The 141143-nt window shown below is 37.6% G+C and overlaps 4 protein-coding genes across 7 annotated transcripts; 3 read left to right on the top strand and 1 right to left on the bottom strand.

Annotated features, from left to right (window-relative positions):
• Positions 1-24262: 24262 nt before the first annotated feature.
• LOC131162485 (histone-lysine N-methyltransferase ASHR1) lies at positions 24263-62585 on the top strand. 3 transcript variants are annotated; one of them, XM_058119021.1, is made up of 14 exons: positions 24263-24609; positions 24864-24997; positions 25295-25429; positions 26798-26852; positions 26958-27076; positions 27603-27691; positions 27772-27853; positions 30493-30597; positions 30772-30862; positions 30937-31056; positions 31288-31394; positions 54723-54792; positions 60731-60794; positions 61981-62585. In XM_058119021.1, the coding sequence occupies exons 1-14, from the start codon at positions 24510-24512 to the stop codon at positions 62141-62143; spliced, it is 1434 nt and encodes a 477-aa protein (XP_057975004.1). In that variant the 5' UTR covers positions 24263-24509; the 3' UTR covers positions 62144-62585. The 3 variants fall into 3 exon arrangements, with proteins under 3 accessions (XP_057975004.1, XP_057975005.1, XP_057975006.1); XM_058119022.1 differs by lacking the exon at positions 26958-27076 and having other exon boundaries at positions 26824-26889; XM_058119023.1 differs by lacking the exon at positions 25295-25429 and having other exon boundaries at positions 24285-24609.
• A 28021-nt stretch (positions 62586-90606) lies between these two features.
• On the top strand, positions 90607-93660 carry LOC131162605 (uncharacterized). The gene is made up of 5 exons (XM_058119216.1): positions 90607-91141; positions 91367-91756; positions 92224-92278; positions 92819-92912; positions 93511-93660. The coding sequence occupies exons 1-5, from the start codon at positions 90607-90609 to the stop codon at positions 93658-93660; spliced, it is 1224 nt and encodes a 407-aa protein (XP_057975199.1).
• A 4413-nt stretch (positions 93661-98073) lies between these two features.
• LOC131162603 (uncharacterized mitochondrial protein AtMg00810-like) lies at positions 98074-99641 on the top strand. Its single transcript, XM_058119215.1, has 4 exons — positions 98074-98172; positions 98644-98733; positions 98864-99291; positions 99374-99641. The coding sequence occupies exons 1-4, from the start codon at positions 98074-98076 to the stop codon at positions 99639-99641; spliced, it is 885 nt and encodes a 294-aa protein (XP_057975198.1).
• Positions 99642-102550: 2909 nt separating this feature from the next.
• Positions 102551-137560, bottom strand: LOC131162449 (serine/threonine-protein kinase MPS1). 2 transcript variants are annotated; one of them, XM_058118931.1, is made up of 6 exons: positions 137257-137560; positions 136218-136640; positions 134687-135666; positions 105173-105361; positions 103726-103887; positions 102551-103446 (listed from the first exon to the last, which is right to left on the bottom strand). In XM_058118931.1, the coding sequence occupies exons 1-6, from the start codon at positions 137441-137443 to the stop codon at positions 102868-102870; spliced, it is 2520 nt and encodes an 839-aa protein (XP_057974914.1). In that variant the 5' UTR covers positions 137444-137560; the 3' UTR covers positions 102551-102867. The 2 variants fall into 2 exon arrangements, with proteins under 2 accessions (XP_057974914.1, XP_057974913.1); XM_058118930.1 differs by having other exon boundaries at positions 134687-135735; positions 137257-137546.
• Between the last annotated feature and the right edge of the window lie 3583 nt (positions 137561-141143).

Below are 141143 nucleotides of genomic sequence, written 5' to 3'. Positions count from 1 at the left end.
AAGGTAAAATAGAGTAGTTCACTGGTCAAACAATGCTTTCAACATTTCTTTATAATTAATTCTATTTTTTAACTTTCCAACGCTATCACATATCAACCAATCACTGAAATTTTGACCAAAATGTTCATCTTACCTCTCATCAATAGACCAATATAATCTATCTCAATAGAGGAAAAAGAACTCTTTTATGATACTACACAAAGTAAAGTTACAAACTATATGTGGAATAATATTGTAAGACATGAACTTTATCTTAAAATGATAAATCTATATCAAGGAGAAGTTAATGAAAATGCCTTCCAACCCACTGAACTCTAAACCATTAAGGTCATGGGTGGTGGGGAATCCATCAACAATAGCAATATGCAAAATATTTTTTTATCAACACCTAGTATTACTTGAAATCGGCTTAATTAAGAGAATCAATGATGTAACAAAAGAAATGATGCTATAAGCATCGATGGAACCCTTTGAAATAGCCAAAGAAGAAACACAAAATATAGACAACACACCAAAACAAACAAACAACAACGACAACAAAAACAACAACAACAATAATAAACATGTCAGGAAAATCTTGATGGTGAGCAGTGTAGCATCCACATGATCACACTATTTTTTTTATAAAAAAAAATTTCTTCACTTAGATTGTTGAAAAAATGAATTTGGAAATAAAATGAAAAATATATTGAGAAAACTTAGCACTGCCATAGGGAAGATTTCTCGCCTGCAATATGGTGCAGAAGGCTCGTTGGTGCCTACCCCAAAGATGCAACAGTCCTTCCAATTATTGTACAATCACTAGTTGGGAGACAGTGACGACACAGTTTGGTTAATATAGACATGTAATGAATAAAAAATGGTCACAAAAATGGCTAACAACAATTGCCAAAATTGTTTTATAACAATTAAAATAAAACTAAATAAAATATTTAAACAATTGTTAAAGAAGAGTAGTAAAGGCTTTTGGAATACCTCTACACAAAATACCAATATATACAATATTAGGAAAATATTTAAAAACTATTAGTAAACAAGATTAAGGTTTTAAAACTTCATTAGTAATCTTTTCAAGATTAATCTTACCAAAACCTAAATCCCCTCTTTAGGCAAAATAACAGTATTTTACTTTTATCAAATGCCACCCATTATTGGTTTGAAGGTGGTTTAGGTTTTCGAAGTAGTTTTTGTCCAATAAGTCTTTTAGCTATAAAAAAATAAATTAAATGGCCTATTTATTGACAATGTTACTAGCTTGGTTTATTTGGCCAAACTCTTCTTACCCATTCTACAAACATTTCTACCTTATTTCTTGTGGCTAAGGTGGCCTCCGCTCCTTGATCATTTTGTTAAGGCTACCACCTCATCTTTTGTGGCCAAGGTGGCTTGCTAGACTTGGCCATTCTACCAAGAGGCCTATCTATCCTCCTACACTTAGTCATTATGTCAAATGGGCTTATCTAACATGTTCGCTTCATTGTTTTACCAAGTGGGACTATCTGCTTGCTAGAATTTTGGTCATTCTACCAAATGGGCTTATCTAGCCTATTAGACTTAGCACTTTTCCAAACGAGCCTCTTTGACCAACTAGACTTGGCCATTTTACAAAGTGAACGTATTGGGATATAGACTTGGTTATTATAGCAAGTGTTTTTGTGACGACCTGCTATTAATTCAACATTTTTTTTTAATATAATAAATGTCAGTTTTCTGAATACTGATAATAACATCTCAGGCCCAAAGAGCGTTGAGGAAACTCTTTCTGTCATATATAACTAAGCAGCGGTACATAAAACTAGGAAATGCTAAATACAATACAATATACCAGAAAACTATACTGCTCTGCATTATATTTACAATCCAAAATACCCAATGACGTCACTAAAATCTGATAACTATCCCATAACATAGATACCTCAAAAATACCTACCCTTCCCACAAGGGCAGCTCAAGTCAATCTCTACTCGCGAGCCTGATCTGCTCGCCGAACTGGATCTCCTGAAAAATGGTAAGTCACTGGGATGGGACAAAGTTCAGTAAGTGGAAATATGTTATTACTAGTGTGTGGCGGCTGAGTTAAATAATTAAAATACTGAAATAATACTGTAATCTAAGAAAACTGATAAACTAAACAGAATATATCTATCTACCATGTAATCTTTAATATATGACTAAGTATCCAAGTTTACTATATGAAGGTACTGCTAATATTATAATAATATAAGTTGCTGTTATATGATATATCTGTACATAGAAACTTCTGCTATACCCTGGGACCTATATATCATGATATATCCCCTCATGATAGGGTTGTGCGGCCCGTAGGCTGGACTTACTCTGGTCGGCCCTCCAGGTAAGTCAATCTCTATCATCTACCAATCTGTGATGATTTATGTAGATCCTGGCCCACTGCAATCACTCCGGGCTATCTCAAACCTATGTCATCGTCTAACCGGCTACCTCAACCAAGCATGCTGGGGAGACTGCAAATCTCTCCTAGCACGGTTAGACGGAATTCACATGCTATCTAAGTCATGTGGTTGCACGTGTCTGAAACTAGCAACGGTACCGTGCTCTACTATAATCATATCTGTCTGTAAATTCCACAGGGATCTGATATCATATGATACTGTATACATATATATATATATATATATTTTCTATCTGTATCATCTATGTTTTTTATCTGAACTATTTGTAATATCTGTATAAAATATATGTATATAATATTTGAATATTCTGTGTATGATATTTGTGTGCTCTGTATATAATATATGTATGCTTTGTATATAATCTCTATACTTTGTATATCTGCTGTAGCATCTTGATGCTATCACTGTGTAATCTATCTGAGTGTTATGGTCTAGAAATCATGTTTTTCTCTGAAAATACTGTAAGTCTCATTCATTTCTAATATTCTAAAATATCTGAATATCTGTATATTTGAAATACTGTAAAATCTATATATGTAGGGTATTATAACAACTTATGCCACACATTTGAACAAACGTAGTCTCATGCTCAATTTTTATCATTTCTATTATAAAATAATATTCATAATTCTCTGGAAAATAATCTAATATACAAGCTTGAATCACTCATTCATAATCTTTTGTATACATGATAAAAATTGCTAGCATAGCATATTTCCCTTACTTTAATTATGAAAAACCCCTACTAACTTCTGGCCCTATACCTACAGGGTTCCTAACTCAACATCCTGAAAACAATATCCCCCAGAACAAAATATTAGTGTTTCCTTACCTACAACATTTCTCATAACTACAAGGCAAGCATAATCTGAATAAAATACCTTACCCTGGATTTGGGATGAATTTCAAATCGACTCTCCCCACGATCTGTTCCGGCAGACTTGCAGAGAACTTTGTCGATAGCATCGGGGTAGCATCAGATCTTCGATCTGGCAAGAAACAGGCCTGAGAATGAAGAGAGAAGTGAGAGAGGCCATATGAGAGAGAGAAAGAGAGAGAGAGAGAGAGAGAGAGAGAGAGAGAGAGAGAGAGAGAGAGAGAAACCCTGAAATTAAATAAAAATTCGAGTTTTTCACTATTTATAGGGCCAACTTCGTCGACAAACTTCCTCCCTCGTCGACAAATTTTAGGCTGCCCCAAAACCCCTCTCGATATTTTCTCATCGACGAGACGTGACTTCATCGATGAGGTCCTTTATGCGCTCGTTGACGAATCCCCTGAATTCGTCAACGAGACCCTGTGCAAAAATCCTGGGTTATAATCCTCAAAATGCAATGTCGTCAATGAACGCTTTGCGTTCGTCGACGAAGGCTACTACTTTGTTCTGTTCGTGTTTCCATTTTCCTCTCTCTTTATTATTCAAATACCAATATTTTTCTGGTCGTTACAGTTTTAGTTTATTGCATGTGACCATTCTGCCAATTGGACGTACCTAGCCTACTACATTTAGTAATTATTGCAAGCGTTGCCTAAACTATTGAACTTTATTCTTTGTAGTCTATAAAATATTTAAGCTTTTCCAATTCATTGATAAATTATGTTATTATCCTTGCTGACAAGCTCGATGGTCTCATAATTATTGAATTTTGATTTTTGTGTACTTAACAATGGGGTTTTCAATTTCTCTTGGCACACAATAGCCTTCAGGAATTATCAAGCATCGGGTTCTTATTTCCATTTGATTTGGATTTCTTGATGTAAATTTGTGACATTTTCTTCAGCTAATGTTAAAATTAAAGTGTTTATAGGTATTGATTTCAAGAAATTGCTAGCATATAGGGAGAAGGAAGTTGAGTTTTATGATGAATCTTTGAGTAAGAAAACAAGGATGAACGTATTATATAATGAGAAATCTTCATTATATTAGAATGATTTATTCAAAAATGATGAAGAGCTTATTAATAAATTGGTATTTTTTGAGCCGCAAAAAATGGATGGAAGGATCATTATTGATCCTCCCACTTATACTTGATACACCCAAAATATATCACCTACCTAGAGAAGACCAGAGTGCAGCATTAATGAGGGGAGTTACCACCCAAGTCAATGGCCATGTCGGAGCAAATGACGCCTGCCTTATAATGGCTAGAGCATTCCATTCCAACGGGGTAATAACAGGAGCGATTCACACCTATGCCATAACTCACCAATAAATGGAATATCACCCTTGGGTCAAACTCCTTCACTATAAATAGGGGCTCGAAGAAGAGGTTAAGGTAACTCATTCTTAACCCATCTTTACTTTTGCTTATAACCTCTCTAAAAGTAGTCCCTTACTTAGGCATCAGAGATATCAGGTCCTCCAAGCCTCTCTTTTTTTGTCCTTTTCAGGTGATCAGGATTGGAAAACTCATCAGAGGTCACTCAACATTTTTGGTTGCAACAGTTGGCATCGTCTGTGGGAATGCTTTTGAGAGGTTTTCTTCCTACTTCCGATATTCGATCCTTGATCACGACTACATCAAATAATCTTCGATCCCTGATCATGACTACAAAATCAAAGCATTGACTTGATCTCTCTTTCATCTCGGAGGAGTCGATGCATTGGCTCGATCTCTCCCTGTGTTTCCCCACGAGCTAGTGTGAGGAGAAGCATTTGAAAATGCTAGAAGGTGCCTCCACCGCCGCTGATGCATCCACTGCCCCCAACACCAACCGTGTTGAAGCTGAATGCCTTATGGGCATCGTAGAGTAGCTCTCGCACAATCGTGATCTCGGCGGCTCTATAGACTTTGCCATCCTGGCCCAAGAGACGGAGCCACTTTTGGAAGGCTCCAATGAAATTTTTACTGTCACCGAGGTCCTCCTCGCCGCTCTACTTCTGATATCCATGGATGCACCTTAATGTAGACATCAATGGCTCTGTAGAGGCCATCGTCGAAGAGCCGACCATTTTCGGGAAGAGTGACGGCTAGTTTGTAAAACTTTTCCAAGTTCAAATTGGCGTCCGAAGCAATCTTCGATAGGTATCCATCAATCAATTTCTTAACGAACATTAGCTCCGTGGATCTGGCACCCTCATTGTCTTCAGTTCCAGCAGCAGATCTCTCTTCCAACTCCTCCATAAAGTAGTTTAAAATTCTTTCCACTCAATTGATGTCATAAAGCATCTCATTCAGATATGATAACTCAGAAGATCGTCCAATGTTGTGTGCTCCAGCTACAACCTAATCTTCTTTTCCAAAGTAGCTCGACATGCTTTCGATGTGGTCAAAATGTTCACTATTCTTAATAGTCTGAACAAAAACCTCGTCGCTGTTGCAGATCTCGAACTCTTATCTGGCAGAAGACTCGTAATAATCGTCTCCAACAAATCTCTCTGTTCAGTCTTTAAAGCTACAGATGCTGACGATGTCGAAGACGACGACAATTTCCTACGAGAGCGAGAGATGCCCAAAATGTACCTCTTCACGTAACAAATGAGACAAGCTCTTTATAATGTCCGCACTCAAATCTCAAGATATCATGGCCGAAATCAAGCGTTGAACATTGAAATCAAGTATGATTTCATAAATCAATTGTGAATCAACTATGATTTCGTCTCAGATCTGGAATTACATGAAGCTATGAGGAAGGAGAAAGGTTTAAATGCAAAAGGTTGGATGTGAATCATCGGAGAAAGAAACTGATGATGAAGAAGATGGTGAGCTAGAGTCAAATGATTCTGGGGAAGATGGAGCTAATGTGGAGTACGAAGAGGAAGATGATTTTGAAGCTTCAGAAACTCTTGGAACAAAAGATACGGTTGAAGCTATTTGTGAATTTGAAGGAGGTGCATGTGAAGGTGCTACCAAGGAAGTTGGTACCGAAGGGTGTGTCTCAGGTGTTTGAAAAATTGCGTCACCGCTGCAAAGTGCACTTTTGGGGATCATTTGAACACAGCAAAGGACACATCAGGTGTTTGTCAAAATCTCTACAATGCTGGGTATAGAAGACGGAGTTCAGATTTGTCAAAATATTCAAAAGCAAAATGTTTTAGGTTTGAAAGAAAACCATAGTGATGCTTGTCGAGATTGCAAGCCAGGTAAAGGCATTGCCAACACAGAATTGGTAACAATGGTGATGTTGTTGTTGCTAGTATTGGGAAAAGCAACTGTGCACCATGTGCTCGACAAAATGGCATAAAGGAGATGGAAATTATTGCTTGTGTTCATTTGAGTGCAGCAATTATAGAGTTGCATATGTTACAATTAAATCACAAAGGCAACGACAACAACTACCTAATGCACAATGGCAGTACCTGCAACCAATCCATGAGGATGGGGCAGATCCAAGTGTTCTGGAGAATGATGATGGTCGTGCCTGAGGTGTTTGATAAAATGGCACAAAGGATATGGAAAATCGATTCTTCATGAAAGGGGACAAGAAAGGAATTATTTACTAATAATAGGCACCAACAGAGCTGCAGTGTTGTCTTTTGTTTACCTAGATATGAAGGATTCATACCGGGTTGTTACTTTGGTAGATTGTGATACATCTACTAAACAGGAAGCTACGGAATTGAAATGACTCGAGGAAATTGAAATGATTTTGATTTCAGCCATGATTTAAAGTTGCAGAAGGGTGTGGGGCCGAATGAAACCCCCCTATAGCAAATGAAAGATTGGGAAGATAGATTCCGATGGGCATGATATTCGTGAAAGCTTGAGTGGTCTAAATCTAGATCCAAGCAAACATATAGTACACAAAAAAGTGCATCCCTAAGATTCAGCTAGAAACTCCTTCTCTCAAAGCTATCAAAAAATGCTAGGAATGGAGATCTAGATATGAAGTTAGCAAAGAATGTCAGGAATGAACCAATCATCCTTGCCCAACTCTCAAGGTATGGACTTTTCTCCTTTAAGCTGGTTTCTTTTAGCAAGAACCTAATTTCTTACGCTAAATTTACATACAATAAAAACCATGATGAAGTAAATATTATAATTTTCATAAAATAAAATAAAAATGGCACCGTGGAACCCACAACTAGCAGCTTGGTGTTAGCTTTTATTTTGATTAAATAACGAAATAATGGGAGATACTTTCTCTATCATTTGAAAATCACAATAAGGTTTTCTAGTAGATAAATTACCACAGAAGAGCCAGTCTTACTGAGGTCTAAAGACTGTCCAAAAAATGAGCACAACTCATTAGGCAAAGAAGAACTAGCCCAATTGACGAGCAATGCTTGTGAGACCTGAAGACTGCCCAAAAAAAGAGCACAATTCATTAGGCAAAGAAGAACCGGCCTAACTGACGAGCAACACTTGTGAGGCACGAAGACTGCCCAAAAAATAAGCACAGCTCATTAGGCAAAGAAGAACCGGCCCAACTGACGATCAACGCTCGTGAGGCCCAAAAACTGCCCAAAAGATGAGCACATCTCATTAGGCAAAGAAGAACCGGCCCAACTGACGTGCAATGCTCGTGAGGCCTGAAGACTGACAAAAAAATGAGCACAACTCATTAGGTAAAAAAGAACCGACCCAACTGACGAGCAACGCTTGTGAGGCTCAAAGACTATCTAAAAAATGAGTATAACTCATTAGGTAAAGAAGAACCAGCCCAACCGACGAGCAACACTCGTGAGGCTTAAAGACTGTCCAAAAGATGAGCACAACTCATTAGGCAAAGAATAACTGGCCCAACTGACGAGCAACACTCGTAAGGCCTGAAGATTGCCCAAAAAATGAGCAACACTTATTAAGCAAAGAAGACCCTGCCCAACCAACGAGCAATGCTCGTGAGGCCTGAACACTTCCCAAAAAATGAGCATAACTCATTAGGCAAAGAAGAACTGGCCCAACTGATGAGCAACGCTTGTGAGACCCGAACACTGCCCAAAATATGAGCACAGCTCATTAGGCAAATAAGAGTCAGCCCAACTGATAAGCAATGCTCGTAAAGCCCAGAAACGACCCAAAATATGAGCACAACTCGTTAGGCCATAAATGGAAAAAGAAATTGATCACAGCTCATTAAGTCAAAAATAGCCTAGAAAGCCCCACGAAAGGCTGCTCGGCAAGAATGCCCCACGAAGGGCTACTCGAAAAAAATGCCCCACGAAGGGCTAATCGACAAGAATGCCCCACGAAGGGCTGCTCGGAAAAAATGCCCCATGAAGGGCTAATCGACAAGAATGCCCCACAAAGGGCAGCTTGGCAAGAATGCCCCATAAAGGGGTGCTTTGAAAAAATGCCCCACGAAGAGCTACTCGGCAAAAATGCCCTACGAAGGCTGCTCAGCAAGAAAGCCCCACGAAGGGTAGCTTGACAAAAATGCCCCATGAAGGACTACTCAGCAGGAATGCCACTCGAAGAGTTGCTCATAAAAAATGCCCCACGATGAGCTGCTCAACACAAATGCCACACGAAGGGCTTGGCACAAATTCCTTGCAAAGAGTTGCTCGACACAAACGTCTTAGAGAACTGCTCGACCTACTCGGCATCATTGGCTCAGATGAGCTAGCTTGTTACTAGATTCGGCTCGACAAGCCACACTGAAAGCACAACAAATCGGCTTGGCAAAGCTGTGTAAGCCTCCACCTTAGCTCGAACCAGCCGACGCCCCTCGAGTTCGGCTCGGCAAAGCTGGAAGTGCAGCAAATTAGCTCGGCAAAGCCGTGCGCTCTTTCACCTTGGCTCGGATCAACCAACGCCCCTTGAGTTTAGCTTGGCAAAGCCAAAAGCACCACAAAATCGACTCGGGTAAGCTCAAAACGCCCCAAACTTGGCACGATAAGCTATATAAAAAATAAAATAAAAAATAAATTTCTAGGGGCGTTGCCCTCGGACTCCACAAAATCCCAACAGGAACAACTTTCAAACTTTGGAAACGAATTTCAAAATTCAAAACTAAAAGGGGGGCAACTGATATACCCAAAATATATCACATACCTAGAGAAGACTAGAGCGCAACATTAATAAGGGGAGTTATTGCCCAAGTCAATAGCCACGCCGGAGCAAATGACGTCCGCCTTATAATGGCTAGAGCGATTCACTCCTACGCCATAACTCACCAATAAATGGCATATCACCCTCGGGTCAAACTCCTTCACTATAAATAGAGGCTCAAAGAATAGGCTAAGGCAACTCATTCTTAACTCATCTTTAACAGCTTATAACCTCTTTAAAAGTAGTCCCTTACTTAGGCATCAGAGAGATCCCCCGGAGTACACCCCGGGTCCTCCAAACCTATCTTTTTTTTGTCCTTTTCAGGCAATTAGGATCGGAAAACTCATCGGAGGTCACTCGACATTTTTGGTTGCAACAATACTCTTAATCTCTTTAAGAAATGGGGAGAATTTTTAATAAACCATTTTTTAGGTAAGCCTCCCTTGTTTTCTCATGTTAGTGTTGTGATTAGAAATTTTTTGTAGAAGATTGAAAGTTTTGAGACTGTTACTTTGGGTTCCAGTTTTTTCTTATTCAAATTTAAGAAATTTGGAGAAGAGAATTGAGTATTAGATTATGGTCCTTGGCTTATTGGTAATAACCCTATATCTCTATCCAAATGAAATCATGTGATTGAACTAAGCCACTTGAGGAGGGATGGAGTCCTTATTTGGGTTAAATTTTTCAATGTCCCTTTAGTATATTGGACTATTATGGGATTGAGCTATATTGCAAGTTTCTTTGGAAACCTTTACACCTAGATTCTTATACTAAATAGATGAAGAATTTGACTTATGCTAGGATATGTGTGGAAATTGATTTGAGTAATGATTTTCCAAGCTCTGTGATTCAAGGGTTTCAAATGGTGATAAAATCTTATACTACTCCTAGGAGCCAATCAAATGTCATAATTTAAATACTTTTGAGCACCCAACGAGTGGTCGTAATATTCAGAAGAAGTGAATTCCAAAGCCTGAAAAGATTAAAGAATCTGATAATTTTGCTAATGTAGTGATTTCAAAAAAAATATTAATTAATTAGTTATTATTAAATTAAATTAACTAAATGAATAATATGATAGATACATATACATACATATATCTATATATATATATATATATATATAGATAGATATATGTAAGGTTCCTAAATGATTAGAAACCAAATTGGATTTGTTAATCAACCCCCCCCCCCACCCAAATTGAATGAAATTTCTCTCTGGCCATGGCTTTCTCTCTCATTTCTCTCTCCTCAAACCTTTCCACTCTCTCTCTTTAATTTCTCCCCATCCATAAGCCAAATCGATGATCAGACACCACCACGGGATCCTAGCTTCGATCCTTAGTAAGTTAGTCGGAACATATATATATATATATATATATATATAAAATTTTTCATATGATTCATGCATATGAAATGGGTGTTTTTGATTATATGGGAAAAACCTAAAATGTATAGGTTGATCATCATTGTTTCTAAAAAATATATTTGTGGTTAAATAAAATTGTGGAGGCAATCAGACCTGATTTTTCGTTAAAAATGTATTTTTTGTAGGTAGTTTACGGTGTTCCGAAATTATAATTTTAATCGTGTAGCATGAGAATAATATGTTTTATTGCATAATTGAATCAAAATATTTTTATGGTATCATATGGTGAAATGGTACTGATTTTATGGAAATGCTCGAAATACTATGAATTTGTGAAATATGTGAAATGTCGGTTTTATACTAAGATACAGACATGATATTTTTGATACTGAGAAATGTGATTTATACAGACATGATATTTTTTATATTGAGATTATAGTGGAATTGTGGAAATGAGAACCCTAATGGACCAGTGATGTACACGAGAGCATGGTACCGTTGCTAGTGAATGAGTCAGTGCAACCACACTTCTCAGGGAGAGTGTTGGTATTGGAAGTCGATTGGGCCTGCGAAGAGATGTTGACTGCCTCTGTGTCCGGACCAGGCTACGGTGGGTCAATCGTACTACAGATGAGAATTGTTTTGACTTAACCTAGTAAGCCAACTATAGTAAAGTCCCGCCTTCGAGCCACATAACCTGGTCATGTGAGGTGATTACATGACGGTGATATATGAATGTCCACTCAGGTTGGTTCCTCATTACAGACGTGATAAATCTACATTTACAGACATGTTGAGTTTTGAACTCAGAGAAACGTATTGAGCACGTACATATTTTGAGAAAAATATATGATTGTAGATGTGTGTGTGTGTGTGTGTGTGTATGGATATGAATACAATTTTCATGATTACTCAGTTAAATTATTTAATAAATGAACATGTTATGATACATTAAAACACATGTTACCACACATTGACAATAATTTATTTCGTTTTACTAAGAGGTGTCTCACTCCTTAATTTTTAACATTTTAGGAAATCTAGAGAGACTAGCTTAGAGAACTCCAGGTAGGATTAGTGGTTTTGGGGATGAAGTTAGTGCCGATGAGACACTGCTATTTACCTGTGTATGCATATGTTTTATGTACCCTGGGTTGTATAGGTGATTTTGGGAGACAGATACTTTTGTATTATGATGGTATTAGTACTCTGGTATTGTATATAAGGTTTATGTATATTATGCTTCCGCTGTGTTGTAGTTTACCTTATGGAAAGTTGTACCCGATAACCCACTTGGGGGTTGGGTGGTTTACATATGGTATCAAAGTTTTATGTATTTAAAATAATAATAATAATAATAATAATAATAAATGTAGTAGAATTTTTCAAGTTGTCACAATGTGGTATCAGAGCCTAAGTTGTTAGGTTCTTTAGACTTTAGTGCACTGCGGATAACAATACCAGAGTATAGGAATAGATTTTGATGAAGGTAGGAAATGGGTAGATCAAGATTTCAGTAAGTCATTGTTAGAGGTTAAGATGAGAATTTAGGGTTTTGTCTCGCAGCTTGGAAGCAGGAACTTTGTCGTGGTGTTTTTGATTTTCCTAGAATGAAGATTTCAGGAAAATCATGGTAAACTATTGTTGGTTTTTTTTTTTTTGAGTAACAAGACTGAATTTTGAATTGGGATCATGGACGTTAAGTTGAGTGATTGCATGAGAATATTCTATGGTTTCTAGGTTAGATAAATGCATCGATTGTGTTATGATATTAGGATTCTGAGACTATCCTATTTTATTTTCAAGATGGACCTCGGGAGTAGTAATGCAAATGCCAAAGGTAGTAGTGATGCGGGGCCCTCCAGTATGGGAGGTAGTGATTCAGATGCTGTATTGTGTAGTGTAGCTCAGCAGGTTATGGCAGAGATAACACAGAATTCTAGAGAGTAGGGTTGCCCGCCAGTAGACCAGGGCTGCACGATAGAGCAGTTCACTTGAATGAATCCCCCGGCTTTTCCAGGAAGTGCTAATCCGATTATAGCGGAGAATTGAATCCAATAGATTGAGAAGGTCCTACAGTGCTACATTACACGAACGAGTAGAGAGTTTTGTATGCAACATTTAAGCTAATAGGAAAGGCTGAGTGATGGTGGTCAATGGTGAAGGTCTTGGAGAAGTAGAGGCTAGTACCTGTAGCACTGACTTGGGGACATTTTATGGAGATATTTTTCGATCACTACTTCCCCGCCTCCATCAGAGATGCTAAGATGGAGGAATTTCTGAATCTGACCCAGAGTCACCTAATAGTGCCACAGTATGCTGCTAAGTTCATGGAACTGTCTCATTTCACCCCATTTATGATACCTGATGAATTCAGAATGGCGTAGAGGTTTGAGAGAGGGCTAAGATGGGAAATATATGAGTAGGTGGCAGTTTTACAGATACAGAATTTTTCAGAGCTGGTGAATAAACCCATCGTGACAGAGACTAGTCAACAGAGGGGTACAGTAGGATAGAGTCAAAGGAAGAAGCCCATGCCTCTTGGATTTCAAGCGAGTACCAGGCAGGAGTAGTGAAGGAGATACAATTAGGGACATTGGTAGGTGGAGGGACACCGAGTTCGTCAAGGTAATCTAGTGCCCCCTTACTTGCCCTCGATGCTACACGAGACATTCAGGGGAATGCCGGGCGAGAGCGGTGGTCTGTTATCGATGTAATAGACCCGACCATGTGGCATGAGACTTTCATGTGTAGCTGAGCAATTCACCTACTCCTAAACCATACTAAGGAAACAACCACGCACCCCGAGATGATCAGTAGAGGAACACCGCCCCAACGCAGGTGTATGCATTGACATTGGGAGATGTAAAGGTGGCAGGTGATGTAGTGACAAACACCATTTTTATTCTGTCATATAAAGCTGTTATTTTGTTTGACTCAAGGGCGACTCATTCATTTATAGACTGGGAGTTTATTAAGTTATGTAGAATAGAAGCACAGCCAATGGATGTCAGTTTGTCAGTGGCTACACCGACAAGAGTCGTAGTGGTGTATAGGAGAACACTTAGGGACTATCCAATCAGTATTCAAGGGAGGTCACTGCCTACTAATTTGGTGGTTCTCGACATGCATAAGTTTGAGGTGATCTTGGGGATGGACTGGTTGGTTGCCAACTATGCCAGTATAGACTGCTATAAGAAAGAGGTAGTCTTCAGACCTTTAGGGGAGCAGGAGTACCGATACGTTGGGATGTGTGTTCGCTCCACACCGAAGATGTTATCAGCTATTCAGGCGAGGATATTGCTTCTAAAGGGATGCTAGGGGTACCTAACTTGTGTGAAGGAAGCTTCGGAAGTGAAGATATCTCGGTAGTGAGGAATTTTCCTGATATGTTTTTGGAGGATTTGTCGAGATTGCCTCCTGATTGTGAAGTCGAATTTACTATTGATCCACCTTCAGGGACGACGCCGATCTCTAAGGCTCCGTACAGAATGGCTCCGATGGAATTGAAAGAATTAAAAGAACAGTTGTAGTAGTTGTTAGATAAGGGGTTCATCAAACCCAATGTGTCCCCGCGGGGTGCACCAGTATTGTTTGTTAAAAAAAAAATAGGTCGATGAGAATGTGCATTGACTATCGAGAAATCAACAAGGTGACGATTAAGAGTAAATACCCACTACCTCGAATTGATGACCTATTTGACCAATTCCAGGAAACACAGGTTTTCTCTAAAATTGATCTTCAATCCGGATACCATCAGGTGAGGGTCAAGGTAGAGGTTGTTTCAAAGACTGCGTTCTGAACTAGGTGTGTCCATTATGAATTCTTGGTTATGCCATTCGAACTAACTAATGCTCCTACTGCATTTATATACCTGATAAACAGGGATTTCCATCAGTATCTAGATTGGTTTGTGGTGGTTTTTATTGATGACATTTTATTTTATTTAAAGAGCCCCGAGGAGCATGAGAATCATTTGAGGATGGTAGTTCAAGTGCTTAGAGAAAGGAAGTTATATGCTAAGTTCAAGAAATGCGAATTTTAGTTGGAGCAAGTGACATTTTTGGGACACGTAGTATCTAGGGACGGTATTTCAATGGACCTGAGCAAGATAGAGGCGGTAGTCGACTGGACGAGACCGAAGAATGTCCATGAGGTCAGTAGTTTCTTGGGATTGGCAGGATATTACTGCCGATTCGTAGAAGGTTTTTCTAAGTTATCAGGCACTCTAACAAAGTTGACTAGGAAGGATGTAAGATATGAATGGACAGATGAATGTGAACAAAGTTTATAGGAATTGAAACAGCGACTTGTCACTGCTCTGATTCTGACCATCCCATAAGGAGATGGTGGTTTTGTGATTTACAGTAATGCATCTAGGAGAGGGCTTGGGTGCGTACTGATGCAATGAGGGAAGGTTATTGCATATGCTTCTCGGACGCTTAAGGAATATGAGAATAATTATCCGACAGATGATCTAGAATTGGTAGCGATGGTTTATGCGTTGAAAATTTGGAGGCACTATCTCTATGGGGGTAGGTGCGAGATCTTTACAAACCACAAAAGCCTTAAATACTTGTTCACGTAGAAGGAGTTAAATATGAGGCAGAGGAGGTGGCTATAGTTGATTAAAGATTATGACTGTACCATCAGTTACCACATAGGGAAAGTTAATGTGGTAGTTGATTCGTTGAGTCATAAGTCAGAAAGTTCATTAGTATTAGCAATAGTAATTCAACATCGGATTAGGATAGATTTAGAAAGGCTTGGTGTGGAGCTGGTAAAGGGAAATCACCAGACATTTATTGCAAATCTAGTACTTCAACCAACTGTACTAGAAATAATTAAGATTGCTCATATGAAAGACGTCGGGTTGGTAAAGATTAGGGATAAAGTGCAAAGTGGACTTGGAGCAGATTTTAATATCTCAGATGATGGAGTTTTGAGATTTCTTACCAAGTTATGTGTACCCGATGACGCTGAGATTTAAAGGACTATTTTGGAAAAGACGCATCATTCCCTGTATACAGTGCATCCAGGAAGCACTAACATGTATGGGGATCTACGGGAGTCTTTTAAATAAATTGCTCTATATGTAAATTAGTGCTTGACATGCTAGCAGGTGAAGGTTAAGCATCAGAGACCGGTGGAATCGTTGCAATCACTTCACATTCTCGAATGGAAGTGGGAGTACATTTCTATGGATTTCGTCACAGGGTTACCGCCGACACTTCATGGACAGGATGCCATTTGGGTAGTCGTTGACCGATTGACGAAGACTGTCCATTTTCTTCCCATTAGAGTTAACTACTCTATTAGTAGATTGGTAGAGATATATATACAAGAGATAGTTAGACTGCATGGCGTGCCAGTTTCCATTTTTTTGATCGGCACCCATGGTTCACATCTCAATTCTAGAAGAGTTTATAAGGAGCCTTGGGTTCACAGCTGACATTCAGTACCATATTTCATCCTCAGACCGATGGACAGAAAAAGAGGACTATACAGATATTGGAAGATATACTGCGAGCCTGTGTATTGGACTTTGGTGGTAGTTGAATCCAGTAAATACCACTGGTTGAGTTTGCTTATAATAACAGGTACTAGGCCAGTATTGGGATGGCACCGTATGAGGCGTTGTATGGTCGGAGGTGTCGATCCCCATTATGTTGGGATGAAATTGGTGAAAAACATATTTTGGGGCTAGAAATAGTACAACAAACTTCTGTGAAAATCAGAATCATTCGAGATAGAATTAAGACCGCTCAGAGTTGACAAAAAAGCTATGCAGGCACTCGCCGATGAGAGCTAGAGTTGGTGTAGGAGATCATGTGTTCTTGATGTAGGACGGGAATGGTCGATTTATGTCCTACGATTCAACCCTCACACAAGCACATACACTTAAACACTTTAACTTAAGAATTTAATTATCCGAACATAAACACAATAAATCATGCTTTATTTAACATGTTTAAGGATTTTGAAAAGGTGTATGACTTGTCCAGCAATTAAGTTTCAATTGGTTCTTTCATAAAAGAATCAAGTTATATGTTGAAAAGTTGTTATTTCAAAGATTCATTAATAAAAGTTCTATGTTAGCAAACTAATATTCATATTATTGATTTTAACTAGCAAGTACCAATATTGTAATCTATGGATCAAATGGGTTATTCAAAGATGTGATTTTAATCTCCTAGCAAGGGTTCACAAGATATAGCAAAGGATTCAAACACAAGTATTGGACTTACTAAGGGATTGATTTGGATGACTTGACGTTGTTCCACACGTAGTTAGGTCACATCGTTGGTCCTTCGTACAAGCTTTGAATCACAAGATGAACGTAGCAATGAAGTGCAGATGATGATCCTCATGTGGGCGTATGAAGGTGCTAACCGTGTAGTGTTGATGGGAGCCGTGAGAGTATTAGATGGAGGAGGGGTTGATGGAGTCGTTGGATAGTTTAGTAGTCTCTCACCATTTGATCTCCGGAGAGAACGTTGTAGCCTCACACTACTCGCTCACAAGGAGAGGGAGAAGCTTTACAAGCTCAAGCAAAGAAATGTTTCTTCTATATTCAACTTCAACTTCATATCTTGTTTTTACAATAAGAATGCTATTTATAGGCATAGCCTAGGAGAAAAAAGCATTAAACACTCAACAACTCTCAACAACTTTTAACAACAACTCTTAACAGCTTTCAACAACTATTAACCTAACACAATTAATACTTACTAAAAAATAAGGAACTCCAACTCATAAGCACACAAGTCAAACTTAGTTGTCTTACATTAGTACAATTCAAATTTGAAATTTAAACATACTCCAGAAGAAGACCAAAGCCGTGTGGGGCCTATTGGAGCCATATTGGGCCCAAAAGCCATGTGAGGCCCACATGGGTTTTGAGTTGGACTTTGTTTCAACACTTCGCTTGGGTCTTCAAGCATCTAATAATCTTGAAATAACACATCCACGAAAAATATAAATTAACACAATAACAAAGTCTTCACATAAAAAAAGTCGTCCATCAAAAAAGTAGAAGATCTTCAATTTATCCTATGTGTTCCTGCAAAACAGATATAAACAATAGTGGACATCTGGAGGTCATCCACGTGTCACCATGTCAGCAAAGGAGTGGACATCAGGAGGTCGTCCATGTGTCATCATATCAGTAAAAGGGATACGTAAGGCATGTTGATCCCCATCTGAGTTGGTCTAATTGCCTACATGTTAGCGTTACCTCTAGCACTATCTAAGATCCATGACGTATACCATGTATCTATATTCAGGAAGTACGTCCCAAATCTTTCTCACGTGATCAATTATGAATCACTGGAACTCAAAGATACCCTGTCATATGAAGAGGTGCCCGTTCAAATTTTGGACTGAAAGGAACAGGAATTACGCACTAAAAGCATCTCGTTGATAAAAGTACTTTGGCACAATCACGTAGTTGAAGAAGTTTCATGGGAATTAGAGCACAAAATGCGTCAGAGATATCCACACGTGTTCAATGGGACCCAGCGTTGAACTAATAAAGGTAAAGGTAAATAATTGCTTTTGACTTTTGTCGTGTACAATGTAGAGTAGTTAGTTATAAGTTAGTGTTTTTGGTTTTAGGTTATGAATGGTTTTGGGAGAGTTTTCTTTGATTAATTGTAATCTCTCAGGACCTCTATTGTAACTACGGTGTTCCTCCGAATGAGGCCGCTATGTGGGTGGCCGCCGACTCATCCTAAAGTCGAGTAAATAATTCAGTAATTCCCATAGGAGGTTGTGATAAGTGTAAGTTAGCAAATTTTGAGGACAAAGTTTTTATAAGAAAGGGAGAATGTAGTGATTTCAAAAAATATATGTTAATTAATTAATTGAAATAATTAAATGAATAATATGATATATATATATATATATATATATATATATGTGTTAGGTTCCTGAATGTTTAGGAACCAAATTGGAATTGGTAATCAACCCCCCCACCCACCCAAATTGAATGGAATTTCTCTTTGGACGTGGCTTTCTCTCTCATTTATCTCTCCTTAAACCTTCCCACTCTCTTTCTTCAATTTCTTCCCATGCGTAAGCCAAAACGACGATCAGACACCACCACGGGGTCCCGACTTTGATCCTTATTAAGTTAATCGGAGCAAATTTTAGGTTTGAGCTTCCTAGGCACCACTCCAGGACCAAGGTATGGGGAATAGATTATGTTAGGCTTTTATTTTTAAAAAAATTTAACCTATTAAATTTGAATATATGATCTCGTATATGTTATATATAATTTTCTGTATGATTCAAGCATATGAAATGGGTGTTTTTGATTATTATATGTATTTGAGAAAAATCTAAAATGTGTAGGATGATCGTCATTGTTTCTGAAAAATATATCTGTGGTTAAATAAAATTGTGGAGGTGACCAAACCTGATTTTTGTTAAAAATGTATTTTTCTTGGGTAGTTTATGGTATTCCGAAATTATAATTTAAATTGTGTGGCATGAGAATAATATGTTTTATTGCATAATTGAATCAAAATATTTTTATAGTATTATATGGTGAAATGGTACTGATTTTATGGAAATGCTGGAAATACTATGAATTTGTGAAATATGTGAAATGCCGATTTTATACCGAGATACAGACATGATATTTTTGATACTGAGAAATGTGATTTATACGGACATGATAATTTTTATATTTATATTACTGTGGAATTGTGGAAATGAGAACTCTGATGGACCAGTGATGTACGTGAGAGTACGGTACCGCTGCTAGTGAATGAGTTAGTGCAACCACACTTCTCGGGGAGAGTGTTGGTATTAGAAATCGATTGGGCCTACAAAGAAGAGATGTTGACCACCCCTGTGTCCGGACCAAACTATGGTGGGCCAGTCGTACGACAAACGAGAATTGTTTTGACTTAGCCTGGTAGGCCAACCATATCTAAGTCCTGCTTCGAGCCGCACAACCCGGTCATGTGGGGTGATTACATGACGGTGATATATGAATGTCCACTCAGGTTGGTTCCTCATTACAGACGTGATAAATTTACGTTTACAAACATGTTGAATTTCAAACCCAGAGAAACGTATTGAGCACGTACATATTTTTGAGAAAAAATATATGGTTGTAGATGTGTGTGTGTGTATGGATATGAGTACAATTTTCATGATTACTTGGTTAAATTATTTAATAAATGAACGTGTTATGATACATTAAAACTCATGTTGTCACACATTAACAATAATTTATTTCGTTTTAGTGAGAGGTGTCTCACTCCTTTATTTTTAACATTTCAGGAAATCCAGTGAGACGAGCTTAGAGAGCTCCGGGTAGGATTAGTGGTTTTGGGATTAAAGTTAGTGCCGGTGAGACACTGCCATTTACTTGTGTATGGATATGTTTTTTGTACCTTAGGTTGTATAGGTGATTTTGGGAGAGTGATACTTTTGTATTATGATGGTATTAGTACTCTGGTATTGTATACGAGATTTATGTATATTATGATTCCACTGTGTTGTAGTTTAACTTATGGAAAGTTGTACCCCATAACCCACTCGGGGGTCGGGTGGTTTATATAAGTATTAGAGTTTTATGTATTTTTCAAATAAATAAATAATAATAAAAATTGTAGTAGAATTTTTTAAGTTGTCACAGCTAATCTGGTGAAGAATAGTGAAAATGTTAATTTTGCTAAATTTCCTATTCTTATTATTGAGAATGTTGAGGTAATATAAGAAGCAATTGGTAAGCTTAAGCAAATCATTATGTCTATTATCCATTATTTTGTTTAGTTAACTTAGTAATTGAGGATTTGGGGCTTGATGAAAATGATATATCTGCTTCTAACAAAGGAAAAGGTTTTCAACTGAATTCCCCAATTCAACTAGTCAGAAATGGAAATCAAACTAAGTGGCAAGAAGTGGTAGAGTGTTGATCTAACTGGAAAAGTAAGCTAATAAAATAGGTTGAAGTCAAAAATAAAGGTAGGTCACCTATTTTAATAGAAGAGGTTAAAGTCAAAAAATGAAGGTAGATCACCTAAAAAGCAGGTGGTGTTAGAGGATCTTGTTAAAAAAACGCACTCAATGTCAAATATTGCATGTTAGAATGTCAAAGGGTTTAATGATCCTCTTGAACAAAAGGAAGTTGACGTGTTTATTAAAGAAAATTTTTAGCAAAGTTATTAAAAATCTAAATAAGGATTGGATTTTTCTACACTGTTATGATGATAGCTTATAGTTTGTAGATTGTTGGTTGGCTATGATCTAGTACAATTGAATATCAATCTTATCAAGAAGCTACAACAAGCTAATTCTATTTACTATTCTATTCAAGGTAAAGATATTTGGATCACATTTGTATATGCTACAAAAGTTATGGGTTGATTTATAATGTTTTTGCAAAGGAATTTGGTGATATGCCATGGATGGTTCATGGTGATTTTAATGTCATCAAAGATTTAAAAATGAAAGTAATAATTCCCTTGAATGCTTAGCTAATATTAAAGACTTTCAGGATCTTTTATAGGAATAAAGTATGGATGACTTTCCATTCTCTGGATCTTTATTTACTTAGTCAAACAAAAGGAATGAAGATTTAATTGCCAAGAAGATGGATTAAGTTTTAACTTCAATTTCGTATAACCATGCATGTTGGGGGATTTAGGAACAATAATAACACGCAAGCAAATATAAACAATAAAAATGGAACACCAGATTTAACGTGGTTCGGTCCAATCTGACCTACGTTCACAGAGCACACCAATCTCACTATAAACTAGGAGAATAAATACAAGGAGGAGGAGCCATTGCTCAACTCAACTCTCTCTCTCAACACAGATTACACTCTGTTCCTCACACTTCTTGTACTCTGTTATTGCCACACAGATTACACACACACACACACACACACACATATCATTTATATAGCCATGGATGGGGGGTGAAATTCAATAGTAGATGGCTTAATTTCAATGTAGGCGGGCTGGGTTAGTGGCCACCTGTCCCCAAATTCAACAAAAGCAGCTGGGTTGGCGGCTGCCGATGACTCCACCTTCTGCAGCTCAACAATCTCTCACTTGAAGATGGAGGCACCATCTCAACTAGTGTATAAGTAAATGATGTGCTGATATCTGTCTTCAAGCATGAAAACCAACTGAAATTGAACATAACTTCAGCTTCTCTGTAGTCACCACTTTCGTCAACATGTTTGCTGGATTCCTGCTACCTTGAATTTTTTCAAGTGCTAACACTCCTTCCTCTAATAGAGATCTAATGAAGTGATAACGAAGTTCAATGTGTTTGGTTCTAGAGTAAAATGCAGAGTTTATTTGTCAAATGTATCGCACTCTGACTATCATTGTGCAAAACATTCCTCTCCTACTTTATTCCAAGTTCTGTAAACAAACCTATAAGCCAAATCATCTTTTTGTTGGCTTCTGTCACTGTTACGTACTCAGCTTTTATAGTGAATAGGGCAACAATATTTTGTATCTATGACATCCAACTAATAGCTGTTGTGCCAACAGTAAACACATATCTTGTGGTACTTTTGCAGTGATCAATTTCACCAGCAAAATCGGCATCTACATACCCTTTAATTTTCAAGTCTCCTTTACCAAAACATAAACACATATCAATAGTGCCACTTAGGTATCTCAATATTTACTTCACTGCTTCCTAAAGAGTCTTCCCTGGATTTGACATGAACCTGCTGACAGCTCCCAGTGCTTGTCCAATATGTGATCTGGAACAAACCATGGCGTACATGAGACTTCCCATGGCTGAGGCGTAAGGTATCTTATTCATAAAATCCTTCTCTTCATTTGTCTGGGGAGCCTGATCCTTGGAGAGGAGGAAGTGTCTGGCCATTGGTGTATTTATTGTTTTGGCGCTGCTCATGTTGAATCTCTGTAAAACATTACTAATTTACTCTAACTGAGATAACCGCAGCGTTCCCTATTGCTTATTTGTGGAGATCCGCATTCCAAGTATTTGCTTCACTGAACCCAAGTCTTTCATGTCAAACTCCTTTGACAATTGCTGCTTCAGTTTTATGATCTCTTCTATATCTGGTCCTATGCTTAACATGTCATCGACATATAATAATAAAATGATATAGTTGGACTGATACCTCTTGAAGTAGCAACAGTGGTTAGCGTTTCACTTTTAAAAATCATTCTCGTGCATATAGCCGTCAAATTTTTAGTACCATTGCTTAGGAGCTTGTTTGAGACCGTACAAGCTCTTCTTCAATCTACATACAAGATTCTCTTTACCTTTCACTGAGAATCCTTCTGGCTGGTGCATGTAAATCTCTTTATCTAGATCACCATGAAGAAATGCTGTCTTCATATCTAACTGTTTGAGATGTAGACCCTTTAAGACAACAATGCTTAAGACAGATCTGATGGTTGTTAGCTTCACAACTGGTGTAAAGATGTTGGTGTAATCGATTTCTTCCTTCTGCTCGAAGCTTTTGACTAACAACTAGGCCTTGTACCTCTTGGAGCCATCATGCTCCTCTTTGATTATGTATACCCACTTGTTGTGAAGAGTCTTCTTACCTTTGGGCAACTGAGCCAGTTCCCATGTTTTGTTAAAGGTGAGAGACTTCATCTCGTCCTTCATCGCAAGCTCCTACTTGCTCGAATCTCCCACATGACATGCTTCATTATAACATCCGGGCTCTCCTCCATTTGTAAGAAGTAAATAATCCATATACCTTTTATTTGGTACATGGGGCCGAGAAGATCTCCTAAGTTTTAGAAATGGAGTAGGAGGCAGTGGTGCGGCAATTTACTACACTGGTTCTTCCGCGTGAGGATTCTCGGCATTTTGCTGTTGTGTCCCGACACCTTCTGGGACATCATTTATGTCTACATAGGTTGATTCATTTTGAACTGTTTTCGTGAGTTTTGTTGTGTGTCTGTCTCTGTACATTACCTTTTCGTTGAAGATCATGTCTCTGCTTCTGATCACCTTCTTGTTTTCATTGTCCCAAATGCGATACCCATACTCATCTTCATCGTGACCGATGAAGGTGCATATTCGGGACTTTGAATCAAACTTGTTTCTGATATGATCATTGATATGTACATATGCAACACAATTAAAAACTTTCAAATGTGAAAGTCTCACCTCTTTTTCACTCCATACTTCTTCTGGTCGACGGTGGTCCAATGGTACTGATGGACTCCTGTAATCAAGTATGTTGTCGTGCTGATTGCTTCTACCCAAAACTGCTTTAGTAAGTTTGACTGTATACGCATATTTCTGACTCTTTCAGTGTTATTAACTCATAAATATTAAAATATTAATGAAAAAAAATAAATGAGTATTTTTTTTTTTAAAGAAGATTTAACTCATATTTGGTGAATTTTTAATTTTTTAAAATTATATATTTATTAATGGTACTTAATGGTACTAGTTTAATATTTGGATGGATTTAAATTCATGATTTACTCAACTATTTATAAATGTTTCAATACAAATCCAACCCATATAAATTTCATCCGTTTATGACTCCAACCAATCCAAACCTTTTGACCAGCTTTAACACCCCTATGCTTTAGTTTAGCGAAATGTCATCTCAAAGTTCCTACGTCTGCAATGCAAGATGCGTTGTGCTAATAAAATAATTTGACCATCACACGATAAATTAAAGATCTAGCCGGCAAGCCATTCACCTCAGATTTTTGTCTCACTCGTCCCAAGCGAGGTAATCAGCACACTCTCTTCCAGAGGCTGATGTGCGTGTAGTTCTCTCCCTTGCTGTTAATGGAAGACTTGCAGCATGCACTTGGGAAGCGGGGTTTAACAGTTACCACCCTGTCGGACAAAGGTCGATGCCTGTTCACAACCAGAGATTTCTCTCCAGGTCTCTCTCTCTCTCTCTCTCTCTCTCCTTGCGCCTGTGTTTTGGGTTTGGACGTTGGCGTTCACATTTTAGAGGCAATTTGAAATAACCACTGTATAATGGTTAATGGGTGTTTATAGCTTAAGTTTTTCACTCACTGGAAAGCTAGTGTTTTGTGGCACTCTGTATAAACCATATTGCCTCTCCCTTTGCGGCTTTGCTTTCCTTTTCTTCTTCTTTGTTGATGTACAACTATGGCGGCACTTGTATCGCAGGGGATGTGATTATAAGCCAAGAGCCTTATGTTTGTGTACCCAATGAGTCGAGGTGTGATGGGTGCTTTTCTTCAAGTAATCTTAAGAAGTGCTCGGCTTGTCAGGTCGTTTGGTACTGCGGGAATGCATGCCAGGTATTTGATAAATTGTCACACAGCACCATGTTTTGGCACTTCATTTTTTAGTCCTCCGCTGATTGGTGTAGGAACAATCTGATGTGACATGATCTTTTGCTGACGGTTTTAGTATTATCATTAATTTTCTTTGACTTACATAATTTGGGCAAATTATAAAGAGCTGGGTCACAGCATTCTCTGATGTGCGCACATTCTTTGGAGAGAAGTTGCTGTCCCCACAACAGTTTAGGATGTGGCTATAGAAGTGCCCTTTTGAACGTGGAAATGCTTATGGTGCTTGCTAATCATTTGCAGAAGTCAGATTGGAAGTTGCATCGTCTTGAATGCCATGCTCTCTCGAAACTTGATAAGGATAGGAAGAAATCTCTAACACCTTCTATTCGTTTGATGGTTAAACTCTGCGTACGAAGAAAATTGCAAAGTGAGAAGGTGAATAATTAGCTAATTACCTTAGGTTACATTTGGTTCCCGGAATGCCTATTCCTTGGAGTAAATTAGTTACAATAATTAAGTTGCAAAATTAGTTGTACAAAAATTTATGTTGTTACCAAAAAACAAATAATAAAGTGAAACTTTTTGACGAATCATGAATCCATAACAAGAAATAGACAATGAATAAGTATTCTCAAAATTCATCATGGAAATGTCTATTCCTTTCTTATTACATGATTAATAATAAGGAATACAAGGAATAGCTATTCTCTCTCAATTCCCAAAATTTTCATTATATTCTATCTTATTCCAAGGAATAGCTATTCCATGAACCAAACATAAACTTTGTCTTTCTATTAATTTTTTATCTGTATATTTTGTGAATGCTTTTATTTGCTATGCCTATAAGCCTACACTAACATTGGATCCATTTGCTACTTTGTTTCTGAAATGAAATCTGAATTTAGTTTTCATTTGTAGTGTCGAATGCATATTTTGTGCTGCTTCATCTATCTACATTCTTATAGTTAGACTCTGCAAAAGATAAGATTTATTGTTGGATTCTGGTAGTGTAAGTTATTGTTATGATTTCTGTGTCAAATATGTATTGGACATTAGGTAATCCCATATTAGCAAAGATGTCAAAACATGCGAGATGCATTTTTCACTATTTTAAGACTATTTTCCCAAGACATTGCTTCTTAATTGTTTCATCTGTCTGGCTAGTATTAGAGATCAGCTGACTTTGATACGTATTATGTATTCTGTACCATTATTGAAATAGCAGTCAATTTTAAGGAGGCGATAAGTCAATTGATTTGGATGTGAATGAGATTTTCAAAGTTTAGGTATAAGCTAAGTTGATTAGGAATTTTCTTTAGAAAAAAATATCATATTGCACTTTGCACATGGTGCCATTAATGACCATTGATAGGGACAAAATATTCCAGGAGTGGACTATCGATTTCTAATCTTGATTTGCTAGGATAAAACATGTCTTGATTGGCAGAAGCAAGGGCTTCATTATAGTATATAGGACAATATGGTGCTAGATGCAACTTATGGACCATATTGGAAATCTGAACCAGTCCATGGATATGCCCTCCATTAGCAATAGGGTCCAATAGCTTGCTAGGGAAGCTGAATTTATTGGATTCTCATTCCATGTCCATTAATATTGCTTTCTTTTCCCTTCTTCCATTTGTGTGATAGCTTTGAATACTTTATTCGTATACTTATCGTATACTTATATAATATTATTCTTCATCCATGTGAAGCTGGATGTATGATAATGTCTTCAATTTGTCATGTTGAACTTCTGTCACTTTAGTAATTTATTTGTTTATTAGTTTGTTTCACTGACAGACTATCCCAACTACCATGATGGACAGCTACGCTCTGGTGGAGGCTTTGGTGGCTCGTATCCTTATACGTTCTGGATTAGCAATGTAGTTCATGTTAGATCTTCTTTCTATCATTACCCTTCCACAGGTTGAATGTTTTATTTAACAAATTTTCATTGAAGACATATCTAATATCAATGAGAAGCAACTGATCTTGTACGCGCAGATGGCTAACCTTGTCAGCTTAATAGTTCAGTGGCATGAGATCAACATAAAAGAGATCGCAGAGAACTTCTCCAGGGTCTTTAAACGAACACCTTAGTGCTAATTCCTCAATTTCGTGTACTTAGGAGCACAATACTAAATAATACATTAATACCCTCCCCCCCCCCCCCCCCCCCCGCCGCCCCAAAAAAAAAAGAAAAAAACTCAAATACACTGAGTAACTTCTGGTTCTCAAATCTCAACATTTAAGATTCAAACTATGGTCATTTGTTATTCTATATATTGGCTACAGTAGGGAGGTGCATTATGCTAAAAATGTGAATGGTGCTTAACACATTTATTCAAAACAATAGATGGTGTCCAAGTTGTTTTTTTGGAACTTCAGGGGTACTCCTAAGTATTTACAGAAACTCAGTGGGACTTCATGTGTATTTAGTTGAAATATTCAGTTATAAATATGGCAGTGGATTTTTGATTTTCCTTTTATTGACAAAACCTCGGGAAATCGTCTCAAATACGATTGATCTCTACTACGAAGATCAACATTCTGAACGCTGATTTAAGTTTTGTCAAAATGCTGATCCTTCCTCAATTACGTGCAGTTTGCATGCAATGCACATACCATTTGTGATAGTGAACTGCAACCACTTGGCACAGGATTGTATCCTGTTATTTCTGTTATTAATCACAGGTAATTAATTATCTGCATTAATATGTGTTGGTTTTGCTATCTCTTTCCAATGATTTTGTTGAATTGCTTTGGTGCTACAGCTGCGCACCCAATTCTGTCTTGATGTTTGAGGGTAAAGTAGCGGTTGTTCGTGCTGTGCAACATATACCTAGGGGTTCTGAGGTAATATATGCCCTGGCGTGTTTTTGCTCTTTTCCAGTTAGGTGAGATTGACAATTGTCAGTACACAGAATATGATTAATGCTGCAATTACAATGGGTTCTCTGAACACAACTTGATTATTGGTCAGAAAATTAATTCCACAAAATGTTCCATTTATGTGAATGAAAACTTGGCGAACACTGGGGCCAAGAATTGATTCTGTTTCTAGAGTAAAATTTTGGTTCTTGGATTGTTCTTTAAATGCCCTGGACATGTCTGCCTTTTGGGGTTCCTTGTGCCATATGCTTCAGCTTATTGTTAAATCCCTTCCCATTGGCATGACATTCCTTGAAAACCAAGAACCATTTTCCATTATCTTTTCGCACAGGCTTTAAGATGCAGTGTTGTCTGGTGCTGCAACTTGGTCCTGTTAGCATACTGACAGGATTTAGATGATCTAATTAATAAGCATTTTAAATAATTTAAATTTGGAAATAAATCATGAAAATATTGTTAAAAATTGGCAAACCCAGTAGTGAAAATTCCAGGGCAATTTTTTGAGAACAGTTTGCTAAATTTTTAGAACTAATATCTTTGGGAGAGAGCAAAGGAATGCATTTTTTTTTTTATTGGGAGTTATTTTTCTTCTTCTTCATTTTTGAGTTTGGTAGCTATTGGGAGCAAATCATGAAATTATTTGCAATATTTTTGTCGCTGACAAAAGGTTTATAAATATATACTTTTTATGGAAAAGGGAATTTCCATTAAGGAAGAAAAAAGAGATGAAGTAGAGGATAAGGCATCCTCGTAAATTAGCAAAGCACAAAAAAGTACAAAAGGAAATAAAAAAAAGAAAGAAGAGAAAATATCAAAATCACCAGTGCCAGCCAATCCCTCTGAAAATCTGAAGATCATATCGCCTTGAAACAACCAGCTAAGAAAGCCCATAGGGACAGGAAAAAGCCCAATTCTATCGCATAGCTGCAGCAAAGTCAGTATGCCCGTTAAAAATATGGGTTTTCCTTTCCAACTGTATGCCCCAAAACAATGAGAAAAAAGCACAATACAAGAAACCTGTCAGTGTCCTTACCCTTCCCAAAGCCTTTAAAAGAAATTAGCAAGGAAGCCTCAGACGAATTTGGACATGCCTAATTCTCATCAAAGGACCCAAACAATCTATTCCACAATCTCCAATCTGCTGAACAGTGCATGAAAATATAAAAATGAGTCTCACCCCTGTGAAATCACTTAACATGACATCTGGGATACTCTGCAGAAGATTGCTTGAGTTGGCTTTATTAAGCCAACTAAATAAATTCCTTGACCTTGGAAAACAGTGGTCATTTTCCATTATTTAATTTTCCAAAGAATTATTAAAAAGCCATCTTATTTTTCAATTTTGCAGCATTTGTATAAAATAGCTGGAAAAAAATAAAAAGGTTTTGACATTGTCCACTAGGGTAAGATTGTTCTATTTTCCATTTCCAATTTTTAATTAAAAAAATGCCACCCCCTCCCCGCCTCCCAAAAAAAACTAAATTTGCATATGAAAGTTGGAGAACATCTTTTCATTGAAAAACAAGGTGTATTTTTTTTTTTTTTTTGTAATTATTTGAAAATCTGGAAATGAAAGATGAAAACTGTTTTCTACAACTAAACAACTCTTTATTTTCTACTTTTTTAATTTCAATCTTGGAAAACTGAAAAGTAAGTTGGTATTTTTATAATTCTTAAGAAAACTAAAAATGGAAATGAAAACTGTTTCCACAACTAAACAATCCCTTAGCTCTTCAAATACAATTAATAGGAGAAGACACAGAGGATCAAATAATTTGAGAGCCAAAATTTACAAGAGAGTGTTGGTTTTAACTAGCAAAGATTGCTAACCAAATAAATGGCTTGACCTTGGAAGGAACTGTGGATCTTAAAATGCAATGAACAAGTGGATTAAATCAATGAAAGAAAAGTGGTTTACAAGAGGATGTCCCAGAACCAGCCAAAGTCCAGACCCTACAATCCCTCCTAGATGAGGGCTCAATAGCATCTGACAAGTTGAGCAACAAAGAAATAACAGCCTCATGATTGCTGACCTTTCCATGGAAGTTAAAATTCCCCTTCTACAATTACGGAAGAAGAAACAATGAATGAATGTAAGCTTAATCTGTTCCATATTTAAGCAAAGCTTCTGTATTTCTGAGGAGACATACCTTATACCATACAGCACATGCTGAGCATTGAGAACTTGAAAAATTTTCCAATTTTTCTTTCCAGTTGTGCTGGGCAATAATAAACTTAGATGTTTGCTAATCATAGTGGGTCTATCTGCTGAATAACTATGGTTCATAATGAGAGAAAACTAATTTATGCCAACACCATACAATCTTAAAGTTATCAGGAAAACCATATTGTCTGCTTGAAATATTCAGCAGACTTGAAGCTCCTTCTCACACTTTCATCGGTGTAAAATTTATCAGGCATAGCTGGTAGTTTGTGCCTGATATTGAGGAAAGAGGGATGGTCAATCTAGCTACCATAATTTTTTTATGTGACCCATCTATTATCTATCAAGATAAATGAATGTTGGAAATGGGCCGTGATTTCATTTCACATTTTATCTTGTGCCCTGTATGAAATTTATTTAGTTGGTTTTAATTTCTCAGGTTTTGATAAGTTACATAGAAACAGCTGGAAGTACCATGACTCGGAAAAAAGCCCTCAAAGAGCAATATTTTTTCACTTGCACGTGTCCCCGCTGCATTAAAATGGTAATTTCTAAATTGTAACAAAAATTTTATTTGCATTTATATTATATTTTTCTTTACTTTTTGGGTATTGGAACTGCTTCTAGAATCTTTTTCCCTGCTAATTGCTTCTAGAATCTTTTTCCCTACTTCTTAATGTGTCATTTATTTTTATTACTACTATTATTATTATTGAAGGGCCAGTATGATGATATTAGAGAAAGCGCAATTTTGGAAGGTTACAGATGCAGGGATAATGGTTGCAGTGGTTTCCTGCTCCGGGTTTCTGGTAAGTGACTTCCTACAGCGATATCGATAAACTAGCTCTGGTGACGGGTTCATTTTTTTTATTTGATTTTCCAGAGGATGAAACTTTTATTTGCCAGCAATGTGGATTTGTTAGATACAAGGAAGAGATGAAAAAGATAGCTAGTGAAGTAAAACCAATGATGGACAAGGCTTCCACAGCTCTATCATCTGGCAGTATCCTTTTTATTTGTTGGGAACTACTAATTTTTTGTGGCAGTATAATATTATGCTTATTATGATGTGATTATGCAATTTTTTTTTCTTTGTGTTCCTTTTAATTCCATTTTAGTGCCATGGTGTGAGCATGAATTTATTTTACTCTCAGTTAAACTTAATTCACTGATGAACAGAATTTATCTATGTGTTCTGTTCTGTTCTGTTCTGTTAACCTTTGACAGAGTTCAGATTATATAGAAGCCCGTGCCATGTACAAGATCATTGAGAGACTCCAAATGAAAATGTGCCATCCATTTTCACTCAATTTGTTGCGAACAAGAGAAACTATAGTGAAGGTGTTTCATATATATATATAGATATGGTTTTGTTTCTTCTTTTTCTCATTTCTTATAGTTTTGGTAAATTTTGACAGAAGCTAAGGATATTACCTGAAGTAACTCATTTCTAAGTGGGTGGAATTTGGAACTGAGTCTTCCTGCATTATGTTTTAGTTTATCAAATGGTATTATAAGAACATAATTCAAATTGGTTTGGGTGTTCACCAAAAGTTTGTATTTTTAGTTTCCTTTCTGATGAATGAATTTTTATTATATATAAAGAAAAATTCTTTTTGGGTGTTTACAACCTGGTCTGAAATTGATCAGGAAAATGCTTCTTTTTCTGGTCCACTTTTCCCCAGGAGTGTGCATAGAGAGAGGTAATGTCTGATCTACTAACTTTAAGATAGTTTAGCTTCCCAACTAACCTCCTATGTTGTCCAGGATTTGGTATCATTTTTCCATGATTTATTGCTAATTTAATGTTTGACTGTGTATCAATTGGATATGATCCTAACATTCTTGTTTCACTCATCAAATCAATACTCTGTGGTAGAATAATTCCCGTACCTGACCTGGTTACTTCAATGCCCAAAAAAATGTTTTAACTGACCGAGATCTTTGGTTTGAAATCTGTCTTGCAAGAGCAATTTCAGCTCATGTATTCCCTTACTATTGTTACCAGGAATGATAATATCATCCACACATTCTATTAGCAGATTTTTCCCTCCGCCAGGTAGAATACAGAATGATCCACCCTACACCTATGAAGACCAAAGCATTTATCACTTCACTAAATTGCTGAAAACATGTTTGGGGAGATTGTTTTAAACCACATATATATTTTGATAACAAAAGAAGATCTAATTAATAGAGAGAATTACAAGAGGGAGAAAGAGACATCTCCTGAAAAAAACTGGGACAAACTATAAATAAACAATTAAAAACAACAGAGAAGAGATCAACAAATCAGCGTGTTTCTCCAATCTCTTTGAAACTCCTGAAAACTTGCCCCTCCAAAAACTCCATAATCGACACACCACAGTGAGGCCGAGTGCTGGAATTTTTTCCGAACCAGCAACCAATTTAATTTTTCCCCAGAAAATATCTGAGCATTATGCTCCAGCCATATTCCCCATAAAACCACAAAAATACTGCACTTCCATAATGCTGCCCTATCCACCCCTCTACCAAAGCCTGCAAAAGAGGTGGCTAACAAGTCTTCCACTGAAGGACAAACCCAGCTCTCTCCCTGCTGTCTTGGAGGTCTTGTAACAGAGCACACATACATAGAGAGAGAGAGAGCCTTCAAAGGTCTCCTAATTTGCGGCAAGTTATTAGTATTTATATTATTAAGCACAAGCAACCAAGTGAAAGCCTTAATTTTGAGGGATCCTTGGCCTTCCAAATGGTAGGATAGAGCAGCAATGAAGAGTTGGGACGGATAATTTTTTTTTGCAAGAATACACTCCCAACTAATAAAAACCATGAATGAAAATCCCTTCCCGAATAAAGTTTACTCCTATTCAATAAAGATAACAAAGATGACAATTCCACCATCTCCCTATCGTTAAGAAGTCTCCTAAAGTGAAGATTTAAGGAAGCCGAAGGATATGGCTCTACTTTGCTTAAAACTCAGATGAAAAGGGACAAGGGAAAGAAGTGGAAAAGGATTTGTTTCCCAGTGAAGGGTTTTTCCAAAAATGGATACGAGAATCCCTCCTCACCTCAAGTTTGGTGTGAGGGGTTAATGAAGAATAAATCTGAGATGTTTTAAACCATATGTTAGATTACCACTTTACCTAAAAGCTTAAGCTATTAAGTGTTGAGCCAACAATGCATATCAAGCTTTAACACTCCCCCGCACATGCAGCCCGACAACATGTGGAGAGATACACACGTGATAGATAACACTCATTATAGGGAATACAACAATTTTTAAACATTACATAATAAACACGGGCAATGAAACTAGAACCTTGAACATCCTGATAACTAGCTCTGATACCATGTTAGATTACCACTTCACCTAAAATCTTCCAACAATATATATCAAGCTTTAACACCATATATATACTTCTTCAGAAGACAAATCATGGACCCCCCCTATGCAACCAAACCTGGGTTACTCCATGTAAACTTCCTTGCAAAGATCTTGCAGAAAGGTATCTATGGTGTCTAATTGATGCAATGGCCAATTAAAGGTGAACAAATGAGACAAAATAGAGCACATATGCAATCTTGGCCATAAATTTGAGTGCACCCTTTAGCCACAAGGCATGTTTTTGGTCAACAGAACCAACAACAGGCTTATCAGAGGGAAGGGTGCCAATTCACTAGTATTATATTGTAACAAAACATTCATCTCTATTTCCATTGCCTCAGGCATAGATGTAGGAAGAGTAATAGAAGATTGTGAGGAGACAAAAGCATAATATGAAGGCAACAAAATTATTATCTGTTTTTCCACTGCTTCAGAAGCTGTTTGTGATTATTTTTTTGTTCTCTCCATGTTTAAGGGCTCCTTGTCCTCCTCACTTGTAACTTGTTTTTTTGTTGACTCTAAAGTTTCTTATTCTATCTCAAAAAATGGGACACAAAATGTAATAAGGGATGAGAAGCTCAAGTGTGCTTATTTCTATGGAAAATTCATTAGGAACTTGATGGGAGGACAAGGAAGCGGTTGGTGAAACTGACAATGGTGATGATGTTGTTGAGTATACACTTGCATAGGTTAAGATGAATGATGGAGGAAGAGAAGATAAAGGTAATAGGGTTTTGACAGAGACTCGTAACAAGAGTATGAGCAGGAACATGTTCTGGAAGAGATTCCGAAAGATTTGCGAAAGTATATGCAATGGTGAAATAAGAAGTAGAGACACAAAGAATGTAAGATCAACATAATCAATACCCTTTTTGGAGAGCAAAAATAACTCATAAAGATTCATTTGATCACACAAGGATCTAAATGATTGGCATCCAAATTAAGCTGATGTAAGAAGGAAACTCACCCAAATATGCATTGAGGCAACACTAAGAGGGGTTTGTGAATGGAATGAGTAGACCTCTTATCAAGAACTGATGAAGGCACCCTATTGATACAATAACATGCTGTAAGAATTACACCACTCTAAAAGGTTCTCCCTTCTTTGAACATTCATATGGAACAATAAGCAACTTCCACAATATGCCTAGTTTTATTTTTTTGGTAAAACCCCATTTTGTCATGGAGTGCAAGGACAAGCTGACTGAAGAACTGTGCCAAACTTAGTCATAGAAGCATGCAATGGCATAGGGAAATTTTCCTGAACATTATGATTGAAGCATAATATTAAAGGTTATTTTAGTCTTTTAGTATTATTATTGTGTTAGTATGTTAATTAGTGAGAGTGGGTGAGGGTATTATGGTCATTGAAATGTATCTGATTTGTATAATAAATAGAGGGAGAGACTTATCTTCAAGTTAGGTCATTCATTTAATCAAGAGCGTGATCCAACCTAAACCCTATCACACAACTGTTGCTAGAAAACACCTTCCCGTCGCTCCCCTTCTCAGATCCACCTCCATCCTTCATTACTTCACAAAACCAATTATATACCCAAACACAAAACCCTCCGAAACCTAACCCTACAAAACCCCATCCCTAGAAAGCGTTCCACACACCCCTACGTGCCGACAGTCCCGACCTCACTTGTCGGCGCATGAGAGAGATTCCAGCCACCTTTTTTCTGATTTTATCCTCCACCATGTTCTGATTCCTTCCCTAGATGATATTATCAAGCCGTTGGGCAAGTTTTTTGCTAAAAAATCCATCCTTTTTCGACCATGCACTCATGGTAATCTGTTAATTGTTGCTCAGTGTTCGTAAAGGCTCATTTGTGAGTTCTTGGAGTAGTGGCAGTGTTCATGAGTTGAGTTTCTGAGGCTGTGGCAGTGCTATATCAGTTGGTAAGTGGTTCACCTCGTCTGTGGTTATTTTGGCGCTTCACATCATTTGTGGTTGTCTCGATTAGTTTTGACTATTCTCCTTGTTTGACATTGGTGTTGCTGTTGGTTTGTGAGCATTGGGATGGAATCTATGAATCCCAAAAACATACTTCCTTCATTGCTGCCATAGATAACAACTCAAAAGTTGGATGGAAAGAATTATGTTCAATGGTCTAAGGCTATTTGGGTTTATTTAGTAGGATTAGGAAAATCTGACCACTTGCTCCAATCTGATCCTTTTGATGAGAAGAGAAAAGAAGTGCGGATTCAAGAAGATGCCTTGATTGTTCCCTCTTGTGGAATTTGATGGAGCCCTAGATTGCACGGATGTGCATGCATCTATAAATGTGCGAGGAGATTTGGGATTATGCCAAACTGCTATGCTCTAGTAACATTACATGTATGTATGATTTATCCCAGGAGCACTTTCATTTACCATAAGGAGACAAGAGCATTGCGAATTATTTTGGAGAGATGAAACGTATTAATGATGAGCTTAACTTTGTGCAACCTATAACCATCGACGTTTGTGAGATGCAGAAACAGAGGGAGTGAATGATAGTTCTTTGGGTTCTAGCAGGTCTGAGACTTGAGTTTGAGGTAGTGTGGTCCCAAATACTTAGTAGTGCAGAGTTGCCATCATTCGCCGTTGTTTATTCTCATGCCCTTCGTGCTTCCTTTGGCACACATTCTCCTACTCTTGCATCTGGCTCTGAGAGGACAACCTTTTCTTGATAGGATGATTCTAGTTCTTTACCAAACACCAAAGAAGTTATCGAGGTGGTTCGAGTAGTCGTGGTGGCAGAGATGGAGGAGATGGAAGCACTTGTTGCAAGTGCACTCATTGTAGACGAAATCATACTATTGAGCAGTGTTGGGATCTCTATGGTAGACCTTCACGTGTTGCCAATGCTGCCACCATCGACTCCACACTTTTGGGGGCTACTAATGTAGCCATCATCGACTCCACACTTTTGGGGCCAAGTTGGGGGCAATGTAATGTATCTATGTCAGAGGAGGAGTATTCCAAGTTCCAGCAGTATCTAGCGTCACAACAAGCTTCTCTTCCCATTGCATCTCTTGCCCAAGTAGGTAATCCCACAACATGTTTGTCATCTAATACTTCTCGTCCTAGTCCTTGGGTTATAGACTCCACTACCACTGATCATCTCACAGGTATACCTAATTTCTTCTCTACTCTTCAATATTCTGCAAATTTACCTTGTGTTACTCTTGCAGATGGATCCACTTCAATCGTTAAGGGAATTGGGATGGTAAATTCCACTTCCTCTATTTCTCTTCCTTTGGTTTTGTATATTCCCAAGTTTCCTTTCAATATTTTGTCCGTTAGCAAGATTACTAAATCCATGAAATGTTCAATAACATTCTTCCCTAATCCTCTTTGGTTATTCATGATTTGAAGACAAGGAAGACGATTGGTGGAGGGCATGAAGCTAGTGGACTTTATCACTTTGAGTCGCTATTCCCTTCTACTGCCTGCACTAGTGCTACTACACCTCTCCAAATTCACTTTCGCCTTGGTTATCCTTCATTGGAAATGTTGAAACGTGTAGTTCCTAATTTGATTTATGTGTCTAGTGTTGATTGTGAGTCTTGTGGAAAACATCATCGTGCCTTTTTGCTTCCTGAGTCAATAAAATGGCTGCAAGCCCTTTCATGTTAGTCCATTATAATGCTTGGGGCCCTAGTAGAGTTTTGCCCAAGTTAGGTTTTCGATACTTCGTAACTTTTGTGGATGATTATTCAAGGATGAATTGGTTATATTTAATGAAAGATCATTATGAGCCATTTCATATATTTTATGCTTTTTTTTTTTTTTTTTTTCCGAAATAAAGACTCAATTTGGTTTGCCCATACCAATACATCAGAGTGATAATGCTAAAGAGTATTTTGACACACAATTCACTACTTATATGACTCAGTTTGGTATTGTTCATCAATCATCCTGTGCCCATACTCCTTAACAAAATGGGGTTGCAGAGAGGAAAAATAGACATATCCTTGAAATCATTTGCACCTTACTTTATCAAATGCATGTACCTAAAGTGTTTTGAAGTGATGTCGTACTCACTACTTGCTATTTGATCAACAAGATGCCGTCATCTGTTCTTAGTGAAATTCCTTACTCCAATGTCTTTCCTAATTCAACTTTATTCTCTTTAGCACCTTGTATATTTGGGTGTGTGTCCTTTGTTCATGAACTAACTCATGGGGTGGATAAGTTGGATCCTCATGCTATAAAATCTGTCTTTTTGGGCTACTCATATACTCAAAAGGCATATCGTTGTTATAGTCCTATGCTGTATCGCTTCTTTGTTTCTGCGGATGTTACCTTCTTTGAGTCTACACCTTACTACGCCCAATCCTTGAGTGCTTCTGATCTCTATGAGTCTCTTACTCTGCCTAATCTTCTAGATTCTAGTTTGCTATCCTTGCCTAGTCAACCATTTGTGTCTTCATGTAGTTCAAGTCCATCTTATCATCTCGATTGTCCTAATTTGTAGGTGTATTCACGATGGTGACTCCAAGCCCCAAGGAGGAGAGTCCCCCTTAGCTTCTACTACCACGCCTCTAGTTTCTTTGTCTAATGATCATATTTCCCATGATGTCGATCCTCCCATTGTTGTTTGGAAAGGCAAACGCACATGTACCCAACATCCCATTTCCAACTATATTTGCTATGACTTCTTATCACCCTCCTATTATTGTTTTGTTACTGCTCTATCATTAGCTGCCCTTCCTAAATTTGTTTCGGAAGCCTTAGCTGACTTTGGGTGGAGGAATGTAATTGTTGAAGAGATGGAATGTATTACACAGGACAATGGTACTTGGGACTTGGTATTTCTTCCTCCTGACAAGTTTGTGGTTGGTTATCGCTGGGTATACATTGTGAAAGTTAACCTTGATGGTTCTGTGGTTCATTTCAAGGCACATCTTGTTGTTAAGGGTTATACTAAGGTGTATGGTTTGGATTATTCTAACACTTTTTCTCTGGTTGCCAAACTTGCATCAATACGTCTGTTCATCTCATTGGCTACCACTTGTCACTGATCTTTGCATCAGTTAGATGTGAAGAATGCCTTCTTGTGTGGTGATCTTGAGGAGGAGGTCTATATAGAGCAACTACCTGGGTTTGTTGCTTAGGGGGAGTTAGGCTTTGTTTGTCTGCTAAAGAAGTTACTATATGGTTTAAAACAATCTCCCAGAGCATGGTTTGGTCGATTCAGTGCTGTAGTACTTGAGTTTGGTCTTTGACGGTGTGCAGTGGATTTGTGTTTTATCGTCGTACTTCTTCAGATAGGATTCTCCTTGTTGTGTATGTGGATGATATTGTTGATACAGGTGATGATGATTAAGGTATTTAGAGTCTCAAACTTTTTCTACAAAGTAAGTTTCAAACCAAAAATTTGAGATCATTAAAATACTTCTTGGGTATTGAAGTATCTAGATCTTGTATAGGAATTGTTTTGTCATAGAGGAAGTATGTTTTCGATCCATTGGATGAAATTGGATTATTGGGATCCAAATCGGTTGATATGCCCATGGATCCTAATAGGAAGTTAGTGTCAGATATGGGTGATTTGTTGCCTAATCCTGAACGATACCAAAGACTTGTTGGAAAGTTGAATTATCTCACAGTCGCTCGGTTGGACATAATTTTTTGCAACAAGTGCTGTGAGTCAAAATTTTCTAGATTTTCCAAGGACAAGTCATTGGGACGTTGTAATTCACATCTTGAGATATCTTGAAGGTGCACATGGAAGAGGTCTTTTATATCGAGATCAGGGTCACAGACTCACACTTATATTCAGGGATACACAGATGTAGATTGGGCTAGGTTGCCTTTCGACCGAAGATCCACAACTAGGTATTCTATCTTGGTTGGTGGTAATTTGGTTTCTTGGAAGAGTAAGAAACAAACTGCGGTGGCTAGGTCAAGTGCTGAATCAGATTATAGAGCTATGACTCACACTACTTGTCAACTTGTTTGGTTGAGAATGTGTCGAAAGAATTGGGTTTTCCATATTCTTAGCCTATGGAGTTGATATGTGATAATCAAGTTGCTCTTAATATTGCCTCCATCCTAGTCTTTCATAAGAGAATGAAGCACGTTGAAGTTGATTGTCATTTTGTTTAAGATAAACTTGTGCAAAATTTTATTACTACCACTTTTGTGAAGTCCAATACATAGCTTGCTGATTTGTATACCAAAGCTTTGTGGGGGTGCTCGTGTTAAATTTATTTGTAACAATATAGGAGCAATGATATTTATGCTTCAGCTTGAGGAGTGTTAAAGGTTATTTTAGTCTTTTAGTATTATTATTAAGTGTGTTACTATGTTAAATAGTGAGAGTTAGTAAGGATATTATGGTCGTTAAAATGTATTTGATTTGTATTATAATGTTGTGAAACTTGAGATTGTTCCACCTAACTTTATCACAGTTACAATTGTACAGGTAAATAGAGAGTAAATAATTGTGCAAAATTACACCAGGTAAATTCCCAGGGAAGTGGGGGGTCACAACGGACCGCTTAAATCCCTCTTTCCTAGACAGAATTTTCCTTAGACATGTAATTAACACAATATATTACTACAACTATACCCGACAAAAGTTAACTACTGAATAGATAAAAGGAAGAACACCAGAATTAACGAGGTTCGGCTAAATGTGCCTACGTCCTCGGACACTATCAATCAATATTTCTCTATTGTAGAAATATTACAAAATGAGAGAGAGAGAATGTGCCTAAGAGAGAAGTAGGCAAATTTGGGGATGAGAATATAAATGGAGGTGATGGGTTTATATAGGTTAGGAAAAACCACTATTACAACCACTAATCACCTACCTTTGAAAAATTAGCCCACCATTGAAGACTTCAATGGCAATTGTAGGCTTCTAGAATGAGCCATATTTCAACAAATCTCCACCTTGGCGAAATTCCATCTCTTAATCATCTCTCATAGATTCCATAATGTCTTCAAACGCGCTTGTAGCGCAAATATTTCAATTTTCAACAATGTTGATCAAGTTCAAGCAATGTTGAAACTTGACCACAGTTACCACTTTTGTCATCATATCAGCAGGATTCTCAGTGGTTCGAATCTTCTGGATTACTACTCCACCTTCTTCCAGAATTTCTTGAACAAAATGATATCGAACGTCGATGTGCTTGGTTCTTGAATGGTAGACTTGGTTCTTTGCTAGATGGATAGCACTTTGGCTATCACAATGCACCTTGATGTGCTTCTGTTCAATTCCCAAATCTTTCATCAATCCTTGAAGCCAAATTGCCTCCTTCACAGCCTCTATGACTGCCATATACTCTGCCTCTGTAGTGGACAAAGCAACTGTTGACTGTAAAGTAGACCTCCAACTAACTGGCGCTTTTGCAAGAGTAAAAACATAGCCAGTAGTTGACTGACGCTTATCCAAATCACCAGCGTAGTCGGAATCACAGTATCCAACAATACTATGATCATCTTGCTTATCCTGCTCAAATATTAGACCAACATCTACCGTATACAAAATATATCGTAGAATCCATTTCACAGCTTGCCAATGTTCCTTTCCAGGATCATGCATATACCTGCTCACAACTCCAACGGCTTGTGAAATATCGGGCCTTGTACACACCATGGCATACATCAAGCTACCAACAGCACTTGAATACGGTACTTTTGACATGTATTCTTGTTCTGCTTCAGTTTTTGGAGACATAGATGCATTCAACTTGAAATGAGGAGCAAGCGGAGTACTAACAGGTTTTGACTTCTCATCCATACCAAAACGCTTCAGTACTTTCCTCAAATATTGTTTTTGAGTCAAACAAAGCCTCCCCAATTTCTTATCTCTACTTATCTCCATACCGAGAATTTTCTTTGCTTCGCCTAGATCTTTCATCTCAAACTCCCTATTCAACTGAGCCTTCAGTTTGTCAATTTCTGTCTGACTTTTGGAGGCTATCAATATATCATCAACATAAAGAAGAAGATATATGAAAGATCTATCTTGTAGCTTGCAAAAATACACACAGTGATCATATTTGCTTCTTCTGTACTTTTGCCCCATCATAAACTTGTCAAATCGTTTGTACCACTGCCTTGGGGATTGCTTTAATCCATACAACGATTTTTCAAGTTTGCACACCATATTTTCTTTTCCAGCAACTTTGAAACCTTCTGGCTGAGTCATGTAGATTTCTTCTTCCAAGTCTCCATGTAAAAATGCAGTTTTTACATCTAATTGAACTAGTTCCATATCCAATTTTGCTACCAAAGCCAATAAGATTCTTATGGAGGAATGTTTTACTACTGGAGAAAATACCTCATTGTAATCAATTCCCTCCGTTTGTGCATAGCCTTTAGCCACCAACCTTGCTTTGTAGCGAACACTATTCTTGTCAGGAAATCCATCTTTCTTTGTATATACCCATTTACATCCAATTGCCTTCTTTCCCTTCGGAAGACTAACAAGCTTCCATGTTCGATTCTTATGAAGGGACTGCATTTCTTCATTCATGGCTTCCCTCCACTTTTCTTCTTCCGAACTTTGGATTGCTTCATTGTAAGTAACAGGAGTATCATCGTTTGCAATTGGAGATGCGTAAGCCACCATGTCAACAAAGCGAGCAGGCTTTCTAATTTTTCTCTTTGGCTTACTCAATGCAATAGATTCATGTTGCTGTGGAGGTTCTTGGGTTGAAATCTCTTCTACAGGCGACTCTTCTTCTACCATAGGAGAGTCTTCATTTTTTGGGTAAACAATTCTTCTATCAAACTCCACCTGTTTTGGAGCACCATCTTTTTGCTCAACACTTTCTGTTGTCACCTTTAAAAAAGTGGATTCATTAAAGGTAACATCCCTGCTAAAGATTATTTTCTTTGTCTCTGAACACCAAAGACGATATCCCTTTACTCCAGAGGTGATTCCCATAAAGATTGCTTTCTTAGCCCTCGGATCCAGCTTTGATTCCTTGACATGATAGTAGGCAGTGGAACCAAATACATGTAAGGAATCATAATCTGTAGCAGGCTTTCCAAACCATTTCTCCAATGGTGTTTTGCCACAAATAGCAGTAGATGGTAGGCGGTTGATGAGGTGGCAGGCATATGTTACAGCCTCAGCCCAAAATTCTCTACCCAACCCAGCATTGGATAACATACACCGAACCTTCTCCAACAATGTTCGATTCATACGTTCAGCCACTCCATTCTGTTGTGGTGTACTTCTCACTGTGAAGTGTCGTATAATACCTTCATCTTCGCAGACTTTAAGAAATGGATCACTTCTATATTCTCCACCATTATCTGTACGGAGGCGCTTGATCCTTCTGCTTGTTTGAGTTTCCACCATATTTTTCCATTTGAGGAAGACTCCTAACACTTCATCCTTAGTTTTCATAGTATACACCCATACTCTTCGAGAAAAATCGTCAACAAAGGTCGCATAGTAGTGTTTTCCTCCCAGTGAAGTTGTCTTGGAAGGTCCCCACACATCAGAGTGAACATAATCCAAAATACCCTTGGTATTATGGATTGCAGTACCAAATTTCACTCTTGTTTGCTTCCCTTTGATGCAATGTTCACAGAAATCTAGCTTGCAGGTCTTTGCTCCCTTTAATAATCCTTGATTTGTAAGAAGTCCCATGGATTTTTCACCTGCATGCCCCAAGCGTATATGCCATAACCTAGTTGCTTCTATGGCTTTATCATCAGAAGAAACTGTTGCTGCCGTCCCAATAACTGTACGACCTTGATAGTGATACAAGTTATTGTTCTTCCGAATTCCCTTGATTACCACAAGTGCACCAGAGATGATCTTCATGACTCCTTTTTCTGCTGTTACTTTGAATCCCTTTGATTCTAGGGTTCCCACAAAAATAAGATTCTTCATCAAACTTGGTACATATCTAACGTCCGTCAATATTTTGATTGATCCATCTTGATTCCTCAAGCGGACTGAACCAATCCCATGTGTGGTAAGAGGGACATCATTTGCTGTGTAGACGACTCCACCTTCTAGTTCTTTAAAATCAAAGAACCAATCCCGATTGGGACACATATGATGGCTACACCTAGAATCTAGTAGCCATATACTCGAAGAACTAGTTGATGGCGTAGCAGCAAGCGAAAGATCTGAGCTCCCATCTTCGTACTCAGCCACATTTGAGATGGCCTTTCCTTTATCAGGTTTGCCTTTATTCTTTAGCTTCGGACAGTCTTTCTTCCAGTGCCCCTTTTCCCGACAAAAGGCACATTCATCTTTGTTTGGTCTGGACCTTGACTTGGATCTCTCTTTCTTTCTACTATTCTGGCTTTGTGAACGGCCTCGAACTACAAGAGCCTCATTGGCTCCACTTGTGCTTTCAAGCTTGTCCTTGTTCCTCAATTCATAGCTGTACAAAGCAGCACAAACCTCGCCAAGAGACACTTTATCCTTTCCATGGAGCAGAGTAGTTTCAAGAAACTCAAACTCCTCAGGAAGGGATCCCAACAACATCAAAGCCAGGTCTTCATCTTTAAAAGTCTCATCCAGATTAACTAGATCAGTAACCAACCTATTAAAGTTGGTGATATGATCATTCATAGTGGTACCCGAGACATAAGTAAAGCGAAATAGTCTCTTCTTCATATGGAGTTTGTTCTGAGAGCTTTTCTTCAAAAACTTCTCCTCCAATGCCTTCCACAACTTGTTTGGAGAAGTTTCCTTACAGAATGCATACTTCTGCTCTCTTGAAAGACACGATCGAATTGTACCACATGCTAACCGATTGATGGTCCCCCATTCTTTCTTCTCAATATCTTCTGGTTTCTCTTCTTCAATGGCAATGTCTAGACCTTGCTGAAAGAGAGCATCTAGAACCTCACTTTGCCACATACCAAAATGACCGGTGCCGTCAAAAATCTCCACTGCAAATCTGGCATTTGTCACAGTAGTTCTTGCCAAAATAGACGAGTTTGATGTGGATGCTTTTGCACTATCTGCCATCTCTGCCATAAATGCTATTCAATAGCTGCCGATGCGGAATGCCAATAGCCCAAGGAAAACTTTTCTGATGTGGAAGATCAGACTAAGCTGCAACCACAGAGCATACTAAGAATAACCTTGGCTCTGATACCAATTGTTGTGAAACTTGAGATTGTTCCACCTAACTTTATCACAGTTACAATTGTACAGGTAAATAGAGAGTAAATAATTGTGCAAAATTACACCAGGTAAATTCCCAGGGAAGTGGGGGGTCACAACGGACCGCTTAAATCCCTCTTTCCTAGACAGAATTTTCCTTAGACATGTAATTAACACAATATATTACTACAACTATACCCGACAAAAGTTAACTACTGAATAGATAAAAGGAAGAACACCAGAATTAACGAGGTTCGGCTAAATGTGCCTACGTCCTCGGACACTATCAATCAATATTTCTCTATTGTAGAAATATTACAAAATGAGAGAGAGAGAATGTGCCTAAGAGAGAAGTAGGCAAATTTGGGGATGAGAATATAAATGGAGGTGATGGGTTTATATAGGTTAGGAAAAACCACTATTACAACCACTAATCACCTACCTTTGAAAAATTAGCCCACCATTGAAGACTTCAATGGCAATTGTAGGCTTCTAGAATGAGTCATATTTCAACATATAATTGAAGGGAGAGACTTATCTTCAAGTTAGGTCATTCATTTAATCAAAATCTCAACACATAAGAACAGATAAGTTGAACCGAGTCTTAGTTTCAGCACCCAAAAAAAAGGTAGAAAACATTGAGTGACCCTTCGTTAAGTAAAGCCAGGCAGTCTTGAATAATCATCTATGAATGTGACTGTCGGATCACTGCTGCACCTAAAGCTCAAGCTATTAGGTTGTGGGCCAACAATTTATATCAAGCTTTAACATTCCTCTGCACATGCAGCCTGATTGCATGCGGAGAGATAACCAACCAATGTATGACATCCATTACTGACAATTAGATAATTCTTAACGAACGAACTATAACTGCAGGTGACAAGACTAGAGCTTAGGACTTCCTGGTGATCATAGCTCTGATACCATGTTAGACGACCACTTTGCCTAAAAGTCATAGCTGTTAGGTTGTGGGCCAATAATGTAAATCAAGCCTTCAGAACACAAAACCCAGTTTGGAAGTAATGCAACTCAGATCCTCAACCATTGGATTGAACGCACAAAAAGTGATGTGATGCTCATTTATTAACTTAGGAAGCAAAAGAAACACAATTTTGCTTTCCTGACACTGGCTGGCTTAAATTATCTAAGGATCTCCAAGATGACAAATGAATCTGCTATGATGACACTAGTATGGAACAAGCAGCTAGAGAAGGCCATGACTTGAAGTGATAGAGACTATTAGATTCTTGTCCTCCACCAATTGTCTCTGTATTCTTTATATTGAATCAAAAAAGAATCAGAAAAGAAAGTGACTGAGCAATGTAATGCATAGTTCGCTTACTGATTGACACTATATTAAATGAAAAGAAGACACTATGTTAAATGGAAAAGGAGTGCAAATAACATTGATAAAGAAAAGATAAAACTATGTTTCATAATCCCAATTCCACCAGTTGAAGTAGATGATCCATTGGCTAGACTTGAGAGTGACATTAGGAAACTAATTTGAATTATTGAAGGGCAGAAAAAATGATTAGAAGTACCTGACGATGCTCAATTGCAACCGAATCTATAAGACGGTCTAAAAGGAGAAGAATTGAAATTGTAGCAAGTTATGAGTTAGCTAGCTGAGCCGATGAAGCAATAGGAGAGGCACTTCTTGTGCTGCTTGATATTGTAGGACCTTAAGGATATTCATCTTCTGATGCTTATAGTTTTGGCTTCCACACTGACAGGAGGAGATGGGAAGGGTTATATGTCACAACATTATCGACCTAAGATGGCCTACCAAACAAATTTTCACACTCAGGAATGCAATTCTCTAACCCACAGTAAGCATATTTAGGAGGTGGAGGTCTATGAAGTCCACCTTTGCAACCATGATTGCCATGTCTGGAAGCTTCTGCCACTATCAGATTGGTCACCTCTATGTGATGGCTGTCATTAGTACAGACTTCTCCATACTAGATCTAGGATCACACAACAAATCATCTCACAAACTATCTCTAGAAGAAGCACAAAAAACAAGTATAAACTTCTGCTGATGAGGGAAGTTTGACTACTCCTAAGATTTGAGATTTCGTCACACCAGCCAAAAACTTCCATTGGTTCCCTTTGTTTTGCCATCTTTCTAAGATAGGGTGTAATAGGCTGAAGCACATTCAACTCCTCATAGACTTGTTTTTCACCTCTGCAAGATACTTCATATAACCACTTTTTCTTCCTGGTGCAACTCTAAGAAGCCTAAAGAGATATCGGACTTTGTTGTTAAATGACTGTTTAGTAACTTAATGTAATCCCTTTTCTCCTGACATTTATCTAATGTGCATAGTTGGGGCTCCATGGTGTTTCATGATAAACCCAGGATCTGGGCATCTATTTTTTTTTGTCTTTTTCTTTTTTTGATAACAAAAGAAGATTTCATTTATAGATAAAGAATTTACAAGAGGGAGAATGAGATATTTGGGCATCTTCTTAAATCCATGCATTCAGTTTCTCCCCATTACTAGGTGCTTAATCGGTTAGATGGCATTGCTTTCCTTGATTGGTATGAGTCGTGTGACAGATTTTAGCAGCCTAAGACCACTGCATATAATTACTAGTTTTTACTACCATTCAACTTACATGTAATGATCTGTTGTGGCAGCAAGAGAGGGATAGTGCTTTGCATATAGTTCTTGGATTCCAGGAGAAAACCCAAACAAATATGAGGAGCAGGAGAAAATCACACTTATATTGTACGAAGTAACATGCTGATATTGCACTGAATAGATGCAAACACACTCATATTGCATCAAAACATCTCATAAGCGCTGCCGGTACATGCATCAGAATTCAGAATGTAATCTGCACAGAAACAGCACACACTAGTCAGCCCAGTTTTGACTTTGGGCTCTTAGGTTGAATCTTCGATCAGGTCAAAACACTGCTTGGGACTCGATCAATAACTTTATACAACTTCAATTAGGGGAAGAATTGCAGCAAACGGGCAGCTAACTGCTGCAGATTTGAAGCAGATAAAAAAATTCTGACTGTAAGCTCCAGTCCTGAAATTGAGCTTTGAGATCCCAAATTGAATTAAGGAAAAATTCTGAGTGTAAGTTCCAGTCCTGAAAACCACCACAGCCTTAAGAAATTTGTTTTCTTTTTGGTTATATAAAGAAGTGTATTAAAAGGGAGAACAATGTACATCAGAAAATGAGGAGAAAGTAAATGAAAAAAGAGGAGACAGGGTTAAGAAATTCTCCCTTTACATCAATAGAAACTAGTTACAGAGAACACAAACTAAACTGAGAACGAAACTCAATGTAGCAGGGCCAACCAATCCCGCTGTCGATCTTCTAGAGAAACATGACGTTAAAATCCATTTGTCGACACCTACAGCAATGCAAGACATACCACACTACTCCAAAGCAGATTGTTAGCAATAGCCACACCTTTGAATATTTTAGCATTCTTTTCGAACCAAACACACCTTAAATAGCTATAATATTGGATCACTGTAGAGCTTTCATATCCTTTGTCAAACCCCCAAAAGTAATGGTATGAAAGACCTTCAAATTGCCATACAGCCCTAAGAACTTTGAAACCTCAAATTGCTTGAGGGGTTTGTCTGGCCCTGCGCTTGGAGGGGTGCGGTGGAGGATCTGTGGTTTTTCTGTTACCTACTAGAAAGCTGATGTCATGTTAACCATGAATGGCAGCAATGGGTGCATGAATGGGATCGAGGAATCATGACTGAACGTTACTGATGAATAGCAAGGATGAACAGTATGCGGGTAGTGGCGGTGAACAATAATTGCAATCAGTGAACTACATACCAAAATAATTGCAAATAGAGAACACGTACAGAAAAAAAATGAGATTCAAGCATGAGGGATTGAAGCTTACTTTGAGATAGAGGACTCAAACCTGTAAGATTGCCTCTCATTCTAAAAGTCAAGGTGTTATCCCAAGAGGGGGGTGAATTGGGTTTATAAAAATTCTTTAAAGTGTTATTACAAATTTTTAACCTTTTGTAAACTTAAACAAACACACAAGAATGAATTAATTTTAAATCAACCACAATCCAAACACAAGCTAAATACTAATCACAAACCAAACAAGGATCAATCAACCTATCACAATACTTAACCAAATTTTGAAAACTTCCAGCACTTTCTTATTTCAGCGTTTTGCCAAATTTCAGATTGTAGCCCTATATGAATAAATTTTTAAGCGCTCCCTTTAATCAAAATTTCTGCAAGCGGTTAATCAACGTACTCCCTTTCAGGTGTCCGCAAAAGATTAACCAAACGTACTTTCTTAAATTAAAAGGTCTTCTCAATCTTAGTTTTTCAGCAACCCTGCACTTTGAAATACAATTTGTATATGCTGACAATTAAATAGAAAATGGTAGAGAGAGTGAGACCAAGATTTTTTTACAAGGTTTGGATAATTCGGCTTATCCACAGCCTACGTCCTCGCCTTAAGTAAGACTATCTAAGGATTCCACTAACTCGTTCCTTTTCGCGCGGAACAAACCGATTACAACCCTCCTTTAGGGCGGAGCCCCCTCTCTAAGCGATACCCTATGCTCGGTTACAAAGATCCAATCACCTGAACATTCAAGAAACAAGAAACAAATTTCTTTTGTACAAAGAATGCTCTTAGATAGAGCTGGTTAGTACAATTGAAATCACTATATACTTCAATAACAAATATCAAAAGAAATAGTATTGAAGCTCAAGAATAATATCACCGGAATACTTCTCTAGATGGAAATCAGTAATTTAGATTGTAGAGCTCAGAGAAGAATGATCAACACTTCAGAATTTCAGTAGTTCTCAGTTTGTAAGAGTGAGCAAGAGAGAGCTTTGAGAGAATAATAGAGCCTTTAGCTTGAGAGCAGTTTTTCAATTGCTTGGTGTGTGTTTGATTCATGAAGACATGTATTTATAGGCTCAGAAAGGTTAATTCGTGTTGCCCAAGTTCACTTAGAGTATTTCCCAAGTTTTTACAAAATTTGGGGCACAAGAAACTTAATTTTGAATTTTATATTTTTTAAAAAATATAGCCGTTAACAGTGTCAAGGCGCCTAAAGTCTCGGGGTCAGTCGCTTGAAGTTCTTTAAAACTGAAATTTTTGAATTGAAAACAAGGTTAGGCGCCTGAGGTGACAAGGGTCAGTCACCTGAGGGTGCACTGCCTCTTCAGAAATTCATCAGGAAATTCTTCGGGTGCCTGAACTTATTCTTCAGTCACCTGGGGAAATCTTCAGGCGCTGAGCTTACACTTCAGTCGCTTGAACAGACAAATATTCTATTTTTCAGGTTATTTTTCAAAATCACTTTGCTCTCTTGCTTTGTTACTTTATAAAAACATTTTCTAGGGTTTTAAAACAAGGTCTCTAAGTCCAAGACAAACCCTAATGAGCTTCAAAACATTTCCACATGATATTCAATATGAAGTACTTACATAGTTCATCCTAAAGCCTTAAAACACTCTAAGCTTTGAAGTCTTCATATGCATTTTTTCTTTGAGTCCTCTTAGGCTTTGAGCTTGAGTCAACTTTAGGTTTCCAAATGCTTTGAATCATTTTGGTCCACTTGAGCTTCCTTTGGATCACTTTGAAGATAAGTGTGGCTTTATGGTCCTTGGTGATCATGAACTTGCAATTCTTTTGATCTTTTGAACTTTGTTAATTAAGCATTCCTGAAACATCATCACTTAATAGAACATGTTAAATCAACTTTCATTTGTTATCATCAAAACGAGATTTGAAAGCCATGTTAGGCCAACACATTCTTTTTTAAGATTGTCTCTCATTCTTTCCTCTTTTTTTTTTTTTTTTTTGAGAAAAGAAAAATTTAGGATAGAAGGGAATTACAACACGTTAGATGACAACCATTCTTCTTGAAACAAAAATGAAAATAAAACCAAACTAAAACAACAAGTCTCTCCAGTCTTGTGCACATCAATGATATCCCCAGAAAAAAAAGTGAAACTAAAAGTAGAACACCATAAAGAAGCCAAAACAAGAACCCTACTTCAGATCAACTTTGAATCTATCACCCTCCCCTTAACAATTCTAGAATTACACTCCTACCAAATACTCCACACAACAGCCAAAGAAGCACATCTCCAAAGTATTTTTGCTTCCTTATGAGAACCAAGTCCCTTGTATATTTGAAGGCAGAATCCTTCCATAAACACTGGGTACACATAGTATTCCCCAAAAGACCAAAAGGTTTGCACCAGATGTCCCAAGAAAGGGGATAATGAAAAAATAATCAAGCATTTATTTCACTGATTTGGAAACAAAGAGAGCAAACATCTAGGGACAAAGCTTCAAATATCTTCTTACCTAGAGGCACTATATTCCTATCAAGAACAGTAGCACAAGTTAATTACACAGAGTGTATCTTTCCAAATCAAGGATTATAAAAGAAAATGAGAACAATTCGCTGCACGAGCTAACTGATTGTAAAAAAAAAAATAAAAATTCAAAGAAACTCCCTCGACCTGTCCAAAATCAACTGGAAAACTCTACAATCAGCATGGAAATATGGAATAGAAGATTGTATTATCTCCGAGATTTGGGCCAACTCCCCAGCTTCCTCTAAAATTGTTCTTTACAGAGAAATTCCAAGAGATATAACCCCCTTGAGAACTAAAATTTTTTGTTATTGGAGCATTATAATGGTTTGAGAGACTGTAAAAATGAGGAAACACAATGCAAAAAGGATTCCCAAAAATGAACTCTCTCCCTATTACCCACGTGGAATTTAAACCAAGGAGGAAGAACTACAAAATCTAAGAAATGAACTTCCAAGGGCTTCTATGAGTAGAGCACTGATACTGACATTGGCATCCCACCATTCTAATGAAGACTAAAAATGCTGCGAGTTCTCACTTGCATAGGGATCTAGGCTCCAAAGGGAAACACCATAACCATTTACCCACCAAGGCAATGCTCTTGGAAACTTGGTCATCCAACCTCAAACTATATGCGACACTTACACTTGCAAAACCCTATCCAACCAACCAAATGGTTCCTAGCATTCTCCCTTACTCCTGGCCACAAAATATTTCTGATAATTCTTTCTAACTTTCTAGCAGCACTAATTGGAACACTGAAAAGAGAGCAAAAATAAAGAGGAATGGATGATAAAGAAGCTTCAATCAAAGTAATATGCCCTCCCAAAGTTAAGAACCACTCATATCCAAGCATCCAGTCTCCTAGCTACCTAGCTGTTCCACCACAGGATTCCAATAGGACACAACCCTAGGGCTTCCATTGCCGCCTGAAGGAACACCTAAATAAGAAATGGCCAACTGGGAACAACACAATCCCAAAAACTCACGAACCAAGCCTTTTTGTAAGTTATACCTGCTAAATCACACTTAGAAAGGTGTCAGCACATAAACAAAGGAACCCAGCCTGTCAGAAAGTAAGCCTATGTTCTGAAAGGCGAGGGTGTAAGGCAAGGCATTTTAACCCTTAAGAGGCAAGGCGTAAGCCTTAAATCCTTGGGGCATAAGCCTTTTGAAAATTTTATTTTAAGATAAAAATATGTAAATAATTTACATTTATTTAAAAATAAAGAAAAAAATTAAGAATTACAAATATAATGTAAAAAATAAAAAAATATACTTTGAAAGCTTCTTGTTGGCCACTAAAAATTGCTAGCTTTAATTCTTGATGTGAATCATGCAAGAGATACCTATTTACAAAGTTCAAATTATTTTCATGATTTAAGATACAATTCTCAATTATTTTGGAAAGGTTGAGGTTCAAGAGTTTTGGAAATCAACTCATATTATGACATTCCGTTTATAGTAACATGTAGATAAAAAATTCTAGACAAATCTAACTTGAGATGTTCACGTATCAAATAAAAAGGTATAAAAGGCATGCCATTTGCACAAATGTATGAGTCTCAACCTGTAATGGTATTTTAGATTGAGCCTCATGGCATTTTAGGAATGCTTTGCCTTGAGGTGAGCCTTGATTGAACCTTTTAAAGCATTGAAGTAAGCCAATAGTATTATTGTGGAAATGGTAATGAGAAAGAATCACCTCATTCGAGCCATAAGGCCCTCCACCATACCCCTCTCCACACCCTGGCTAAACATTCTACTAAGATCAGCTACAATTGAAGTGAAAAAAAGAGGTAACGGATCACCCTCGCAAACCTCCCCCCTCCTCCCTGCCTTTTCAAGGCATTGAATCACATTTTAGGCTCCATTAACTATTATTGAACCAATGCCTGTGGATAAGCAAGCTCTAATCCAACTCCTCCGTCTAGGACCAATTCCTTCCCCCCCCCCCCCCCTACCCTAGTCCAAAAAACTCCAACTCACTCTATCATCAGCTTTCTCTAACCTATAATCCAATTGAAAGGCAACCCCCTTCCTATGACTCCTCTTTACATCTTCTACAACTTCATTAGCTGCCAAAGTTGCATCCAAAATCAAATGTCCCTCTGTAAAGCATTCTGGGAAATAGAAGTTGTAACACCCAAAACCTCACATAACCTATATGCCAACACCTTTGCAAGAGTCTTATACACACTATTCACCAGATTAACAGGCCTAAAATCCCTCACCTTATTGGATTTATCCTTTTTGAGGCACCAAGGCAATAAAGGTATTAACACTTCTTCCCACGATCTCATTATCAAAAATCTATCTTAAAAAAAGAAAAAAACTCAAGGATCTTCCTTAACAGTGACCGAACAAGTCTGAAAGAAACCCATAGTAAAACTATCTAGCTCCAGGGCTTTTTTTTTTTTGGATCAGTGAAGAGAAACTATTATTAGCTGGGCATTAAGGGAATGTCATCCCCTGGTACAAAAAGTCATCCACTCTGTAGAGTATCACAAACATCAAGAATTACGTTATGATCATCCACAATTAGCCCACTATGCCAGCTGGAAACAACAACAATCCACTGCTCTTTGCAAATATGAAGCAGAGTAACTGAATCTTTAAGGCTCTCTTATTCTTTTCTCCAAGCACACCAGAAGATGGTGAGAGAGATGAGATTCAAAGCCATTTGCTTCCCCTTGGTGGCTCTGATGCCTTTCCAAGCCCAAATCTCCCCTCCCATGGAATTTGCAGTAACCCACTAATATCTAGTTAAGGACAGAGCCATGTTCCACTAATTTATTGTCCAGGGGCAGTGGGGAAGAATGTGGTGGACTGTTTCTGCATCAGCCATACAACAAAAACATCAAGTTGTTACTGTTAGCCTCCTTTTCTGTAGATTGTCTAAGGTTAAAATATTTCCACGTGTAGACTCTCAAACAAAAAAGGCAACCTTTGGAGGGGCTGCTGTCTTCCATATATGAATCCAAGGGAGTTGCTGCTATTTATTCCCATCAGAGAGAGCTTCTTTTGGAAAGATCTAATAGTGAAAACGCAGTTTCTGTCCAAAGTCCATTTTGGTTCGTTGCGATGTTTTGGTACCAGAAATTATAAAGATTGCTGTAAAAGTCAGACAGTGCATGAAGTCCCCAATCTGCCACATTCCTAGTAAAAGGAATATTCCAGAAAATGTTCTGATGATGAATGGTGAGGGTATCTTTGTCTCAAGTTAAAAAATAGATGGAAGGAAAGACAGTTCTAAGGTTCCAGAAGGCCCTGACTCCAGGGCCTTTATCCATCTCAAAGATCACTTTCCTAACCTCCTCCTCTTCAACCCTCTCATTCTCTTTATAGTAAAACAATATATACAACAAACATAAACATCCCTGGACATTACACCCATCGGTGCTTTTATCATGCTTTTAAAAGCATTTATGTTAGATTTTTATTTTATTTTATTATTTTATAATGTTAGATGCTCTTATTTTTTTTCTTGCTTTTTAAAAATGTACGGTGCATATAATTTTGCTAGCATTTATGTATGTTTGTTCTCTGTGCATTAAAGGATTAGTTTCCATTTTTTTTGGTAAGGACTTCAAGAAATGATATCACTTCATTTTTTTTTTTTTCAATCTTTTTTTTGTAATTTATCTTCTTTTATGCAAAGACTCCATTCTTGTTTTAAATGACTCCATCTCAATGGTGGACCAATGCCTTGAAATGCCTTGGGAAACAGAGTGAAATGATTCCCTTTCCAACGGATGTCTAAACCTTAATTATAAGTGAGAAAATAATGTTTGACATAATTTGTTTATCAAGTACAATTATGAGTTTTAAGGATGTGATCATTTATCTTCAGATTCTGATGGAGCTGCAAGATTGGAGAGAAGCACTATCATACTGCAGATTGACTATTCCCGTTTATCAAAGTATGTGTGCTTCAACTTTAGACCTCAGTAGAAAATTAGAAGTTTGAAATCCTATCACATTATATAGCACAAAATGTTATGCTGGAGAACAATTAGCTTACTCTTCTATAACGTTGTTATGTTATTTATTTGATGCAGAAATAAACATTCTATTAAGATAAAATTAGAAATAATATGCAAGATGCCATACAAGAAGTCCACTCATGAAAACCCAAAAAAAAAAAAAAAAAAAAAAAAAAAAAAAAAAAAAAAAATCAAAATGCAGCTAACAAAAGCTACCTCTGGAATTTTAAGCTCTTTGATGCTATATATATTTGTGCTTTGAGTTTTTTTCTCTAGATTTTTCCAGAATTTTGATAGGATCCTCTTTGTAAATTCTTCTATTTCTAATGAAATCTCTTCTTTTACTATCCAAAAAACAAGTTAGGAACTCCTGCAAAATGTCCAGCCATTGAATACCATAATGTAGCAAAGAAAATCACCTATCTGATAGCAAAGGTAACAGAAGTATCCGTAAAGGTCCTCATATTTCTCTCCCGCTAAGTATACAAGCCATAGCAAACAAAGCGTGGTCTCTCATAAAGATTTATAGTCCTTTAAATGCCCTAACCACAAAAGCTCGAAAGAAGCAAGTTCTCTACAATGGCCATTTTATTAGAATTCTAAAGGGCATCCCTGGGCCATAAAGGCTCCCTGCTTTGCAAGGGTAAGGGGAGGGTCATCACAGTGTACGCAGTCTTACCCCTAATTTTATGCAAAGAGGCTGTTTCCTTGGACTTGAACCCATGAACAATCTGTCACAAAGGGGCAGCCTTCCCGTTGATCCAAGGCCCGCCGTCATTTTTATTAGAATTCTGCAAGTTCAAATTGCTATCCTTTTTGGGTTTTAGATTACAATGTGTGGTTGGATCATCATGCTCTTCACTCTTTGATTAGGACACTGGAATGATTGCTTTTGTTGGGGTGGGAAGGTTTAGAAGTTCTTATTATACTTATAAAGACACTGGGCCACTTATTCAGTTATGTGAGCAGGCCTGGGGTTAAGGCAAGTCTGAGTTGGGATCTAAGGAGGAGTCTAAAGGAGGATCTTGTTCTTTGGGCTCCATACTGAAGGAAAATGGCAAGAGTCAGGTTGTTGGTTGGGGAATGGGGACCCAGGTAATTCCTTGTCAGATCTCAAGAATGGGAAGGCCCAGATTTCAGTCCCTAGAACTCAGGAAATGAGCAGTGGGAGGGAGGATGCTATACCCTTCGATAATGAAATCCATTCCCAGCTCCAGTACTCCATGTTTTGAATCGAGCTGAACAAATTTTGGATCATACCCATAATATTGGTAGTTTAAAGTCAAAACTAGATCGTGGTGTTAAAAATGTAACTATTCGAAGAGGCTTTACAGGGTGGGGTGGAAAGAAGTAAAAGGAGCTGCTTTGGGGTGCACCACTGATGTCTTTTGTCTGAATTCTGACAGACTTGAGGGAACTAAGGTGTATGCTCATCAAAAGGCAGTTCATATGGGTGCTGAGATGAGAGGAAGGTGTTTGAAGAGGAGAGAAAATTCTGGTGCGGCAGGGGCAAAGTTTTTAAGGAGAGATAGTATAGTGGAAGACCCCTCCCAAAAAAAGAGGTTGGGTGTAGCAATTGGGCAAGAAAAGAAATGGGGGTAAAGAAATGGGGATTTTTTCAGATTCAGAAAGTGATGATTTTAGTGAGTTTGACTGTGGTTGGGGTTGTTGGATGAGATTCAAAAACAATATGGGTGGTTTCTGATTCTTGGAGGTGGGACACTATGTACTCTTTCCTACCTACCTTGAGACCATGCATGACATTAAGACCCTGGGCATGGTTGATTGTTTACTCAACACATCCTCAACTAAGGTAAAGAGAAACGGAGAGAGAGGATATGCTTGCCTTGAACCTCAAGAGGCTTGGTACCACTTCCTAGGTTGGCCGTTCACAATAACTGACATTATCACCTTGGAAAGGCACCCTTTGGTCCACTTCTTCCAAACTCCACCGAAACCCTTTATAGCCAACACATGATCCAAGAAACTCATGCTGACCAAGTTGGCTTTGCAAAGTCTAATAAGACTCCCCTCTCTCCCCTTCTTTTCACATCCTCCGCCACCTCATTAGCCACTAGGCAGCATCAGGATCTGTTTATTCTAATAAGATTCCCCTCTCTCTGCTTCTCCTCACATCCTCCACCATCTCATTAGCCACTAGGCAGCATCAGGATCTGTTTATTCCTAATGAAGGCGGTTGACTGGTCTAGAGTAATTGTTCTCCATAACACCTCTTGAAGCCTCTTTTGATAAGACCTTGGTGAGGATTTTGTAGAGACTAGCTAGTAATCAGACTTGTCTGTAGTATCCCACCCTCTCTAAAAGCTCCTTAGGGGCAAGCTATAAAAGTGTTCACATTCTTTCTCACCACCCCCTTTCTCTGAAACTCACAGTAAAAATCCATTATATCTTCCTGAATCACCTCCCAGTTATCTTGGAAGAATGCCATGAGGAAGCCGTCAGGGCCTGGAACCTTTTCTCTATCCATTTCCTAGACTGCCTGCTGATCTTTTGAATGTCAAAAGAACTTTTTCTAGCCAATTAGAGAGATTTCATCGAAGGGGCTCCAATTTATATCTTCAATCATTAACCTATTCATACACTTTTCAGTGTATAACCTCTTATAGATATTTGTTAGATTACCACTTTACCTAAAAGTTTAAGATGTTAGGTTGTGGGCCAACAATGTATATCAATCTTTAATACTCCCCCACATGTGCAGCCCAATAGCACGTGGAAAGATAACACACCTGTTACAGGGAATATAATAATTTTTTAAACACCACACTATAAACGCGGGCTACAAGTCTAGAATTCAGAACCACCTGGTAAGCAACTCTGATACCATGTTAGATACTACTTTACCTAATAGTTTAAGCTGTTAGGTTGTGGGTCAATTGGCCAACAATGTATATCAAGCTTTAAAAAAATCCATTATCACTTCCCTGATTTGTTCAAAATCATGCATCTATTTCCCATACCTTGAACAAATTCTTTCTTCTCCTTCCATGGGCACCTTATGGAATAATTTGGTATTGCATTCCCCCTCTTCCACCCACCCCATCCTAGATTTTTGTTTCCAGCTTATACTTTACCTAAAAAGGAGTACCTCTAATCATTACAAAAATGGCCCTTTTTAGCCCTATCCTCTTTGCCACATGCCCAAACATTCAATCTCATTTAGAATCAGATTTTTTTTCCCCCTTTCAAATCACCAAAAAATTTGTTTTCACTTATATCATCTTCCTCACAAGGGGGTAGGGCCCCGGCACATCAGGTTGCTATAAAAAAGAACTGGGTAGTGATCTGAAACTGGTCTGACCAGAACCTCTTAGCATCATTCGGGAATGTTTGTTGCCCATTCACCGGTGAACAAGAAACGACCAATATGCTAAGAAGCGATGCTATCTCCTGAAGCAACCCAGATGAAGTGGCCGTTAACCAGCATTACATCCTTGAGCCTGCAGTGCCGAATGATGGGAGTCAAAAATTCTGATGCATAGGCCACCCTAGAACCCCCCCAACCTCTCTTTGGCAAGCTGAATGGTATTGAATCCCCATTCACCATGCAATGTGGGTTACAAGGACCGAAAAGACTCTCCACTCTTCAAAATGGGAAATCCGCAACCAAGAAAGTGTGGGTCCATAATAGACAAAAACCCCCAATCCCAATCCACTTTACCTCCAGCAACGCTGAAAGAGAGAAATCACCGACAGCAGCAGTCCCTAAATAATGCCACCCTAGTACCCAGACAATGTTTAGCCTCCCTAATGCCCTGAAGACGGAATGAACAAGGAGTCCACTAATTTAATCTTAGATTCTTGGATTAACAAAATAACTAGAAAAACCCTATTAATTAACTCTCTTGCTATCCCCTGCTTCCTGCTATTTCCTAAGCCTCGACCGTTACAAGAAAGAATCTTCATTGATAACTACCATCATCACCCTTATGCCTTTCCACCTTATCATAATTGTCTGAGTAGACAAGCCAACCTATTTCTTTGCTGGTTAGATGATCTTTTTCTCTCCCTTGTCACCCCACTGCCAATCCTAGCCACTTCCTCCTCACAGGTCACTAGACTAAACCTAACTCGTCAAGTAGGGTTTGGGCATCACGATTGTCCCTCTTATCTCCTAGGAGGTCTACTGTATGTAAGTACCCTATTTTAGTTAACCCCTTTTGGTACAGTAGTGTATTAGATGTAGAAATAGAATGCTTTGGAATGGGAAGAATACCTACTAAATAAGCTGCACTGAAGTCCCACGAGGTTCATTTCAGAGTTGCAAATTGGATTATCTGACGTAGGAACAAGAATTGAACTTGGAATTCCCAAATGAGAAGTCATGGGAGAAGAGATGTTCCGACTATGTTCGCCCAAAAATAGAGCTTCATTCGAACTTTGTGTACCATGGATGGTCTGATTACCCTGATTTTCTTGTTTTGGATCCTTTATTTTCAACTACTTTCCTTCCTCTTGTTGGGAATCATTGAGAGCAACTATAGTGGAAGGAGCATTCTCAAAATTTTTGTTCATTTGTGGCTCCTGTTTTCTGCAAGTGCTTGATCAACAAATCCTTGCTTTTGGAGCCATAAGAGGAAAGCGAAACAACTGATATTTATCAAGATCTGTAGATGTGTAAACTGCCATCAAATTCGACTGCCTGTTTTCCTTTGTTACCTAAATCAGATTTCTCCACTCCCATCTTGGTTTTGTTCTCATTGTACGCCTGTGAGAGTCTTCATAAGGTAGGACGCCGAGTTGCTTCTTTAGTTTCACTTTCAGCGGCTTGCCCCTCTTCTTTATTTCCATCTACCTCCCTCTTATCCTCTGGTCCTCATAAAATATCTGAACTGCTAGGTGCCAAATGGTCCCCTCTAATTAATCAGGAGTTGATGGCATTATTGATCGCAGATCCGTCAACCCACAGTCCCTAATAAACTTGGCAAAACTCTGCTTACTAGAAGTGATCCAAAAGCCCCCTTTTCTTCTGTATTGGAAACCTAGCGATGATAAAAGTTTGTTCGTTTAATTGACAACAAAAAATCAGAGACTATACTTTAACTACCAACAAGCATAGTTGTCATGATGCCTTTTATGCTGTAGGTGACACACATACTACTCTGGTTGGGACAAAGGCTCTGCAACCAAACCCTTTGAGAATGAGCCTACTTTAGGGAGCTGAAGATATGAACATGTTCGTAAAACTATTCAGGAAAAACTTAAAATTAAATTTCTATGCCCTTGAAAATTTCAGGCCAAATTTTATCTTACATTCAAAGTTTGAGGAAAATAAAGTCACCCTAATCAAAATTTGACTATTTTAAAGAGATTAGGGTAAATTGCATAGTTAATTGCATAGTCACCCTAATCACTCAATTGCAATTCAATCCTTTGATGGTTTAATTTTAGCATTCAACTCTGAACTTGCAATCAAGTTGCAATGACATCCCTCACAGTTAAAATTTGCTAAGCATGCATTAGACCACTTGACTAATTCATGATTAGGACCTTTGTCATTTCAGCTTGGAGTTCAAATTAGGGCTATTTTGTGTTTTAGAGGGTTAAAAAAATTTTAAAACTAATATAAATATCCTGATCACAAGTTTGTCGAGTGTTCAAATTTATCACTGGTTGCACGTGGTACATGACAAGCATATTACAATGCTAATGCGTAACTTTCTTTCAAGTTAAAAACTTTAAAAGTTGAGAGGAGGGAAATCAAATTGTGATTTATCTTGTCAAATTCACAAGTATTTTTCAAATATTACATGCTGTATGTTCTTTTGTACTAATAATCCATGTTCGATCATTGATGTTATGAAAGCCATGTCATTGTGCTGCCTTGAGAATGTGATTTCATGCTTCATTGCAGGAGTATATCCAGGATTCCACCCTTTGCTTGGACTTCAGCATTATACTTGTGGGAAACTTGAATGGTTTGAATCTGCTCTTATTTTGCACATTCTGAATTTCCTCTCTTCTTGATTCCATTTCTCTTCTTGCTAATATTGTAGCAAATATTATTCTTATTAGGACTTTGAGGTTCCAACATTGAAATTTGTCTTAAGATTGTGGCGGCAATGGATTGAAAGTTATCAATTGTATTGTTTGAAACGTTTCTTTCAAACCAAGTGTTAGTTTGAAAACTGCACCAGGTTGGAAATTTCAAAGTTGTGACATACAACTGAAATTGCAACAATATTAGTGTTTTCATCTTTTTTTTGGAAAAGCAGCATTTTAAAAAAAATTCCATTGGAGGTCTATTAGGCCTGGACTGCACGACACGTAGCCTATTTCCCTTCCCATTTTCCTTCCCAATTTCTCCCAATGGTAGAACCTAATACATCGAAGATGAAAGTTCTGTGATCTAACCATTGGGTTGTCCCCCAGGGGACAGGGTAAGCGACACTACCCTCTGTTTATTTTGCTTTATTTACCAAACCTTTTTCCTGGTTACTTTGGCCAGTTGTGTCCTCACTTTGCAGCTCGACATACTGCCTTGTCCTCCTATAAATAAATGTTCCATCCTGTGTAACTTTTACTATCTTAATCCACATTCCTTTTGGTGTTCCATGATCCTCTTTCAATTGGATTGTACAAGTTACCGCACTAAACCTGCTTGGCAAAGCTTTTTTATTTTTTATTTTTCATTTTTTGTATTTTTTAAGAACATTATTAGGGAATGTTTATTAGTAGGTTTGCTGGTGTGTAGTGGATATTGTTGAAAGACTCTTCTGTTTCTAGTTGATGTTTTGGGGGCATTCCAAGGATCCGAGGAAAGCCTTCAAAATCTTATTCTCTTTGAGATTCTACCCGTTAGCATCTTTGGTAGACATTATTTGATCTGTGGACTCTTGCTGGACAAGCTGCCGATTTTAAGATTTTACCTGCTCCCTTCAGTACGTGAGCACCGCATATACCTCTTTGTAGATCCTTCCACCCTTCTCTCCCTCTCTCTCTCTCTCTCTCTCTCTCTCTCTCTCTCCCCTCCACAGATAAAGGGGTATCCCAAGGAATAACAAAGTGGTTTTCTTTTCCTTTGGGTTGATCTTCCAACTTGCTACCCAAAAGGAAATGTTGACCTTCAAACAGAAAAGTTGATGTTCGTTCATGTTCTTGCAGGTTACTTGGGCTCACAGAGGATGCTGTCAAATCATTAACCAATGCAGTGGACATACTTAGAGTAACTCATGGCACAAATACGCATTTTGTGAAGGAGCTTCTAATCAAGTTAGAGGAGGCACGCGCAGAAGTTGGTTATAGTTTATCATTGAAGGATGAGTAGCAACATCCACCTTCTGATCAAATCCAGGGGTATGGTCGAGGAAATTAACAAACATTATCTCATTATGTCGAGCTTTCGTTCAGTCAGTACAACCATGTAGCACTGGTCATTCGGTCATTCCCAGAAGCCTTCTGATTGATTGCTGGGAATGTCTGCTGCAGGCTGTCACAGCAGGCTTGGATTTTTTTATGATCAATCATTGGTTGTTCCTAGACATGTTCTGTGGAAATTTTGTTCAGTCATCACAACCATGTTCATACCTTGAGCTTCTGCCTCTGACATATTACTTCACAACTGTATAGTGGACTTTCTATAGCAGCAGCCTGTCTTTCCTGTTGATTATTTCTTTCCCACCTCTATGGTCTAGTTTTGTGGACTGTGTTACATTGATCTGTTAACTTTAGACCGTATTAAGAATAAGATGACAGTTTGCTTCAAGAAATCTCTTATTGTGCCCCTGCACTTTGTAATTACAATTTAGTGCATTCCCTCTGGAGTCTGGATTTCCTTTTTTAGGTCATGCATGTTTTCTTGTTTTTTCAGGATATACATTCTTTATTTAGCATCTATGATATTTTGTCATAGTCCACACCAATTCATACCCTTATTATTATTATTATTATTATTATTATTATTATTATTATTATTAAAAGGTTTTGGTAATATTTGTCCATTGAAATAATTTTAGTTTTAATTTTTAATTTTTCAAATATTTACAAAAAAATCACTTTGTTTTCTAAAATTCTAAATTTGTATAGAAAAGTTGAAAACATCTTTTTATTATTTTTTATATTTTTGAATTCTTACTCTGTGTTTAGGAGCAGGGAACATAGATTTTGGATTTGAATTGGCGTGGACTATGACAAAATATATTATAAAATTATATTAAATTTCTTTTGAATTCATACAAATTCAAATCCAAATCTCAAAATCCATAATTTCACACTCCTTGTATAGGTTTTTAAACAAAATCATGTTTTTTTATTTTTTTTATTTTGAGCAAAAGACACTCACCTTTCCTAAGGTTTGTTAAAAAGATAGGGATATTTCCTGAGATTTCAAAAATTTTATGGACCTCCACCAAGATTTCAAAAATGACAGACTTGCCCTCAAAATACTTGTCTTTTTATAAAATATAAGGAAAATTGTCTTTTTAATAAATTTCAAGGGAAGTATTTGGAATTCTTAAAATCTCAGGGAAGCTTCCTAAAATTTTTGAAATACCAAGGGAGATCAGTGTTCTTTTATCAAATCTAAGGGAAACTCAATCTCTTTTTTCTATTTTTCAACAATTATTTTAAAATATAGAAATCAAAATGGAAAACTGTTTTGCAGAAAGTAACACACTCTTTATATTTTTTTACTCTTTAAACACAAATCTTGAAAAATTTAAAAGTTGATATTTTAAAAATTATTTAAAAAAATAAAAAAATAAAAGATTTTCTTCAACTAAATGGGTTTTTAATTATTTGGTAATGGAAAAAAAAAAAAAAATGAAACTTCTTGCTTATAATTGATATTGTATAGTAAAGAAAGAAGTGTGCAAGAATGTATTTGTTGTTGTTACTAGTTTTTTTATATATGTTACATCATATATAAATATACATAGATATACACATACATATATTATTTTTTTATAACAATTTAATATCTAAAATTCATTTTCATGGATTAAATTATTATGTATTGGTTTTAATTTTAACTTAAAACAAAATGTTCATGTTAATTTGAAATAAAATAAAAATAAAAAGTCCCAAAAATTTAATTTTTTTATAAAAATATGAACAGTTATCCAATAGATATTTCACCATTTTTTAACCTTGTACAATACTTGTTAAGTAGCTAATGAGCGAGCCTAAAGGGTTTCATATTAATAAATAAATAAATATATATATATATATATATATACACAAACACACAATAATAACTTTTAGTCTGCATTCTTTTACATTTTTTTTATTATTCTAACCATATTTAAATTGAGTTTTAAATTTCTTTTCAACTTATCATGGTTTAATAGTGCTATTATTAAATTGTTTAGTGCTTGATAATCAAATATTTTGTGGCATTAAACACTCTTGTCATTAAAAGATTACGGACCGTGTTGGTAGAATATCTAGGAAGGAAAATCAGGGTAGACTCTAGGAGAACACTCAATACTTCATCTTAAGTTTGCAATAGTAAAATATTAAAAAGATGTCAGCATGGCGATGCTACCTTTCCTCCTTCTATAAACAAAGCCTCCCGAACCCTCACGGGTATGGCGCGGTGAAAAAATATCAGCACGTAAGAAGGAGTATCGAAAGTTCAATTTTAGGTAGATACACTAATGGAGCTAGCGGTTCCTGTGGATGGTGAAAATTTACTCTATGAGCCAGCGGAAACTGTGGATGGTGAGAGTTTGCTCCGTGAGCCAGCGGGGACCGTGGATGGTAATGGAAATGTGTCCTGGGGGTCAGGTTGACCGAACGTTCAACTGATGCACGGAAACCATGTCCGCATTTCGGACTTTACCTGATCAGTGAGACGTAGGGGGAGGACACTGATCTATAGGTTTGGTGTCGCACCAAGGGATCCGAAAGGCATGTTGGTGGTTGAAGTTCCAATGTAATAAAAAAAAAAACAAACAAAGCCTCTCGAAGATAAAATGCCTATGCCTATAAAATTAAGAATCCTCATTAGTTGAGGGCTAAGTTACATCTATTATAACTGTTTCAAACCTCTCTGCATCTCTTGTGGTTATCTTTTAAAAATAGTATTGTGGTATCTTCAATTATCCAACTTAATCTTCTGGCATCCCAATAAAGGTGGGTGTATTTTCTGTGCTCATCAGAGACCCCACACTTCTTAACTCTGAAAAGAATTTTCAATCTTAGGATTAGGAGGAAGGAATACTTCATTTGCAGCCTCATTTGTGCTTTCAAGGTGAGTTCATTTGCGGATTATGAATAAGGAATATTTCATTTGCGATCTCAAGGCGAGTTCATTTGTGAATTATAAATAAGGAATACTTCATTTGAGACCTCATCTTGTCCTTTCAAGGTGAGTTCATTTGTTTATCGAGGTGGGTCATATGGGACATCAGTCCATCCTACTGAAATAAAGTCTCGGGTGATTCATCCCACCTCTTCTTCTTCATGTTTTGTGCATAGAAAAATTACTTGCTCTTCAGGTGAGACCTCCACTAACCATACTAACAAAAAAAAAAAATACACCGGTTCTCTATGAGCCAGTAGAGACCGTGGATGGTAATGGAAATGTATCTCGGGGTCGAATTTACTGAACGTTCAATTGATGCACGGAAGCCGTGTCCGCATTCTGGACTTTACCTGATCAGCGAGACCTAAGGGGAGGACACCGATCTGTAGGTTTGGTGTCACACCAGGTGGGTCCGAAGGGTTTGTTGGTAGCTGGAGTTCCTTTGTAATAAAAAAAAAAATACACCTTTGTTGGGAAGCTGAAACCCTACGATCCTTTATTATATGCAGCCATTTGGGAGTCAAATTGATACTAAGAGTTGGATTTTACTTGAAAAAAGAAAAAGAAAAAAAAATAAGGAGAAAACTCATTTTCTCTTGTATTTTCCTTCTTTATTATTATAATACTAACAAGAATTTTATTTGAAAAAAGAAAAAGAAAGGAAATTAAGGAGAAAACTCATTTTCTCTTGTATTTTCCTTATTTATTATTAAAATAATAACAAAAAAAAAGTTCATTTTAATATGATTAAAAATTAGAAAAAAAAATTAAATATTAATAATACGTAAAATCAAAATTTTGTTCACAAATTTGGTATATTTTTTATTTTTTTTTTCTCATGATAACCAAACATAAAAAAATAGATTTTTTAATATTTTGCTTTCCTTTTCCAAACATTTTCTCGTTCCAAAGGAGCCTACATGATACTGAAGTCCAGAATGGATAATATTAGGTTCCCGGCTTGGGAGGAAGGAAAGTGAGAGCTACGCAGGTGGTGGTAGGACTAGGACAGGTGCAAGGAACTTTTGAAGCACAAGAGGCGAAAGTGATGAAATATTTAACAAGCGCACAGGAGTTTGTCCAGAGGTTAGGTGATTTCCGCATCAAAGCATGTATCCCAGGTCTAAGAACTCTAGTGCTGATGCTTTATGCAGGTTAACTTTGGTTTTGAAACCAGATTGGGCAAGGTCTGTATATCTTGAGAGGTTGGGTTCTCCAGTTCTCCTTCTTTTGATGAGGCAATGACGATAGAAAAGTAGAGTGTAGATACAGATGGATGGAATTCTTGCAAGGAAGGAAGGGAGCCTCACATAAGGTGGAGAAGGAAGGCAGCCAGGTATACTCTCATCGAGGGACTACTGTGTCAGAGATCCTTGAATCTTCATTATCTGAAGTGATTAGGAACGAAGGAAGATGATTGCATACTGAGGGAGATCCATGTAGGGATGTGCAGAAATCACCTTATAGGCTAGGCTCCCTCATTAACCATGTACTCTGGATCCAAATGACAGAATTCTTCTGGATTTATATAGTCTGCAACTATAGCTAATATGGGGTTCCAAGGGTTCTTCACTAACCATGGGAAGCAATTTGACAGCAACATGTTTAGGAAGTATTATTATTATTATTATTATTATTATTTAGGAGTTGATTGCTGGTATTTTTTAAGTGAAGTACCTGCAGAGTAATTAATGAACAGGTGGAAAACATAAACTAAAATTTTCTTTATGGATTGAAGACTCAGTTGGATGTCGCGCAGGGACAGTAGGTGGACTGCAGGTGGATGAGGTATTCTCTCATAAGGGAGCATGCTTCATCTATGGCATTGGAGGGTGTTGTGGTGCATTTCGACTAAAGGGCAGTGTGAGGGGTCAGTGAGTAAAGGTGGTCCTGGGATAAGAGTTGTACTATAAACTAAGTCTTAACTAGGAAAATGACTTTAAGAATAGAAAAAATGAATTGAACGTGCAATTGAAAATTTTTCAAAGGAAAAATCAAGCAATGCTCGAAGAACAACTTGAAGATTTCAACAACATTCAAAGAACGTTCAAAAAACATTTTAAGATCATTGGAAGACTTGAAGAACATTCAAAAATTATGTGCAGATTCAAAGAACATTCAAAGGGTCTTCAAAGATTCAAAGGATATTTATAGATCATTCAAGTTAAAAATTTATATTCAAAACAGCAGGAGCGATGGGAAGAAGAACATATCTTGAGAAGAATTTTTTGGTGGGGAGAATAGGAAATTGCTAAAGCCTTTTATAAAAGTGGTCAAGCCTCAAGAAGGCACGCGAAATTTGGAACTGCCTAGAAAAATGAGTCTGCACATAGATCTAAGAATCTTGGGAATCTCAAATGGAGACACAGTATCCCTAGGATCTTTGTAAATGTTAGTGATAATAATTATTTGCATTATATTAGGAGTAGAATAGTCATTTTCTCTTTTATTCTTGTAGGCTATATAAGTCGTCTTTATCTCTTGCAGAACCCTAAAGATTCAATGAAAGTTTTTTCTTTTCCCAATCTTTAATTTGCTCCTATTTGATTTTATCATGGTATTAGATCCTTCTCTAGCATTCGAGGAAGCTATTTCTCTCCTAAACTGAGAAAAGATCCATAACTTTGAGAGCTTGGTTTGTTATTTGATTTTGCAATATTGAGATCAGCCGCTTTAGACTGTCTTTATTAATAATTTGAGTTGCAATTTGGCGGATTGTATTTACTTTTACCACCTCAAGCCCATAGAAAATGACAAGAATTTTCTTGGAGGGGTCGGACTAGAGAGAAGTGGAGATGTGAAGGCGGTCGATGTCGGGCTTCTGGCCGTAATTGGATCGAAACTGGTGGGGAGAGAGAGAGGTCAATTTTGGAGTTGGGAACGATGTAGCCTCTGTCCTTCAACATTTCTAGTGCAGTTCTTCAAGCTAGGTCGTACCTGTGGCTCTTAGCGTTCCCTTCATCCACGAAGCTGCTCAAGCACCTTGTAACGACCTCAAAAATCTTAATATAAAAAATGTAATATAATAAATAGAAAAGTCAATCCGAACCCGTGGGTAACGGGGACACTTGTCATTCACAGCGGAACCTACGCAACAGTAAATATAAATTACATTCTCAAAACCGTGATATACATAATACCAGAGTTCACTACATCACCAAAATACTGCATTTATATACAACCTCCAAAACATCAAAATAACCCTAGGATCATATAACAAAATCCCCTGATCCTAGATCAACGCTTACTCTTCTAGTAGGGAAGCTCAACTCACTCAGCGGCGGCCCTGACCTACCGGTTTCTTTGGGTTTCCTGAAAATCATTTAATGTTCAGGGATGAGACACTTCTCAGTAAGGTAAAATAAACTAAATACAGTTGTGTGGTAACATGAATATTTATTACAGTTATACATACACAGAACATTTCATATATCTAAAAACATACATCATAACATGGTGGAATAATCATATACTTTCATATTTTCTAATAATTTATACTGATCATGAAATGTCTGTTATAGCTAATAATACTGAAAACACACTCAAGATGAATAGTTAGCTGATGTCATGTATTACCCCCCATGATGGGTTGTGCAGACCGAAGGCGGGACCCGACAATGGATGGCCGATCACTGTCGAGTCAAAAATGTCTGTAAGTACGATGGGCCCGCCACACCCTAATCCGGACTGCCAGGTGGAAGTCCACACTCTACTGAAAGTCACATCGACTATCCATCTCCCACCCCCTTGTGGGGTGGTTAGCACCAATCTAATCATAGATATCTGATCTATAAGTTACGGTACCGTGCTCCTGAACTGAACTAAACTAACATCCGGATTCTGATAACATATAATACATGATATTCTAGCATTTTTCATCATTTTATAAATATGGCCTCGCATCGAAAATCATTTCATAAATACGGCCTCGCGCCGAAATCATTTCATATGTATCATTCTGAAAATAAATAAATTATCATGTATTTTCAACATCATTTTGTACTATAACATTTCATATTCCTGAAAACGTGCTTCATTCGTAACAAAGTCATATCGTAATACATTTCACGTAAAGTAATATTCATGCCACACATTTGCTGTATAAAGCCATACATTGTATTCTAAAAATCATAATTTCTGGCATCTCATACATATATATACATTTCAACATAATAGCAGTATTTTCCCAAACGTGCATTTCCTTTGTAATACACAAATATAATACATGCTTTCCTAAAAATAAGTTTACTCATGCATAATATTAATTTGGATGGAAAATAACTATTTTAGTTTATTCCCTTACCTAGCTATTGAAAAAAACCCCTATAAATTCTGGACTCACACCCGTAGGATTTCCTGATCAATACCCTGAAAATGAAAACTCGTAGAACTAAACTTCAGTATATTCACGTGAATATCATTTCCAATAACTATAGTAAGATCAAATTCGGCATAAAAAGTCTTACCTCAACTCAGGGATGAATTTCAACGGAGTTCCACCGACGATCCGCTCCGGTAGATATGCAGAGAACTTCTCCAGGAGCGTTGTGGTCTTTTCAGATCGTCGATCCAATGAGCGACGGAGCCAGAATCGCAGAGAGAGGAGAGAGAAACCGAAAGGGAAGAGAGAGAGTGAGAGATTTCTTAAGTTTAACGTTTAAATCCGGGTTTTTGATATTTATAGGACTGGATTTGTCGACGAGACATGTCACCTCGTCGACAACTCCTGTAGAAAGTTTGCCGACGAACTTGCACCTTCGTCGACGAATTTCAGACTTCCCCAAAACCCTCTCTCGATATCTTCTCGTCGACGAATCTTGTCTTCGTCGACGAATCCCCTGTGTTCGTCGACAAGGCCCTAATAATTTTCCTTCCTCTTTATTTAAATTACATTATTATTCGGATCGTCACATTCTCCCCTCCTTATAAAATTTCGCCCTCGAAATTTACTATTCATATAATTCATCATCCCTTAAGGCAGAATGGTCTACTTATTTTATTACTTACCCTCACTTATGGCGGACGAATACCATTGTTACATTCTAAGTCCTGGGAGATTACATAGACCAAAAGAAAATTTCCCCCAAAACTAAAATACCACTTACTACTAGAATATTACATGTACCTGCAAAAGGAATGCTACCTATTTACTTACATCTTTTAATTATATCTGAACTTCTTGGAATAGTTGTGGGTATTTTTGTTTGATCTGTTCTTCAAGCTCCCAAGAAGCCTCTTCTATTACGTGATTCCTCCATAAAACCTTTACTAGAGGAATCTTTTTATTATGCAGTTCCTGTTCCTTTCTGTCCAGAATCTGCATTGGTACCTCCTCATACACTAGCGAATCACTAAGCTCCAACTCACCATAGCTGATAATATGAGAAGGATCTGGGACGTATTTCCTCAACATAGATACATGTAATACCTCGTGCATCCTGGATAGTGTAGCTGGCAAAGCTAGCTTGTAGGCCACCGGCCCTACTTTCGCTAAAATCTCAAACGGACCGATAAACCTAGGGCTAAGTTTACCCTTCCTACCAAACCTCATAACCCCTTTTAACGGAGCTATCTTAAAAAATACGGGATCATCCACATTGAACTCCAAATTCCTACGGCGATTGTTGGCATAACTCTTCTGTCGACTCTGAGTTGTATTGATTCTATCCCTGATGAGTCGAACTTTATCATACGCCTGTTGTACTAACTCTGACCCCACAACTCGCAGCTCACCCATCTTGTACCAAAACAAAGGAGATCAACATCTCCTACCGTATAATGCCTCAAACGGTGCCATGCCAATACTGGACTGGTAATTGTTATTATATGTGAACTCTACCAGCGGCATGAACTGAGTCCAACTACCCCAAAAATCTAAACACATGCTCGGAGCATATCTTCTAGTATCTGTATCGTCCTCTCAGTTTGTCCATCTGATTGAGGATGGAATGTCGTGCTAAAAAATAGCTAAGACCCTAAAGCATCTTGCAGGCTTCTCCATAACCGTGACGTAATACGCAGGTCTTGATCTGACACTATGGATATTGGCACTCCGTGAGAACGAACTATCTCCTGAACGTAAATCTCTGCCAATCGGCTGAGGGAATAGCTGATCTTGATAGGGAGGAAATGAGCGGACTTAGTCAACCAGTCTACTATCACCCAAATCGCATTCTAACCATGGGATGTCGACGGCAGCCCTGAAACGAAGTCCATGTATATATGATCCCACTTCCACTTTGGGATAAATAGCGACTGCAACTGACTTGCTGGCCTCTGGTGCTCAGCTTTTACCTACTGGTACATCAAACACTGGGCTATATACTCAGCAATTTCCTTCTTCATGCCACTCCACCAGTAGAACTCTCGTAGATCCCTGTACATTTTTGTACTGCTGGGATGAACCATATACAATGATCTATGAGCCTCTTCCTGAATAGTCTTCCTAATGTCAGTATCGGCAGGAGCACATAATATAGTACGACACCGTAGAGCTCCATCGTCTGTAATGTTAAATTCCTCCCCCTGACCACTTTGCACTCTGTCCATCACCTCTACTAATTCTGGGTCTTCTTTCTGAGCGACTTTAATTCTTTCCTGCAGAGTAGACTATACCACTAGACTGGCGATATATACCTGTGGGTCACTCTCAACCAACTCGATGCTGAGTCTCTCCAGATCCATCATGATCGGATGCTGGATCTCCATAGCCCTCAACGTTGATTCCCCAGATTTCCTGCTCAGTGCATCAGCTACCACATTTGCTTTCCCTAGGTGGTAACTGATAGTACAATCAAAATATTTAATTAACTCTAACCACCTTCTCTGTCTCACATTCGATTCCTTCTGGGTGAAGAAATATTTTAAACTCTTGTGATCGGAGAAAATCTCACACTACTCGCCGTATACGTAATGCCTCCAAATTTTCAATGCGTGTACCACTGCAGCCAATTTTAGATCATGGATAGGGTAGTTCTTTTCGTATTCTTTCAATTGTCTGGACGCATATGCCACCACCCTGCCATGCTGTATCAATACACAGCCAAGTCCCTTCAAGGATGCATCACTGAAAATAGTATAACCCTCACCCACAGATGGGATGATCAGTACTGGGGCTGTGACTAGCCTCTGCTTCAGTTCTTGAAAACTCTATTCACAACTGTCGTCCCATTCAAATCTGGCATTCTTCCTAGTCAGTTGTGTCAGAGGCCCTGATAAAGCTGAGAACCGCTTGACAAAACGATGGCAATATCCGGCTAACCCCAAGAAACTCCTGATCTCCTGTACGTTCCTCGGTCTAGCCCAACTTACTACCACCTCAATCTTGTTAGGATCCACAGAAATTTCATCTTCTAAGATTACATGCCCCAAAAACACAACTTTTTTGAATTAGAAGTCATATTTACTGAATTTTGCATACAATTTTTTCTCTCTGAGCATCTGCAAAACCTGCCTCAAATGTATCTCGTGCTTCTCATAGCTCATCGTATAGAATAGTACATCATCAATAAAAATAGCAACAAATTGGTCTAAAAATGGATGGAAGATCTGATTCATCAAGTCCATAAATATCGCAGGAGCATTCGTCGGACCAAATGGCATAACAAGAAACTCGTAATGCCCATACCTGGTCTTAAAAGCCATCTTCGATACATCCTCTACTCTCACCTTTACTTGATGGTAGTCTGATCTGAGGTCGATTTTAAATTTTACCCGTGTACCCTAGAGCTGATCGAATAAATCATCGATATGTGGTAGAGGATACTTGTTCTTGATGGTCACTTTATTAATCTCCCTGTAATCTATGCACATCCTCATAGACCCGTTCTTCTTCTTCATAAACAGTACTAGAGCTCCTCACAGAGATACACTAGGTCGTATGAAGCCCTTATCAAGCAAATCTTGTAACTGATATTTCAGTTCTGCCAACTCTGCTGGCGCCATTCGGTACAGTGCTTTAGAGATCGGCGTTGTACCTAAAAGTAGATCAATAGGGAAATCTACCTCACGATCAGGCGGTAGACCTGGTAATTCATCTGGGAACACATCCGTAAATTCTTTTACCACAGGCGTATTGATAAGATTCAATTCATTTTCTGACATTTCCTTGACAAAAGCCACGAATCCCTGACAGCCATTCTGGAGCAGCCTCCTCGCCTGAACAGCTGAGACCATCTGAGGTAAAGATTGCACTCGTGACCCTATAAATCTGAATTCTGGTTCCCTTGGAGGTATGAATATCACTTCTCTTGCACGAAAGTCTAGAATAGCAAAATTAGCTGCTAGCCAATCCATGCTAAAGATGATATCAAACCCGTGCATATCCAGCACCACCAACTCAGCAGATAGAATCTTCCCCTGAACATCAACTGGATAACCACGGAGTACCCTACTACATCTTATCACTGCCCGGTCGGTGTAGCCACTAATAACCCAACATCTAGTGATTGTGTTTCAACCCCACACAATTTAACACATCCCAAGGACACAAACGAGTGTGTGACACTAGAATCAAAAAGTGCAATAACTTTAAATGAAAACATATTAACCATACCTATCACCACGTCGCCAGCCGCCTTAGCATCGCCCAGTGTCAAAGAGAAAACCCTGGTTGGGGCCATATTCCTCTGTTGGCCTCCACGTGGCGTCTAGTAGCCTCCTTGAGCAGGTTTAGGAGCAGGAGCAGCACCAATTTGTGTCGGACACTCCCTCATCATATGTCCTGGCTCCCCACACCTGTAGCAGACACCTCGCCTGGCACGACACTCCCCTAGGTGTCTCTTCTCGCAAGATGGGCAAGCTGGAGATGGCTGCACACCTTGAAAACTGAAATTCCCGATCTTCTGTCTCCGGTCTTTATAATAGCCACCTCTCTTCCATGAAGCACGACTGACTCCTTGCTGGGAACTGGAAGGTGCGGATCTCTTCTTCTGTCTCTGCTCCTCGGCCTCCAACCGGTCCCAATATCTGCTATAGTGGCTCTATCCACCAGCTCAGCAAAATCTTGCAACTTTAGAATTGACACTTGCTTATAAATTTATCTCCTTAGGCCTCTTTTAAACAGTCGTACCTTCTTTGCTTCATCTGGTATAATGTACAGGGTGAAGCGAGATAATTCGATAAACATCGCGGCATACTGTTGTACGGTCTGCTATCCCTGCTTTAGATTCAGGAACTCCTCAATTTTAACTTCCCTGGACGAGGCTGGAAAATACCTGTCAAAGAACGTCTCCATAAACCACTCCCATGTCATCTCCATAGATACTGTCCTCTACTGCTCTAATAATTTTACCGCCGACCACCATCTCTCAGCCTCCCCAGTCAGTCTGTAAGTGGCAAACAGCACCCTCTGCTTCTCTGAACACTGTAACACTGCAAATATTTTCGGTATCTCCTGCACCCAGTTTTTAGCGATTGCAGGATCTGTTCCTTCTAAGAAAGCTGGAGGATTCATCTTTATAAATTTCTCGATCGAGCTACCATGGCCTGCCAACGGACCAACCTATTCCCTCGAACTCCTAGCAATTTCGGTCATAACCTGCTTTGCCACGCTACGTAAGATTGCATCTGAATCACTGCCTGCAGTGCCTGAGGGTCCAACACCCTCATTCCCACTAGCGTGGGCACTACTGCTATCAGGGTCCATCCTGAAAAGCAAATAACTTAACTCAGAACCCCCATCTTTATACATATCATCCAACTCATATAATATTTTCTCCTAATTAATTAATCTCTCCTGATCTTAATTCAAGGTTCAATCCTACAACCTAGATACCCAACATGATGATAGTTTACCATGAATTTCCTGAAATCGTCACCCTAGGAAAATCACACAAACCACCGCGGAAGTCATGCATCTAGACTACAAAACCAGACCTCAAATCCCCTTATCCTATACTCTGGTATTATTACTGCTGCACGCTAGAGTCTACAGAACCTAGTATCTTAGGCTCTGATACCAAACTGTAACGACCTCAAAAATCTTAATATAAAATATAATATAATAAATAGAAAAGTCAACTCGAACCTGTGGGTAACGGGGACGCCTATCATTCACAGCGAAAACCTACGCAGCAGTAAATATAAATTACATTCTCAAAACCGTGACATAAATAATACCAGAGTTCACTACATCACCAAAATACTGTATTTATATACAACCTCCAAAACATCAAAATAACCCTAGGATCATACAACAAAAATCCCCTGATCCTAGATTAATGCTTACCCTTCTAGTAGGGAAGCTCAACTCACTCAGCAGCAGCCCTGACCCGCCAGTCTCTTTGGGTTTCTTGAAAATAATTTAATGTTCAGGGGTGAGACACTTCTCAATAAGGGAAAATAAACTAAATACAACTGTGTGGCAACATGATATTTATTGCAGTTATACATACTCAGTACATTTCATATATCTAAAAACATGCATCATAACATGGTGGAATAATCATATACTTTCATATTTTTTAATAATTTATACTGATCATGAAATGTCTGTTATAGCTAATAATACTGAAAACAAACCCAGGATGAATAGTTAGCTGATGTCATGTATTACCACCTATGACGGGTTGTGCAGCTCGAAGGCAGAACCTGACAATGGCTGGCCGACCATTGTCGAGTAAAAAATGTCTGTAAGTACGATGGACTCGCCACACCCTGGTCTGGACTGTTAGGTGGACGTCCACACTCTATTGAATGCCACATCGACTATCCATCTCCCACCCCCTCGTGGGGTGATTAGCACCAATTTGATCATAGATATCTGATCTATAAGCTACGATACCATGCTCCTGAACTGAACTAAACTAACATTTGGGTTTTGATAATATATAATACATGATATTATAGCATTTTTCATCATTTCATAATTACGTCCTCACGCCGAAAATCATTTCATAAATAAGCCCTCGCGCCGAAATCATTTCATATATATCATTCTGAAAATAAATCAATCATCATATATTTTCAACATCATTTTGTACTGTAACATTTCATATTCCTGAAAACGTGCTTCATTCTTAACAAAGTCATATCGTAATACATTTCACGTAAAGTAATATTCATTCCACACATTTGTTGTATAAAGTCATACATTGTATTCTAAAAATCATAATTTCTGGCATCTTATACATATATATACATTTCAATATAATAGCAGTATTTTCCCAAACGTGCATTTCCTTTGTAATATACAGATATAATACATGCTTTCCTGAAAATAAGTTTACTTATACATAATATTAATTTGCATAGAAAATAACTGCTTTAGTTTATTCCCTTACCTGGCTACTGAAAAAAACTCCTATAAATTCTAGACTCACACCCGTAGGATTTCCTGATCAATACCCTAAAAATGAAAACTCGTAAAACTAAACTTCAGTATTTTCACGTGAATATCATTTCCTATAACTATAGTAAGACCAAATTCGGCATAAAAAGTCTTACCTCAACTCAGGGATGAATTTCAACGGAGTTCCATCGACATTCCGCTCTGGCAGATATGCAGAGAACTTCTCCAAGAGTGTCGTGGTGGCTTCAGATTGTCGATCCGGAGAGCGGCGAAGCCAGAATCGAAGAGAGAGGAGAGAGAAACCGAAGGGGAAGAGAGAGAGAGCGAGAGATTTCTTAAGTTTGACGTTTAAATCTGGGTTTTATATATTTATAGGACTGGATTCATCGATGAGACACGTCACCTTGTCGATGAGTCCTATAGAAAGTTCGTCGACGAACCTGCACCTTCGTCGACGAATTTCAGCCTTCCCTAAAATCCTCTCTCGATATCTTCTCATCGACGAATCTTGTCTTCGTCGACGAGGTCCTCTTATACCCTCGTTGACGAATCCCCTGTGTTCGTCGATGAGGACCTGATAATTTCCCTTCCTTTTTATTTAAATTACATTATTATTTGGGTCGTCACACACCTACCCTTGCTCGGGGTTCGGGGCGAAGCCTCAGGAATTTTTTTTTCTTTTTTTTTCACTGTTCGTATAGTTTGATTTTGGTTTTTTGGCGGATTCTGGATGTTGGACAATCTCAATGTGGTTTGCTTCTGGTTTAAGTTTGACTCGTGATTTTTTGGATTCTTGCTTAGCTCGGCATTGGCAGGTTTGGTTTTGCTCTTGCCATTCTTAGATTAATTTGTTTCTTATATCTTGGGTATATTTGTTGTTGTTCGTTATGACTAGTGAACGGGATGATTCTCTACATTCTATTAGTGTGCAGTTGGATGAAAAAAATTATTCTTATTGGAGTTGTGTGATAAGAAATTTCTTAAAGGGTGAGAAGATGTGGAGTTATGTCTTGGGTTTGGCTCGTAAACTAGTGGAGGGGGTTGATAAATATGAGGACTTATTGGATGCGTGGGATACTTATAACTCTAAAGTTATTACTTGGATCAACAATTCTGTTGATAGTCGCATTGGGATTCAATTAGTGAAATATGAAACTGCTAAGGAGGTTTGGAACCATTTGGCAAGATTGTATGTTCGATCTAACTTTGCTGTTCACTATCAATTGGAGATGGATATTCAAGCACTTGAACAAAAGGATAGGAGTGTTTAGGATTTTATTTGGCTATGACTGATTTTTAGGATCAATTTGCTTTCACAGAACTTGTGGAGTTACAAAATTTTGCTCTATATATTGCCCGTAGGGAAGAGCAACGATTGGTCCAATTTATGATGGCTCTCCGTGATGATTTCAAGGGCATTCATGGATCGATTTTACATCACATTCCATTACTTTCAGTTGATTCAGTGGTCAGTGAGTTGTTGGCAGAGGAGACTCGCCTCGAATCTCAGATTGGAAAGGGAACATATCCCCCATCTACATCTGTTTTGAATGTTCCTCCTAAACCACCTTCCTTCAGTCAGAATCGATCTTCGCCTCTCTGTAACAATGAGTGCAACTTCTGTAAGGAGAAGGGACGTTGGAAGGCTCAGTGTCCCAAATTATTGAATAAGACTCAAACTTCACAGCTGTGGCGAAATGAAGGAAAGCCATCTCTGCATTCAAGGGTTCTAATGCCCCAGCAGTGGCAACTAGGAGGGCACCATTCTAATATAGAAGCTGTTGCCCCTTCATCGAATAACTCAGGGAATGATTCCTTATTTGATCCTCGCATGGGTACCCTTACAGAATAGTTCTAGCAGTTTCTTGCTTCACAACCATATGCCATGTCCACTCCATCTGTAGTAAGTTTTCCATTGTCTACTCCCTCAAGTATATCATCTTCTTTGTGGGTTTTATATTTTGGTGCATCTCATCATATGTCCTCTAGCCTCTCTTCATTTGCATCTATAAATCCATCATTTTCTTCAAATTCTGTGCTAATTGCTGATGACACTCTTATGGCTTTAAAGGGTGTTGGTTCCATTTGTACTCATAATTTCTCACTTTCATATGTTTATTACATTCCTAAACTAACCATGAGTTTTGTCTCTATTGGTCAATTATGTGATGCTAGTTATTGTGTTCATTTTTCCTCTACTTCTTGTCATGTTGATGGGGATTAGCAGCCCTTACCCCTTTCTTTCGCCAACATGGTGACACGTGGACGACCACCAAATGTCCACATTGGTTTGTAATTCTTGCAGGTACACATGGAGTATCTTGAAGATTTTTAGCATGAGAAGACCCAAGTTGATATGTCGTTGCAAGTCCAAGTTCAAGACCCATGTGGGCCCCACGTGATCTTGTGGCCCCCACACGACTCCATTGGGCCCTGCATAGATAGGGCCTCCCTTTTGACTTATGTCTGTATTTAATTTGTTATCTTGCAAGATAGCTTGCTTGCATGTACAGGTTTAGTAAGTTGTGTGAGTTAATGTGTTTGTAAGTTGTGAGCATTAAGTGTGTTGTCTCCCATGTAACGTCCCGGCTCTCTAGGTGGCCTTGGAGTGTTTCTAAACATACATAACATACATACCTTTCGATACCTTACATATACAACCCGCCCAAACAAGGGAAAAACGGGTGTTTCATACTAATCTATATAAACATACATAGTGGAAATACAACATCATCAAATACTTACTAGAGTTTCTAACTGCTTCTCATATACATCCATACATAATTAAAACATAATCTGTTACTACAATCCCCAAAAGACAGACACAGACTAGCATCTCACCAGCTTTGACAAGGACTGTTGCTATCTAACTCAGCCCAGAAGAACGCTAGGCTCGATCCCTCAGAGGACCTGAAACACATTTGTATACTAGGGTGAGACACCTCTCAGTAAGACGAATTACATTATCATTAGTGTGTGGTTAACATGAGATTTTGTGTTTACATAATACTACTAACATTAATCATTTAACTGACATTTAAAATTGTACTCAAATGTATATCTGAAAATACATGCTTTGATAATAACATACTACTGGCTCAACATATGTAGCCCTTTTTATAGTAAATGTGCCCATATATGCTTAGAAGATATGGCTTGGTCTGTAGTAGCGTCATCACGCCATCACATACACGTGCGACATGCTTCCCCCCCATGACGGGTTGTGTAGCCCAAAGGTTGTACTTAGCAAATAGTCGGCCGACTAATGATAAGTCCAACATAAAGTAGTACGATGGTTCCTACTCCATCTGAAGGCCACCTGAAGGCTAAGTCATCAGGGATTACTACTTCTAATGGAGCCCTAGAAAACCTTTGGACAGTACTTTACCCAAGTCACCAATCGCCTTTCCCATCCACACCCTCGTGGTGTGGATTGCACCTCTATATACATTTTGCTACGGTACCGAGCTTTAACATGAGAACATAATAATAGGGCTCTACTATCATATATGAAAATTTACATCGTATAAAAATGTACATATCTCTGCTACATATTTGCTGGATAATGACTCGGTAAAAATCGGCATATCATATCTCATATCTCATATCTCGTATCGTGACATATATCCATTACATTTCAGTATTTCACAAAACCTGCTTATTTTAATGCAAATTAAAAACTTTACTCATGCCACACAATATTTTTCATCAGTTAATTCATAAATAAATCATCTGCTTGATAAAGTAATTTCTGTTACTAAAACAGGGGTATGAATATCTCCAGGTTGTTACTTTATTAAATATAAATATATAGCTAAATACGAGAAGAATAGAGAAAATCAACCCTACCGTCTTTGGTAAATTTTAAAATAAGCTTATGGTTTGAAATAACGATTTCCAACCAGTGAAAACATTCATAAAAACCAATACTACACTTTAAAAATATCATACTTAAATTTAAACATTTGGTTCCGAAAATAAAGTCGGTTAACCAAACCCAGAAACCTTAGAAAAGCCGTAACTAAATATATAAAAATCATTTTAACATTCCATTCGGTTAAGACTTTTAAATATAGCTAACATAATATAATCTCCTTACCTAATTCTTAGAAACGACCCGAAACGCTCAAAAATTGAACTCGAACTTTTTCCCGAGTTCTAGAATCTACTCCACTAGACTCATAGAGATTTGTCCCCTGATCCTCGTGGTATCTTCCGATCATCAAAATGGGCGACAAACAGTGAACGATCAAAGAGAGAGAGTGTGTGAGCATGGGTTCTAGAGAGAGAGAGAGAGAGAGAGAGAGAGAGAGAGATTTTTAGATTTCTTAATGACGAAGCAAACAAAAATCCTATTTATAGTCCCTTTGTCGCGACGTCCCGAAGCGGAACGAGGCAATTGAAAAAGGAATTTAAATTTTTGAAAAAAATGGTGTAATGGAGTTGCTACTAACCTTTTAGTGTGGTTAGAACACATGATTACTACCCAATTAAGGGTATAATCAGTCTACGCTACCAGATTCGGGCTCGGGAGTATGGTTATGCGAGGGGAAGGTATTAGCACCTCCTACACGCCCATTCTTACAAACGATACTAGATTAATAAGAAATTATCCCTTAAACCAAACTTAATAAGCCTTTAAGATTACTCCTTTTTATGAATTATGAAATGTACAAAAACGAACAAAAATGCAAATAAATGAATCACACAAATATACAACATGTATATACTCCCTCAGAACCGGAGTATACGAAGCTTGAACAACTTAATTTGTGATCGACCATCTTCATAAGAAAGAGAGACATTGTAATGGAAGAAGTGACCTTCAAGGTTATTCACATTAACTTTAAAGTGATTAGTAAGCAGAGGTAATTTTTACCATTTAGATTCCTCCCTATATGAATTTACAAAATGAAAACAAAGGAATAAATAGTATAGTATACATATTCCCTCATAACTAAAGCACGTGAAGCTTTAAAAGCTCATGCCCCTTTGTTGCAATCATAGGGTTCGGAAAATCGAGAAAATAGTTTACAAAAATACACTTCTAGGGTTTTGAAATCTTTATAGAATTTTCTAAGTAAAAAGTAATATTGCAGGAGGTTTTTGGAATTTGTTCGGGATGTAAACAATTTTCTGGGCCTAAGAAAATATTTTTGTGATTTTTTCTAAGTGTGAAAACTTTTTTTGTGATTTTTTTGATTCTCTCAATATTTTTCTCGAACTTCAAAATAGCACAAATAACATTAAGACAAAAAACCATGGAAGTCAAAGTTTGAAAATATTTTTGGGATTTTCTAAAACTTTTGTGATTTTTTTGACATTTTTTTGTGGATTTTTGTGAACTTTTCAAGCATTGAAATGATACTAAATAAATAAAATGAAGAAAACCGGCGCCAACCGGTTCCCTGGGGGGGGGGGGGGGTGAACCTAACATTGAGCTTGAATTCCCGCATTTATAATTTCATACCTATTCTATCACATTTTAGAATGTGACTCAAAAAGGAGAGACCTACTAGTTTTACCTTTCATCTTCCTCTCCCTCGGTCTTCTTTTCCTATTGGTTAGTCTTCAAGGGGTCTATCTATAGCGTCCTTTCGGGGATGATTCCTGAACTATGAGTTGCGGCACTGCAGAGCACTTTCTTCAGGTGAGATGACCCAGCCGTAGTAGGAAACAGGATTGGTCGACCACTGGATTTCCCGATAGAATGAAACGTAGCCTTACCACTTACTCACAAAGAGAGAAACAAACTTAACAATGAAAGACTTCAATATCTACCCAAACACTTAGAATGAGAAGACTATTTATAGACTTAACTTGGGGCAAGCATGGGAAACAAGACATAGGGGAGTAATTATGGGGGGAACAAAGCATGGGGTGAAAAATGATGAGGGAAACAAAATGTGGGGTGAATAATAATGAGGGGGACAATGCATGAGGTGAATGATAATGAGGGGGACAATGCATGAGGTGAATGATAATGAGGGGGACAATGCATGGGGTGAATAATAATGAAGGGAATATAGCATAAGATGAATGATAATGAGGGGGACAATGCATAAGGTGAATAATAATGAGGTGGAATATAACATGGGATGAATGATAATGAAGGGAACAATGCATGTGGTGAATAATAATGAGGGGGACAATGGATGTGGTGAATAATAATTAGGGGGTCCATGAAGCCGTGTAGAGCCCAATGGAGATGTGTGGGGCCCATAAGCCATGTGGGGCTCAATGGAGATATATGGGTTCCACAAGCTACATGGGGCCTACAAATTGCGTGAGGGTTGTAGGAGTCAGAGTTAGCGTCAGTGAGGGTAACGTGTACCGGATGTAGGAATCCGAGTTAGAGTACCTAATGGGGTAATGTGCACCAGATGTAGGAATCCGAGCCAGCGTACAAGGAGATGTGGGGCCCACAAATCATGTGGGATCCAATGGAGATATGTGGGGCCCACAAGCTATGTGGGGCCCACAAGCTATGTGGGGTGCAGTGACTCAAAAAATAATAGTATTTAAATAATAAGAAGGAGGAAAATGGGAACAGGAACAAAAGGAGGTTGTAGACGAATACATGGGTTCGTCGACGAGTGCATAAGGAATTTCGTCGACGGAATTCAGAGCAGCCCATTCTTCGCTCGGTAGTTTCTTATCGACGAAATCTTGCCTTTATTGATGAGGTCCTGAAGAACTTCATCGACGAAACCCTGTATTCTTCGACGAAGATCTTCAAGACCTCATCGACGAAGGTAAGATTTCGTCAACGAGAAACTACTGAGCGAAGAATGGGCTGCTCTGAATTTCGTCGACGAATATAGGGTTTTGTCGACGAATTTAATGAAGGACTCGTCGACGAGGTGACATGTCTCGTCGATGAATTGGGCCCTATAAGTAGTGAAAAATCGGATTTTTATCCATTTTCAACGCCACTCTCTCTCTACGTCCCTCTCTCAATTTTCTCTTCGTTTTCGGGCCTATTCCTCGCCGGATCGAAGATCTGAAGCCACTTGGACGTTCCTAGCGGGGTTCTCTTCAAATTTGTTAGGACGGATCGTCGATGGGATCGAGTTGGAATTCATTCCAAATTCAGGGTAAGGCATTTTAGTCCATTTTTGGCCTTATGACAGTTATAGAAAATGATGTAGGCAAAGAAATACTGATATTTAGTTTTGGCATATGTTGTTTTCAGGGTGTTATGTAGCAGGCCCTACGGGTGTTAGGCCGGTATACCATAGGGGCTTTCCAGTAGTTAGGTAAGGAAAATATGCTATGCTAGGCAATTTCACTATGTTCAGTATAAACTATACGTATTTAACAGATGATTATTCACGAAAGAAGTTATACAATTTATCATTTACATGTAATATGTTTAAAAGTCTCTGTGTGGCTTGAGAATATGAAAATAGTACGGAGATATGTTTTATAATTTTCAGTATCATGATTTTACAAACTTTAGTACCATGATTATACGAATCTCAGTACTATGATTATACGAATTACAGTACTATGATTATGCAATTATCAGTGTTATGATTATACAGTTCTCAGTACCATTACGTATGTATTACAGTTTATTCAGTATCATGGTTATTACGGTTATTTCAAAATCATGATAAATCAGATAGTGGTATATAGAGATATATTATATAGTATCAGACCCTGTTGGACTATGCAGTTACAGAGCATGATACCGTTGCTGCAGATATTATGTTATGTTATGAGTGCAACCACCTATTTAGATAATACATGGTAGTAGGTTGATCACCTAGGCCCTTGACGTGGATAGGCTCCCCATCAGATATGGGTTGAGGTGGGCAGATTAGACCGATGGAGTATAGTGATTTACCCTGGTCGGCCAGTCAGTGTAGATCCCGCCTACAGGCCGCACAACCCTATCATGAGGGGTTAAATCATGACACACAGTTATCCACAGGGAAAATTTTCAGTTATTATTACGTATGTACAGATTTACAGAAACAAGGAACATACTTATGTACACTAGAAGTGTTTTGAATAAAAATCCTTAATACTGATATGTTAAGCAACATGGACAGGGTGGTGGATTTTATCACTTGTACTGTATTTACATATTCAGTTATACATGATTATATGAAACCAGATTTTCATAATATTGTAACTCATTTGCCACACACTAGTAATAGCATATTTCGTCTTACTGAGCATTGGCTCATTCCAGTGTTGAATCATTTTTCAGGTGATCCAGGTAGGCGAGCAGACCAGGCTCGCAGATAGAGGGGCTTCAGTAGTGCCTTGTCAGTGAAGTGAGTATTGTGGAGGATTTTTGTATATCCCAGTATAGTTGAGGGTATTTTGGGAAACTAATATATATGTATATTTTGGGGAAACATGTTAGTACTCTGGTATTGGTATTGTATATATATTTTCATATGGTTATGTCTATGTGATTTCTACTTCTCGCTGCTTAGGCCAATGATTGGGTTTACTCCCAGAATGGTATCAGAGCATGTTATATGTCATAGTATAAAAAAAAAAAAAATATGGAAATTAAGCAGGTCGTTACATGGGGCCTACAAGCTGCGTGAGAGTTATACGATTTCGAGCTAGCATACACCAGATGTAGGAATCCGAGTTAGCATTCTAGGTGGGGTAACGTGCACCTGATGTTGGAATTCGAGCTAGCGTACCAAATGGGGCAATGTGCACCGGATGTAGGAATTTGAGCTAGCGTACCAAAGGGGGGTAATGTGCAACAGATGTAGGAATCTGAGCTAGCATACCAAAGGGGGTAACGTGCAACAGATGTAGGAATCCAAGCTAGTATACCAGGAGATATAGGGCCCACAAACCATGGGGGCCCCAATAGAGATATATGGGCCCCACAAACCATGTGGGGCCTACAAGCCGCATAAGAGTTATAGGAACCCGAGTTAGCGTGCACTGGATGTAGGAATCCGAGCTAGCGTTGCAGGTAGGGTAACGTGTACTGGATGTAGGAATCCGAGCTAGCGTACCAAGAGATGTGGGGCCCAATGAAGATATATGGGGTCCACAAGTAGTGTGGGGCCTACAAAATGTGCGGGGTCCACAAGCATCGTGAAAACTACAAAAAAATGTGTGGGGTCCACAAGTAGTGTGGGACCTACAAAGATGTGTGGGGTCCACAAACAGCGTGAGACCAACAAAGATGTGTGGGGTCCACAAACAGCGTGGGGGAGGGTTTGACACGAGGTCTCCTCGGAAGTGCAAGTGTGTTATTTCTGTGTCTTACCTTCCCCCAATGTTAGTTTATATATTCCATTGTAAGAACTAAACAGTAGCTAAGTCTGAATATTGAATATATTGAAGGATTTTCCTTTGTGAAGCATGTTATTGCTTTGTCCAATCCATGTGATTGAGTCGCGAGAGCCTACATGTTCTTTTCAAATATCAGGTGGTGAGAGACCACTAACTATCTAGCACTTATATCACCACTTCACTTGTTCAAAGTTTGTTCCAAGGATATTTTCTGTTGTGATTTGAGTTCGTGGTGAATCAAACCAAGTCATCCAATAATTTCCTCTGGTAAGATTGTTCTTTACTTAACCTTGAATTGGTTGTGAACCTTTATTTGAAGCTCATTATCCTAGTTTAGAAATAACCCTCGCATTCCTGTTTTATTTAAAATCTATGGGAGTTCAGGCGATTGACCCCCGTCAGTTCAGTTGACTGAATTGCTACTACCACTCCAGAATTCAATCTAAAAATTCATTAGGTGACTGAGGTCATTGGTTCAGTTGACTGACTCACTACTACCTTCCCAGAATTCTATTTCTAAATTCTTCAAGCGACTAACTTTGAAGTCGAGGCCACTGAAGTCATGCAAAACCTTAACTTTCAACATTTATACACTTATTTCTTTGTCAATTGTGGGAATATTGCTATGCTAACGTAGACTTATATTCTTGAATGATTGAAATAGCATCTTTAAAGCATATAACTTGGTTCCTTTGTGAAAGAACCGTTGAGATTGAATTTCGGAACAAATAATATATCCTTTCAAAATTCTTAAACATGTGAAGCACAAACTACTTTATATTGTTTACGTTTGGTTGATTCAATTCTAAATTTAAAGTGTTTCTGATGTATGTGTTGATTTGAGGGTTAATAGTAAGACTAGGTCACCCTCTTCCGTCCTACATGATCTTGGTATCAGAGCTTAGGTTTATTTAGGCTGAACCCTCAAATCCCATTCTCCTTTGGCTAAAATTGGCCTCCCCAAAATCCCCTTCCTTAGTCATGAGCCACCTTCCCTTGTGCGGTTATGTTTTGATGGCAACTCGAGCTGAGAATCGTTATCATGGTCGTAGGACTGATATAGACCGTGATACCCTTTTAGATGACCTTCAAGCCCAAGTTCAAGTCTTAACTCAAAACTTAACTTATGCCCTTGCCAGAAAGAGAGGTTGGAAGCTAATTTAGTTCTTGTCCCGCCCCCAAAAAAATTTAGGACAACCTCGTGAGGTTGATAATGAACTTGCTTCCCACCACTCTAGGGAAACAAATAGCCCTCCAAGAGAAAGGAAACCAAACCACCACTAGAACGACCTCCCATTCATCCCCCACCAAGACCAAATGCTCCCAGAAGATTCCACCGTCATGACCCCTATGTTCCACATTGGAATGAAGAGGATTATGATGAAGAGGAATTCCAACCAAGGAGACCACATCGTAGGGAAAATCATGATCCAAAAATGGATGTAATGAAGAGAGTCAAAATTGAAGCCCCTACATATGATGGTCAAATGGATCCAAAAAATTTTCAGGATTGGTTAGCTGAAATGGATTCATACTTTGATTGGTATAAGATGCATGACCCACACCGAGTGAGGTTTGCAAAAATGAGACTAACTGGTCTAGCTAAGCTTCATTGGGTAAATGTTGAAAAACAAGAAGCTCGCCTAGGTTGTAGACCCATAGAACATTGGGACTTGATGAAAGAAAGATTGACAGGGAAAAAAAATGTCTCAATTTCTTATAGGGAACGTCTCATGGATAAGCTCTATAGGCTTAGACAAGGTAGTATGAATGTGACCAAGTATATGAGCAAGTTTGATGAGCTTTCTATTATATGTGAGGTAGAAGAGAGAATTAGCCAATATATTTCTTGGTTTAGGATTGGCCTAAAACTTGAACTTAGGAAAGAGTTTTTTCCCTATTACATTGACTCCCCTGAGCACACCTTTAACCTAGCACATGACTATGAGCAAATGAGTAAAGCTCAAATGGAAGACAATTTAGAAACACCTCCAATGACACTTACCAGAGAAAAGCCGCATCTTATAAGAGGACTAGACCTACCAACACAGCTCAAGTCACTTCAAGAGGTAGCAATCCCACTGTCCAGCAACCTTCGAACAAAGGAAAGGCACCCATGTACTGGGCCCTCTAAAAAAATTTCTGGAAATGATGTGTACTACAAGTGTCATAAAAAAAGGTCACTTTGCTAAGCAATGCCCCACTAGCTAGGAACTTAGCAATTGAAAGAGACGATGAAGAAGAAGAGTTGGGAGAAGAACACACTTATATTACCGAAGAAGTAGTAAGTGAGGACGAATTGTCCATTGAAGAAGAAGAAAATGCTAGTGTAAATGTTATGTGATGCATCATGGTGACCCCTCGAGAACAAGAGGATTGGCGCCAAACTTTTATTTTTCATACTTATATCAAGTGTGGAAATAAGAGTTGCAATGTAGAGACTCGAATCCATAAAAATAAGAAAAGTATAAAAAGAGGATTTGCAGGCTTCGTCGATGAAGCCAATGTTCTTGTCGACGAATGCCCTTTAGTGCTTCGTTGCTGAAATTTAGAGTCTCATCGACAAAAATATCCTGACTGATAGAGAAAATATCAAGCTTAGGGTTCGTCAAAGAGGGAGGAGGTTCAGAGACGAACAACCTTCTATGGCTCGTCGAAGAGGGACCAATTCATCGACGAGTTTGACCAGGTAAAAAGGCCTATAAATATAATTTTTTTCATTGCTTAAGGGTTAAGAAACCCAAAATTCTCTCTCTTTCTCTAGAACCGACAAGTTCGCTCTCTCTCTCTCTCTCTCTCTCTCTCTCTCTCTCTCTATAGTTCTTCGCCGTTCGTCGCCTATTTCGATGATCGGAAGTTTTTGCAAGGATTAGGGAGCTAGGATCTACAGTTCTAGTGGATTAGATTTTTCGACTTGGTGATAAAAGTCGGGATTTGGTTTTTGAACATTTCGGTTTTTGTTTCGAAATCAGGTAAGGGGATTATGTTTAATGTAGTGTTTTATCATTTTTTGCCAGTGGAAATGTTTATGGTGTGAGTATGTTTATGTTTTCAGTTGTTCTTCTGAAAACCAACCGTTTAAAAAACTTGTTTCTAAACTTAGGATATCAATATGATATTTTGCATAAAAATGAATGGTGGAAAGTTCAGTTTGATTCCTACAAACCATTTATTGAGTGTTTTCTGTGGTTGCCTATGGGTTATGTTTTAAATATGGAAAATTGTGTGGCATGTGGATATAAGTTTTAGAGTAATGGAAATACCAAGATGGAAATGTTTGTGTAATACTGAACTGTTTGCGAAAATACTAGAATTGTTTCAAGAAATGCAGGAACTTATGAGAGGTTCTAGGTCGAGTTTGTATTAAATGACCGAGGCCAGGTTTTATAAATAACAGAGTTTATTTTGAGGCTAGAGTTTGTATTAAATGGCCAAGTTGTAGCAGAGGAGCCGAGGCCCGAGTTTGTAGTTATAAAAGGGACGAGGCCCAAGATTGCATTAAACGGCCAAGGTCAGAGTTTATTTTATGAAATGAGTTTTTAAAGTACAGTTTTATTTACTTAAATTGCACGATATGCTTTAGGAAACCCGTGAACCCAGTGTTGTGAGTGCGGTACCGTTGCTAGAGAGAAAGTTTCACCATTTGACCGCGTGCGACCACATTTACGAGCGTGTGGTCTTGGGTTGTCCTAATTGATTGCCCTAGGTAGAGGAAGTACCCTTCTAGGAAGTGGTGGGGTAGTTGGACCCGCAAGGGATTGCGAAAGCCTGTTGTCAGTGTATATAATAGGGAGTTGACTTGGCTTAGGTTGATCCTCTAGGTTTTTGTCCAACCTTCGGGCCGCACAACCCTGACCACGTGGGTTTATACATGGCGAGTAGTTCCAGGGTGTATCTTTTATTCATATATGTATATTTATGTAATGATGAAATGTTTTCCAGTATTGATTTATGTTATGAGAAACGTGAAATGAGAAATGAGTATACATACTATGTTCGGTAAAAAAAAAGAGTTATGATTCTAGTATACAATGAAAAGCATGTTGCCACACACTGTCACTAACTTAATCTTCCTTACTAAGAGGTGTCTCACCCCGTTTTACAACATATCTTTTTAAGGAATCCCAGAGATCGAGTTTAGAGGGATCCATGGGGTGGAGACTAGTGTAGTTATTTTGTGAGTGTCTTCAAGAACTCAGATGTGAGTAGTTATTGTAGTATGCCTTCGGGCTTGTATTTATGTTCGTGTGGACCGAGTTTGTTGACTTATTAGATTGAGATGTAATATGAGTATCGAAAGACCTGGATGTATGTTAATATTTAGACTCTAGTAATAGATTGTGGAGAATGTTTTAATTATTCCGTTGCATATTTTATATGTGGAGATGGTATCAGGTACACAGACGTCACTAAAGTAGCACCCCAGGCCCACGTATCGGGTCGGGGTGTTACATGCAAGATGACCATCAATGGTGGAAGTTGCATGAATGTGATCTCAAAATAAGCTTCAGAAAAATTAGGATTGAAAATTGAAGCCCATCCCACTCCATACAAAGTTGCTTGAGTAAATGCAACAACCATGCCCGTAAGTCACAGGTGCTTAGTCCCCATTAAGATTGCGGACTATGAAGTCAAAATCTGGTGTGACATCCTTCCTATGGATGTTGCCCACATTATATTAGGAAGACCTTGACTTTATGATCTTGATGTATCACATGATGGTAGAGCCAACACCAATACTCTTAGGTGCAATGGAAAGAAGATTGTCTTGAGTCCTCTAGAGCCCAAGAAGGACAAACAAGACAAGGAAAAGAAAAACTTGAAAAGAAGAGAGAAGGTTGAAACTTCTTTGCATGTTCTAAGCAAGAAGTAATTTGAGCAAGAGAGTAAGGAGACACATGTTGTCTATGTCATGGTAACCAAGGAAAATGACTCCTCTACTCTTGAAAATGAGACACCACATGAAGTGACACCTATACCTTCTGAATTTAATGATGCTATCTCTGAACCTCCAAATGAATTACCCCCGATGAGAGATATTCAACATGCTATAGATCTTATTCTAGGATCATCTTTACCCAATTTGCCTCATTATAGGTTGAATCCTAAAGAGCATCAAGAATTAAATAGACAAGTTGAAGAGTTGAGAAGTAAGGGATTTATTCAAGAAAGCATGAGCCCATGTGTTCCCGCCCTTCTTACTCCAAAGAAATATGGAACTTGGAGAATGTGCATTGATAGTAGAACTATTAATAAAATCACATTCAAATATAGGTTTCCCATACCCAGGTTGGATGATATGTTGGATCAAATGGTTGGTTCTAAGATCTTTTCCAAAATTGATCTTAAGAGTGGATACCACCAGATTAGAATTAGACCTGAAGATGAATGGAAAATTGCATTCAAGACTAAAGATGGCTTGTATGAATGGTTGATAATGTCGTTTGGTCTCACAAATGCACCAAACACCTTCATGAGAGTGATGACTCAAATTTTAAGACCTTTCATTGGGCATTTCCTTATTGTCTATTTTGACGACATTTTAATTTATAGCTAAACGAGGAAAGAGTACCTAGATCACTTAAGAAGAGTGTTTGAGGTACTAAGAGAGCAGATAATGTATGCAAATTTGAAAAAGTGCACCTTCATGACTCCTTAGATAATCTTTCTAGTATATGTTATATCTGATAGTGGAAATTCTGTTAATCCTGAGAAGGTCAAGGCTATTCAAAATTGGCTTACTCCCATAAATATTCATGAAGCACAAAGTGTCCATGGGTTAGCCACATTCTGCAGAAGATTCATTAGAAATTTCAGTACTATCATGACACCCATTACAAATTTTCTTAAGAAAGGAGAGTTTGTGTGGCCCAAAGATGCAATCAAAGCCTTCTTAGACATTAAGGACTGGATGACAAAAGCCCTTGTGCTACACCTCCCTCATTTTCAAAAACTGTTTGAAGTAGCTTGTGATGCTTCCGGTATTGGCATAGGAGGAGTGCTGAGTCAAGATGGCCATCTTGTTGCCTTCTTCAGCGAAAAGTTGAATGATGCTAAGCAAAGTTATTCTACCTATAATAAGGATTCTATGCTGTGGTCCAATCCTTAAGGCGTTGGAGACACTATCTATTCTCTCAGGAGTTTGTACTCTTTTTTGATCACCAAGCCCTTAGGTACCTAAGCACTTAAAAGAAACTAAATCATAGGCATGTAAAGTGGATTGAATATATTCAGTAGTATACTTTTGTACTCAAACACCAAGTTGGTGTTGAAAACAAAGCTGCTGATGCTTTAAGCCGAGTTGTGACCACTTTACAGACTTTGGAAGTGAGAATAATAGGCTTTGAGAGTATCAAGAAAGAATATTCTCAATGTTCAGATTTCTGTGACATCTTTTTTGATTTGTTACAAGGACTTCTTGGATCCCATCTAGACTTTGTGATCCATGGAGGATTCCTATTCAAAGGAACTAGATTGTGTATCCTCTCTGCATCTCTACGTGACCAATTAATATGAGAACTTCATGCAGGTGGTGCTACATGTCACTTTGGTAGGGATAAAACCATTGCTATGGTAGAGGATAGGTTCTTTTGACCTAGTCTGAAAAGGGATGTTGTTAGAGTTGTATCTCATTGTGGAACATGTCAATCTGCAAAGGGTAGAAAGCAGATTACTAGTCTATAGTCTCCTTTACCAGTACCCCATACCCCTTGGCAAGATATTAGCATGTATTTTGTTTTAGGACTCCTTAAGACTGCTAGGAAGCATGATTATGTGTTTGTTGTCATGGATATATTCTCCAAAATGTCTTCTTTTATTCCGTGTAACAAAATACATGATGCATCAAAAATTGCATCCATCTTTTTTAGAGAAATTGTAAGACTATGTGGTCTTCCCAAGACCATTGTTTCTGATCGGGATGTAAAATTTGTAAGTTAATTCTAGAAAACTTTGTGGGAAATGTTAAGTACTAAACTCTAGTTTTCTAGTGCTTACCATCCCCAAACTGATGGGCAAATCAAGGTAGTTAATAGGAGCTTAGGGGACCTATTAAGATGTCTTGTAGGTGAGAACATAGGTTCATGGGATTTGTGTCTTTTGATGTCTGAATTTGTGTTCAATAGCTCGGTAAATAGAACCACAGGCCTTAGCCCATTTCAGGTTGTCAGTGGTTATCAACCTAGGAAGCCTATAGATCTTGTCCCATTACCTCCGCAGGTTAGAGTGAGGGAACAAGTTGATGCTTTTGCTAAACACATACATGACCTACACTTTGAAATAAGAATGAGATCAATTTAAACAATGAGTATTATAAATCTAGTGTTGATATTCATCGCACGTTACAAGAATTTTTAGAGGGTGATATGGTTATGATCCGTATTCGTCTCGAACGGATTCCTGTAGGAAAGGTAAGAACGTTACATGCTAAAAAATGGGTCCTTTCAAAATTTTAAAGAAAATTAGTTCTAATACTTGCATGATTGTTATTCCCATTGAATTTGGCATTAGTAATGTGTTTCATGTTGAGGGCTTAACCCCATTTCTTGAAGCATCTACTTTTGTGGAGCTCTTCAGTTCAAACCTTGCAGGTGATCCCACTCCATTCCCCACTCTTCATGAACTTGAACAAAATAAATTTCCTTTGCCTCCATCTTTACCTATACCCAAGAACCGTGATGAAATTGAGGAAATACTAGATGATAAAACAACGTTCACATAAGCAGGATCATATCATAAATTCTTGGTCAAGTGGAGAGGTAAACCATTTTCTGAGCATAGCTAGATTTTGAATGAAGATCTACTTTGTATCAACCAGGAATTATACTCCCAGTACTTCACTTCTCATTCTTCGGAGAAGAATTATTTTGGGCCCTGGAGAGATGATGGGGATCAGCCGCCCTTACCCCTTTCTGTTGCTGACATATTGACACATGGACGACCACCAGATGTCCACATTGGTTTGTAATTCTTGCAAGTACACATGGAGTATCTTGAAGATTTTTAGCACAAGAAGACCCAAGTTGATATGCCGTTGCAAGTTCAAGTTCAAGACCCATATGAGCCCCACATAGCTCCATTGGGCCCCACACAGATAGGGCCTCCCTTTTGACTTATGTTTGTATTTAATTTGTAATCTTGCAAGACAGCTTGCTTGCATGTGTAGGTTTAGTAAGTTGTGTGAATTAATGTGTTTGTAAGTTGTGAGAATTAAGTGTGTTGTCTCCCATGCCTATATGGGAAGTGCAAGTGTGTTATTGTTCTATCTTCCCTGCCCCCCCCCCCCCATGTTAGTTTATATATTCCATTGTAAGAACTAAACATCAGCGAAGTTTGAATATAGAATATATTGAAGGATTTTCCTTTATGAAGCTTGTTATAGCTTTGTCCGATCCATGTGATTGAGTGGCGAGATGCCACACGTTCTTTTCAAAGATTAGGTGGTGAGAGACCACTAACTATCTAGAACTTCTATCACCATCTATTCCCTCATCCCTCGTCAATTTCATATACCTATAGTAGCTTACGTCTTCACTTGTTCAAAGTTTGTTCCAAGGATATTTTCTATTGTGATTTGAGTTTGTGGTGAATCATAAGTCATCCAACAATTTCCTCCGATAAGATTGTTATTTACTTAACCTTGAATTGGTTGTGAACCTTTATTTGAAACTCATTATCCTAGTTTAGAAATGACCCTTGTATTCCTATCTTTATTTAAAATCTGTGGGAGTTCAGGCGACTGACCCCATCAGTTTAGTCGACTGAATTGTTGTTGCCACTCCAGAATTCAGTTTAAAAAAATTCATCAGGTGACTGAGGTCATTGGCTCAGTCGACTGAATCACTACTGCCTTCCCAAAATTCTATTTCTAAATTCTTCAGGCGACTGTCTCTAAAGTCCCGATGACTGAAGTCACACAGAACCTTAACTTTCAACATTTATACACTTATTTCTCTGTCAATTATGGGAATATTGATATGCTAACGTAGACTTATATTCTTAAATGATTGAAATAGCATTGATCTTTCAAGAATATAACTTAGTTCCTTTGTGAAAGAACCATTGAGATTGAATTTCAGAACAAATAATATACCCTTTCGAAATTCTTAAACATGTGAAGCATAGCCTACTTTATATTGTTTAAGTTTGGTTGATTCAATTCTCAATTTAAAGTGTTTTTGATGTATGTGTTGATTTGAGGGTTAATAGTAGGACTAAGTCGCCTTCCCCATCCTACATCACATGTGCAGGATCCTTAATCCAGGAAGTTGATTGGGATATGCCATAAAGAGGATGGCATGTATGTTTTGGATAAGCTGTGTGTTCTTGATCATGTGACAGCATCGGGAGTAGACCTCTCCTCATTCCGCTTGGATTCCTCATCTTTTGTTTTTTATTTGTGGCATTCTAGACTTGGTCATGTGTTAGCCTCTCATTTACAATTTTTGGTATCTAGTGGTGTTTTGGGTGACTTATATGTACATGATATTTCTGATTGTAGTGATTGAAAATTGGCAAAGTTTTCTACATTACCTTTTAGTCACAACATATCTAAGTTTATTGCACCTTTTGATTTAATTCACTCTAATGTGTGGGGTCCTACCCCTGTTGACACAAAAGGGGGGTCTAAATACTATGTTTCTTTTATTGATGATTATACTCGGTATTTTTGGTTCTATTTAATGAAATGTCGATCTCATTTCATCCATATATATACTGCCTTCCTATCATTTGTTTGTACTCAACACTCTGCTGTAATTAAGTGTTTTTGTTCCGATTTGGGTGGGGAGTATACTTCTAAGGCACTTTCTGAGTTGCTCATCTTTGATGGTACTATTCATCAATCTTCTTGTACTGATGCTCCTTAACAAAATGGTGTTGTCGAAAGAAAGCATCGCCATATTGTTGAAACAACTTGCTCTCTTCTCTTATCTGCTAAGGTTCCTAGTGAATTCTAGGGGAAAGTTGTAACGACCTGCCTATTTTACCATAAAGTTTTTTAAACCTGATAAAACATAATCCACCTGAACCTATGGGTACCAGGGATATACCTAAAATACAACATTGATACCTAAGCAGCGGGAAACATAAAATCATATACATATCAAATCATCCATCCAACACAATACCACAGTTTTACTACAACTGTCATATACATACACATATCCCAAAATATCCAAAAAGTGCCCTAGGTTCGCCACCCAAAAATCCGTCAGACCCTAAAAATGACTTACCCTTCAGATAGGATAGAATAGTCGAACTCTAACGCTATGGAGCTCTATCCGCTCTTCTATCTGGGGCTTCTGAAATGTTTATATAGCTGGGGTGAGACACCTCTTACTAAGATAAATAAATTAATATCAGTGTGTGGCAACATGAGTATTTTCGTGTTATACGTATAACAGTACATAAATCATATTTAATAAAACTATCTATATCATATCTGGGAAAAACATTATTTATCATAACATGGTATAACATACTGAATTTCTACATATAAATTATCTCATATAACTGTACATGAAAAGTATCTTAGATGGATAGCTGGCTAGTGTCATGTCTTACCCCCACATAACTGGGTTGTGCGGCCCGAAGGCAGGACCTAATAATGGTTGGCCGACCACACTAGATTAACATAAGTCTGTAAGTACGATGGGTCTGCCCCTCCTGGTCTGGACACCAGAGGGACGCCTGCACTACCATAAACCCACATCGATTGTCGTTCTCCCACTGCCCCTTATGACAAGTGGTAGCACTAACATATACATGATCGTGATCATATAGTTACGGTACCGTACTTCGTAAAAGCTTAAACCAAGCCAACCAGGTTCTGATAACATATAATATATTTCTAAATAATGATACATGGCTATTTCATAATAATATATGTCATGTTATTATTTGCATAAAACCTTACATAACATATCATATAAAATTTACAACCCTTACACCGACATAACATATCATAAAAACCCTCTGCCCTTACGCCGATATATTATATAAAACCTCGGCCCTTACGCCAGCATATCATATAAAATCCTCGACCCTTACGCTGACATATCATATAAAATCCTTAGTTTGAAAATCCCTGTATCATTTTAATATTTTCCTAAAAGCAGTGATAACATGCTTATTTTGTAAACATAATATTTCATCATCATAATTCCCATGATAAATGTTCTCATGCCACACAAAAGGGGTAATATTCAGATCATAAAACCTGTTCTAAAATCATATTTCTGATATTATACATAAAAACCATATTTCTGATTAACAACATAATTTCCAACATAATTCTACAATATACATATTTACCTGAAATTAAATGCTGTAAAATAGTAAATATATTTTCATAAGAAGGCTGACTTAGTTTATCCCCTTACGTGGCTTATTGAGAAGCTCACAAAATACCCAATTCCTCACCTGTAGTGTTCCCAGCACAACACCCTAAAATAACATTTTCTCCAACAAAACTTCAGTATTTCCTTTCCTAACATATTCTACTTAGTCCAGAAACACCAAATACCCAATAATACTGAAATTAACTAGCTTACCCAAATTTTTGGATGGTTCCCAAGTTAGCCTAACCGACGATCTACTCCAGTAGATATGAAGAGAATCTTCCCAAGAATAGTGTGGCTGTTTCGGATCGTCGAACCAGTGAAAACCCAAGCCAGAAACTTAGAGAGAAGGTAGAGGGGATGCAAATCTAGAGAGAGAAGGGCTGCATGCGAAATTTCTACCCTGAAATCCGATTTTGGCATACTTATACATTAGCCTTCATCGACGAGACACGTCACTTCGTCGACGAGGTCAAGAAGGGAGTTCGTTGACGAACCCATAATCTTCGTTGACAAATTTCAGGCCTTGAAATAGCCCTCTTGGTAATTCCTCGTCAATGAGACACGTGTCCCCATCGACGATCCCAATAAGCCACTTCGTCGATGAACGCGAAGTGTTCGTCAACTAGGACCTGTTGTGACCCCCTTTACAATTTCCTTTTTCTCTTTCCTCCCTCCTATATTATTTAAATACAATAATTCTTAGGGTCTCTACAAAAACGGTTCTTACAATCGTACACTTGATTAATAGAATCCCCACATCCCACAATTTTGGTCTCTCCCTTTGGGAAAAATTATATGGGTCTCCCCCTGATTACTCCTCTCTTAAAGTCTTTAGTTGCCTATGTTTCGTCCTTCGTCCCACTGTTGAGTGTACTAAATTATCGGCACATTCTTCTATTTGTGTCTTCCTTGGTTATGGAGAGGGACAAAAGGGTTATAGGTGTTTTGATCCTATTGCTCAGAAACTATATGTCTCTCGTCATGTTGTTTTCCTCGAACACATTCCTTTCTTTACTGTTCCTACTAGCTCTCCTCATATGGCGCAGCCAAACCTTATTCGTATTGACCCTTTTTCTGATGATGAAAATGGTGGTGATGGTGATGCAAATGATGGTGATGATGATGCTCCTCTTGCGGTCTCCCAAGAACCTCATGTGGTTGTGGATTCTCATTAATCTCACTATCCCAAGTGTGCTCGTAAGTCCACTTAGTTATCAGATTTTTATTATTATTTTCATTTTGGTTCTTTCACTTCCTTTTTAGAAGTTGTTCACCCACTTTGTGGGCCTACCTCATATAAGGAGGCTGCTTGTGATCCTTTTTGGCAACAAGTTATGGCTGAGGAAATTTGTGCGTTGCATAAAACTCATACTTGGGACTTGGTGTCACTCTCTCCGAGTAAGAAATCGATTCGTTCTCGTTGGGTTTACAAAATCAAAACGAAGTCAGATGGTTATATTGAGTGATACAAAGCTCGTTTGGTTGCTAAGGGTTTTACCCAAGAGTATGGTATGGATAATGAGGAGACTTTTACCCCAGTTGCCAAGATGACAACTATTTGTACTCTTATTGTTGTAGCTTCTGTTTGTTGGTGGGCTATTTCTTAGTTGGATGATACAAATGCCTTCTTGAATGGGGATTTGAAGGAGGAAGTTTACATGGTACCTCCACCTGGTGTCTCTTATAACCCAGGTGAGGTTTGCAAACTCAAAAGAGGCTTTATATGGTCTCAAACAAGCCCCTTGAGCTTAGTTTGAGAAGTTTTCGATGGTTGTCACTTTTCTTGTCTTCTCTTCTAGTGCACATGATTCAAATTTATTTGTTAAGCGTACTTCTACTAGGTGTATCATTCTTTCTTTGTATGTTGATGATATGATTATTACGAGTGATGATGTTGATGGTATTATGGACTTGAATAAGATGTTGGCTCAAGAGTTTAACATGAAGGATTTGAGGCCACTCCACTACTTCTTGGGAATTGAAGTAGCCTACTCCCCTAAAGGTTACTTGCTCTCCCAATTGAAGTATGTTGCAGATATTCTTGACCGCGCTTACCTCACTAATAGTCAGAGTATTGATACTCCTCTTGAGGTTAATGCCTGCTACACTCCCATTGATGGTATTCCCATACTAGATCCCACCTTGTATTGTACTATTGTTGGTAGTTTGGTCTATTTGACTATTACTCACCCAGATATTGTGTATGTTGTCCACATCATGAGTCAGTTTGTTGCTTCATCTACATCTGTGCATTGGTTAGCTATTTTGCGCATCTTATGATATCTTCGAGGGACTCTTTATTAGAGTCTTTTGCTCTCTTCGACTTGGTTTTTGAAGCTTTGTGCCTACTCTAATGCGGATTGGGCTACTAATCCTACTGATCGAAAATCCACTTCCGAAATTTTGCATATTTTTAGGCGACTCCCTTATTTCTTGGAAAAGCAAGAAGCAGGCAGTTGTTTCACACTCTTCTACCCAGGTTGAATATCGTGTGATGGCATCTACCACGATTGAGATTGTGTGGTTACGTTGGTTCTTGGCTGATATGAGTGTTATATTTTATGCTCCTACTCCTTTACATTGTGATAATAGGAGTGCTATCTAGATTGCAAGGAATTCAGTGTTTCATGAACGAACCAAACACATTGAAGTTAATTGTCATGTCCCCAGACACCACCTTCAGTAAGGGACTATTACTTTTCCCTTTGTTCCCTCCTCCATGCAGGTTACTATCTTCTTTACAAAGTCCCACACCATCCAACACTTACATTTTTTGGTTGACAAACTCTTGATGCTTATTATTGCCACATCGTGAGTTTGAGGGGGGATGTTAGTGATAATAATTAGATGATGGTTACCTTGGGAATTACCCATAAAAAAAAGGTCATCTCATCCATTAGGTTTGAATTGGTAATCTTGGGAAATGCCCTTAATGAGCAGATATTTTTCATCATTAAGACATAACATATCTTTTATTCTAGGAATGGTAAATTTCCAAATAGACATACTAGGATTGTAGGATTCGCAACATCTCTAATTCTCTCATGTTACATGTTAGATGTATAATTGTTATAGAAACTATGAGATCATGTATATTTTTATGCAAATTTGGCTGGCTTTGTTGATGGTCAAAGGCCTACTAATGGATGTTGTACATTTGTGGGAGGTAATCTAGTTACATGGCATAGCAAGACAAAGTAATATAGCAAGATCTAGTGTTGAAATAGACTGAATTATGTTCCACACTGTGAGTGAGTTTGTGTGGTTTAAGTCTCATTTGTTAGAGATGGGATTCTTGACAAGGAAACTCATGCATATGTTTTGTGATAATCAAGCTCCTATTTATATTAACAACAATCCATTTTTTATGAGAGGACCAAGCACATTGAAGTTGACTTTTATTTTGCAAGGATGTCATATTGAAGAAGGTTTTAAGGACTTCATTTGCTAAATATGTGGATCAGTTAGGCGATGTTTTCAAAATACTTTGTTAAAGCCATCATTTTGTAGTGGTTGTAACAAGTTGGGGTTAGATGGTATTTATACATCACTAACATAAGGAGTGTTAAGATAAAATATGATATTTTTATAATTATGTTGTGTGAGTGTGGGCATTTTTTTTTCCCATTTTTGTCTTTTTTTTATTATTATTATGTAAGATGGTAGACTTGGATCTGTATGTATGCTTCAAAAACCGTCACCTGATTTTTTCCTTTTCTTTTTCAAAAACTATAACTTTACAATAGAAGTATAGAATCTTGATTGAGATTAGGTTGTAGGAATCTATAGGGGTTGGCTACACTCTCTTTATCCTCATATAAACCCTCATTGAAGGGTGGTCATAGCTAGCACAATTAGCTCTCATGTTTATGAGAAAATATGATATTTTTGTAAATAAATGGTGAGTGTGTGTGTGTGTGTGGGGGGGGGGGGGGGGGGGTAGACATGGATTTGTATGTAAGCTTCAAAAACTCTAACATGACTTTTTTCTTTTCTTTTTTTCTCTTCTCAATCTTTAACTTTACAATAGAAGTACTAAATCATGAGTGAGATAGGGCCTTGCTACACTCTTTTATCCTCTTTTATACAAACCCTTTTAGCTAGCATAATTGGTTCTCTCTCTCTCTCTCTCTCTCTCTCTCTCTCTCTCTCTCTCTCTCTCTCTCTCTCTCTCTCTCTCTCTCTCTCTCTCTCTCTCTATGTGTGTGTATTTGTGTGTACGCACATGTAGAAGCTTATTGATTATAGTTGTCTCATATTGTTAGGCTTAAAGCTCTCTCTCTCTCTCTCTCTCTCTCTCTCTCTCTCTCTCTCTCTCTCTCTCTCTATATATATATATATATATATATATGTGTGTGTTGTGTGTGTGTGTGTGTGTGTGTGTGCGTGCGCGCGCGTGCATGCATAGGAGCTGATTAATTATAGTTGTCCCATGCCATTATGCTTAGATCTCCATGTATGTGTGCACGCGCACAGGAGCTGCTTGATTATAGTTATTCCATGTCATTATGCTTAGACGTCTAGCAAAACTTCATTAAATCCAAAGATTGGTATTATTCTACGTGGTTAGATATCATGGTATTATGAAAACATATCTATACACAGACAAATACTTATCGATTCACATGCACAAACACTTGTTTTTACATATATGTAAGTATAAATACATAAATATTTGTATAAGTATGCATTTATTATAAAATAATATAATTTGTACCACATGTGTGTGTGTGTGTTTTATAGACAATAAAATGTAAAAAAAAAAATCAATAATAAAAAATAATGTTAGTGTATGATTATTGATCACAATATGATGATTAGTCTATCTTAAATAATGAAATGCAGTATAGTTATATATAATATTATCTTAATTTATACTATTTTGAGTATGTGTGTCTATGCATGTATATACAATGAGGCGCAAAATTGGATTTTTAAATATTTTTTTCAATCACCTCATGAAATGAAATTTGACTCCCAATTTAGAGGTTGGAATCAAAAGGTGAGGGAGCGTGAGAATTTGATTTTTAGGTAGGAATAAAAATGAAATTTCTACAAACTAATCATTACGTATTAAAATTAACATCCCAATTATGATTAACAAAGTCAAATCTCTATTATCAAATGTCAACTTAAGCAACACTGAGCTTTAAATTTTTTTATAATTACAAACAAGAATGAAGTTATAGTTCTAAATAAAAAGGTTGGCTAAAGTTAGGATTTCGATGTGGAACCAAAGCTGAAATGGGACACCACACACCAAACATTAGGAATCAAAATAAACTATAACAATTCAAATTCTTAGTCTTTGATAATTATGATGTGCGACCAACTAATTTCACTTGTGAAGTTGTCTGCTCACCCATGTATTTAAAATAATATTGCAGGATTGTGCCATGCCAATTAGCCTGAAGAAAATATCAAGACCTACATTATGCAAATTCCATTTAAATTATGCAAAAAATCAAAGGAGGAAAAAACTTTCTTCTTTTGTGCTCATGAATGCTCGCAATGTTATGGTAAACCCACAAGTATTTTATTGGTTGAATTCTACAAAATTATACCAAATACAGAGGAAGTACACTGTCATTTTATACAAATGTACCCTGCATTCCTTCAATAATAGCCCATGAATGACATGCCTGAATGTGACCTATCGGAATGAAAATATTGCAGGGACAAGGCATTGCAGGTAAACGCATCAAAAAACAGTAGCAAACTTTCTTTGCCTTAAGAACACAATAAAACAGGAATGATTACAAAATATTACACAAGTGGTGGAAGCAAGCAGAACACTCCAAGCAACACTTCTTTCTTAAGTCATCTACACACTATTCTATGTTCCCTGAACTAGTAGCTAGACGTTGCTGGAGTTCAATGCAAAACTTTGACATTTGCAATAGCAACTTACAGCATTGGTCTGGTGAGGTTAATGACTCAACAGAAATTATTGAAAGAGGGTCTGTTAGCAGTTTCTGGAGGCGACTGTATAGCATTGAGGCCTCTTGGTCATTCACACAAGCTTCAGCAATCAGTTGAAACAGTTCAAAGTTTTGGCATTGAGGAGGTAGCTGAGGTGGGACTGGGGGAACAAGAAAGGGATGTTGAAGTAGCTGGGGAATCCTCCATCTTTCATTGCGATCCCATGCAAGACACTTCTTCATAAGATCAAGAAGCCAAGGGTTGGAAAGCGGCCCATATGTAATTTCATGATTTCGATCAGTTATGACTTTAAACTTGGCCCAGAATGTTTTGTATTCTGAAAAAGGTGTCCTTCCATATACCATTTGGTAAAGGATACAGCCAAGTGACCAGATATCTGATGGCCGACCACACTTAATAGTGTTTCCATTTGCATCATTCTCATTGCACAGAAATGCTTCTGGAGACATGTAGCTTAATGTACCCACCTGCAGTAGTAAATTATGAAATGATGAAATAAACCATTAACACATTGCATAGATGCAGCCGCTTTTTGCTTTGACAGTCTACAACCTTGTGCCATATCACTGTTCTGAGATACATCCTTTTCTTTAGATGGACAGAAATGTCCCTAAACTCTTTTCGACAGGGCATTCTGCTGTGGTGACTAGGCAAGCTAGAGGAACACAAAGCAAAGAGAATCTGCATCCTATTTGTGGTGCAGCTCAGAAGACATTAATGATAAATGTGCAATAAGTGAAAATAACCTGGGAATCTCTTTGAATGTTGGTTGTATCACTCAATATGGCTTTGGCAATACCGAAATCAATTAGCTTGAGTGAACCTTTGACGAGAAGAAAATTGGCGGGCTTCAAGTCGGAGTGCACAATACGTTCTTCATGTATAGTGTTTACTGCTAGAAGTATTTGCTGCATCAAGTATTTCTTTTTAATAAAGATTTTTACACTTTGCATGACAAATAACTAATCCAAATACGCAATGAAGAAAGGGAAAATCAGACTTAGCATTGATAAAGACCATAATTTTGAGAAGGGCAATATTTGGATCTTTACATTCTTTTTGTCCCGTTCATTTAAAAAAGATTTTTTTTTTTTTTTTGCATGTGACCCTATTATTGTGGTTCACATGGTATATTTTGTTATTAAGGAATAGGACAAAAATAATGAAAAATATTTCCTCCAAGCCATTCCCTTTTGAGAAAATATAACTTAACTTGCCCAAATAATCACATCAAAATGCAAATTTTCATGAGCAAATGAGCAATTCAATGAAAACATGAAAAAAGAAGGTTTTCCTGGAACAATGCAACAATATGTAATAAATAAACCACCAAGGACAGAAAATATGCTGCTTTAACCAGCATCTATTTTGCCTCATTTTTCAAGTTTTAATTTATTTGTTTCACTTGGCCAAAGGTCCAGAATTAAAATACAATGCAATTTCAATCTAATCACTACAAATGAAACCAAATCCAGGATGTAGGATTTTTATTCTGTGTCATTTAATACAAGTAGCATCAGAACTACAGCATGTTCTCCCTCAATACTTCGCAGCTCATGCAGGTTATAATCATATAATAGTGATAAATATGACATGAAAATTCCAAATAAACGACCACAAAGACTGACGAAGATGCAATGTCTTAATGACAATTTAAAGGTCCACATTATGGCAGGCACACTTGACATTTGAAGAAGCATTTACCAGCTGGTGCAGCGTACACACCAAGGCATACAGACGACAGGTTGTATGGAAAGGAAGTTGGGACTTGTCCATTGTTTCATTGGCACAAGAGGTTGTCTTGATCATACTACTCAAATAGAAAATTAATGCAGCATCGGGATATGCAAAATCAAATGAAGCATCATACATCTAAAATTCCCCCAGCTCATAGAACGCTATCCCCAGGAGGTCATATATGTTTTGTAATGATTCACTGCTTTAAATAATTGTTGATAAAGGGTAACATTTATCAAAGATGACTTCAAAATAAACTACGTCAAGGCTCAAGACAAGCTGTATTTCGAGCTGAAAAAATAGAATTGCTAATCAATTGGTTTGGGTTGTCAAATTCAGCACTGACTTTATTAATTAAATTTAAGAGGTAAGCTACTGAGCCACAACAAAAACAAGCACAAAGAACAGAGAATAAAATCATAAACTGCACAGCATTATAAGATATTCCTTGAGGACCTGCCAGTAGAATCGAAGCCAGTTCTCATCTATAGTCTGATCAGACCCACCCATTTCCTTCCATTTCTGGGACAGCATGTGAGCCAAATCAATTTCCCCATATTCAAGGACCATGTAGAGGTATCCATCATCCTTGACTCTGCCATCTTTATTACTCGCAACTTCCTGGAGCAATCTCTTATCTGTCACCTAAGAACAAGACTGGGCATTAGAAGTACAGCAATAAATAAATTAGGTAAATTACATAGATATAAAGCCATTCAATTCCAAATGTGCTAAAGTTTATGATGAAAGATAGGAATCATACCCAGACTGAACATTGACCTGACCAGGGACACAAAGCATGACAACTAAGTCAAACCGTTGATCTGACAATAACAAAATGAAATAAACAAGTGCTGTGACTAAATCTTGACAACAGTATAACCAGAACACACACAACACAGTGTGTCTAGGTCAAGGTACAGGTGCAAAGAAGAGATACACAGCATACACCAAGTAGCATTATATATCATATGTGATAGGTAGGCCTGCTTTGCTATTTTGGATGCCAGTGCAACTTGAAGCACTTACTCAGGCTGCTTATTAGATATCAAAGATTGCACAAGCCACAAGAGGAAATTGTCCTGAATAAATATAATTAAATAATTTATTTTTCCTATTTTTTTATTTCTCTATAATTAAAGATTGGTCATCTAGGGGCATTCTTCTTGTTTGGGATTACTCGGTCCATTATATAGTTGATAGTCTTGTTGAGTTCCTTTCCATTTCAGTTTTGGTAGATATTAAAGGTAGAGGTCATTGGTGTGTTACATCTGATTATGGTCCTCCGAGAACCCATTTTTGGTCTTTTTTTCGGGATGAGTTATTGCAGTTTTTGGTTATTGTTCCCCTACATGATGGTGACCTTAATGTTGTTAGGCTTCCTAGGGAGAAAAAATGGGGAGGTAGGTTTTCTTTATGTGCAGAATTTTGATAGGTTTATTAGGGATTGTGGCTCGAGGAATTTGCCCCTAGGTAATGCTCTTCCTCTTAGTCTGTGGGAGGGGAGAGGGTTGTTGCTAGTTGGTTAGATCAGTTTTATTTTGTCATGATTAGGAGAACGAGTTTGCTAATCTTTCCCAAATAGTTGTCTAAAACTGCGCCGGACCATTTTCCTATTTTTTTGGAATCTTCTAAGGTGAACTGGATCCCTCTCACTTTCCCTTTGAGAAGATGTAGCTTGATCATGATTCTTTTCCTTCTTCCTTTTTTTCGTTTTGTTTTTTATAGCAAAATAAATTTCATTTATAGGAAGAGAATTTACATGACAGAGAATGAGACATCTCCCAAAAAGGCTGTCATTTTGGGCAAGTTGGACTTTTTGGATAGAAAACAAGAAGATGATAGTCTATTGGAGAGTGAGGAGGGTAAACGGGTTTCGTTGAAGAATGAGTTGGAGGATTTGACTTTTAAGGAAGTGAGCAGTTGGAGGCAAAAGACTAAATTTAAGTGGGCAAAAGAAGGTGATTGTAACACAATTTTTTCAAAGGTTGGCTAATGGGAAGAAAAGGAAAACATGATTAGGAAATGGATTTGGGAGGGAATGAGGTTATTTACTATTCTCATTTGATTGCAAATGAGATTACTAATTTCTTTTCCAATCTTTACTCAAAATAGGATTTTGTTAGGCTTATTTTTGAGGATTTAGATTGGAATCCTATTTTCAAGGATCATTTGAGCATGGCTTTCATACGATATTGTCAAAATTTCTTTTGAAATTTTTTCTTTCTATCACCATTGAAATCGAAATGGTTGTCAATTTCCATTGAAATTTCAACAAATCATCTAAAATTTATCGAAATCTCAAAATTTTGGCAAAACTTGTTGAAATTTTAACTATAGAATGAAATTTTCTTGGAATTCAAATGTGAGATTCAGACGTAAAACTTATCTCTTAATTTATCTTAGTCTTTTTATTGATACAAAAATGATTTTTACAAGGGCTTTTGATATTATATACAGCATTTTAACCATTCACGTATAAATTATCTTTATTTGTCTAATAAATAGTATTTAATTGATTTATAAATTTCATTTGTATCCATGTTTAAAATACACAAATTATATTACGAATATGTTCAATATAGATTATATTATGTTATGTTTAATACATATATTAAATTACAACTACTGTACCTCATACACAACATAGGAGCATTTAATTTGTAATATATTAGTCCTAAAACTTACATTATCACATCCATATTCTAAAGTTTCATAAAGAATTTCAGGCTTTACTTCTAATTTCCGTCGTTTTTTCAAATCAAAATCAAAATTGACATTGAAATTGAAATTTCCATGCTTTTGGAGCTTCAAAATTTTAGTTGAAATCAAAATTTAAGACCTTGCATTTGGTTGGAAAGGCCTTTTAAGGAGGAAGAAGTTAAGGCAACTATGTCTGGGATGGAGAAGGATAAAACTGCAAATCCAGATGGGTTTAATTTGGCCTTTTTTTTCAAGATTGTTGGATGTGGTTAGGGTGGGGTGGATTTGATAAAAGGTCTTTGGTGAATTTTTTTGTAATGGGATTCTTAGCAACAGCATTAGTCCCACTTTTGTCGCTCTGCTGCCTAAGAGGAATAGATCTATTAAGATTGCTGATTTTAGCCCTATTAGTTTAGAGATTAGTGTGTATAAAATCATTGCTAAATTTCTAGCTAATTAGGTTGAATTTGGTGTTAGATGATACTATCTCTAAAGCTCAAAGTGCATGTGGGGGTAGGCAAATTGTGGATGCTATTTTGGTTGCTAATGAGGTTGTAGAGGAGGTTCATATGAATAGGGAAAAGCTTGTGATAGGGTTAGTTGGATTTTTTTGGATAACGTGTTGGCTAGAAAAGGGTTTGGGAAGAGATGGAGGACTTGTACGAGGGGTTGCTTGTATAATGTTTTTATCTTAGTTATTGTGAATGGAGAACCTAAATTATGGTTTAGAGCATCGAAGGGTGTCAAACAAGGGGATCCATTATCTCTCTTCTTGTTTGTTTTGGTTGATGTTTTGAGCAGTATCGCGAAGAGGGTGGTTGATAAGGGGTTAATTAAAGGACTGCAAGTGGGTAGGGAGGGAGTTTGTATGTCCCATCTTCAGTTTGTTGATGATACTTTGTCTTTCCTTCATGATCGTAGAGACTCTTTTTTTGAACATTTTGACTCTTCTTCAATTATTTGAGAAGAATTTGGGGAAAAGTGGTATAGCAGCCACCAATTTGACATCTAGTAGGTCTAGGGAGTTGGCTTTGTTAGCGGGTTACGGTCTTTTGGATTGGCCCTTGTCTTATGTAGATACCCTATTAAGAGGTAATCATAGGTTTGTGGTTTTTTGGGATGTGGTGGTGGAGAGTCTCCAAGAGTTTGGATGGGTGGAAAGGTGCATTATTTTCTCCAAGGGCCATATTACTATTATTCACACTTGTCTTGCTAGTATCCCCCTCTATTATTTGTTTGTTTTAAGGATTCTCAATAAGATTGAGAAGATCATGCGAGAAATCCTTTGGTCAAGGGTAGTGGATAAGAGAGATCATCTTGTTAGCTCGAAGACTGTCTGTAGGTGTAGGTTTTTTTTTTTTTTTTTGAAGGGGGATGTTTGGATCTTGGTAGGTTGGTGTCTAAAAACACTGCTCTTTTGGCTAAATGGTCATATGATCATGGTGATTTTCCTAAGAGTCCTCCATCTTGCATAAGGTCATTAAAAGTAAATTTGGTATGCATGTGAATGGTCGGAATGCAATTTAAGAATTTGATGTTCTTCATAAAGCCTGTGGAAGTCTATTTCTTTGGTCTATCCCTGTTGACCTGATAGGTCACATCCAGTTTTGATCATGACAAATACTCTTGGTACTGATGGTTGTACTAAGGTTTGCATGTAGGTTCATCTTGCACGCGTACTCGAACTGAAAGACATATCATGATGGCGTGTGGTGTTCATGTCAATGAATGAAGAAGTTATGTGTTGTATTTGTAATTCTTTTTCACTTTCTTCATTCTGGGATGTAATATTATTATGGACTGTACACTCCTATGACTTGTAATAAATTGCATCATGCATGATAGGTAAGTATGCCCAAATCGACCCTAGTTGGGCTTTAGGTACCTACACGGACCATAGAAAGACCTTAGGGATCACCCTTCGGTTGAGCGACGCCGGATTTTTCCGATAGGATAGAAAGTTCTTAGGTCCCTAAACAAATGTACAAGAAGTCCCCAACGTCACTTATTATATTAGGGGAATCAATTCAGGCAAAAATAGACTTAAATTGAAAATCTTGAGAGTGTTCAGGTGACCGAACCCATTGCGTTTAAAATGCTTCGGGCGACCGAACCCTAGACAAGTCAACTTGTAACTTTTGTTCAGGCACCCGAACCTTTTTGAACATATCTTCCTTGGGCACCTGAACCAGTGTCAGAACACTTTTCAACTGCTTGGGCACCCGAACCTTCATGTTCATTATGACCTCGGGCGACCGAATTGGTTAGTTCGCTTAACCGAACTTAGCTTCAGGCACCCAAACCTCGGACAGAATGCTACTGACTTTGGTTCAGCCAACCGACCCTAATTTCGGGCATCCCAACCTTTAAAAAGTGAATTTTTGAGTGAGTCTATTCGGGCAACCGAACCTCAGACCGAGCACCCAAATCTCACGGCGTAAATTAAATTTTACTGATTATTTTAAAGGGGTAAATGGGGTTAATTTTTGTAAACATGTTTTAAATTTTTCTAAATATTCCCATTCAGTCCCTAATGGTCAAAAATCCTCATTGCCTATATATACATGTTCATTTGCAATAATTAGCAAGGATTAACAATTTGATTAAGACCAAAATTCTCACAATTTCAAAAATCTCTTTTTAGCCTATACTACTCCCAAACACTCATACACTTCATTCTCCTTGATCTTTTAAGTGTTGCGAGTATTTCTAAAGTGATTGTGCCTAATCTCACTAGCTAGTACTCTCATTTGCTATATTGTTTGATTGATTTTATTTGAGAGTATAACATTAAGTTCTTCCACAGATTTCATTTGATAGATCTTGTATGGGAAGACTTAGTGGGTTGTGGTTCTTGCCTTGTCATTGCAAGTTACCTAAGCCTATATTTTTTAGTGCAAAAATCATTTTCAAAGTTTGCATTCAAACACTCATTGTGCTTAGTATATTGAAAACATCTTGTTGAGTTTGTTTGAATCAACTAGCTAGCATATTTGAAAATTTGATCTGATATTGTGATATTCAAATATAGTGTTTCAAATCTTGATTGAGTGTTTAGCACACATTAGAGCATTGAGCATATTTACATATCATTCGTGCTTGCATTATTGCTTGAGCTATACTGGTGTACATATCTGCTTGTGAAGAAGCATATTTCCGTGTACAAAAATTTCATATCATTTGTTGTATTCCAGGCGTGGGCCTGAAGAGGGAGACTATCCCTATTGAATAGTCTCGGACTGGTTTAGACCCGATTAGGAAAGTTAGGTGCGCCATCTTGGTAAGGCGTGTTGGTTGAGATCAGCCCCTTGAATTGACTTGATTGTAATCGGTGCCGCTCCACCAGTTAAGTGAGCTGTAGTGGAATTCTTGTGCTGGTGTAGCCAAAGCGGGAACATAGGCAATTTGGCCGAACCTCGTTAACATATTGCGTGTACTATTTACCTTTCCACACTTTACCATTACTGCACGTGTATGTTTATTTATTGATTGCATAGATTGACCCTAGGCTTGTGTAATACTGATGTTAGTGAATTGACCTAAGGGATAAAATTTTTAATTACCAATTCACTCTTGGGATTGCACCAAAGCTAACAATCCCCTCTTTGTTCCTCACATTAAATTCTTGGGTAATGGTTCTCGCGTTTATTTTTGGGAGGACTGCTGGGTGAGTAATGCTACTTTATTGTATATTTTTCCTCATCTTTATCCTTTGAGCCATGTCATAATAAGGCTATTTCCTTTTTAGTTTGTAAAGGTCATTCATTTTCTAAGGACTTTCATTTTTCGTACAACATTTTCGTAGAACTCTTAATGATTGAGAGGTGGAGGAGTTGTCTTCCTTGTTGATGTTACTAGGGACTTGTCCTCTGATGTGTTTAATTTCTATACAAGTTTTTTTATACTTTCACTCTTATTTTTATGCTAGTTTGTGTTTAATTTTATTATTTATTAGAATTTTGATTTGTTTTGTTTATTTTTTGTTTAGAAATAAATAAATTAAAGGAGTCATGGGATAAGGAGGAAACTTTCCTTTTCAAATTCAAATTCCCTTCAAAAAGAGTTATTCTCAAACTCAACTTCCTCTCCCGAATTTCCTGAAACATCCTTCAGTATTTGGAGCATAACTTTTGCTAGAAAACTCCAAAAAGGACGATATTGGTATCCACCGAAAGCTACGAAAAAAGCCCACAACTTTCGTGTTGAAGACTTTCAAAGATGAGAATATCTCGATGGAGAAAATCGCACATCAAGGCGGCGGCAGAAAATGAGGGGATTTGGATGATCTTGTTTTGGGGAGATAAGAAGGGAGGATGATCAGAGCTTTATAAAAGGAGAGGATTCGAAGCTAGGAAAAAAAGAGGAGGGTTTGTTTCAGCATTAAAGAGGAATTCAAGCTTGGAAAAAGAAGAAGAAGAGAGGCCAAATTGGAGTTGTTGACGATTGAGATTCTCGATCTACATACAGTTTCCTTTTTTAATTCTTTCATCTTCTCTTTGTACAATTTTCATTATGAATTATAGAATCATTATGGTTTATTTTGATTCTATTATGGGCTAATTTCTATTGCTAAGGCTACGATGTAACCTCTCCATAACAATTCTAAATCTCATTTCTACGTGATCATAATTTTATCATTCCTTTTGGGTATACATTAGTGAGTTTAATGCTTTCAATTATATGGTCAATAGTTGAATGATTTGTTGTGCATGTTAATTCAAAGATGATGCATGTAGTTTAGCTTCATATGATGTATGCCATAAATTGAACGAAAGACAGGAATGTGCGAACGTGATTTGTGCGGCTTTTATGTGAAATATTATTAATCTTAATGTACTCAATTGCTTTTAAATTCACATAGACATATCACGGGTTATCATATTTTGGGTAATTCTAATTATACTCGAGAGAGGGTCTTAGATAAGTTAGAAAATTTCGCCGTCAAATAGGATGATAATTGATTGATTGCATGATCAGGATTTGGGATTAGATTGGTTAGGTGAGTTGGATGCCTAAGTGTTTTCTTCTTGGGTGAAATCATCTTCTTTTTAAGTATTTAGTTGATTTTATTTGTTTTTATTTTATTTTTCAAATTCAAATTCCACCACTTTTCTTGATTTTCAAATAATTTAGAATTAGTATAATTTCAATAGTTAGTAGGTAAATAGTCCTCATGGGTTCGATATCCTTCTTTTTCACTATATTACTTGTTACGATTCCGTGCACTTGCGAATTTTCACAACATCCTTCCTTTGGGTTGGATAGATGTTCTTGGTCTTTAGACTCTATGGGGGCTTATTCTTGCAAATCTTTTTGTGACTACTAGATTAATGCTAATATTCCCTTTCCAGGCAAAGTCCCCTTAAAGATAAAAGCTTTTATATGGTTGTTTGTTCTTAATAGATTTACCACAAACAATATGTTGCAAATTAGAGTACCTTTAAAGGTGGTTTTCTCCTAATATATGCATTCTTTGTCTTGATAGTTCTAAAACAGCATCTCATTTGTTTTTGCATTGCACAGTTACTTGGAATATATGAAATAAGCTTTTTGGTCTTTCAGGATAAACTTGGGTTTGTCCAAAGTCAGTGGAGGATTAGTTGGTCACTTCTTTTGCAGTTTTGGTAAAAGGTAGGATGCTCATGCTTTGTAGTTGTGCACGGTTTGCACAGTCCTACGGGGTTTATTGATTAAATGAAATGCTCGAATGTTTATGGAAAAAAGTCGAACGAATTTTTGCTATGGAGAAGATCCATTATTTGGCCTCGCTTTGGTGTGCTCTTGCTGGTTGTTTTAAAGAAATGAGGTTTTCTGATATCCAATGGGTTGGTTGGCATTGTTAGTCTGGTTGTTTGGGTTTTGTTTTATTTTTTATTTTCTCTTTTTTCTTTCTTCTGTTATAGAAGATTTCTTGTTCTTCTTATTGTACATTCTTCTTTTTCTAATAAATTCTTCTTCTTTTGCAATAATAATAATAATAACCGGTGTGATTTTTTCTTATCCCACCTCAATTGTTTCTCACATTTCTTTGATTTTCTAATTGAATATAAGGCCGACTATACATTATGGTTCAAAATGTTGGGCAACTAAGAAACAACATGTACAAAAAGTAAAAGTTTCTCAAATGCAAATGTTAAGGTGGATGAATGGTATAAATTAAAAGATAAAGTAAAAAATGAGCATATACACAGTAATTATCATATACGCAATAATTTAGGTATAGCATTGGTTGAAGACAAGATAAGGGAGGGACAATTTAGATAATTTGAGCATTTGAAACGTAGGCCTAGTCGAGCACTTGTGAGGATGATAGAGTTAGTTATTGTTTTTGACATGAAAAGGGGTAGGGGTAGGGTTAAAATAATTTGGAATAAGATAGTGAGGAAGGATTTAATAGCCCTTAATCTAATAGAGGAAAACACCCTTGATTGGGTGAATTCGTGGAAAATGATTCATGTAACCGACCCTCCTAGTAAGACTAAAGGATTGTTGTTGTAGAGATTCTTCACATTTTCTGGTCGCAGCCTATGGACAACTTCACTTCATAAAAGATACAATAATGAAGAAACATGTAATTATGTTGAAGTAAAAAAAAAAAAATTTGACTTGCTCACTCCTTAGTGTTAAGCTCCCACTCTTCTTCTGTCACTCTTTTCTTCTCTTCTTTCTCCACTCCCATCTTTTCCGAATAATTAACAGACATAAGAACCAAAACAAATCTATGATTTAAAGTTAAAAGAAGCCTAGCCAAGGTTACATTCGTAGACAGACATTATCATAATGCCCAATAAACCATTATCTTTAGCGTAACAAGCTCCGGGTTCGATTGGTTCTTGCTTTTAAATTTTGTCACCTTAATTTATCCACATGCACATGATGGCACAGAAACAAAACCCAATTTTTCTTAAAATATTTATCAGCATGTTCAATGATCTTATCCACATCATTCATATTGTCGACATAATTAAGGAAATAATGAAAAGATATCAACATACCCACTAATATGCATATAAAGATATTGATGCGTTTAATGCATTAATCTTGCTGTTTGTTTTTCATCTATCTCTTTCCCTCTCTCTTCCCCTCCCACTACTATTCTTTTTCCCCTCTCGTCTATTTCTTGCGATGAAGATGGTTATAGTTATGACGAGCCGAGCAATTTAGATCAAAAGAAAATCCTTCCACCTATGTTTGGACTAGGGCGAGGGGAGTTCATCTTTGCTTGTGGTTGAGAAGAATGTTGTTTGTAACAGATGCGTTAGGTTGTTGGAAGAGGTTGTTTCATGATTCGTCGAAGGGTTGTCGGCTTTTCGTCAGTTGGAGAGGGGTTTTCAAAGTTCTCGCAAGGGTATTACAAAATATTGGCGGTTGATTAGGTGGACGAAGGTGTGGGAAAATTCCTAGAGTCGAGATTGGACTAGAATCAAAGGAGGTTTCCTGTGTTCATTCACAATGGTGCAAAAGGTGAGGAGCGGCAAGGCTTCGTAAGCGTCTTCTGCAACCTGGAAAAGGAGTTAAGAAAAGATTTCAGTGCAATAGTAACAGATGGCCAACCACATTTTAGATCATGGAGATAGGTCGTGCTAGAAGGTAATACAGGTCGGTCGTGCTAGATGGTAATACAGATGGAGGTGAGGGTTGCAATCATCAAATTCTCTTTGCAAATCAAGTTATGTCGGCTAACAAGGAAGATAGGTGTAGTAGATGTGGCAACTTGGTTCAAATGAACAAGGTTGAGCTTGAAGTTGCTGTTAATAAGCCAAAACATACCATAGCTAACCAATCAAGAACCTCCAAAGGCTACAGAAGCCAAAAGTTGTTTGATTAGAGAAGAATGCCCATATAGTCCAGGTTTCCAAAGTTTTAAAAAGAGCTTGAAAGCTACCAGAGGCAGCTAGAGTTTTCGTGGAAAAGATGATAGAGAAAATACTGGGATAGGAAGTATTGTATTTTTCTTGAACCTAGACTAGGTAATTGAAAAGGGATCAATTTCCTTTTTAACTAAGTTGGGCCAACTCATTGAATAACCCCATAGTCTTGGTAAAAACAAATTGGGCCATCCTTTGGAAACAAAGGAGGTTTCTTTTGAGCTAGAGCAACAACCACTAATAGTTGGAGGCCAAATTGAGGAAGATCGGAAGTGTCCCATATTTCAAATCCAAAATTCTCCCATTAATGGATGTAGGCACATAAGGGACGTAATAGGTATGTTGTCTTCCAAGAAGATTCCAAATACAAATTCTACCTTGCAATGCTCAGTTTTGAAGTAGAGTCATGATGGCCAAAAGGATTTGCCATCTTCAGCAAAAAGAAGCAATAGTACTAAAAGAGTTTAAGAGAAAGAGATGATGAAGGGAAGTGTTGTTTGAAATTATTCGAGAGTTTGGTCAATGATTGTGTTCTATAGCAAGAGGATGCTACAACAGAGGTTTACAAAGGTGATGGTGTTTTGGTTAGGATATCTAATGTGTCAAACCTTAAGGCAAAGGGGTCTACGGGTCCCAAGGTTTATACTCGTTGGAAGATTGCGCACATGGGTGCAAATATGACAAAATTGCTCGAAGAAAAAAGAAAGCATTCTAATGAGGCAGTGCCAAACACTTTAAAGAGGACTTTAGCAGGAGAGCTAGTTATTGTCAAAGGCATAAATGGTAAGAAAAAGACAAACAATTCTTGTTATGGGGGGAAAGGAGGTAATGAAATGGGGGGATTTATTAGATAATGAAAACGATAGTCTAAGTTTGATTGTGGTGAGGTTTTACTATTGGATGAAATTAGGGAACAATATGGATAGTTTTAAGATTTGATTAAAATGAATGCCCTAACTTGAAGATAGGTCTCTCCCCCTATTTATAATACAAATTAAATACATTCTAATGACAATAATACCCTTACTAACTCTCGCTAATTAACATACTAACACACTCAATAATAATACTAAAAGACATATATAACCTCTAACGCTCCCCAACAAGCTCCTCGCTTGTTACAAATGAATTTAACACGAGCACCCCCCAACGTTTTGGTAAACAAATAAGTAAGTTGCATGTCTGACTTCACATAAACGATTGTAATGAGCTCCTGCACAAGTTTCTCCAAAACAAAGTGGCAATCATCTTTAATGTGCTTTGTTTGCTCATGAAAACTAGGTTGGAGGCAATATGAAGAGCAGTTTGATTATTACACATCAACTTCATAGGCTGAGAATGTGAAAAACTCAATTCTTCCAACATGTTCTTCTACCAGACAAGTTCACAGGTAAAGGGAGCCATACCTCTATATTTTGATTCAGCACTCAACCTTGCCATTATAGTTTGTTTCTTACTTTTTCCAAGAAACCAAATTACCACCAAGATATAGTACCCGGTGGTGGATCTCCGATCATAAAGTGATTTAGCCCAATCTGCATTTGTATATCCATGAATATAAGTGTGACCTTGATCATGAAATAAAAGACCTCTCCCAAGTGCACCTTTGAGATATCTCACGATGCGAATTACTCCGTCCCAATAACTTGTCCTTAGAGAATCTAGAAATTGACTCACAAAACTTGTTGCAAAAGATATATTCGGGCGAGTAACTGTGAGATAATTCAACTTTCCAACAAGTCTCTGCTATTGTCCAGCATTAGGTAGCAAATCACCCATATCTGGCATTAACGTGCTATTAGGATCAATGGGCATATCAATTGGTTGAGGTCCCAACAAGCCAGTTTCATCCAACAGATCAAGAACATACTTCCTTTGTGACAACAATTTCGATACGAGATCTAGATATTTCTATACCCAAGAAGTATTTCAACGGTCTCAAATCTCTAGTCTAATTAGTCTGTAGAAAAAAATTTAAGACTCTAATTATCTTTATCATCACCACATATAATAACAATATCATTCACATAAACACCAAAAAGAATCCTACTCAATGGAGTATGAAGAAAAAACATGAAATGGTCCACAACACACCGGCATAGACCAAACTCAAGTACTACAACACTTAAACGACCAAACCATGCTCTAGGAGAATGTTTTAATCCATATAAAGCCTTCTTGAGCCGACACACTAAGCCTAACTCCCCCTAAGCAACAAACTCAGGTGGTTGCTCCATATAAACCTCCTTCTCAAGGTCACCATGTAAGAAGACATTTTTCACATCTAGCTGATGCAAAGGCTAGTGACAAGCAATAGCCAAGGAGATGAACAAACATACTAATGTAAGTTTGGAAACCATAGAAAAAGTATCAAAATAATCCAGACCATACACCTAAGTGTATCCCTTAACAACAAGATGGGCCTTTAAACGAGCCATAGAACTATCAGGGTTGACTTTCACAATGTAAACCCAGTGACAACCAGCCATAGACTTGTCAAGAGGAAGAGGTACCAAGTCCCAAGTACTACTGTCATGTAAAGCATTCATCTCTTCAACCATAGTATGCCTCCACCCTGAATGGGCTAAGGCTTCCGAAACAGATTTAGGAACAGTAGTAGATTATCGAGAAGTGATAAAACAATAATAGGAGGGTGATAAAGAGTCATAAGAAACATAGTTGGAAATGGGGTGTTGAGTACATGTGCGTGTACCTTTCCAAGCAATAATAGAAGAATCAATATCATAGGAAGTATGATCATTAGAAAAAGGAAACCAAAGGTGTCATAGTGGAAGCTAGAGGGGATTCTCTTCCTTGGAGCCGCCGTCGTGAATACACTTGCAAATTAGGATGATCAAGGCAATGAAAAGGACTCGAACCACATGGAGACTCGGATGGTTGGTTAGGCAAGGACAACAACGTAGAATCTGGAAGATTAGGAAAAGGAAGAGACTGATTGAGTTCAGAAGTGCTCAGTGACTTGGTGTAGCAAGGTGTAGACTCAAAGAAGGTAAAATCGTCAAAAATAAAGAAGCAATGCAGCACAGGACTATAACTATGGTATCCCTTTTGAGTATACGAGTAGCTCAGAAGGACACATTTTATAGCATGAGGACTTATCCACCCCAAAAGTTAGTTGATGAAAAAAGGACACACACCCAAATATACAAGGAGGAAAAGAAAAAAAAGGTGAGAACAGAGGATGGCATTCTGTTGATCAGATAACAAGCAGTAAATACAGCATCACTCCAAAACACTTTAGGTACATGCATTTAATAAAGTGTGAGTGATTTTAAGATGTCTACCTTTCCACTTTGCAACCCCATTTTGTTAAGGAGTGTGGACACAAGATGATTGATGAACAATGAATCATATAAGTAGTGAATTTTGCATTGAAAAACTCTAGCATTATCACTTCGAAGTATTCGATCTGGCAAAGCAAATTAAGTCTTTATTTTAGAACAAAATGCACAAAATACATGAAATAACTCAAAATGATCTTTTATTAAATATAACCAAGTCATTCTTGAATAATCATCCACAAAGGTTACAAAGTATTGGAAACCCAAATTGGACACAACCCTACTAGGACCCCAAACATCTGAATGAATTAACATAAAAGGGCTTGCAGCCCATTTATTGACCTGAGAAGCGAAAGGAACACAATGGTGCTTTCCCAACTAACAAGACACACAATTGAGACTAGAAACATAACTCAAACTAGGAACCAGATATTTTAACTTTTCTAATGAAGGACGACGCATGCGACAATGAATTTGGAAAGGTGTGGCAGCAATAGTGCAGGCAGTAGAAGGAGATAGAAGCTCAAAGTGATAGAGCCCACCAGCTTCACGCTTTTCGCCAATCGTCTTCCTCATCTTCAAATCCTGAATAACCACAAAATCAAGGAAGGATGTCACTAAACAATTCATGGATTTAGTAATTTTACCAATGGACGTAAGATTGAAAGGAAATTTGAGAATATATAAACCGAAGGAAGAGAAATGGAAGAAGTGGGATTTATAGTCCTAATTTCCTTGACTACAATAGTGGATCCATCAACAAGAGTAACACAAGGTAAAGTTGCAGGATATTGAAGAGTCAAGAAAAATCTAGGTATACCTGTGATATGTTTCAAATATTTTGTGAATGGCCCAATGAATTTGGCCTTGAGTTCTATATATTATATATAGACTTTACAAGAATGCTATACATGGAAAGTAAATAAGGTCTAGCATGATTCTAGCCATATACAAGTAAACTAAATATATGCTAGCTGTACAAAATAATGAATTGAAATAAGGAAAGAAATCTTTTGCTTTGCTGTTTCGTTGACAGACCCCTCAAATTGATTTGGGTTGATCAAAAAGCATCAATTTGCTAATTAGGAAGCAATGTCGATGATGAGTGAGAGCCTTGGTGAAGATATCTGCAATTTGTAATTCAGTGCAAATGTGTGGAAGAGTGACAACACGAGCTTCAAATGCTTCACGGATAGGGTAACAATCGACTTCAATATGCTTCGTGCGCTCATGATAGACAGGATTGGCCGTGATCTAGATAGCACTCGTATTAGTGGCATGTAGAAGTATAGGAGCAGTCTCAAAAAAATCTAGCTCAACAAGCAAGCCTTGAAACCAAATAATTTCAGAACAAGCAAGAGAGATCACACGATATTCAAATTTTGTCAATGACTTAGAAACTCTGTCTTGTTTCTTACTCTTCCAAGAGAACAACGCATCACCTAAGAACACACACCACTCACTAGAAGCAGCAATAGCCAGAATCGTACGAACAATAGTCATCTTAGCCACAGGAGCAAAGGTCTCTTCATAATTGACACCATATTCCTGATTATTCCCAAGTGCAACAAGGCGAGCTTTGTAACGATCCAAACTTCCATCAAATCAAACCTTGACTAAGTAAACCCATTTACAACCCAGAGGAACAATGGTGGGAGGACAAGGCTCAATGTCCCAAATGTGATTAGCCTCTAGAGCGGCAATTTCTTCCTGCATAGCTTGTCGCCAACAATCATGCTTGGTAGCGTGAGTAGGAAGTAGAAATATCTAAATTGGACAATGCAGCAGTAAGAGCTAAAACAAAGTTACCAGAACTTGAAGAGGGAAACCCATACCTATCAGGGGTACAAAAACTCAAGAAGAGCGATGTATCAAAGACTCTGGAGGTGCTACAATTGACTGAATCTGGAGCATGGTAGGATCAGATATTGGAGGAGCTACAGCAAGAGACTGTGGGCAAGGGCTCCGCGTATACACAATACCTGGTTTACAACGAGAACTAACTGGATGAGGATACAAAAACTGCTCCTCAGAGGAGGGGAGAATCACAGTAGGAGAGGAGGGTACAGAGGACACAGGAAAGAAATGTTGATTTCCAAAGGAAATAACATTCCTAGAAATGTGTGTACGACGTAATATAGGATCATAGCAAACAAAACCCTTTTGACACACATTGTATCCTAAGAAAGCACATCGAACAAATTGAGCGAATAATTTATGTCGCTCATGACGAGGTAAATGAACAAAACATACACAACCAAAGGTCCAGTTATTGCAACTAGGTTGCTTAGCAAGTAAACGGAAATAGGGAGACTCCATGAGCAGGTCTTGAGAAGGTAAACGGTTAATCAAGTAAGTAGCAGTTTTCAAAGCCTCAACCCAGAACAAGGATGTAACAAAGGATTCTAGCAAGAGAATACAGACCACATCTAGGAGATGACGATTTTTCCGTTCAGCTACTCCATTCTATTGGGGAGTAGTAGGACATGAACATTGATGAATAATGCCTTTAGAAGCCAAAAATGCCTGAAACTCAGTAGACACATAATCACCACCAGAATCTGTGTGTAATGTCTTAAGAGAAGCAGAAAATTGATTGTCAACATACACTAAAAACTCAGTGAAAGTACAAAAAACCTCAAATTTAGAGGGAAGAAAGTAGACCCAAGAATATCTGCTATGATCATCAATAAACTCACATAGTATTTAAATTCTTCGTGTGAACTAACCGGGGAAGGTCCCCAAACATCACTATGGATAAGCTCAAAACACTGAAAAGCTCTACTAGCATGCAAAGGGAACGGATGAGTTTTGCTTTTACCAAGTTTGCAAGAGGCACACTCGAGATAAAGAAGAACGTTCTTTAATACCAAGTAAACCAAAGTTTAATACATGAGATAAGATCTGAGTATTGGGATGGCCTAAACGACGATGCCACACTATACTAAGATCTGAAACATTATTACAAGAAAAAGACTTAATAGAAGAAACCGGAGAACGTGCTGGAACAGGCAAAAGTAATGGAAATAAGCGCCCCACTTTAGGTCTCTTCACAATTGGCTCCCCCGTTACCTGGTCTTGCACAACACAACCATTACCAGAAAAATTAACAACATAATTGTTAACAACTAATTGACCAATAGAAATAAGATTCGTGGAAAGCTGAGGAACAAGAAACACATTAGTGAACTTAGAAGAGGCATCTCCGACAGCAGCTATGGGCAAAGAACTGCCATTGGTAGTCTGAATAGCAGATTGACCAGCGTAGGGCCGAACATGACAAAAGGTAGTGGGATTATTCGTCATATGATTCGAAGCATCCAAGTCCACATACCAAAGATTAGTAGAATTGTTACCTTAGAGCCCCATTGCTAATAATGCGGAAATTAGCATCTGTTGCACCATTTCGGGTGTGCAGTAATTCGATGGAGGAGGTACAAGAACAGAGAAGTCACCTGAAGAAGAGCCAGGGGCCACAAACGTCACCGTGGGGGGTACACTAACAGAAGTTTGGAATGCCTGGGCCTGACGATTCTGCGAGCGGATGCGACATTCTTTGATAATGTGACCCTTCTTCTTGCAATAAGAGCAGAATTTCTTGGAACAATTAGCAGCGATATGTCCAAATTCTTTGCAATAAAAACACTGCAAAGTACTAGAATTTGCAGCTGGTCCTTGTCATTGAGCAACATAAGCCACAGGGATAGACCCAGAATTACCATGAGATTGTTCCAGAATAACTTGAGTACTAAGTCGTTGTTCTTCACGAAGTAACTCACTAAGACAAACATCCAGAGAAGGAACAGGAGAGCGATTTAGCAGAGACGAGTGAACAGATTCATACTCGGAGTTTCATAAGAAACTAATCACGACGACTAGTCGCGTGAAGACATTGAATAATAGGAAGAGAAGCTACAGGAATATCCGCAGTAACCAGATCAGAATATTCATGGATTGTTTTAAAATAAGTCCACATGGATTGAGCGGTGTGATAAGGTCGCAGGTTGGGGACAATATGTGGCTCAACCGAACCAAGAAGCCAAGACATAATCCGAGCATCAAGCACAACCGATGAAGGACAAGTTGCAGACTCCTTGGATTTATCAAGATTGGGTGCACAATTTGTGCCATCAATATGACCCCAAAGATCTTTTCCCTTCAAGAAAATTCCAAACCGAAAAGCCCACGTAGAATAATTGTTGCCTGTAAACTTGGCACACATAGGTGTGGAGTCCATGCTAAATAATGGAGAAAATCAAGAAGCCCCAAAAAAACAAACTGTGCAGAAAGAAACAGACCACCAGAAAATCTACAAGCCCAAAATAAACAACACTGGTACAAAGAAAAAACCAAGAACAACCTCCCTGCACTAAAAAATTAAATCATGAACAAAAAAACTGCACTAAAAATTAAATCTTGAACCAAAAACCTGCTGTGCCGAGAAGATAAGTGCCAGAAACAGCAACAAAAAGTTGTTGCCTACTTGCCAGTAGTCAAAAACAGCAACTGAAACTGGAGAAATAAGTGGCAAACCAAAAACCTGTTGTGCTTGCTTGCAGAAAGTCACAAGCCTACTTGTCGAGAGTCACAAATAGCAACAAAAACTAGAGAAATAAGTGGCAAACCAGAAACCTGATGTGCCTGCTTGCCGAGAGTCACAAGCCTGCTTGCTGAGAGTCACAAACTGTAAGAACCCGAACCGTGATAAATGGGTTTAAATAAATAAGAGAGGGGTAAAATTAGTATTTGAACAGGCTTCGTCGACGAAGTCAGACTTCGTCAACGAAGGCCATGCATCTCTTGTCGACGAAGTTCAGAGGCTCGTCGACGAGGAGAAGCTGAGGAGTTTCGGAAAACCGGTGATATCAGGATTCGTCAACGAATCCACCGTCTCGTCGATGAGAAGACTATATAGCCTCGTTGACGAGGACACCATCTCGTCGACGAGTTCGCCCGAGTCAAAGGGCTATAAATATTATTTTTCATTGCTCAACCATTAAGAAACTCAAATATCTTCTCTCTCTGTCTCTAGAAATCTCCCTACTCTCTATCTCTCTAGATTTCTTCATCGTTCGTTGCGAGAATCATAAATCTGAAGTTACCACGAGGATCGTGGAAGGATTCTCTACAAGTTCTACGGATCGAAATCCCGTTTCGGAGATTTTCGGGTTTCGGCTTAAAATCGAGGTAAGGTTCGGTTTTCAATTCTGATCCGGTAGTTTTGTAGGGAACAGTGTTGTGAGTATATTCTGTACTGTAATTTGTAGGTTTTGGAACTCGATTCGCTGTTTAGGGGCCTTAGAGTTGGGGATTTGCTATTCGGCGAAAAGGTAAGGGGAACTGTGTTTATATCGGTTACTTTTGAAATCGGACTCGGTAGAACTATGATTCACGGTCCTGTGTGTGTTTTGGCTACTCATTTGGGGGGATCTAACGAGGAAAACTATGGATTTTTCATGATTACAGTTTTAGGAAAAGGGGGCGACGAACTGTATCCCTAGTTTTGTGAAAACAGAACGTATATGCTGATTTATACTGTGTTATAGGGATGACCATGCCTTGACTTTTTTAAACTGTATGTGTTTGAAAAACCGTGATTTTAGATTACCAAATGGGTGTGATTTGTTTGGTTATATGAGCATGCATGTGTGTGTGTGATTGGTTTAAATGCTAGTAGAAACGTAGTTCCGAATTGTTCCAGGTACTAAGAGTGTCCGGCTCTATATCCGAGGGCGTATGAAATCGCTGGTCATAGATTGGCAAAGGTCCAGCTCTATATCCGAGGGCGTGAGCCTATTCCGGCAGATCAGGCCGAAGGGTGTGGATCCACCAATTAACGCCGGTACGATGCGATGGGAGTCGGGGACTAGCCATGTGCCGGTGGTGCCGTGTTCGCGGGTTGGTTACGGGCCAACGCCGTACGATGCAGGCCGGCTTCGGGCCGATAGGTGTGACGACACCGGGATTATTGATCATGTGTGTGTGCAAGCGTGTATGCATTGTTGTGAAATTAGTACTGGACTGCATTTAACTGCGTGTATGTTGTATCATGATAACACTCAAATGTCACACACCGATATAACATGTGTTCTTCCTTACTGAGAGGTGTCTCACCCCTGCTGTACGTACATTTTTACAGGTCCTTCGAGTAATATGAACTAGCGTCCTAGTGTAAGGAGCGTAGTGGCCGGTGTACTGCGGTTAGCGCTTGGTTAAGTGCTAGGATTGTGTTTTGGTGGGTTGCCTTTTTGGGATGTGTTGGGCACCCAGTTGTACGTTGTATGTTAGAACCTGTTTCTACTCTTGTATAGACTCTGGTATGGTACTATGTATATATAAAAAGACCTTTTTCCGCTGCGTATATGGTTGTATTTGGATGTGTATAGGGTGACTAGGAACCCCACGGGGTCAAACCCTCATCCTTTGTACTGTATCTGTGGATGATTTGTATGATACAGGGATAGGTTAGATTACATTTTCAACCCTGGGTCCCATTTCCGGGTTCGGGGAGTGACACAAACAGCGGCAGAAACTGGAGAAATAAGAAGCACACCAGAAACATGTTGTGCCTGCTTGCCGAAAGTCACAAACAGCAACAAAAAACTGTTGCCTACTTGCCAAGAGTCACAAGGACATAAACAGGAGGAATAAAATGGCAACCCAGAAACCTACTGCGCCGACAGCCACGTAGCCACAGAAGTACCGAAAGAACAGAGATAAAATTCCAGAAGAGAAAACAAAACCCCAACAGCCACGAAACCGAGAAGACAAAAAATCGAAGGGGAAAAAAACTTAGCAATCGGCTGGCTCTGAAACCATGTCAAATATTTTGTGAATGGCCCAATGAATTGGTCTTGAGTTCTGTATATTATATATAGACTTTACAAAAATGCTATACATGGAAAGTAAATAAGGTCTAGCATGATTCTAGCCCTATACAAGTAAACTAAATATATGCTAACTGTACCAAATAATGAATTGAAATATAAGGAAATAAATGTGGGCTGAAGTAAGGAAAGAAATCTTTTGCTTTGCTGTTTGCTGTTCTGTTGACAATATGATCAGTGGCAGCAGAGTCTATGACCCAAGGACTAGATCAAGAAGTACTGGGTCACAGGCATACTGTGTTAAGAGATACAACGGGAAGAGAAGCTTGTGGTGACACTTGATAGTGATACTGCTAAAACTTGGAATACTCTTCCTCTGATATAAAGGCAGTACGTTGCCCCCCACTCGACCTCAAAGATGAGGAGTCGGTGGTGACTGCATTGGCTGCCTTCAAAGGTGTGAAGTCAGTGGTGGCTGCATTGGCAACACGTGAAGGTCTGCCACGAAGATCCCAACATTGCTTAACAGTATGATTATCAGTCCACAATGAGTGCACTTGCGAGGAGTACTTTTGTCTCATCCATATCTACCACTATGACTACTTGAACCACCACGATAACTTTTGCGGTTATTTGGTAAAGAACAAAAATCATTCTATGTAGCAAAGGTTGCCCTCTCAGAGCCAAATGCAAGAGCAGCAGAATGCGTGCTAAAGGAAGCACGAAGGACCCGAGAATAAACATCAGCATGGCAACTCGACACTACTAGACCGAACTACCTCAAACTCAAGTCTCTAGCCAGCTAGAACACGAAGAATTGTCATCTGCTCCCTTTGCTTCTACATCTCACGAATGTCGGTAGTTATAGGTTGCACGACGTTAAGCTCCTCATGAATATGCCTCATCTCTCCAAAATAATCTGCAATGCTCCTATCTCCTTGCTATAACTGAAAGTACTCTTTGAGATAAATCATACATACATGTAATGTTACTGGAGTATAGAAGTTTGACACAATCCCAAATCTCCTTGCACGTATCTAGATGCATACACATCTGTGCAATCTGTGGCTCCATCAAATTCCATAAAAGGGAAACAATCAAGGCATCTTCCTGAACCCACACATCTTTTCTCTTCTCATCAGAATAATCATATTGGAGCAAGTGGTCAGATTTCCTTCATCTTGCTAAATAAATCTGAACAATTTTAAACCATTGAACATGGTTCTTTCCATCAAACTTTTGAGCCGTTATTTGCGGCAACGATGTAGGAAACAAATTTTTGGGATTCATCGATTCCATCCCAACACTCACAAATTTGCAATCACACCAAAAACAAGAAGAACAATCAAAACTACAATCACAAGCTATGTGAAGCACTAACACAATGACAGATGAGGTGAACAACTCACCAACAAATATAGCGTTGTGACACTCACAAATCAACAAGCACACAAAAAACAAGAACAATCACTAATAGAAACGATCACAAATCATGTGAAGCACCGACGCAACCACGAACGAGGTGAACAACTCACTAACGGATATAGCACTGCCACAGCCTCACAACTGAACATACGAACGCTGCCGCGACTCCAAAAAAAACTCACAAGGAAGCCTTCACAAACCCTGGACAAAAATTAACGGAATACCGCGAGTGCATGGTAAAAAGGTTGAATTTTTTAGCAAAAAACTGGCCTAACAGCTTGATAATATAGTCTAAAGAAGGAATCATAGCATGGTAAAAGAAAAAAGAAAAAAGTGGCCGAAACTTCACTCATGTGCCGGCGTGTGGGGGCATTTGGAGTGCCCTCCGACGATGGGATTTTAATTTGTGGGGTGGTCGTCGGGGGGGTCCGATTATGGGTGTATGGTTGGTTTTTTGATTTAGTATGGGAAGGAGGTGGACCTAGGAAGAACAATCACAGGAATGGTGTTTTCCAAAGACGACTGAGGGAAATGAGGTTTAGATAAGATCACGCTCTAATACCATGTTAAGTTTTGATTAAAATGAATGACTTAACTTGAACATATGTCTCTCCCTCTATTTATAATACAAATTAAAGACATTCTAATGACAATAATACCCTTACTAACTCTCACACATTAACATACTAACACACTCAATAATAATAATAATAATAATAATAGTAAAAGACATATATAACCTCTAACAAGTATGTTTCTGACTCCACTAATGTTTTAGGGGACTTAATCATATGTACACCCATCCCCTTTGGAAGAATTGGAGGGGCTCTCCATATTTGAAAATGATGATTTGGGTAATAAGTTGTAGTTTGCAAGGACAATATTTTACCAACACTAGTAATGATGATTTGGGTAATGAGTTGCAGTTTGCAAGGACAATATCACACCAACACCAGTGGAGAAAATTTCAAGGAAGGATTTTGAAATTCAAGAACTCATGGATGAACTGAATTTAAATTTTTGTAATCTTGGGGGAAATGAAGTCAATTTTAATGGGTTTAGAGTTTGAGCTAAAAAGGTTCAAAGGGAGTTAGCTGACTTGGAGAGTTTGGTGAACTATGAAGGAAAAGGATTGAAGAGGGGAGTTAGTTGTTAATTTTATTTTTTATTTTATTTTATTTTTATTATATTTGGGGGGTGGACTTCTTGACCTCATTCGTTGTAATTTCTCTTTCTCTATCTAATTACCTTCTTTTATCATTTAAAAAAAAAAAATTCTTATTGTTTGTTTCACTTAACTAGTTACTCTTAGTTACAGTAGAAGGGGTAGAAGTAGACCTAAATAACTTGGAATGAGAAGGATTTTAATAGCCCTCAAATTGTCGAGAGAAATTGCTACAATCTTGTAAATTGGCGGAAAATGATTCATGTAGCCAAACACACCTAGTAGGACTTACGGCTTGGTACTGAAGTTGTTTGTTGTTCAAAATTTGAACAACTACAATTTTTCAGCATTCCTAAATTCTAGTAGAAATACATTCATCAATTGTAACAACTTTTAAGCCAATGCAACATTGATGTATGCCAAATATATGGCAATTAAAATTTTAGAATGCATGCTGCTGTTTCACTAATAAAAGCTTTGGTGTCCTCTAGGGGACAACCCAATAGTTTGAGCTTGGTTACATTGGAGGTTCACCTTCTAACCTTGGGAAGAGGTGGGAACATGGTCGTTAAAATCACAAACCAGATCTTATGATAGATCCCACGGTCTTGATTTACCAAAAAGAACCTGATCCTATATAGAATTGCAAGTTGGTAAGATCAGAGTAGGATTGGCAAGATCGTAGTAGGATTGTGGTAGGATAATTGATGTAAGACAAATAGGCATAGAGAGGGGGTGCAGGAAAATACAAGAAAATAATAGGAAAATAAACAGGAAAGTAAAGCAGAAAATAAAAATGACGACAAAATATGCCCCTCATGGTTACACACTACTCCCATTATTAAATAAGTAACCAATCTCTAGGAATTAATATCAAGCCCCAATTAACAAAACATAATATCAAATCTCTAAAAATTAAAACAACACACAAATGTAAAAATCTTCAAATCATAAAAACCCTAATAATCATGAAGAGCCAAGATAATCTACTAGTTTATTAGCCTACAAAGTCCTACAATACATAGGAAAAATCCTTAAAAAATAATAAATTACAAGATTGCCCAAAATTCTAGAAATGCCATTGCCAAGCATTTGCTTTGGAGGCCTTGAAGCTCATATTGCATCATTATCCCCTGATTTCTAAAATTCAACCTTGAATATGAAGTACTTGAAAAATGAAGAATGACCAAACCAAACTAGCTTGCATTGGAACAATATAATCTGCATTCACAAATAAATATGGATGCGAGTGGATGGATGCATTGAAAACAAACTTATTGTTAAAGCTTGATATACATTGTTGGTCCTTGGCCCATAACCTAACAGCTTAAACTTTTAGGTAAAGTGCTAGTCTAACATGGTATCAGAGCTAGTTACCAAGAGGTCCTAGGCTCTAGTCTTGTTGCCCGTGCTTAATTATAAGGTGTTTAAAATTTTCTATACCCTGAAATGGGGTTATTTATCTTGTTTATCTCTCCACGTACAGTCGGGCAGCAGGTGCGGGGAAATGTTAATGCTTGATATGGGCTCGATTCAATTTCAATACTTAAAAAATATTTTATTTACTTAAATTATTTGTTGAAATGTTGCTTCATTTACAATTTACAAATCAGTATAATAGTAAGCATAAATTGTTGGTCAATAGGGGGTTTATATAGAAAAAGGGGAGACCTAGGAATACTTCCACCTTCCAATGTGGGAATGGAAATTGGGAGTTGAAAATAGGGGAGAGAACCGCAACAAAAAGGTCATGACTCATGAGTTGCAATCAGCCCATTAAAGAAGAGCTTCAAAGACAATTCCTCAGTGCTCCTCGTTTTGCATTCACACACACCATGGCCCACCTTGTCCAAGGCTGCTGCTTCTTCCCTTCTACTTTTCTTCTCTCTTCTTCAGTTCTTCTCCTCACTTGCCCACCAACCATGGCAACTTTTACCTAGCTTCCATCGCTAAGAACTCACCTGCAAAGCTCCATAGCCAAGCCACCATCCACTCTTCACTACTATTGCCCTCCTTTTCACTCTTTTCATTTATTCCACGTTTACCTATAGCAAAAACTTGGCAATAGACACAACGCCATTCATGCACGAAGAACGTTTGTCTAGGTTTGCTTGAGAGAGCTTCACCCCACATTGAAAATGCAACAAAAGAGTCGACTCCTGTATTTCCTATAAAAGTCATTAAGCTGCATGGGTCCACATGACAACTTCTTGGCATCTCCCCCCCCCCCCCTGTGGGTCTGCTATTTAGTGGGCCTTTGATAGTTTTAAAAACAAAATATTGATTTTTATTTTAAAGGTAACAAAGCCAGTGGTATGGTTTGTTCTTGGTTTGGTTTAGAATCAAATTGGTATAGTTCATTCTTGGTTTGGCTTAGAACCAAGTTGAGCTTGAGCCTATATTTTATTTTCCGACCCAAGCTCGAGCTTAGCATTTTAAGCTCAAATCAAGTTGAGGCCAAGCCCACCTATTCTTCTGCCGAGCCAAGCTTGAACATGTTGAAGCTCAGCCTGATTCATTTGCAGCCCCAGGTATAATTCTAGTTTTAGACTTGGCCCAACTAATTGATAAGAAGGGTATTCTTTCATATAATATGGCCATTTAGTTAAGCAAGCCCAAGACTTTGTTAATCTAAGTTGGACTCAAATGAGAAGTCCAAAGGTGGTCCTCATTCCTAGGGTTCTATTTAGAAGGTAAATAACGAAGGTCAGGATGTTGGACGAGGAAATGGGGAATCAAACAAGTCAGAGATGGATTTCAAGAAGCAGAAGGACCAGATTTCAGTCCTTAGAGCTCAAGAAACAAGCAGTTGGAAGGAGGAGGTTAGACTTCACGTTCAAAGTTCAGCACTCCAAACTTCAAGTTGGGTTGATTGAACTCTGGAAGATACCCAAAACGTTAACAGCTTAGAGCTAGAATTAGATTGTGGTATTAAAAATGTAACAAGTTTGGAACAGTGTTCAAAAAATAGGGAGGTAAGATGTAAAAAACGAAGAGGAATTATGGGGGAGATTGACAATATCATGTTTTCAAATTTTGACATATTTGAAGGTAGTAAGGTTTATGCTCCCTGCAAGTAGCTCATATGGGCGCTGAGATGAGGAAGGTGTTTGACGAGAAGAGAGAAAATTTTGGTGTGACAGGGACAAAGCTTTTAAGGAGAGACTCTAAAGGAGAACTTAGCATAGTGGAAGACTTTCTACAAAGAAGGAGGTTAGGTGTAGCAATGCGGAAAGGAAAGAAAAGGAGGTAAGAAATGGGGGCATATTTCAGATTTGGAAAGTGATGATTTGAGTGAATTTGACTATAGTGGGGAGTTATTCATGGATAAGATTCAGATACAATAGAGGTACACTTATAATTCTTGCAACAAAGTAGGGAATCTATCTTATGTTCATCCTGCCCTGTTGGAAGGTTTGGACGGAGAGTCTATTTTTGGAAATGATGGTTTGTTCAACAATTCACAGCATAGGGATGGAATATTGCCTACCCCCATGGAGGAAATTCCAAAGAGGACTAAGAAGCTCAAGATTTTTGGATAAGTTAGATTTAAAGTTGAATGATATTGGAGGGAATGAGGTTCTTGCTTGGACGGTGGCAAAAAGCATAAATTGAAGGGTCAAGGAAAATTAGCAAATTTCAAAATTGGGTAAATTATGATAGAAAGGGTTTGACAAGGGGTTTTCTTGGTTACTTTTATCTAGTTTCACGGTGTGATCTTCAATTTTTTTGTTTTTTTTTTCTTTCTTTCTTTTTTGTCTTTCTAGCCTTGTCCCTGCACATTGTACCTTCTTTTTCCCTATCTAATATACTTTCTTTTACAATCCAAAAAAAAAAAGACACAAAATACTGATGATCAAACAAATTCTTGACTCTACACAGACCCCAAATATTTGAATGAATAAGAGAAAACAATGATTTACCACAAGACTCAACTCTAGACGACAAAGATGTCCTAATATACTTCCCCAACTAACACACAAAACACTCAAAACAAGAAATGGGCTTGAAATTGGAAAAACTTGTAGTTTTAGAAGGGATGGATGACCCAAACAAGCATGCCATTGATTAAGAGAAACACCATGAGTAGAAATTAAGGAAGTCGTATGACAAGAATTGGACCCGCCATGACCACCATCAAAATAGTACAGGCCATCCTTCTCAAGTCCTCCACCAATCCTCTTCATCTAGAGATCCTAAAAAACACTAAGGAAAAAAGGTCACAGAACAACTTAGTTAATTGACTAACTGATAGTACGTTCAAGGGATTTAGGCACATATAACACGAGTGAAAAGGAATAGAAGGAATTGAGAGAACATTGCTAGAACCAGAAACCAGTGTAGACGAACCATCAACAAGAGTAACCTTAGAGTGTAATGTAGTTGGGTTCATGGATTCAAACAAATTAGAACTACCTGTTATAGGAGTCAACAAAATATATAAACCAAGGTGAGGAGGGTGAAAAGGCAATAAGCCTAGTTGTACCTGAATGGGCTACAATAACAATAGATGTAAAAGACTAAATTTGGAGTTGTTGAACCATGCAAAAATTATTGTTAAACTCCTCTTGAGACACGGTGAATAATCTACTCAACTCCCCGGTAGAGTGGCTAGGTGCGTTTGAAGTGTCAATAGTGGAATCAACTTTTGCAAGAGAGTTATTGGCCCACGATGGTTCCCCAGGGAGATCCCAAAAGAGATTAATGGTATGATTTATATCCTTGCCACAATGTGTGCAAATGCGACAATTGCCACGACAAACTCCTCATCATATTACACAATCGCTAGCACAACCACAGTCCAAACCTCTCCCTCATCCTCCAAAACTTTCTCTACTACAGTTAGAGTACATCCATGGCTGACTTATCATGGGAAGGAGCTTGTGTAGTCAGGCAGCACACACTAACATAAACAGCACTTTCAGGACTTCAAAAGAATCAGAACTTACAACACTTCAATATCTCCAAAATCCAGATAATCCAGAACTTCAAAAGGCAGCTATAACTACAGAACTGAGCTTACAATATCGTAGAGGAATTAGTTAACCACCAAGAACAGGGCAGACCACAGCAAAGTACGGCAGACATTTAATAAACAACCTGGCAGCAGCTCCACGCATGATGACTGGCAGCAATTGGAAACAAATGTAGAGAAGAACACAAAATAAATATTTGAACACCAATCAGAACCAACCAGCAATCGGTTCAAGATTGCGAGCAATCAATTACGAATACATACTGTAAAAACAGCATCATCAGAAAATCACTAACAGAGTAACAGAGGAACAGCAGCAGCAGCATGCAAGAAATAGAGTATAACTGCATTCACATCAGCAAATCATCATGAAAACACACAGCTTCCTGCCAAGGATGCTGCACAACCTAACCCATAGGGAGGGTGTGCTTAAATGACTCACAAAACCAACCAGAAAATCAGATTTGAGGACTGATTAAGGAAGGATATGGAAACAAACGATAAACAGAACATCAAATCCAATTCAGATAAAGCAGATTTGAAGGAGATCAATGCTCTAATAGCATGTTGTAAATTTAAAGATGGAGGAGAGAAGAAGAGAAGAAGATAAAAATATAGGAAAGAACTGAACGGTAGTTCCCTGGAGTCTAAGTACAGCTCCAGGTCTGCCCTCTTATATATTATTAATAATCATGTCTTAAGGACAAAAAATACCCCCATTGACAAAACCTAATTATTAAAATAACATATTCTCTACTAGAAAAATAAAAAAGAAAATTATCCAACCACAAGCAAGAAAATACATCCTTCTAATTGCAGAAATTTCAGATAGAATATAGGGACAGTTACATCACAAAGAATTTGCATCCTACACATGACAACAAAATTGAAAAAAAAAATGTAATATTAGAAAAGAATTGCAACAGAGTTGATGGCCGGTCAAATTACAGAAAAATATCCATATTACAAAAAAATATTCATATCACAGTAAATGTCAACTTGCAAATGGTGTTTAATATATCAATACAGATAGTATGGTGAGAATAAACTACTTATTTTTTTGTCAAACCATTGGGACAGAATCATCAAAAAAAAATTTTAAATTATTATTTAAAAAAAAAGATAGGAGTGCATTTAACCTAAAGAAAGTCATTTCTTCTATGTTAAATCCTCTTTTAACATTTCCCGAGTTTTATTAAAAGTCCATTTTCTATGGGTTCTCTTGAATTCAACTGTTTTATATCCTTTTTGCGACACCAACATTAGGATCAAAATATCCAACATCTGAAGTTCAAGATCTTGAAATATACATCATCAAGAAGTAGAGTTTGTTCTACTAGCAAGGCAGTCAAGCTGATATCATTTTCTCAACTACAATAAATAAATAAATAAATTACCCTAATTATCTGGGTTTGGCTATGTGAATCCTCTTTTCTTTCGATCCTATAACATTACCTTGGTCTTGAGAGTGCCCTCCACCTCTATGAAATCACTCTTTCTCAATAGAGCAGTAAATGCTCTTAATTATGTTCAAACTATGAAAACTAAAACACAGAAGGTCAAAATTTGAGTGGCATTATATTCAAACTATGAAAACTAAAACATGGAAAGGCTTAATATGACAAAAATGTAAATGTTGTGACAATTAATATAAGCAAGACCTGCATGTTATCAAAATACTCTTTTGTAGGACAGGAGTTAGTACCTCAAAGTCAATGAGTTGTATAATGTTGCTCTTTCCTTTCAACTTGTTTAAATATTCAATCTCCTGACAAAATCCATATGCAGTGGCATAATCACGGCCTTTAAGCTTTATTTTCTTAAGGGCATAAATTATACAATCTGATGAAATGACTTTGTGGACCTCACTGCTTCCTCCACTGCCAATCTTCCCAAGCCTTTGATATAGTTTCCCATTCACTTTAAAAAACAGGTCAGGGTCATAATTCCTTTTGCGAGGGGCTGATGTTCCCTTACCACTAACAACCTTTTCTTGTTTTTCTGATTTAGAATGCTCCAACTTTACATCAGAACATGAGTTCTTTGACAAAGGAGCCTGAGACTGTATATCAGTGACATCACCTGCAAATCCTTTCTCTTTAGTTGACTTGTCTTCAACAGGAGAGGGACCTCTAGGAATGTTATTTTCCTTTAGCCGACAGCCTTGCTGCTCCTCAAGCAGGCAGTATTCTTTCTGGCTGTCAATGACTGAGGTAGAAACTTGGGCTGCATTTGCTGTCTGCTCAATTGGCATTCCAGTGGTGCACTTAGATGAAGGATATGATGGTTGTAGCAAATCTCTTTGAGCTATAGGCTGGGGATTAACATTGAGGTCGCCACACAATTCCACTGCCACATGAGAACCAAGATCTTGCGTAGAACGGGAACAGTATGTCGTTGAACTAATCATGGGTGCAGAAGTTGAATTGATCAATGTTGTCGTAGCACATGATGACCCAACAATGGAAGACTGAGTCATTGGGTGATTTGAGTCACTCTGCAAAAAATTTCTGAATTGCTGCAGTTGATCCTGAGCATGAGTCGTTCTCTTTGCCAACAAAGAAGTCAGCCCACCCTCAGACTTTATACTAACCTCTGATTCTGTGTTTTGAAAATTCTGCTGCTTCAAGTCTTGATTGATAACAGTTGATCCATCTACCAGATTGCTCACATCCAATTCCATTTCTGTCAATGCAAGGGAACCCAAATGAGAAGATAAGTTGTCCATTCCAGTGGTCATTCGACCATCGGCCCCTGCATAAACAAAAAGCTCGAAAGAGGAGGCAAAGTATGTTGTGCAACATAGTTATCAACTTAGGATTCAGGACTTAAAAAGCCTCAGTTAGCCTAGCAATTAAGAATTTGGGAAAATAATATATAACATTTAAAAGTCTATAATATTTAGGGCAATGCAAATAGCAAATTACTCACAATACAAACAAGGGTGAGGTATCAGAGTCTCATTAATATTTTTTTGCATTACAGAAAAATTGCTTACTGGGTGCCAAACGCAGCACTGACAAGAATTTAAGGTTCAGGAAAAAATACAAACAATTTACATTTTCCAGTATATTTGATATGCAAAAAGTAACAAGGCATTAACAATACAAGCAAATTTTGGAATTCAGAGTGTCTTTTCCACATGATTTCATGAAGAAATTTGCTAAATATGCAGTAAAGCCAAGCAATCAAACTACTAAAACTAGCAATTCAAAGGAAAAGGAGCAATCAATTACCCTGGGTACTGGTGTTGCTTGCCATTGAAAGCTGAACCTTCTTCTGGTCATCAGCTGCTGGGATGTGTTGAGAGTCTTGAGACTCTACACGGGACAAAGGAATTTCCGTACTGTTCTTAAACGGTTTAGATTGATCTAAGGGCACATCTAACCCATCTTGACTTTCTTCATATGTACTTGTGGTAGCTCCTGAAAATGAAGGGCGCATAATCAATGCATCTTCTTTTGTTTCCCCAGCAACAGAGATTGTGTTCTTTGCATTGGCAGTAGAACTCTTCTCAGTGAGGCCCTGACTGAATGGAACTACAACTTGTGACCTCTTGGCATCCAATGGAGGACCCACATTTGAATTTGAGCATCTCGACTCTTTGCATGGTGGAACCAATATACGCCTTGGCCTTATGTTATTGGATTGCATTGTGACTGCAAATTCCACAAAGAAAGACGACTTTATTTTTTTCTATATGTAATTTTGCAAAAATAATAATATAAACAATGAGAAGCAACGCCCAAGGTTCAAACACCATTTTGGGGGTCTGGAAAGGGCATGATGTACACAGCATTACCTCCACTTTTGGAGAGGCTATTTCATGACCTTCAAGTTTGGGTATAACACCCTTATCATCATTGGGTCAAGCATCACACTCTTAAATCTAATTGTTAAAGAGCTTAATTTTACATTTTAAGTACATAACCCTAAAACCTTTACATACCAAAATTGACTAAACCCTAAAATTGAGAGGACAATACATTGAAAACCCCAAAAAACCCTAATTTATTCTACATTGAGCGGAGAATATTGAAACCTCAGACAAACATCAAGCATGGTTCAAACTGAAATCGTTAAGATAGCATTGTGGAAATTCTTAAAGTGTCATTTAAATTTTTTTAAAAATAGCATCAATTATAGCCCTCATAGAAGGCAGTAAAAATACTTCCAGATTGTGAACCAACGCTTAACAAAAAGGAAAAACCCTAAGTTGAGTTGAGGCTCAGTTAATGACATGCACAGAGACAAAGGAGAGAGGGAGAGAGCGACCTAGAGGACGGTGGCGCTTGAATGCAGCCTGAACATGACGAAGGAAATCTGGCGGAGAAGACGCAGATGAGGACGACGACGCCGCCGAGGATGTGACAGAACGGCTCGGATAGGAATCGGTGGTGATCGTACGGGCGAGATTCCTGGATGCTGCTGGTGGGGCCGGAAGGTTAGCCTCCCCGTCCATCGACGGATCTCAGAGGCATCTCCGATTGAGAGAGAGAGAGAGAGAGAGAGAGCTTCGACTTGGGTACTGCACAAACAACAAACTGCAGTGTCGGGGAGAAAGGGAGAAGTTTTAAAATTTTAAAACGGCTTATTGGCGCTGCCTGCCTTGCTCTTTTTTTTTTTACTTCTTCTTTCCTTTCTACGTCATAAATTTTTAAATAAAAAATTATAAAATTATGAATGATTGAAATTGAAAAATGTATGTAATCAGATTTAAATAGTTAATTATTTTATTTTGAGTATTAGATACAAATGGTGAAGAGTTCTTTTAAAACACAATGGTCTAAAAAATAGTAAAAGAAAATTACCAGAACTTTTAGTTAATTGTAGATATGAATAAGATTATTTACTCCTATTTATATCTAAGTTTTTTTAATTAATTAATATTTTATTTAAATAAAATATTACCCTTTTGTTCATAAATTTTAGCTATACATGTTAAAATGATTTCAAAATATTTTTGTAATGATAATAATAATATTTACATTCAATAAGAAAAGTAAGATTAAATGAAATAAATTTAAACAATACTACCAAGTAAATTATATATTATTCAAAATACAAATAAAATATAAACTTTACATGAATTACTATAAGACTTAATTTAAATTTAATTTTAATAAATAAATAATTAAGTGTTTAATTTAGGCAATTTTAACTACATTTGTAAGACTTAGATTATACTTTCAAAGTGTTAAAGTTTAATATACTCACAACCTAACAATTTAAGTTTTTAAGTAAAGTGTTAATTTAACATGGTATCATATTTGTTGAGTCGCACATGTCAGGGAGTGTTAAAACTTTATATCTATTGTTGGCCTACAACCTAACAATTTAAACTTTTAGGTAAAATAGTAATCTAACACAAAGTATGATCTATAAAATATAAGTATACAAATGAGGTATTGGAAATAAAAAATGTTGGTTGCACGAATGATACCTAGTCGATACATTGATTATGCTTTGACCTTAACCAAGTGATCCATTGTATTTATTACAATATTCAAAGGTTTGTTCACTTAACTATCTTGTTAACACTCTTAATTGAATAAAAAAAAATTCCTTTACGTTTAGGGTATCATTATGAATACGATTAGAGCTTTCTCAAAAAGGGTACTTTATTATGAGAGTGATTAAGATTTAACAAACAAATATTAATGGAAAACAAATATTCTCATTTGGTTTGTGGAATCAAACTTATAATGGAATTGAATTTTAGTGATAGAATTGGACTCTTGCATTTGGTTCAAAGAATTAAAGGTAGAATCATATTCTGACTAGAATACACTTTCAACTCGTGATTCAAGTGCAGATGGGTTAAAATCCATAATCATTTCCATTGAATCAAACTCATTTTATAGTAAAAAAAATATTATAAAAATAATAACAACTAATAATAACTACTAATATTATTAAAAAATGATGATAACAACAAGAACAATAATAATAAAAAGTAAAAATAAATTTTTTTTATTGTTTTAAAGATAATTATTATTATAAAATAATAAACAATAATAAAAAAATCATCATTACACTAATAATAATAATCATTATTATAAAAATAGTAAATGATAGTAATCAAACAAAAACAACACCAAATAGTAATAATACTAATTACTATTATTGTTTTAAAATGATAACAATAATAATTAAAATAACAATAATATTTATAATAATAATTATTATTATTATTATTTTAAGAACAATAATTAATATAAAAATAAAAAAATAATGATAACAACTAATAATTACAATACCAATAATATTATTATTATAAAATTAATTATAGTGACAAGAAAAATTATTATTATTATTTTAAGGTTAACAATTATTATAAAATAAAATAATAGTAACAATAATAATTACAAAATCAAATAATTATGTATTAGGAATATTTATAACAAATGGCTTATTTTTCATGGGGCCATACAAAGAATATCAAACATTAGAAAAAAAATTATGATTTCTATGGTCATTGCATGTGACTAGCTAAGTACAATAATTGTATTTCAAAAGCAATTCCAATTTTACTTTGATTTAATTCCTCCCTCTATTTCTTTCCTATCTGAACTTTATTTTGCAAATAAATTAGGTGTTACTCTTTATTTGGCTTTCCTATAACCATCTTATCACCCCACTAGTACTTTTGACCAAAAAGCAAATAAATAAATAAGACTTAAGTGATAAATCTAGGACTTGCACTCAGTGGGGGTCGAAGGTCATGCATAACGGATTTTAAATTTTTTTTAATTTATAAAATTAAAATTTTTATTCATACATAATCATAAACTAATATATTGTCAATTTAGAAATGTTATGTGTTCAATGTGACAAGAATAGTAATTTAGGATTTACTTCAAATTAGAACTCATAAAATTCTAAACAAATTATAAAATTTTAGAAAAAATTGAAAGAAATTGAAGAATCTAGTATCAATTAAGGAGCATGACCATGAAAAAGAGAAACCATAATGGAAAAACTAACAATTTAGGATCAATCTCAAATTAAGCTCATAAAGAAATAATTAAAATTGAATCGGACCTTAAAATCTTATTTATTTAGACTTATGACTTAGGTGGGTACAATTTCCAAAAAACTTTGCCAATTACATATTATATTACATTAATTGTAAATGAAAGAACATTTTTTTTTTTATTAATTGCCCTCATGGATAGTATAATTTTTGTTTAACTATCCTACCAGACTAGTTTATTAGTTGGGTACAAGGGACCATTTTATTTATTTTTTTGGCAAATGTGAGATATGGTTCATCAATCATGCTAGACTGACTTTTGGACCATAGGTGTAGTGGGATATGTTTTTTTTTTACTTTGTAATTATAGGATGTAATACAACGGGACCAACTATTGGAGAATATATAGTTGTAAAGATAGGATATGCATTTTTAAGGCATCTCTAAGTTTAGGTCTATGGTTCTTTAGAGTTAGATTTCAAGAACAAATGTATAGATTCATGAGGTTAGATCATTAGAAAAATTTCCAAGTTTACTTCTATTTTGTTTTGATCACTCTACTTTGGGTTTTTGTTGGGGATTCAAGGTCGTCGAAACTTTGGTCTAAGGATTTATATTCTAGAAGTATGAATTGTGGCTAGGTGGGGATAGTTTGACATGTAGTGGGTGCATGTGTGTGTTTTGGTCTTCAGTTGGATTTAGGGTTCAAACAGGGATCTTAGATGGTCTCTTAGGGATTCAAATAAAAGTCACTTAGGGCTTTAGTTTGTGGTGTTTGGTTTTGGGATTCTAAGGTTTCTCAGATTTAGGATTTATATTCAAAAAAAAGGGAAGCTAAAGTAGGAAATAGAGAATTAATTTAGTCAATGGAATTAAGGCTTTTCATCCCTTTACTATCTCTTTCTTTTCTTTTTCCTTCATGCCCTTTTCCTTTTCTTTCTTTACCACCCCCCCCCCCCCAAAAAAAAAAACAAGTGAAACTCGAATGAACTCGAGTTAACCCTAACTGAACATTGGATCATAGCCCTAACTCACTAGATGGATTAACCCTAACTCAACATTGGACCAATTTGAACCCTAGATTCAACTCATAAGGTGGGTAAACCTAAATTAAACATGGATCTTAGATCCTACTCTTTAGTTGGTTTGACTTAAATCAAAGTGTAACTTAGATTTAGATTCTCTA

Source organism: Malania oleifera, chromosome 8 (assembly GCF_029873635.1).
Source record: "Malania oleifera isolate guangnan ecotype guangnan chromosome 8, ASM2987363v1, whole genome shotgun sequence".
Classification (NCBI taxonomy): domain Eukaryota; kingdom Viridiplantae; phylum Streptophyta; class Magnoliopsida; order Santalales; family Ximeniaceae; genus Malania; species Malania oleifera.
The sequence above is the reverse complement of the archived record's forward strand: the minus strand, read 5'-3'. Positions and strand labels throughout refer to the sequence as shown.

What these genes read in the sequence shown, in the direction of transcription:
- LOC131162485 (XM_058119021.1), top strand. Translation starts at nt 24,510, where the DNA reads ATGGAAGACTTGCAGCATGCACTTGGGAAGCGGGGTTTAACAGTTACC. An exon ending in GAAAATTGCAAAGTGAGAAG is followed by an intron (nt 25,430 to 26,797) that starts GTGAATAATTAG and finishes TTTCACTGACAG; the next exon opens with ACTATCCCAACTACCATGAT. An exon ending in CACAGCTCTATCATCTGGCA is followed by an intron (nt 31,057 to 31,287) that starts GTATCCTTTTTA and finishes GACAGAGTTCAG; the next exon opens with ATTATATAGAAGCCCGTGCC.
- LOC131162605 (XM_058119216.1), top strand. Translation starts at nt 90,607, where the DNA reads ATGGTAACCAAGGAAAATGACTCCTCTACTCTTGAAAATGAGACACCA. An exon ending in GTTGAATGATGCTAAGCAAA is followed by an intron (nt 91,757 to 92,223) that starts GTTATTCTACCT and finishes AACTTCATGCAG; the next exon opens with GTGGTGCTACATGTCACTTT. An exon ending in TTGTCCCATTACCTCCGCAG is followed by an intron (nt 92,913 to 93,510) that starts GTTAGAGTGAGG and finishes TGTATCAACCAG; the next exon opens with GAATTATACTCCCAGTACTT.
- LOC131162603 (XM_058119215.1), top strand. Translation starts at nt 98,074, where the DNA reads ATGGCGCAGCCAAACCTTATTCGTATTGACCCTTTTTCTGATGATGAA. An exon ending in ATGATGATGCTCCTCTTGCG is followed by an intron (nt 98,173 to 98,643) that starts GTCTCCCAAGAA and finishes GCTATTTCTTAG; the next exon opens with TTGGATGATACAAATGCCTT. An exon ending in TCTCTTATAACCCAGGTGAG is followed by an intron (nt 98,734 to 98,863) that starts GTTTGCAAACTC and finishes TTATTTGTTAAG; the next exon opens with CGTACTTCTACTAGGTGTAT.
- LOC131162449 (XM_058118930.1), bottom strand. Translation starts at nt 137,443, where the DNA reads ATGGACGGGGAGGCTAACCTTCCGGCCCCACCAGCAGCATCCAGGAAT. An exon ending in GGCTTCGATTCTACTGGCAG is followed by an intron (nt 103,888 to 105,172) that starts GTCCTCAAGGAA and finishes TACTTGATGCAG; the next exon opens with CAAATACTTCTAGCAGTAAA. An exon ending in ACATTCAAAGAGATTCCCAG is followed by an intron (nt 103,447 to 103,725) that starts GTTATTTTCACT and finishes TTACTACTGCAG; the next exon opens with GTGGGTACATTAAGCTACAT.